At 35.2% G+C, this 141,594-nt stretch overlaps 17 protein-coding genes, 1 long non-coding RNA gene, 2 other non-coding genes and 3 pseudogenes across 26 annotated transcripts; 8 read left to right on the forward strand and 15 right to left on the reverse strand.

Moving 5' to 3' along the window:
* The first annotated feature begins 6,226 nt into the window (after positions 1–6,226).
* Positions 6,227–10,242, forward strand: LOC145595839 (protein involved in starch initiation 1-like). The gene is made up of 2 exons (XM_081652274.1): positions 6,227–6,398; positions 7,814–10,242. Exons 1-2 carry the CDS (start codon positions 6,336–6,338, stop codon positions 10,103–10,105), a joined length of 2,355 nt encoding a protein of 784 aa, XP_081508400.1. The 5' UTR covers positions 6,227–6,335; the 3' UTR covers positions 10,106–10,242.
* Positions 10,243–11,005: 763 nt separating this feature from the next.
* LOC145596059 (uncharacterized) lies at positions 11,006–11,455 on the reverse strand. Its single transcript, XM_081652490.1, has one exon. The coding sequence runs from the start codon at positions 11,453–11,455 to the stop codon at positions 11,006–11,008; it is 450 nt and encodes a 149-aa protein (XP_081508616.1).
* Positions 11,456–12,900: 1,445 nt separating this feature from the next.
* On the forward strand, positions 12,901–12,972 carry TRNAQ-CUG (transfer RNA glutamine (anticodon CUG)). Its single transcript has one exon. It is a non-coding gene; the product is annotated as a tRNA-Gln (tRNA).
* Positions 12,973–13,496: 524 nt separating this feature from the next.
* LOC145594636 (protein KINASE OF THE OUTER CHLOROPLAST MEMBRANE 1-like) lies at positions 13,497–19,486 on the reverse strand (annotated as a pseudogene). Its single transcript, XR_014102850.1, has 5 exons — positions 19,382–19,486; positions 17,144–17,511; positions 16,946–17,037; positions 16,326–16,799; positions 13,497–14,674 (listed from the first exon to the last, which is right to left on the reverse strand). The product of XR_014102850.1 is annotated as a protein KINASE OF THE OUTER CHLOROPLAST MEMBRANE 1-like (transcript).
* An 18,454-nt stretch (positions 19,487–37,940) lies between these two features.
* LOC145594895 (ATP synthase subunit b', chloroplastic-like) lies at positions 37,941–38,819 on the reverse strand. Its single transcript, XM_081651243.1, has one exon. It carries the CDS (start codon positions 38,684–38,686, stop codon positions 38,030–38,032), a length of 657 nt encoding a protein of 218 aa, XP_081507369.1. The 5' UTR covers positions 38,687–38,819; the 3' UTR covers positions 37,941–38,029.
* Positions 38,820–39,850: 1,031 nt separating this feature from the next.
* LOC145595803 (uncharacterized) lies at positions 39,851–43,893 on the reverse strand. Its single transcript, XM_081652228.1, has 5 exons — positions 43,297–43,893; positions 42,605–42,704; positions 42,336–42,435; positions 40,973–41,061; positions 39,851–40,369 (listed from the first exon to the last, which is right to left on the reverse strand). The coding sequence occupies exons 1-5, from the start codon at positions 43,571–43,573 to the stop codon at positions 40,081–40,083; spliced, it is 855 nt and encodes a 284-aa protein (XP_081508354.1). The 5' UTR covers positions 43,574–43,893; the 3' UTR covers positions 39,851–40,080.
* Positions 43,894–44,705: 812 nt separating this feature from the next.
* LOC145594827 (UDP-N-acetylglucosamine transporter UGNT1-like) lies at positions 44,706–49,766 on the reverse strand. The gene is made up of 10 exons (XM_081651166.1): positions 49,565–49,766; positions 48,298–48,374; positions 47,333–47,494; positions 47,071–47,204; positions 46,466–46,596; positions 46,318–46,362; positions 46,114–46,211; positions 45,791–45,898; positions 45,299–45,355; positions 44,706–45,206 (listed from the first exon to the last, which is right to left on the reverse strand). The coding sequence occupies exons 1-10, from the start codon at positions 49,710–49,712 to the stop codon at positions 45,132–45,134; spliced, it is 1,035 nt and encodes a 344-aa protein (XP_081507292.1). The 5' UTR covers positions 49,713–49,766; the 3' UTR covers positions 44,706–45,131.
* Positions 49,767–51,021: 1,255 nt separating this feature from the next.
* On the reverse strand, positions 51,022–52,291 carry LOC145595321 (2-hydroxyisoflavanone dehydratase pseudogene; annotated as a pseudogene).
* Positions 52,292–53,652: 1,361 nt separating this feature from the next.
* On the reverse strand, positions 53,653–54,846 carry LOC145595492 (2-hydroxyisoflavanone dehydratase-like). Its single transcript, XM_081651909.1, has one exon. The coding sequence runs from the start codon at positions 54,732–54,734 to the stop codon at positions 53,700–53,702; it is 1,035 nt and encodes a 344-aa protein (XP_081508035.1). The 5' UTR covers positions 54,735–54,846; the 3' UTR covers positions 53,653–53,699.
* Positions 54,847–55,367: 521 nt separating this feature from the next.
* TRNAR-CCG (transfer RNA arginine (anticodon CCG)) lies at positions 55,368–55,440 on the reverse strand. Its single transcript has one exon. It is a non-coding gene; the product is annotated as a tRNA-Arg (tRNA).
* A 2,037-nt stretch (positions 55,441–57,477) lies between these two features.
* Positions 57,478–60,596, forward strand: LOC145594860 (putative clathrin assembly protein At4g32285 pseudogene; annotated as a pseudogene). Its single transcript, XR_014102883.1, has 2 exons — positions 57,478–57,918; positions 58,279–60,596. The product of XR_014102883.1 is annotated as a putative clathrin assembly protein At4g32285 pseudogene (transcript).
* Positions 60,597–62,746: 2,150 nt separating this feature from the next.
* Positions 62,747–64,284, forward strand: LOC145595139 (putative F-box protein At1g46984). Its single transcript, XM_081651509.1, has one exon. The coding sequence runs from the start codon at positions 62,867–62,869 to the stop codon at positions 64,037–64,039; it is 1,173 nt and encodes a 390-aa protein (XP_081507635.1). The 5' UTR covers positions 62,747–62,866; the 3' UTR covers positions 64,040–64,284.
* A 1,019-nt stretch (positions 64,285–65,303) lies between these two features.
* Positions 65,304–66,137, forward strand: LOC145596062 (F-box protein At5g07610-like). Its single transcript, XM_081652494.1, has one exon. It carries the CDS (start codon positions 65,304–65,306, stop codon positions 66,135–66,137), a length of 834 nt encoding a protein of 277 aa, XP_081508620.1.
* A 665-nt stretch (positions 66,138–66,802) lies between these two features.
* Positions 66,803–70,643, reverse strand: LOC145595167 (uncharacterized). Its single transcript, XM_081651541.1, has 5 exons — positions 70,441–70,643; positions 69,692–69,805; positions 67,771–67,850; positions 67,321–67,445; positions 66,803–67,208 (listed from the first exon to the last, which is right to left on the reverse strand). The coding sequence occupies exons 1-5, from the start codon at positions 70,491–70,493 to the stop codon at positions 67,137–67,139; spliced, it is 444 nt and encodes a 147-aa protein (XP_081507667.1). The 5' UTR covers positions 70,494–70,643; the 3' UTR covers positions 66,803–67,136.
* Positions 70,644–72,008: 1,365 nt separating this feature from the next.
* LOC145593533 (uncharacterized) lies at positions 72,009–75,084 on the reverse strand. The gene is made up of 2 exons (XR_014102759.1): positions 74,963–75,084; positions 72,009–72,279 (listed from the first exon to the last, which is right to left on the reverse strand). It is a non-coding gene; the product is annotated as an uncharacterized LOC145593533 (long non-coding RNA).
* A 2,102-nt stretch (positions 75,085–77,186) lies between these two features.
* Positions 77,187–78,510, reverse strand: LOC145595049 (jasmonate-induced protein homolog). Its single transcript, XM_081651403.1, has 3 exons — positions 78,448–78,510; positions 77,802–78,243; positions 77,187–77,487 (listed from the first exon to the last, which is right to left on the reverse strand). The coding sequence occupies exons 2-3, from the start codon at positions 78,231–78,233 to the stop codon at positions 77,305–77,307; spliced, it is 615 nt and encodes a 204-aa protein (XP_081507529.1). The 5' UTR covers positions 78,234–78,243; positions 78,448–78,510; the 3' UTR covers positions 77,187–77,304.
* Positions 78,511–81,017: 2,507 nt separating this feature from the next.
* Positions 81,018–82,543, reverse strand: LOC145595254 (uncharacterized). Its single transcript, XM_081651639.1, has 3 exons — positions 82,402–82,543; positions 81,641–82,007; positions 81,018–81,439 (listed from the first exon to the last, which is right to left on the reverse strand). Exons 2-3 carry the CDS (start codon positions 81,998–82,000, stop codon positions 81,272–81,274), a joined length of 528 nt encoding a protein of 175 aa, XP_081507765.1. The 5' UTR covers positions 82,001–82,007; positions 82,402–82,543; the 3' UTR covers positions 81,018–81,271.
* A 2,880-nt stretch (positions 82,544–85,423) lies between these two features.
* LOC145595319 (jasmonate-induced protein homolog) lies at positions 85,424–86,864 on the reverse strand. Its single transcript, XM_081651709.1, has 3 exons — positions 86,802–86,864; positions 86,182–86,620; positions 85,424–85,867 (listed from the first exon to the last, which is right to left on the reverse strand). The coding sequence occupies exons 2-3, from the start codon at positions 86,611–86,613 to the stop codon at positions 85,685–85,687; spliced, it is 615 nt and encodes a 204-aa protein (XP_081507835.1). The 5' UTR covers positions 86,614–86,620; positions 86,802–86,864; the 3' UTR covers positions 85,424–85,684.
* Positions 86,865–96,269: 9,405 nt separating this feature from the next.
* LOC145594957 (ethylene-responsive transcription factor SHINE 2-like) lies at positions 96,270–97,753 on the reverse strand. The gene is made up of 2 exons (XM_081651305.1): positions 97,376–97,753; positions 96,270–97,108 (listed from the first exon to the last, which is right to left on the reverse strand). The coding sequence occupies exons 1-2, from the start codon at positions 97,456–97,458 to the stop codon at positions 96,526–96,528; spliced, it is 666 nt and encodes a 221-aa protein (XP_081507431.1). The 5' UTR covers positions 97,459–97,753; the 3' UTR covers positions 96,270–96,525.
* Positions 97,754–104,920: 7,167 nt separating this feature from the next.
* On the forward strand, positions 104,921–109,581 carry LOC145593675 (phospholipase D alpha 1-like). The gene is made up of 4 exons (XM_081649982.1): positions 104,921–105,044; positions 106,326–108,273; positions 108,631–109,111; positions 109,329–109,581. The coding sequence occupies exons 1-3, from the start codon at positions 104,946–104,948 to the stop codon at positions 109,065–109,067; spliced, it is 2,484 nt and encodes an 827-aa protein (XP_081506108.1). The 5' UTR covers positions 104,921–104,945; the 3' UTR covers positions 109,068–109,111; positions 109,329–109,581.
* Positions 109,582–110,532: 951 nt separating this feature from the next.
* LOC145595397 (uncharacterized) lies at positions 110,533–116,987 on the forward strand. 4 transcript variants are annotated; one of them, XM_081651799.1, is made up of 6 exons: positions 110,533–110,809; positions 110,917–111,049; positions 114,531–114,789; positions 115,352–115,439; positions 116,127–116,193; positions 116,485–116,978. In XM_081651799.1, exons 2-6 carry the CDS (start codon positions 110,984–110,986, stop codon positions 116,536–116,538), a joined length of 534 nt encoding a protein of 177 aa, XP_081507925.1. In that variant the 5' UTR covers positions 110,533–110,809; positions 110,917–110,983; the 3' UTR covers positions 116,539–116,978. The 4 variants fall into 4 exon arrangements, with proteins under 4 accessions (XP_081507925.1, XP_081507926.1, XP_081507927.1 ...); XM_081651800.1 differs by having other exon boundaries at positions 110,775–110,809; positions 110,909–111,049; XM_081651801.1 differs by lacking the exon at positions 110,533–110,809 and having other exon boundaries at positions 110,911–111,049; positions 114,536–114,789; positions 116,485–116,979.
* Positions 116,988–125,464: 8,477 nt separating this feature from the next.
* LOC145594873 (EIN3-binding F-box protein 1-like) lies at positions 125,465–129,026 on the forward strand. Its single transcript, XM_081651218.1, has 2 exons — positions 125,465–125,767; positions 126,373–129,026. Exons 1-2 carry the CDS (start codon positions 125,743–125,745, stop codon positions 128,268–128,270), a joined length of 1,923 nt encoding a protein of 640 aa, XP_081507344.1. The 5' UTR covers positions 125,465–125,742; the 3' UTR covers positions 128,271–129,026.
* A 5,533-nt stretch (positions 129,027–134,559) lies between these two features.
* Positions 134,560–140,106, reverse strand: LOC145594525 (protein WVD2-like 6). Of its 2 annotated transcripts, none has more exons than XM_081650837.1 (9): positions 139,735–140,106; positions 138,263–138,532; positions 137,894–138,172; positions 137,734–137,792; positions 137,487–137,558; positions 137,223–137,322; positions 137,052–137,123; positions 136,841–136,951; positions 134,560–135,528 (listed from the first exon to the last, which is right to left on the reverse strand). In XM_081650837.1, the coding sequence occupies exons 2-9, from the start codon at positions 138,527–138,529 to the stop codon at positions 135,031–135,033; spliced, it is 1,458 nt and encodes a 485-aa protein (XP_081506963.1). In that variant the 5' UTR covers positions 138,530–138,532; positions 139,735–140,106; the 3' UTR covers positions 134,560–135,030. The 2 variants fall into 2 exon arrangements, with proteins under 2 accessions (XP_081506963.1, XP_081506962.1); XM_081650836.1 differs by having other exon boundaries at positions 137,734–137,795; positions 139,735–140,105.
* Positions 140,107–141,594: the final 1,488 nt, after the last annotated feature.

Genomic DNA, 141,594 nt, shown 5'->3' on the forward strand with positions numbered 1-141,594 from the left:
TTTTAAAGATTATGTGATTGGTTGGAATAAAGAAGAACTGAAAATCAATCAACGAATTTGAACTTGACCTGATCGGATCATGATTCCATTGCCTAATCATTCAAATAGGACTCAAACTAAAGTGATTCAAAGTAGTCCCAAATCAAACCAACTCTTTTGGCAAGTCTAATTTTTGTCCTCATTGAAATGAAAGAACCAAGATGATCAAGATGAAATCTTTGCATCAAGGGACCCATGTTTGTACGAGAATAGGATCCAATATATAGCAGTATAATATTGTCAGAAAGGTATTGTAATTGCATTTGCACCTCGTAGTCTCGTACTAAGGAATCATGATTGAATTTTATTATCTTTGTAAAAGAGGCTTTCACACTTGGAAACCATACTTTGTATTACTCGTATTATCAATTCTCTTATCTTACTAAAGGTCTGTTCACTTCAGCTTAATTTCAGAGCAGTTCAGTTTAATTTAATTCAACTCCAATCAGTTCAGTTCAGTTCAGCTCTTAATTTCCTTTTCTCATAAAATATTCATTTCAGCTCAGTTTAGTTTCAATCAGTTCATTTTAGCTCAGTTTAGTAAATATGAACATGCCCTAAGAATGTCTCATATACGTTTTAAAATATATATGTCTCATTAAATTTATTTAAAAATAGGAGTATAAATCCTAAGAAATTTATAACAATACAAACATAGAATATATGTTGAAAAACAAATTATTTACAAATATGAGAAAATCTTAATAGAACAATGCATGAAAAACTATCGATGTTACTACCTAACCTCAACCATATGCATGATTTCATATATTTGCTTTGTAGTAGTTTATATGATTGGTATATATTGGATTAGATACTCTTTTAGATCCTATGGCCTATGTGATGAACTATCATAATATATTTGCAGACTTACTTTAATCATGCTCTTTTGAGAAAGACATTTTAGAAAGAAAAGGCCAATTTTCTTTTTAGGTCATACATATTTCTTTTTATGAATATTCGTTTTTTGTGAAATCAAAGATTAGCATCATCTTACTTTTTGAATTTTTTCTTTTCAATGGATATGGACTAGAGAGATTGATTGGTTGCAATAGATTTGAATGAAATAAGGATTTGAAGCCTTTTTATTTTTCTTATCATTGCATCATTGTGTTGAAAGAATAGAGGTCCATTAAGTGGCAGGAGCCCATAGTTGGAAAGATTAAGTCACACTATTTTTGTCCATTAATATAAATGTCAAAGGATACTTTTTACAGGACTAAGTTAATATTGTGTGCTTATCATTATGACATTTGTGAAATCTACTCAAGTTGAAAATCAGATAATAGCTTACACAAAAGCTATTTCCTTCTGTCTCTTATTTTTTTTTTTGGCCCCACAATGGTTAAGTTTCTTTTAAATTTTTTGATTTTTAAGAGCCGGTAAAAGAGAAAAATAGTGGAATTAATGTAGTGGTTGTGACAGTAAAGGTGTATGTATGTGTTTTTTGTTGTTGTTGTTTAGAGAGCCACGAGGGGCGTGGGTGAGAATAAATCCCAGGATCTCTTGAAATCAGGAGGGAGCTCTAACCACTTAAGCTATCCCTCACTCTCGTAAAGGTGTGGTTCTTACGATTAAAGTAGTAAAGAATAAACTTTAAGTGACGGACTAATAATAGGACAGTAAGACAAATATTAACGAAAAAGGGAGTAATTTCTATTTTCTTTATGAAATTAATTAAGTAGACCAAATGACACGAGAAAAAGATAGAGATGGAGGAATCATTACCTTTATATAGAGGGTAATAGTTACCCATCCTCTTATAGTCTTACTAATATACTTCCTCCAATCTTTTTTACTTGACTCGCTTTGACTTTTACACTATTCACCACCTCTCCTTTGACCGTTTTTTGTGAATGATATGTAAGTAAAAATATATTCATATTATATCTTTTTTAATTCGTCTCAATAAGTACTATCGTAATATAAAACTTTTATATTTTTTACTTATGAAAAATTAAAGTTATTGATCGCAAAAATATTACATTGACAAACGTGATAAAAGAAACAGGTCAAGTAAAAAAGAACAGAGGAAGTAAGTATTACCACAAAACAAGGTAATGTACTAATAGTTTCTCTATTTTCACCTCTCACCACACCACTACACTCACACTATTACTATGCCTCTTTACATTTACTTTCATTTTGTGTGGTTTGATTTTTATTACTCTAAAAATACATCACTCTAAGGGCCTGTTCATATTTACTTAATTTCAGTTCAGTTCAGTTCAGTTCAGCTCCAATCAGTTCAGTTCAGTTCAGTTCCAATCAGTTCAGTTCAGTTCAGTTCAGTTCAGTTCCAATCAGTTCAGTTCAGTTCAGTTCAGCTCTTAATTTCCCTCTCACATAAAATATTCATTTCAGCTTAATTCAGTTCAGTTCAGTTCAGTTCAGTTCCAATCAGTTCAGTTCAGTTCAGTTCAGTTCCAATCAGTTCAGTTCAGTTCAGTTCAGCTCCAATCAGTTCAGTTCAGTTCAGTTCAGCTCAGTTCAGTAAATATGAACAGGCCCTAAATCCAAACATGTCTAATAAGGCAAACAAAGTTCCCCACTAAAATTCCCCTTGGAAAAATAAAATGTAAAATTGTACTCTATGATTCGTTTTTTATCCAAATTTAAGCAAACCCAAAGTTACTTCGAATAATTGAATGAACAAACGGGCCAACCCAAGTAAAGGGGCTTTTTGGGCCTATAACATGTTAATTCTGGATAAAACAACGTGGCTGACTGTGACCGATGGGTTACTTTTTGGGCTAACTAATTAGTTAGGCTACCGATCCGTTGGGCGTTGGCCATGGCCAATTGGGCACATAGAGATACCATCGATGATTTTAGATTGTGGATTTCAATTAGTTTGATTTATCATAATCTTGAAGGTGGTAGCTAAAATATGAGATTTCATCACTACTAACACAATTAAAAGCTATCGTTTTTATTATTAGCCAGCACGGTGATGCCTATTGATCGTTTTCTTGCCTAGGTGACGGCCCGAGCACATCGCATAGATGGTTATGTCCTTAGCAAAAAGTGCATGAGATCCTTTGTCGTCTTTACCAAACAAGCCCCTGTTCTTTAGAGCTGCTTTGCTCTGCTGAAATTTTCTCTACTGTGTTGAAATATGCTCTGCCCAAAAGCTCAAATGAACAAGGCCCAAGTGTGTGAGACCTGTCATGTGAATAGTTTAAGTGATAACAATTTGTCTCGTGGATGATCAACTAGTTTAGTTACTTATAGCTTTAAAGAGTGACCCTCAAGATTTGGATCAAAATCATGTCTACATCATTGCCCTTCTAACCCTTTCTAAACCCAGGATAAAAAAATTCATATTTAATTAAATCTCAATAAAATTTATTTTGATAATTTTCACACTCCATCTTTAAAATATTGTACCATATTTTAGAAACAAATATTTTAAAAAGATTGCTTTTTTACTTTAAAATTCCACTTGTTATTTTACTTGCCCTCTTAATCTCTCTTTTCATCAATAATTATGATCACTTACATGCAGTCAGTCAGTCAGTCAGTCATACACCAATTTGCTCTTATTGTTAAGTGTAGGATTTGGGGCAATCTTTTAGGCACAAAGAGAGTATTATTTCTTTTTTTCGCTTATGTTCTTAATCAAATTATTACTGTTTAAATTCCCGTAAAATCCACAAATGAGAACATATTATTTGTCTCGAATCGATATTTTTGTGTTCACACCACATTGGACATAATTTAGGTCCAAATAATGTGTTTTTACACCGTAACTTGTAAAACATGTAACGTCCTTTTTTGGAGGGCTGGGGTCCTTAGGGAGATGCGTGTATCATGTTGGAAGCTTGGGTGAACTTGGGAGTTGGGACCGTACAAAAAATCCAACATAATAATTTTTGCCAAGGAAACTTCAAGATTGTCATCTGGCAATGGTGGCAAGTGGCAACAACGAATACGAGTGGCCCACGTGTTAAGTCAAGCTACTTCCACCGTAAACTCCCTCCACAACATGGATATGAGGCCCTTAATTTGTTGACTACTACCAAGTATTACTAGCGAATATAACGATCAATTCATAGTTGATACGGAATAGTACGTAATCTTTGTTGGTCGACATCTTATACAATTTAATTATCTTCGGATTAGCAGGCTAGACCTCTTAAAAATGAAGAAAAGGTTAATAGAATTCTCACCTTTAAGGTGCCTCATTCTAGTGGTGATTAATCCTACACATAAAATTTGTGAAATATAATTCTTATTCGTTATCACTCGTAATACTTAATACGGAGTACCTTTTTTATAAAGTGATATGTAATCAAAGATATTTAAGATGATACGGAGTTATTACGAATTTGCGACAAACAAAAGGAATGGAGGGAGTTGGAAATTAATACTCCACCCATTTTGTTGGCCGACATCTCTGCAAGCTTAAAATGATGATGATTCATTCACCTTGCTATCACTCTCTAAAAGTAGACTTCGTACTTGCTATTTTTTGGTTCCACGCAATGCACGATTTCGATTATTTGAAGGACTTTCTAAAAGTAGAAATAGTGATTTTGACATGTTTGTTACCTTAATGTCAATTTTTTTGGATCCTTGTAACTTGTAAAAGGTCCACTACTTAGGATATGAAAATTCATAAATGAATTAATTGGTAAAAATGAATGTTTATATAGGTAAATAAACGTTAAAGCAAAATACCTTATAGAAAGTTGGACTCATTAACTACGATGTATTTAATAATTTATCCTTTTGAGATGAAAATCTCCAATGGAAATACAGCGTAGAGAATGAATTCACCCACTATATACTCCGTACCTTTTAAAACTCTTGTTGTTCTAGTTATAATTAAGTGGCTTATTTTAATTATATCTCATAGCCTCGAATAAACTCTCGATTGACCACCTCAATATGTAATTCATAACAAAATCACAAAATCGAACAAATATGCCCTCGAAATAGTTGCATAAACAATCCATAAACGGAGTAAAATCAATGGTTTTATACAGATTACTCGTTTTTTTTTTTTAATAATATACAGACTGTGATAGTATAGAATCTGTTATCTTTGTATACAATACAATCACCATATTTTAACTAAACAAGCTAAGTTGGGTGGAGTTGGTGAGCTCATACTCGTGATCTTACAAGATGAATACACCACTACCTATATTTGCTTGGGAGTACGAGTATTCCTTTACCTCCCCTTTTCTCTTAAACATTGACTTGCAAAGCTTAACTGACATTCACTTCAGCTAAATTTCAATTTAGTTCAGTTCAGCTCCAATCAGTCAAGTTCAGCTTTTAATTTCCTTCTCTCATAAATTATTCATTTCAGCTCAATTCAGTTCAGTTCAGTTTAGCTCCAATCAGTTCAGTTAAGCTCCAATCAGTTCAGTTCAACTCCAATCAGTTCAGTTCAACCTAGGGATGGCAATTTAATCCGAGTTCGATTCGAATCCGATCCGATCCGAAGGAAAAAATCCGATTCGAATCCGTTTAAAATTAGTCCGAATCCGAATCCGATAAAATAGATCCGAATCCGAATAGGAGGTGGATCGGACTTGGACCCTACGCAAAGTCCGACGGAGTCCGATCCGAGTCCGAATCCGAGAGTATAAGCATATGCTCTATAACTTGGGACAGTTATTTGCTTGTTTTGTAGCAAAATTTTGTTATGTAACTTAGTTTATAATTTAAATATGTTATGTTTATACTTTAATTGGTATGACAATACAAGCAATTATAGATATATGACATTACAAAAAATAAAAAAAATAAAAATATTCGGACCATTTCGGAGGTCCGAATAAACGGACCGGATTCGGATCCGAAAATTACGAGTCGGATCGGATTCGGACTCGGATTTTTCGGATTCGGACTCGGATTTGGATCCAAGTCCAGGGTCCGTTTACTAAATGGATCGGATTCGGATTTAGCCACATCCGACCCGAATTCGATCCGTTGCCATTCCTAGTTCAATCCAATTCAGGAAATGTAAACAGACCCATAATCTGTGATACGAGTTCGCACTACGGCATAAACTTTAAAGTACCCCGTAAAAAAAATCAAGGAGATAAACTATCAGCTACACGCCTACACACGCCAATATACCGGTAAAAACAAACTGCAAAAGTATTTGGCAAAGAAACCCTCCAAAAGACGAACATAGCTTTCCCAAATGCTTAAAGTTGGCCTACTTTCCTACATTTGCCTCCCTTTTCTCTCTAAATTCCATTGCCTATAAAGCTGTAAACTCTTCGTTTTGATTGAATTAAAGGGGCACTTTGGTGCCCAACTACTCACTTTCAGCCATGGGATTCTCTTCTACTCTTCTTCCCCATTTTCCTGCTTCTTTTCGCCGCCATTATTTCAAGGTATTTTACTATTTTTGGCCTCATTTAATATCAGCTGGGTTTTTTCATATTTATGTTATGTTTTTCTTGTAATTTGTTGCATTTCTTGTATTAATATGTTTTTCTTTGTTGCATTTCTTGTATTAATTTAATTAAAAAAAGTGACCCATATGAGGTTTTAGTTGAAAGTTTTATTCTTTGTTGAATTTGAGATTCTGGGTTAATTTGAATTGAGATTATGGGTTAATAGGAATATTTAATTGAGATTCTGGGGTTTCATGATTGTACTAAGTAGTAAATTATGATTGGGATTTTGCTAAATTTGGTGTGCTGCTGATTTATTTGTTGTTAATTGGATTTGAGCTGATTTGAAGTATGGTGATGTTTCATTGAACGATGGTAATCGATGTAATTTGACTATGGTTACAACTTACAATGGTCTTTGGTTCTTTGTGATTGAGTGAGGGTGGGAGAGGTTGATGATTTCGGTTTCGATTTAGAATTTGGGGTTAAGATATAACAATGGCCTAGAATTGGTTGGTTTGGAATCCATTGTGCTGTTGAATGTTAAGAAATCTTTGTTGTTGTTGTTGAAAGAGTTATTATCAATGGCTAGAATTCATGTATTTTTGAATGTTATAAGAAATCTTTGTTGCTGTGAAATGAGTTATTAGGTAATTTGATACTGAATCTATACCAGGACTAGAATATGCAATTAAAGCACTCACCTGTTTTTGTTCATCTTTCCTGTCCGGGTGGAGGCAAGGGTCATCGGTTGACTCCAAATGTTGAATTCAACCTCTCACAATACCCTTAAATCCATCATTTTACTAGGGTTCGATGTAGGATTGTAAATAGGTGGTTTAGAAACAAGGAACCATCCTATAATTTCCTATCATTGTTCAAGTGGTTAGCTAGTGGCATTCGGTTTTTTTTTTTTTTTTCTTCTTCTGGTAGCTACTCGTAATATTATAATCTAGGTGTACTGGAAGTCCGGAACAATGCCTTTGCAATTGTTTGACAAGGCTACATACATGGGAGGATCTTAAAGATCTAGGTTGCATTATGAACCCGATTCTTTGATTAGCCCTGTTCTTTTCTTTGCTGGACATGTATACCATACTTTCTGTATGTATGGTTTACGCCGGGGTATTCGTCAGACCTGATAGGGTATATAGAATAGACTCAGCATCTCCATGTAGTACTTTTGGCAAGTCTGAGTGAATGTTATGTATATTGATAGTTTAGTACTTGTATGTATTAAAGGTCATTAATTGGCTTACCAATCTTGTTCTTCTATAGTTGATCGTTTTTCTATTACTACCAAGCAAAATAGTTTAAGGCTACATCAATGCATATATGCTTCTGATTTATTTCTTTGACATTCATGTAACAGTTCAGTGGAGCTCATTCCTAATTTTATTTTATCCCTGCAGTTCTGTCCTCTTAGGGTCCATAACGGTTATAGGGCATTATCTTTTGTAACAACAACAAAGTGCTGTGCTCTTAATGGCACCAATTCAATCGTGGGAGATAGGAAATCCAGCATTAAAAGCAATGGGACACCTGATCCTGCAACGGCTCTCTTGGAGAGGTTGTTTGTACAGACACAGAAACTGGAAGAACACATGAATGGGAATTCTCATTTTTTTCAAGATGTTGAATCAGACCTGAACCTTAAAAATCTGGAGTCTGATCTTGAGGCTGCACTGAAAACCTTAAAGAAAAAGGAGGAAGATCTTCAAGAAGCGGAAAGAATGGTGATGTTGGAGCATGCTGAATTAAATCAAGCAAGAGAGGAGTTAGAGGGCCGAGAGAAGGAAATTGCAGCAGCTTGTTCCAAGCAGGAAGAATTGGAGGATGAGTTAAGGAAGGCTAATCTGAAGATAATTTCTCAGGCAAGGCATATAGAGGATCTGAAATTAAAATTGAAGGAAAGAGACCAGGAGGTTACTGCAGCAGAATCTGCATTGCTGTTGAAACAAGATGAAATGGATAAAATGAGGTGTGAATTGACACAGAAGAATGAAGAATTTGCCAAGACTGAAGCTCAGCTTATAGCAAAAGCTCAGCTCTTAAATGAAGCCAATGATGTTGTGAAAAGGCAAGATATTGAACTTAGGGAACTGCGTAATTCCCTCCAAGGAAAGCAACAAGAGATAGAAGAATTGTTAAGTACAAAACAGCTTGAAACAGAGAAGTTAAAAGACGCGGAGGCCAAATTGGAGAAGCAGACAATGGAGTGGTTGCTAGCACAGGAAGACCTAAAAAAACTTGGGGAGGAGGCCTCCAAGCACATAGAGGAGAGTAAGGAAACTATCGAAGATTTTCACAGAGTTAAAAGGCTTCTTGCCAATGTGAGGTCTGAGTTGGTCTCATCGCAAAATTCCTTGGCTACCTCAAGACAGAAAATGAAGGAGCAAGAGCTGGTGCTGGAGAAGCAACTGCTGGAACTTGAAGAGCAAAAGGAAACTATTGTGTCTTACATGAATAGTCTGAAAAGTGCCCAAGCAGAAATAGAAAGTGAAAAGGCAAAGCTTAGAGTTGCAGAGGCCCAGAATAAGGAATTTGTGCTGGATCTATCATTGAAGAGGGACCTATTGCGTGATCTACAGGGGGAATTGGATAAGGAGAAGTATTCTTTGCAAAAAGCAATCAAGGAAGTGTCTTCTCTCCGAGAGGATCTGAATAAAAAGAACAGTGAATTTGAGAAAACAAATAGTCTCTTGGAGGTTAAGGAAAAAGAATTGGTGGACGCTAAACTAGAAATTCAGAACTTAATATCTGAAAAGAAGTCCCTCCAGCTCACCTTGCAAGAGAGAGATTTGGAGCTCAGTACTGCTAAAAAGAGATTAGAGGAGGTGAACGCTGAGGTAGCAGAGTTAAAAATGCTCTTGAATATGAAGGAAGACCAGCTTATTCTAGCCACTGGCATGCTTAAAGAAAAAGACGATTACACTGAGGCAATGCAGCATGAGCTGGTTAGTGCAAGACTGAAGGCTTCTGAAGCTAAAACTGTGGTGGGTAGAATCGTAGATCTCACTAATAAATTGGTAATATCCACAACTGACGACAAATCAAGTGACTTGGGTGAGTATCCATCTCAATTGTTAGGAAAACCTGTGGAGGATTTTACGTCGCAGAAGACACAACTGGAGGCTGAACTTGAGTTGACTAAAGAGAACCTTAAGGTAAGGGAGATGGAACTTCTGGGTGCACAGAAGGAACTTGCAATCAAGGAGGAGGAGCTGGAAAAGGTCATTCAAAGTTTAGAAACAAAGGATAGAGAACTGAAAGAATTGAAGGAGGAAGGGCTTAGAGATGCTGATAATTTGAAGCTGCTCTCAACCATGGCAAAAGAGAGTGCTGGAGAGCAGAATGTAGATGACTTTGCAATTGAGAAGCTTCAACTGGAAGCTGCTCAGCTCGAAGTCGAGGCTGCAACTAGTGCTCTGCATAAACTTGCAGAACTGAGCAGAGAGCTACTTAATAAAGCTAGCTTGAGCATTGACACTGATCACGAGGTAAATGTATTCCCACAAAATGACTCTGGACCTAAATTGCGCGTGATTGAAGAAAATGTACCCCTACAATATGGGTTTGACTCCGACTCAGATACAGCTAAAAGTAATGAGTGCATAACAGAGATTAAAACTGAAGTTGCCCGTCTTTCAGCTTTAACAGAAAGGTTAGTCCAAGAAGCTGGTGCCGTCTGTGCTGCGACCTAATTACAGCATTGATTATTTGATTTTGGTGTTATGGTTTCTGTTTGTGTGTAAATATGCATATTTACTATATAAGTATCAGATTGATTACTTGCTAGAAGTTTGTGGTATGGCAGTGTTGACTTTTTCTTGTTCATGTATTATATATACTCAATACCTGTGCCAGTTTAAGCTACCTGGTTCTGTTGTAAGTTTGAAATTGATGAGATTAGGCAGTACATAATCTGATAGGAGTTTCAAGGTTTCAGTTTACTGGGGTTTAATGTAAACGTTCTGACATACTATTGTCTCTGATCTCTGAGCCATGAATAGGATAGTTTGTAATAGAATCAGTATTGTTTCATGTGGCTTCTGGACCTGCTTTGCATCGCGAGGATCTTTTATAGCCAAGGCCTTGAGCAGTTTTAGTACCCTTTGTTTTGAACATAATAATATATATGAGAATATTTGCCTGTGTACTATGGATTTTGAGTTTTTGACTAATCTTCTGCTAATCTATCTGTTGAAAAATGATCATAGTGTGCTCGAGGTGAAATAGTGCCCGAGTGGATCTCAATTGGCTTTGTTGGTAAAATTTTTGAGGGGGCACAAAAGAGCAAAAAAAAAAGTGTAGCCTTTGTATATTTAGCATTGTCAGTGAAGTCTTTGGAAATAGTTGTTTAATTTCTGATAGCTTTAGAAATCTCAACAATATGAAATATCGAGAATCACAATTAAGTTTCGTAACATAACCACACTTGCACACTATCATGTAACTTATCAAATTACACATTAGATATGCGAGAAAGCATGTTACTAGAAAGCTTTAGACAGTCTCATGATGATCTTAACCCATTTTCTATTGTACAAGTACTTAATTGAACACTGGGATTTCATCTTCACTCGAGCTCTACTATTCTCTGGTTACTCGGGCATACTCCATCCCCACTGATCATCAACAGGAATTTCCTCAGAGAAGGGCAATTTTAAGATGGTAATGTTGCCAAATATAGGATGAGGAAAACCTGGAACATTCAAGGGTTGATAATACTGTCTGTTTGCTGAATTACCCCCAATAACTCGCTCTAAAATATCAGTAAATATGCGAGCACAAACATCAGTAATGAAGTATTTTATGCCATCTATAGTTGTAGACTTATCAGCATGCATAATCTCTAAGGGAACATTATGCCCGAGGATTGCTGTAGTGAACACCGTTTGGTGAACTGCAGGCCTGCCTTGGTTAGCTGCAAGGGAATTTAAGCAAATAGTTGCTTCGTCTGCTACCTTGTTAACAATGAAGTTTGAAGCCTTGAGAAGCCTGGTTACAATGCAGGGGAAATGGTTGCTTTCTAACCAAAACCAAAATGCCATAACTAGTATGGAATCTGCTGGATTGCGCGCTAAGTTCACAACTAAGTGCGTAAATAAGTAGCATTGTAACAAAGTAGCAATGATAACCATTCCTCTTTACGATTTTCACCAATATCACGGAGTAAATCGCGACTTATTTACGCACTTAGTTGTGAACTTAGCGCCTAGCCTGGGCGGTTTGACCACGGTCGAACCGCCTAGCCTGGGCGGTTTGACCACGGTCAAACCGTTTTCCCTAGGCTGTTTGACCATGGTTGAACCGCCTAGACAGGACGGTTCGTCTACTTTTCCGGCGAAAAAAATAAAGCGGTGGTGGTGGTGATTTAAAGTGGTGGATGTTGTTTTACGTCGATGGCAGTGGCGGTGGTGGTGTTGGGTGGTGGTGGTGGTGATTTTAAGTGAGGAGAGAGAAAGAGGTTAAGTTAGAGATTGGGGGTAATAACGTAAATTCATTCATAATTTGCGGGCGATTTGAGTAATTTGCGGGCGTCGAATAACAACCCCCAATTATATAGGGGCGGATCTATAACGTTTATGCAAAAATGTCGACATAATCAAATCTTACATTTTACGCCATATGATATAAACCATATCTAAACTCCAAACGTAGCATACTAGTAAAAGCACCGTACTAGTAAAAGCACCGTGTGTGGAAGTAAGTTCAAATTTTTGTAAAATATCTTTTTTTAAACTTTTAAGCGGAAATTTCGCTAAAATAGTGCAAAGTGTAAAGTTTTTCTATAACTACAAGAATATATACATGGTATTGAGAGAGCTAGTAGGGATTTATTATTTATAAAATAAACAATCTAAGTTCCACAAGCTGCATGATAAGTAAACTAAAGAATCATAAAAAAAAAAAAAAATAAAACTTTATATATGGTTATTCGGAATGTCTGATTTAAACTTTTAAGCGAGAATCTTGCTTAAATAAATGTAAGATTGTCCTGTTTGTTAGAGCTTTTACACGAAAATTTTGCTGAAATACATGCAAGATTATCCTGAATGTCTGTTTTAAACTTTTAAGCGAAAATCTTGCTGAAGTAATGTAAAAGAGATACTGTACTTTATCTCCGAATATCCGTTTTTGAATCGACTTCATCTTAAAATATCATGTTAATCTTATAACTTTTAAGCGATAATCTTGTGGAAGTAATGCTAAAGAGATGCTTTATGCTGAATATTTGTATTTTTAAACATCAAAGCAAGAATTTTTGGTGAAAAATGCAACAGAAATACATCCTTCTCTCTCTTTTTTTTTTTAAATTTTTTTTATTTTTGGGAAAGATTTATAGTTCGTACATGTTTCTTATGATTATGGTCACTAGGAAATAGGAATGTTGAATACTGTAGTGAATACACATGACTTTCAGATAGAGGCAAAATAAACCCACTCAAAACTCAGACATACAAATATATTTTACCGTGATAAATACCATTGAGTTGGTCCTATGGTCTAGCGGTTAGGACATTGGACTCTGAATCCAGTAACCCGAGTTCAAATCTCGGTAGGACCTTATTTTTCACCTTTTCGACATTTTTTTTCCCCTTTCTAGTTTCTACTCTAAACATTATAGTGAGATTAGTGACGCAAAAGATAGGAATCGACTTCTGCTTCACTGCAAAGTTTCATTAGTCCTAAGAAATCATTCACGAGTTTGCGGAGGACTGTCTCAGCCCTCTCTCTTGATGACCATTGATCTTAAGCTTCGCGACTTCACCCCAACAAAATAGATGTCGGGACTTAGCATTATGAAACTGTCATTACACTGCATCTGCTGCTCCCTATGGTCTTGGACAACAGGGTTTGTGACACATTCATGTCATAAACAAGCTATTGTGAGTGCTTGGAGTCAGTATCCAAACAATGTACTCAACTCCATACAAAACTCGAGTAAAAATAGACATGCACATTGAGATATATATAAATTGAACATGATGATTTAATATAAAAATATTTACATAGATGGATAAACCGAACAAGGTGAATAAAAAAGGCATATTTACAAATTTACATAAATAGATAAATTGAACAGAAAGATTAAGATAGAAATATTTACATAGATAAACTTGGAAAAGATGTTTTGATGTGAGAAATATAGACAAGCATATGAGCCCCAGAATGAAAACTATACAGTTTTAAGAGAAGTACTTCTAAGCAGATATGTTCAACTGAGAAAATAGAAAAGTATAGACAGCTTGGTTGACGGCCTCATACCAGATACTGTACGAGCCATTTTTATAGGTTAAGTCAACAAATTATCAGAAATTACCTTCTGTGAAAATTATTGTGGCCACAGTAGGGGGAAACCAGGCTGAGATTTGCCGGAACTATCAGCAAGCTGATCATCTCTCTCTACGTTGGATCCTTGTAATTTTTCTCTTTTCATCTTTGGTTTAGTTATCTTCGTCCCCACGAGAAGCCCCACTTTCATGGCAGTAAACAAACCCAAAGCAACAAGAAGAGGTCTAACAGCCCAGTGAATATCCTCAAGAAGCTGATATTTCTTCAGAACTCCCTGACAGGAACTGAAAGAGACTACTTCAACTTCAGCAGGGTCAGCCAGGAACCGATCTTGTTTCTGAACAAAAGGTAATCTTCCTGGAAAGTCCACTATCAGGCACCCATTTGGATGAATATGTAAGATCTTCCCAGTATCCCATGCTCCCCTCTTTCGTGGCCACTCAAAGTGAGGATTATATACATTGGCTCTAAGGCGTACAAATTGGCCAACATGATAAGGCTTTGCCATCTGGAGTTCCGAATGGTTACCCTTCCATAGTGTTTCCAACCCAATGAATGCAACTGATGCAGTTCCATCACGATGGATGGAATGAAGGATTCCAACTGGTGAATGCTGTTTTTGCTCCTCCCTCAGACGCACCCAATCCCCAGCAGCAAAGCCATGGGTGACACGCTCTAACATGGATGTCCGGACTCTAAGTGGATCATGGATTCCACGAACCCTCACTAAGACAGAGCCATCCCGATCATCACTGCCTTCTAAGCCAACAACTTTCCCCTCTGGAACAATCATGTTTTCAGATTTGGAGGAATTTGGTTCTTTTCTGGATCGCACAATGTCCCCTTCCTGAAGAGTATCCTTGGAAAGAAACCACTCTGTATAATACTGCTGGTACGGCCTGCCAGAGCTGCCACTACTGGGTTTGCTCCTCAGAATAAAAGTTGTCTCATCATTCATAATTGCATCGTGTGAGCTGCAAATCAGTTACAAATATAGTGAAATGCAAAGATTCACATCATAGATTTAGAAAGAATGATCTGGCTAAAAAATGGCAAATACTCAGAAATATATCAACAGCAAATATTTTTACAGACGTAAGATCTAGCGGCCAAATTGATTTCTTTTTTAATTCAACAAACCATCATCCTTCCCTTTTGACACAGAAACTGCAGAATTACAAGGTCCATTCTCCTTTTCCTTTTTCCATTCTGACTTCTCCCCCCTTCTAGTTGCTTAGCAATTGGCATAATGATTTTCTTTCTTAACGCAGACAGGTTCTTTAATGTGACTGCTACATAAGTGAACAGCGCTAAAATGAAGTTAAATTCCTGTTTCTTCAGAAGCTAGTGCAACCAGATAGATCCCAAAGAAAGAAAATGAGAAGACTCTAAAAGTAGACATGAGAGATGGGATTTAGGAATAGTGAACGTATTTTTGCTTCATCTTCAACTCTCTAGTTCAAACTTCAAACACGAATTCACCAATGGGAACTGGGGACCAGATAATATACAATACAGGCAACACAGGCTGAGCCAAGGATTCTAAGGGTCCATAATAAGCAACAGTGTGCTTCCAGGAGAGACTTCAATGAAAAGGCATGGTCTAAATTCTGTTGCAGAGAGGAAAAAAAATAAAAAATAACCTACCCAAGCTATTCAGGGAATACAAATAAAAATCAGTTTTCACTCCACATCACTTTCCTTGTGAGGATATTTGGTGAGGAAAATTTAGAGAGAGCGGTGATTTTTAAAAGTGTGTAAAATCTAACAAAATGGGTCTATAATAATAAATCTCAAAATTTTATAGCCATTGGTATATTTATTTATTTTGTATATTAATTTTGGCTTAAACTTGCTGTTAAAAATTGATATTGGAACACATGGCTGGATCTAATTGGTTCTGCTATCTTCATGAGGAAACCCATATTTCCTCGTGTTGTGAGGAATGTTTTTCCTCGTGAGGAAAACCATAAGTGACCGTGGATGTGAGGCGGTGAAGAACAATTTTCCTCACTAGCACTAATTTTAGCGTGATTGGAAGTGCTCTTGCTCTAAAAGCTATAATAACTTCTCATTTAAATTTAGGTTAACCAATTTGATTACAGAAAGCTACCAATAAATGATTCTTCCACAAACAGGAACTCCAAGTTTATGACTCATTCATGGATCTTCCTAGTAAAGCTAAAGCACAAACACATCAGCAATGGCTAAATTAAGAGAATAGCATGTAAAAAGTAATTCACTATTCTCACTCTGGGGCGTCAAAATGCTTCTAGCACGAGTTAAACAATGAATATATTTTCAATTTTTACGTAACAGAAAAAATCTGCCAAGTTAACAAAGAAAACTTGTATGCTATGAATCTATGATGTGGTCAGCTAAGCTTAGTGTTAAAAGTAAGAGTAGGCGGGAGAGTCACTTTAAGATCAAATTCCTTAGATTATTATTTCTTAGTGTAAAATAAGAGTGCTTTCCAATTTACTGGAAAGCACTGGTTCCATGCAATATCAGGTAAGAATCAGAGTTTCACATCACATTTACACTAGTGTCATAAAGAAGCCAGAAGAAAATAGAACCAGGTGAAAAACACATTGAGTCTTCTCTTGAAAGGCAAAGTGGACTGACCTTTTTAATGCCTGCATTATGTCAGCCATCAGAGGGCGATTTCGGAAGTCAGGTTCAAAGCAACCAGAAATGACATTTTCAATCTCAGGAGGAAGACCACTTGGTATCTGGGGTTTTTCTTGATTAAGAACAACTGATCGATATATTTGCTGAACTGACCTTCCACACCAAGGTTGATCACCCGTTAGCATCTCCAAGATAGTGCACCCATATCCCCACGAGTCACTCTCAAATGATATTGGACCTCTTATCTCTGGCTCCCACTGTTCTGGAGCCATGTAATTTGGGCTTCCTACTGTGAGGGACATATCTGAATTTGACAATGAGAGTCCCATAAGAAGATAGGGGACTCCAAAATCCCCTAATATCGCTTGATCATTCTCATCGAGAAGCAAGTTAGAAGGTTTAAGGTTGAGAACCAGAATTTCTTGCGAGTGTACTTCCATGATTGCTTGCGCCAAGTTTATTCCATATCTATAGATTAAAAAAATAGACAATGATATGAAATAGTACAATAAGATCAATAGCAACATACTTTCACGTTCTGAATCAAAGCATGAATAGAAAGGCAGAACAGTTGTAGTAACTAGAATTCATCAGCCACCTAGCACCTATATTACCTCAAGACATCAGGCAATGAAAGTTTTCCTCCTTTAGAACGAGCCATCTTGTCGCCGATTGATCCCTCATAGAATTTCATTACAATGCTTATCTGTTGAATGTATCAAGGTTACAAATATGCAACAAGGATGCCTAGTCAATGGAGAAATTGAATTGTTGCTGACATCAGACATTAATTTTTTATTTTTTATTTTTACCTTCCCATTTATAACTGAAATGCCATGCAGCCAACAAACACCTTTCATTCCATGACACTTGGGAAGAATATCATCAAATTTGTCCAAAAAGGTTTTCACGCTATCTTCCTTCATTAAGTTCAGCATCTTAATTGCCACTTCATGATACTCATCATAATCTTGAGCTGACCTATGATGGGTTGCCAACCAAATGTCACCAAACAGGCCCCTTCCAATTCTGTGCCTGAGTCTCAAAGACGATGGATCAATCCATGGCCTAGTTTCATTTGGTGTCACTACAACGGTTCTCATATTATCAGCATCTCCTTCATAGAGCACAAACTCAAAAGGAGAGGATTGTTTTGATACTAGCTGGTCAACCATATCTCCTGGAAAACAGCAGGTATTAGAAAAAAAGTCACTGCTTTGTATTCTGGTAAAGTTTCGAGTGACACTAATACAGCACATAAGATATATGCAACAATACACAGCGAATGCATGCACTGTCCAGATATTATGTGTCTAAATATCCTGAAAGTATGAATCAACATGATTTTATAAAAAAAGCTCAAGGCGCACTAAGGCAATATGGGTCCTAGGCGTGCCACGGTGCTTCATTGAAGTGAGATATACTAAATAAATGTGAAAAGAATGGTGTAAATAAAGCCATGTGCCTCTTTGAAAGCATCTCGTCTAGGGAACAAAGCACTAGACCCAGTAAGCCTAGCACCTCAGTGCACCTTAGTCCTTAGGTAGCCTTCTCAAGACCTCAAAAATTTCTTAGTCTGTGATTAATTAAGAAAGAAAAATAAATAAACAAATAAATAAATACGTGCAAAGGGGTGGCCTGATTTTCACATATCAGAATTTGGCATGCAGAAATAAAAATTAACGAACAATCATTATGAGCAAAAAGAATGGAACAAATTACTGATGAACTGACAAGGACGAAGTCTCTTGTTCGCCAGTCCCTGACCCGGGGGGCAGAGGCTATGAAAGTCACCTCAAGAGCATTAGAGCCAAGGGAGCTGGTCCCATAACAGTTTCTAATTGTAAGCAAAATAGTAATGCAGTGTTTTTAGCATGTTTTAATCAACAGATAAATCACACTAGCTCAGTATCACATGAAATTACAGTAATGCAGCAATACATTATAACAACAACAAGTCAAAAACTTTCCAAGTATCATACATGATAAAACAAACTCCCAATGAACCAACATTGAAAACTAGAGATAACAAATCACACGAAGCATTGCCACAAAAGCATCTCTTTAGCCCAAGCAACTGAAAATTAAGATCTTTGAGACCTCCAAGCAAGCATTACAGCATATAAGCTATTGCATAAAAATTTCCACATGTAAAAACTAATTCAAGGACAAACCAAAACCAAGCCCTAACTATTAGCTGAGTCCCTAATAATATTCCTTGCGATCAAAATAACACACATAATTTATTTAACAAAACTGACTGAGCTTCAAAAAGGCAATGCAACCGCCCATATCCAATTACTAACAGAGAGCAGAGAACAACAAAAGCTGAGCTAAGTATAAAATAGAAACCTTTGTCAAATATAGATTCAGGTATTGCCTAGTCGCATAAAGTAGACCCCAGTAGGCCAGTATATCCTAATCTAAGGAAGAAGAATGAGAAAAACCTATGTTACTCAAATTCCTTATTTCACATAAAATTCCCAAGTAGGGATCCTCTCAGCGATATGGGTACGGACACTAAAACACTTCATTTGAGCCAGAACCATGGAGAATATACACAAAAACAGCCGAGGAGACACTTGGACACGTACCCGAGTCTGCAAGTCTAAGTAACATGAGAAAGCATAAAACTTCTTGTTCTCTTCTCACTCAAAAACAATCTTTGCATGTAATAGTGGCAAACAAGAGAATTTGTAAACCAAATTCACAATAAAAATGATTTCAGCTTTTGCTAACGCCCAACAGTAGGGCTAAACTGCTAATGAAAATATACAGTTCACAAATCTAATTTTTATGCGTCAATAAACTATATTGTTTTCATTCGATCCATTTTACACCAAATTAATCACAGAGAAAACAAGAATAAAAATGGGGTTATAACGATCAAAAAACCAATTCAACAAAATTAAGTAAAACAACAAGAAAAATAATCACAACCCACATCATAATAAAGCAAAATCCGACAAACCCAGATGTCATAACATGAAAATTCATCAAAATAACAAAATCCCAGAAAACTGAAAGCTGAAATTAGGAAGAAAACTCACCGAATTTGACAGAAGAAACGGCAAATAATTAGGGAAATTGAAAGGGGCAAAGAAATTTGTTCAAAATCAATGATTGGATAATCAAAAAGAAAGAAAATTTGAGAAGGAAGAAGATAGTTGTTCTTCCATAGGGTTGAAAACAGTTAGGCAGAAAGGTGAAACGTTAAGTACAAGTTATAAAAGGGTGGAGTGATAAAGTTTGAGACTTTTGCTGAGTTAATGAAGGATGTTGAAATTGGGAAATCCTAAAATTCATGGAAATCCGTAGACAAGGGAGAAATAATATGAGAGTTAAGAGTTGAAAATTTGGTAAATCAGGTGGTTGTTTGTGGCTTTGGGTGGCAAACTGCTAACATGCCACTGCGACAACTCACTCTTTCTAATTGCCCATTTGATCATAACGGCTTTTCTCATGGATTATATCCTAATTGGCCAATATGGATATGATCGAGTTTACGATTAAAGTCAAGAAATTAAATAATATACTTGTATATATTTGTATTACTCGATTTACATCTAATCTTTAAGAAATGATAAAAATGGACAAGTATATCGGTCAACTGCGTTCAAACTAGGTTAAATTAAATCGAATCAATTTGAATGATAGTCTATGTTAGATTTTTTTTAGCAAAATTAATTCATTAATAAGTTGAGTTGCTTTTGCCAAGTTTATCTATCATTAGTTAAACATTGTTTTTTTGAAACAATTTGGATAAACCAAATTTTAAACCAATAATTATCACTCTACCTGTTTTTAAAACTAAGATTTTTTTATTTTACCTGACAAGTCCAATGCATATTTTCAATTGAATAGGGTTTGTTCACATTTACTGAACTGAGCTGAACTGAACTAAACTGATTGGAGCTGAACTGAACTGAACTGAATTGAGCTGAAATGAATATTTTATGTGAGAGGGAAATTAAGAGCTGAACTGAAATGAACTGATTGGAGCTGAACTGAACGGAACTGAACTGAAATTAAGTAAATATGAACAGGCCCTAAGACCCAACATGCCTATATTATGTTTTATATATTGGTAGTAGTTTTTAAGAATGTTAGTTCCAAGATTCCAAATGAAAATAATTAAAAAAAAAAAACACACTGAAGGAGTATTGATTTATTAAGCTACAATAATCATGTGGCAATTAGGCAATCACATAGAAAACAATTTTAATAAACTTATAAAATAAAATATTATTATGTGGTTCTAAATTATCCATAACTGAAAATTCCAATTGAGAAATTAAAGCATCCCTTTGACCTATAAAAATTTAAAACTTAAATGGCTAATGTTATTAATCTAATAACAATCCAATTGACTAAAAAAAATAACAAGTACAGTCCATAGTAATTGACTTTCAATTATTTTATTAGGTATTATAGTATTAGTAATTTGTTTGATGATTTTGTCAAAAGCAAAATTTGTTTGATGATTTATTTTTGGGCATTTAGCTTAAATCTCTAACTCTTTACTTATCCCTTTTACATAGAATGATAGAATGTAATCTTGTTTTCCCCTCATCCAAACACAATAAAAGGAGGGTTATCAATCCAAGGTGTTTGGGTCCAATTTAGTCCAATTGGGCCTAGTCATTAAATGATCCAATTAAAAGCCCAAGGTCAAGGTTCAACTCTCCTATTGTGCTAAGGTCAAGATCAGTCAACAAGGCAAGTCAATTGGGCCAAGGCCCACTTCTCCCACATATGTAAAGGTATAAAAGCCATCAATATTACATTTGTACATACATTCACACAAAGCCTCAAGCAATTAACTCTCTTGCATAGCTTTCTCTCTCTACACATTGTACTGACTTTAGCATCGGAGGGGCCTTCCTCGGCAACACCCCCGAGGCTAGTTTACGTGTGTTTGCTGTGCAGGAAACCCTTGGCCCAGCATCACTTGGACCGAGCCCAGTCTTCACCACTTCATAGGACCTTCGGCAAGGTCCCATTGTTTTTACCCGAAACAATTTGGCGCCGTCTGTGGGGAAGACTTTCAAAAAATCTTTAAGCCAATTTCGATCGTTCTACCTCAATCTTAGTTCCAATGGCTAAGAATCGCAAGAACAAAAACGACGGTGCTTCTCCTCCGAGAAAACGCCGAAAATCACTAGGAGGGGGTCCCTTAGAACGCCCCACTCCTAGTCTATCTCCTCCTCGGGATAGGAGCCCCTCCGCGGGACCCGACTCTCATGAGGAGCCTAGGGAGAGATTCACCGAATCTCCTATCATCCAGTCCAATCATCCACCGAGCCCACCTCGGTCAAATGAGGACAACCGGTCCACTCAAAGGACCCAATCCCATGCCCGGACCCAGTCCTGGAGCATTCATACTCACTCTCGCTCTCAGCCGAGGACACCCTTGACAGGGCCCAACTCGGAGGAGGTAGTGAGAGCTTTAGCGGTCCTCATGGAGGCCATGAAGGCCCAAAACGTGCCGCCTCCACGCGAACGAACTCCTCCGCAAACCAGAAACCAGCGGAGGAACCTCGGCCAGGAGGGGGGGAAACTCTCCTCTTTCAAGGAGCTTGGCGAATGGGAGGAGGATACCTGGAGAACTGAGAGGGAGAGAAACAGGAACTCTCACTTCTTCAGGGAGTCTTCCACTCAGCTCACTACGAGCAGAACCCATAAAAGCAGCAGTTCTGCCTCTCGGCCAGAAACTGCTCGCCGAAGCGTTCATGACCGTCTCGGCGATAGGGAACGGAGCGTGCACAGCCGCCTCTCCTACCCTGTAGCCGAGGCCCAAACCTCCCAGCCAGGGACGAAAACCACTTCTACCTCTATGAGAGGGCGGAGCGCGGTCCCTTGGCTGGGAATAAGGGCAAGGCCGTAATGCTGCCCTCCAGTTCTCCATTCGAGCAGTGGATACTGGAATCCCATGTGCCGACGGTGAAAATCCCGTCGCACATTACTTATGATGGAACTTCGGATCCGAAGGACCATATTGCCTCATACGAGGCTCACATGCATCTCTGCCCCAGGTCCGAAGCGACTTGGTGCAAGTATTTTCCAACCACTCTCAAGGGGGTCGCGCAAGCGTGGATCTCCAAGGGAGTTAAAGAAGGCTCAATCACTGGGTGGGACGATCTGTCCTCCAAGTTTAAGAGCAAGTTTTCCACGGCAAATCGCCGAGAGAAGACTACTGCAGAGCTTATGGGTCTGCAGCAAGGTGAGGCCGAGAGCCTCCGAGACTATCTGACTCGCTTCAGCAATGAGTCATCCAGCATTTCTCAGCTGGATCAAGGGCTGGCAGTTTTCGCCCTTCAGCACGGTCTTAGAACTGGGCCGTTCTCCGACTTCATGGTCATGAATTCGCCCAGGACCTTGGAGGAGGCATTGAATGCTTCGGATAAATTCATCCGAGCTGAAGAGTGGAACAAAACAAAAAACCAACCTCAATCTGGGGGAGGGAAACAAAAACAAGCACCCTCGTCTGAAGGCCAAGGCCAGAAGGCAAAGGGAAAGGCGAAAGCCTCGGAACAATCTTCGGCCAACGAGTCGAAGAAAGAAAAATCTGCTCCTTTCGCGGGCAGATATGAATCATACACTCCGCTCTCTCTTCCGCGCGCTAAGATCTACAGCGTGACGAAGGAGGAGCAGAGTTACAGGAAGCCGAGACCACTCCCCGAGTGGTATCAGCGAAAGAATAAAAATCAGTGGTGTGAGGTCCATGAATCACCGGGACACAACACCGAGGAGTGTATCCAGCTGAAGGACCAAATCGAGGATATGGTCCGGAAGGGATACTTGAAAAAATATATCGCGGATCACCGCGAGAAAAAAGAGGCCGAGAAGTCCGAAAAAGACTCTCGGCAAGAAATTGACTTCCCCCGAAAGAACAGTAAAACTGCGGAAGGAAAATTCCCTCCAATCCATGTTATTTCGGGAGGAGCATGCTCTCGGAGGGAGCACAAGCATCACCTCAGGGCTCTGACCCATCAGGTGAATCATGCTGATATTCAGCCACCCCAGTCACCGGTGCCGAACATGACGTTCACAGCCGCTGACTGCCGGGGGGTGACGTACCCTCACGAGGACCCGTTGGTGATCATCGCCACGGTGGCCAACCACGACGTCAGCAAAGTTCTAATCGACGGTGGTAGCGGAGCAAATATTTTGTTCCGAAAGGCCTATAATCAAATTAAGCTGAAGCCCAAGCACCTCACGCCGGTGTCCTACCCAGTATCCGGATTCAATGGGGCTTCAACTTATCCTGATGGGAAGGTTCTACTTCCTGTCACCGTTGGCTGCGATGAAGCAGCTAGGAACGTCATGACTGAATTTTTAGTCATCGATGCTCCTTCAGTGTACAACGTGATCTTGGGGAGACCCATAATTCACGAGATCCAAGGGGTTGTCTCAACTTATCATCAGCTGATGATTTATGTTTCAGACGCCGGCTTCCCCGAAAGGATCCAGGGCAGCCAAAAGGAGGCTCGAAGGTGCAACTACCTCAAGCCATCCACTAGTCGCCTAGACGACGACGATGAGGATGAGGAGGAGAAAGAAAAAGAGAGAGAGCCGAGCACCAAAAAGCCGAAAGGTCTAAGTGCTTCGGCCCAAGGTTCTGTACCCAAAGAAAAAGGGTTATAAAAAGAAATGCTAGCTCTTCATCTGAGCCGAAAGACTCAGAGAGCCAGCCAAAAAAGAAAAAGTCTGGGACGCCTGCTGATATAGACAGCAGGCCAGATTGTGAAGAGTCCAGTCCATCAACAATGGACCTGGACTAGCAGACTGAGATGGTCGAGTTGACCGAAGGAGATGCTGAGAATTGTGTAACAATCGGGATGGACCTTGATCTGAGCACCCGTTGTGAACTTATTCAACTCCTCCGGGACAACAGAGATGTGTTTGCTTTCTCGGCAGCTGATATGCCTGGGATAAGTCCAGACCTCATCTCCCATAAGCTTAACGTCGACCCAACGTGTCGGCCAATTAAGCAAAAGAAGCGGAATTACTCCGCTAATAAGAACCGAGACATCGCAGCTGAGGTCAAAAAATTGCTGGACGCAGGCTTCATCGAGCCTTGTCAATATCCAGAATGGCTGGCAAATGTGGTGATAGTTCAGAAGGCCAATGGTACCTGGAGAATGTGCGTTGACTTCACGGACCTAAATAAGGCTTGTCCGAAGGACTTCTATCCCTTGCCGAGGATCGATCAGCTAGTCGACTCGACGAGTGGCCATGCCTTGCTTAGTTTCATGGACGCATTCTCGGGGTATCATCAGATCTTCATGCACCCCGACGACCGAGCAAAGACGACTTTCGTCACGAACACCGGGGTGTATAATTACAAAATGATACCCTTCGGATTGAAAAATGCGGGGGCAACTTATCAAAGGCTGGTGGATCAGGTTTTCGCTGATCAAAAAGGCCGAAACATGGAAGTTTATGTTGACGATTCAATCGTCAAAAGCAAAAAATCTGAAGACCATGTTAAGGACCTGGCTGAAACCTTCGCCACCTTGAGAAAGCATCAAATGAAGCTGAATCCGAAGAAGTGTGTCTTCGGCGTGAAGTCAGGGAAATTCCTTGGGTTCATGGTCAGCAAGAGGGGGATTGACGCCAATCCCTCCAAAGTCAAAGCAGCTCTCGATCTTCCCGAGCCGAAAACAAAGAGGGACGTTCAGCGGCTCACCGGAAGAATGGCAGCCCTCTCGAGGTTCATTTCCAGAGCTTCGGACAAGGGGTTACCTTTCTTCAAAGCCCTGAAACTCCCAAAAACAAAAGAGCTCGTTTGGGAAGAAGAGCAAAAAGAAGCCTTCAAGCAGCTTCGGGAGCATCTGGCTCAACTCCCAACGCTGGCCAGCCCAGTGGAGGGAGAAACTTTGTATCTGTACGTGGCTGTCAGCCCAGCTACCATCAGTGCAGTGCTGCTGAGGGAAGAAAATCAAATTCAGCAACCGATCTACTTCGTCAGTCACACTCTGACGGATGCCGAGACTCGCTACCCTCTACTCGAAAAAGTTGCCTTTGCAGTAGTGGTAGCTGCTCGGAAGTTGAGGCCCTACTTTGATTGCCATCAGGTAGTGGTCTTAACTGATCAGCCGCTGGAAAAAGTTCTCGGCAAAGTGGAAAAATCTGGTAGGCTGGCCAAGTGGGCTTTCGAGCTCACCGAATTCAGCATCAGCTACCAGCCGAGAGCAGCCATCAAGGCTCAAGCTCTAGCGGACTTCTTGGCCGAATGCTCATACCAAGAGACGCTAGACGATGAAAAGAAAATCTGGACCGTGTTTACGGATGGATCCTCCACCGTAAATGGTTCGGGGGCAGGGGTAGTGATAACCTCTCCCGAAGGCAAATCCTTTGAGTATGCACTCAAATTTTCTTTCAAGGTTCGAACAACGAAGCTGAATATGAGGCGGCAATCGCGGGCCTAGAATTGGGCATCTCTCTGGAAGCCGAGCATGTCTGTCTGAAAACAGACTTTCAGCTAGTTGCATATCAGATCGGTGGCAGCTACGAGGCCAAAGAGCCCTCCATGATAGCTTATCTTGCCAAGATCAAATCAGTAATTGCAAAGCTGAGAACCTTTGAAGTGCAGCTGATCCCAAGGGGTCAGAATGCTCAAGCCGACGCACTCTCCAAAATTGCCAGTTCAACTCTCACTGAGCTGAACAGATCTGTATATGTGGAAGTGCGCCGAGAAAGAAGTGTCGACGAAGCACCTGGAGTGTGCTGCGCTGACCCAGAATCCAGCTGGATGGACCCCATCCTAGCTTTCAAGCTTCGGGGAGAAATTCCCGAAGATAGAATTTTGGCCTCCAAACTGAAGAGAACTAGCTCAAGGTTCATCGTCTTCAAGGGAGAGCTTCTGAAAAAGTCCTTCTCAGCCCCATTGTTGAAATGCGTGGGACCAACAGATGCAGATTACATCCTTCGGGAGATTCACCTCGGCATCTGCGGAAACCACATTGGGGGAAGGACCCTAGCCCACAAGGCATTGAGGGCCGGATATTACTGGCCCACCATGATCTCAGACGCAAAGGAGCTGGTCCGGAAATGCGAAAAATGCCAAAAATTCGCACCAGTCATCCATCAGCCGGCTAGAGACCTTCAGCCGATCCTAAATCCGCTTCCATTTGCCCAATGGGGGCTGGATATTTTGGGACCCTTTCCAGATGCACCTTACCAAAAAAGATGGTTAATAGTCGGCATAGACTATTTCAGCAAAAGGATTGAGGCTGAAGCAGCTTCGAACATCACAGAGCAAACTGTCAGGAAATTTATCTGGCAAAAAATTATCACCCGCTTCGGTATTCCGAAGGTTTTTGTCTTTGATCAAAAGTCCAAGTGGATAGAGGAGTTCCCAGGAACCCTCTGGTCACTTCGGACAACTGAAAAAGAGGCAACGGGCTATTCACCTTTCACTACTAAAATTCGGCCAAATTGCGACCGTCTCTGACGGTCGCAGAATATAGTAAAAATGGTCGCAATTAGTAATTGCGACCGTCAACGGTCGTAAGGTGGTGGTCGTTATTCACGTGGTCGCAAAAAATCATTATTGCGATCGTTTCGCGGTCGCAGATTTTTTGCGGCCGTTTTTATTAATTTCAACGACCGGTTAGACAACGGTCGCAAATTTTACAAATTGCGACCGGTTACAAAAGCAGTCGCAAATATGGATTTAGCGACGGTCCTAGGCGGTCGCAAAAAAAATTAAAAAAACAAAAAAAAAGAAAAAAAACGCAGCCACCTCCTGAACTTCGCAGCCTACCCCACCACCACTTCCCACCCAAACCCTCTTTACCCACCACCACTGGCCACCCTAAAACACCACCGCCCAGCCTCAACCACCTTTAACCACCACCCATATTCAACCCAAAAATTGTATAAATTTATCAAAAAAATTCAACCCCAAAAAAAAAAAACCCACAAAATTTCGAACAAAATTACACAAATCAAACCGAAAATGTAACAAAAATTAAATCAAAATTCGAACAAAATATAACCCACAAAAACTAATTAAAATTTGAACAAAAATAAAAAAAAAAATTAAACCCAGCAAAATTGAAACCCACAACGAACAAAAATCACAAAAAATTACGAACAAAACTCGAAAAACAAATCAACAAAATTTGAAAAAAACTTCGAACCAACATTCAAACAAAAATTCGAACAAAAACTGAAATAAAACAACAAAAATCGAAAATAAAACAAAATTATTTTAAAAAAAATCAGAAAATCAACATACCTTTCCTAATATTTCTTCCTCATGGGGTTTATATGGTCAAATTCGACCATGAAAACTCCAGATCTGGAGTTTTCATGGTCGAATTTGACCATGAAAACCGAAATTCTTGAAAAGGATGGTGACGGCGCGTCGATCTCGTTCATTCGTTGCTTGCTGTGACTGTGGGGCTTGATCTGATGTGATTTAATGAAGAAAGGAGATGAAGAGAAGGAAAGAAAGAGGAGATGAGAAAGAAAGAAAGAGGAGATGAGAAAGAAAGAAAGAGGAGATGAGAAAGAAAGAAAGAGGAGAAGAGAAAGAGGAGATGAAGATCGAGAAAGGAGGGTGTGAGAAGGGAGAAGGAAGGAGAAGATGGAGAAAATGAGGAGAGAGAAAATGATGAGAAAAACGGCTGCTTCAACAGGCCAAATTAGGGTTAGGGTGGGTTGGCAGCACTTTTATACTCCATTTTATAAAAAAAAATCATTATTTTATTACGACCGCTATTAGCGGTCGCAATTGGTCGCAAATTGCGACCGTTTCTATAACGGTCGTAATGGTTGCAATTTGCGACTGGTTTTGGCGGTCGCAAATGGTCGCAAATTGCGACCATTTATGTAACGGTCGTAAATGTCGAAATTTGCGACCGTTTTTGACAGTCGCAAAAAAATTGTTTAAATTTAGAATTATTTTTAACGTGTATATTATTTTAAAAAAAATTTTAATTACTTTTGCGACCGTTAAATAGCCTAAAAACGGTCGCAAATCTGCGACCGCCTTAAAAACGGTCGCAAATCTGCGACCGCCTTAAAAACGGTCGCAAATATTATATTTTGCGACCGTTTTAATGACGGTCGTAAAAAAACGGTCGTAATTTGACCGAATTTTAGTAGTGTTTTGAGCTGGTGTATGGTGCCGAAGCCGTTCTTCCAGTAGAAATCGGCTCTGAAAGTTTGCGAGTGCACCATTTCTCAGCTGAGAATGAGCAACTTATGAAGGAATCCCTCGATTTCCTCGATGAAGTAAGAGACTCAGCCCGAGACAGAATGGCTACATACAAGCAAAGAATCAGCAAATTTTACAACCGGAGGGTGCATGCAAGGCCTCTCAAAATTGGAGACCTTGTCCTTCGGAATGCTGCTGCAGTTCAGAAAGGCCGAATCCATGGGAAACTCTCAGCTGCATGGGAGGGACCCTATGAAATTTATGACGAGCTTCAGCCAGGGACATACCGGCTTCGTCAGTTAGATGGAACTGAGCTGAAAAATCACTGGAATGCTGATGTACTTAAGAAATATCATGTGTAAACCCTTCGGGGCAGAACAATCTCTGTAAGTACATTTTGAATTATCAATGAAAGGCCTCAGAGCTACCATTTCTATAAGTATTTGCAACTTTTTATTCTTTCAAGTTTTCTTTATTCTATCTACTCTTTAAGGGTTTTTATTCAGCCTCGCCTGAAACCTTCGCCTTCGGGTAACTGGGTTTCAGATTGCTGACAAACTCGTCTTTTTAAAGAACTCTGGTCTTTCAGCTGAAGTTAAACTTCAGTAAGACTTGTTCTCCAAAGACATGAGTCCATGGACAAGTCTGGGATATTGCCTTAACTGAGCCTTGTATCCCAGAAAGCCATTATCTGAAACATTGCCTTCAGTTGGCCTTGTATTTCAGATATCCATTTTTAAAGATAGACAGAAAATCAAGGATAACAGCAACTATTAGAAATTTTTTATTCAAACTCGTCTGAAAATCAAAGTAACCCAGCTCAGTAACCCAAAGACTTAAGTCTTCAGATTACTGGGGGGGCAAGAAGCACTATCAGTGCAAGTTTACCTTCAGCAGAACTCTTCAAGCTGAAAGCTTTGTACTTAGCAAATTTTTGAAGAAAATTTTTCAAAGTCAGAAACAGCAAAGCATTCAAAATGAAGAAAATAAGACAAAGCAATTGAAGGAAACGCATCAGATAAATGAGAGAATTGCTTGGAAAACGAGCTACAAGTTCAAATGTTCTAAAAGCATAACGAAGTATCGGCAGCCGCCCACAAACGGAAAATTACAGCTGTCGAAGTACAATAAAAAACAGATAAAGCAGTTTGTACATCAAGGCAAGCTGAAGCAAAAAAACAAGGCAAAAAATATTTAGAAGCGGCAAGTCTAAAGTTGAGCGCATGATGAACCGCAAGATTCTGAAGACGACTGCCCGAGTTCCTATGCTTCAGCCCGAGGATCAGACTGATCAGCAATGCTGGGTCCCATTGTGGCCTCAGCTCCAGCAGCGGATGAAGCAGGCTTTGCACCCTGCTGAGCCTCCCTCTCTCTTTGTTCAGCTTCAATTTCCCTTCTCTCAGCTTCTTCTTCGGCTTCTTCAGCCTCAAGGATTTCAGCTTCAACTGGAGTTGGGAATTGCATGTGAGGGTCTTCGGGGTCCTGGATCCATTCAGCGCACTTGGACCAGTCCAGCTTTGGCTCAGCATGAAGGCAGACTCTTCGGCACACTCTAACCCCGTTCTTGAAACCCATGTCATACTCCTCTTGGGTGTAGATACAGACCTTGAGTAGAGCCTCAGCATCAGCCAGCTTCTTCTGTACCTCCTCCAAGTCCTTCTTGGATTTGTTCAGCTCATCAGTAAGCTTGGAGGAGGAATCTCTCTGCTCGTTCAGCTCTTGCTGAACTTTGGAAGCTTCAGTCTTCACTTGGGTCAGCTCATCATTCTTGACCCTTAGCTGATCCTCAGCCTCTTGGAGCTTGACTCTCTGAGCTTCAGCAGCAGTAGCAGCCTCTGAGAGTTGGACATTTCGAGCTTGGAGCATTTGTAACACCCCCAAATCTCCCTCTACGTATATACTATATTTATACGTATACAAATACCGTAGAGATAGACTTGGGTGTATTACCGCCACGTGAAAACGTAAGGCTTAATTAATTACTCAAATTGCAGCGGAAAAAAAATAACTAATTTTTTTATTAATAATAGGAATAACCATAATAACTGTTTCAAAATAAACTAATAAAATCTTGTCCATATAAAATTAATTCCTAACTATGTGATCCCAATCCCGACTCTAGTATGCGCACGAACAACTTCACACCTGAAATCAAGACTGCTTACCAAAATGGTAAACAGGGCGAACCAAAACAAAAAGGAAAACAGATTAGCAAAAACGCTAAGTACGTATAAGTGCAAGGCATGTAAATACTTTTATTAGGCAAACATACTTTTGAAATAACCCATTAAATTTAATTGTCACAAGTCAATTTCCAATATTAAACTTTCCAAAAATAATTAAACCTTCCAAGGGTAGTAATATTTATCAATAAAAGCTTTCCAAACCAATAGATTTCCAATTTATAAACTTCTCAATTTTTGATATATTCCTAAACCAATTTTCCTCACCTAAGTGTGCACACCCCCCAAGCAAGTTATACTATACTCGAGGAAAGACCAGATCATACAAAGCTCATGGTCTTACTTAACCAGTCCCGGGAAAAGGGACAATTAAAATACCAAATACTCAGGCCCATAATGAGCTGCAAATTAATTAAATCAAGTAATTTATAAATCAACAACTTTTATTAAATCGATCAACACTTTTAAAGGTTAAACCGTTAAACCGCAAAATTTTATATTTCAACTTATCATGAAAATCGTTAACTTAAAAATTCATACGTTTATTCAAACAATCATTCAAACAATCATTTACCCAAAACACGCATTGTATCAAGAACCTAGCCACCTATACGTACTTGATCACGAGAACAATTAAGGTACGATCACTAAACTTGACCACGATCGAGGGACTCCTCCTACACAATTAAAATAACCTTAATTAATATAAGGTTAACAAAATTAACACAAAACTATAAATAATACTCCACTAGTGCATGAACTACCAAACTATTAACTTATAAACCAATCCTTTAAAATGATGATTCTTAGTACGTATAATTTGTACATTAAAACTATAACATTAATAAAAGTATAATAGTATTATCTTTAGGGTAGTAGTAAAAAAAAATAAATAATAGTAGTATTATGGATACATAAAAAGAATCAAGTTACAATAAGTAGAAGGGTGTGTAGCACCTTAGCTTGCGGCAACGATATTAATATGGGTCAGCACAAGTTGTTGACGAGAAAAGGGTAGTGTATGGTTGGGAGAAATGGTGGTTTGGTTGAGCACAAGAAAGGAATAGAGGAGGGCTTGAGATTAAGAGTAGAGAAAAGAGTTTTCTGATCTTTTGGTGTGAGGAATTTGTGAAGTGTTGAGGGTCTATTTATAGTGTTTAAGGGGTAGTAAGATAGAGTTAAAGGAGGGTTGAGATTAGCATGGGAACATGATAAATGTAAGTTTGTTAAATGAATATGAGTGAAATTTAGTCTAGGTTAATTCATGTGGGAAAATACAATGGAAAGGATTAGGGATGGAAGTAGGATAGATGCTAATATGGTTAAGATAAATTAAGGGATTTAAGTTAAAATAGGATAATGATAACAATGGCTTCATAACTACTCAAACTCACGGCCCTTTCATTATTTTTTTTTTTTTTAAATAAAATCGAAAATCATTCTTGATTAAATAAAATAATTAGATTTGATAATTAAATCACGTTAAAATATATAGATAATATCAAAACTAAGATTTGTTGTAATTCATGAGATAATAATTAAGCTAAAGTTGTTGGGTATTATTAAGATAAAATCCGAAAAATAAAATTAATAACGGAATATAACGGTAATTAATAAAGTATGGACCGACCAAGATCATAATTTAGAAATATTTAATTATTTCAATTAATTAAAGAAATTACTAATTAAGAAAATATTTCCAAAAATTAGGGGTATTACAGCATTTCTTCAGCAGCCATTCTACTGGCTTCCAAAGCTTCCACCTTCTGGTGCACCTTAGCCTGTGCAGCAGCTCCCTCTTTAATTCTGCTCTCAATAGCAGCCTTGAATTTGGAGATGTCCACTCCCATATGCTCCCGAAGGAAGTTCTCCCCTTCTATCAGCGGGGGAAAAACCTCCTTCTCCATTGCAGCACAGAAGGTTTGGAGGGCCTCAGCAGCCTTTTTCTCATATTCTTCTCCCTCCTTCTGCTTCTCTTCGGTTGCTGTTTGCTTCAACTTAGCAAGCTTCAGCTCCTCATCTGCCACCTTCTTCTCATGCTCGGCGGCATCAACCCTATCTTGTAGGGAGTCTATCAGCTCTATAGTAAGAGTCTGATTGTGCACAAATTGGAAACAGGGGCACAAATCAGTAAAAAAAAAAAACTGAACTGAAGAGCTGAATTGAAAAATAAAAGCAATGAGAAAGATTTACCTGCATCATCAGCAGTTGATTTGACCTTGCAGGGTCTGGAACTGATCTGCTGGATTCGCCCATCCCAGCAGTGGCCTTCAGCGACCAGATCCTTGCCCTGTCTACTTCGGTCAAGCCAGCAAAATTGCCGAAGTAGGCTGCAGCACCTTCTCGGTTCTGACCCCATATTAGATCCCAGATGTGATCTGGAATTGGAATGCGGGGGGCCGAGAAACCCATTTCTCCAGATTGCAGAGTCTGGAATGAAGGAAAGGAAGACTCGGGAGCTTCCTGAGCCTTAGATGGCTCAACGTTTTCTTCTTCTGGAGCTTCTTCCTCCTTCTCAGCTGAGTCAATTATTATGATCTCTGCTTCTTCTTCGGGGGTGAGGACGAAAGCCTCAACCTCCCTTGCAATATCAGCCGTGAAACCCTCAGCAACGGGCTTCACAGCACCTTCAGCATTGTGCTCAGCAGCACTCTCTTGAACCTCCTCCTCCTCTGGAACCCCTCCCTTGGGATCGGGAGTTTTTTGATCCACCTCCATCTCAGGAGGTGGTGGAGGGGTCTTCGGCGGAGACTGAGGTGGTGGCTGGGGAACCCTCGGCGATCCACCGTCTTCTTCAGGTTCCCGAATGTTAATGCCGACGGACCTCGGCCTCGTTTGGAAGTCGTGAGGGCCGATGATGGCCATCCTTCTTCTTCTTTTGCGAAGGGGTTGCTCGTCCATATCTGATTCTTCAGATTCTTCTTGGATTTGGTCTTCGGGACGGGCAGCGGCTTTCCCTTCTCTTTGTCTTTTTCTCTCTTCAGACTGCAAAAGACAGGGGGCAGGAAGAACGTGAGTAAAAAAAAAAAAAAAGAAGCCGAAGCCTGAAAAGCTAAATATAACTCACCGGGGTCTTCAGCAAAGCCTCGTCTTCTTCCTCAGCTGCCCTTGTTGCTGCTTCTTCCTCAGCAGCCCTGGAGGACCCTTCTCCTCCTTCACAAGCTTCAAGAGCCCGTGCAACCTCCTCGGCTGTACGGGCAGCTTCGAGTTCCTCAGACAGCAGTTGCCAAGGATCTCTCTTCTTCCACTAAGGCTTCTGCCTCTGATACAGGGCAACAGCCTCGATTTGGAGATGGGAGTGATCTAGATGGACCTCCCTGTGCTTCAAATCGGTGATAGAGGGGGCCCGATCGACGATAACTCTCTTTTGGGTGACGCCGAGACGATTGTAGTCGATGCCGACGTTAGTCTCGTTTCGCTCTGAGTATAAGAAAAGAGGAGCAAAGATCAGTTCAGCAAAATAAAAAATGCTGGATTGGCTCAGCAGGAAAGTGCAAAGCAAAAATATTTGCTAAAAATAAATAAAAAAAAGGCCTCGGCCCCAGCCGAAGAAACTTACCATCCCTAAACTTTCGGCTGAGGCCGACAGCTGCTAACATGTGCTCTTGGAAAATATAGTGGTTATCCGGGAGCCAAGTCTCCGGGATATACTTCATTCGGCCTCCAGCGCCCCCAGGATTCAGCATTCGGCCGAAAATATTTTGCTGGTTAAGGTGCAGATCTGGGCCTCTGTCTTCGGGAGGGCCCAGGCTTCCCATTTCAGGGTCAGGCTCAGATAGATACCTGGGAGCGCTGAAGACGTAAGGGTGGTTAGGATCTGTGGGCGCCCTAACCCAGATCCATTGACCCCTTCATTCCTTGTCTGAGGAGTCATTCGGCCACATTGTTAAATACTGGGGCCGAGACTCAATTCGGTACCACCCAGGACCATGATCTCCGTGCCCACTTTGAGTGTTTGTCACTAGCCGATGAAGCTTTTTGAAGCAATGGAGGTTCGGCACATATCTGAAAAACTTGCAGACCCACAAATACGTCATCACCCTTCGGATGCTGACAGGAGTTAGCTGACACAGGGAGACCCTGTAGTGGATCAGCAAGTCTCGGACGAACATGTCCAGAGGAAACCTCAGCCCATACTGAAGCTGTCTTGTGTACACCCCCACGTACCCCGGGGGTGGACGATGGATTCTATCAGATGCAACGGGCATTCTACACCAATATCCATCGGCTTCCATTATGCCATAGTGCAGCTCTATCTGCTCAGCAAACCGGTACACATCGGCATGCTTTACCAACCAAGGGTAGGGGCAGTTCTTTATCATGGCTGAGGCAACCTCAGCGTCCTCCCACTCTTCAAATCCAGGGAGAACATCCCAAAGGTCGGCGGGAACTTCTTCGTCCCGCCCAGAAGCACTTGGCTCCTCCGTTCCTTCAGGAGGCGCCGATGAGATTGGGGTCGCCCTAATTCTCTCAGCAGGGTCAGGCCCCACTCTTTGTCCATTCCAAGTCCCAGTCCTGTTCCTAGGATCGGGAAATTGCCTTGCCCTTCTCGGAGCACGGGCCCTACCTCTAACTCCTCTCACCATTGTCGAGTTTCGAAAAAAGAGTCGAAAAAAGGGGAAAGAGTTCGAATTCGAAGAAAATTAAACTAAAATCCAAGGAAATTACCTTAATCTGAAGCGGAATTTGCCGATCTACAAGTTGGTAGTGACGAATTTCAGTTTCTAAGCTTAATGCTCGGGGAATTTGCGAAGTTTTGATGCGGGTTCTTGGGTTTTCTCGAAAGCTTTGGGTTCGTGTTTGTGAAGAAGTGAGGAGAGATAGTGCGCTTCTTTGATTTTATTTCCAAAAATGGGAATTCCAGGAGTCCGCGCCTTAATTTCTCTTAAATACCTCACTAAGTAACCGTTAAACACACGTCCCTACGATTAACCGCCCATTATCCGTCCAACTTCCACAAATTATCCATCCAGCCGCCGTTATTTAATTAATTGCGGTTTAAATTCAAATTTTTGGATTAATTAAATCATTTACTTCCCTCCTTTTTCTGGTTAATTAAACCCGACCCGTCATCCTTCCAAATCGGGTCTGGGGGGCAAGTTGTTTGGGTCCAATTTAGTCCAATTGGGCCTAGTCATTAAATGATCCAATTAAAAGCCCAAGGTCAAGGTTCAACTCTCCTATTGTGCTAAGGTCAAGATCAGTCAACAAGGCAAGTCAATTGGGCCAAGGCCCACTTCTCCCACATATGTAAAGGTATAAAAGCCATCAATATTACATTTGTACATACATTCACACAAAACCTCAAGCAATTAACTCTCTTGCATAGCTTTCTCTCTCTACACATTGTACTGACTTTAGCATCGGAGGGGCCTTCCTCGGCAACACCCCCGAGGCTAGTTTACGTGTGTTTGCTGTGCAGGAAACCCTCGGCCCCGCATCACTTGGACCGAGCCCAGTTTTCACCACTTCATAGGACTTTCGGCAAGGTCCCATTGTTTTTACCCGAAACACAAGGTAATACTAGTAAACAAAAGTGTACATTTTATCAGCTCTAAAGTAGTTGGTTTTGGATTCAAATCACAAAATAAAATGATAGAGGTGCGATTGGTTTGAAAATGATCCTTTAATATTCCTTGTACGTTTTGTATGCAAAATCCTCTTCCACACGAAAATATTGTTCTACCTTTGGCATATTTTGTTTATAATTATAAGGACCTTTTAATTCATCCTCATTATTTGCTATATATATATATATATATATATATATATATATATATATATATATATATATATATATATATATATATATATATATATATATATATATATATATATATATATATATATATATATATATATATATATATATATATATATATATATAATTAATTAATTAATTAATCTAAATATGAATCTAGTGGTGTGATGAATGTCAAGTCTGTCAACATTAGATGAATGGAATGTCCAACAATTTGAGAGTTTATTATAGGTATATCCATTATATGTCTATAATCAATCAATATATAAAAATAGTGTTGGTTCATTTGTTCATTTATTGAGGGAAATAATTTGTCATTATTTATAAGACTAAATAATTTATCGCAAAATCAAGAGCATCAAAGTTGAGATGGCCGAGTTGGTCTAAGGCGCCAGATTAAGGTTCTGGTCCGAAAGGGCGTCGGTTCAAATCCCAATCTCAACAAGTTTTTTTTTTTTTTTTTTTTTTTTTTTTTTTTTGTCTTCCTGCATGACCAAAAACCCTCAGATTGTTTACCCTGTACTTTCTGCTCAGCTCTTTCATATCAAGCTATACCGCTTTACATTTTTATCTATAACAATGTCAATGAATATGTAACCCCTTATGTCTATATTGAAATTCAATTACAGAGAAGTTTGCTAAACGTGGTAGCTTGGATTATGCTAGAATGTTATCTGAAGCGATGAGTCAGAGAAATGAGATTCCGAGGTTACATATTGTTGTTTGATACGAGTATGTGGTTATTTGGCTCATGTTATGTGAAAGAAAGCAATGGATCTTTTCAGGGAAATGGAAAGCTCGAGTTCAAGTACAAGGAAGCAACAATATGATTTCTGGACTGGCACAGAACAAATTTCACAGAATTTCCATTCATTTAAAGCAAGAAATGCTGGATTCTGGTTTCAGACCAAGCGGCAATTTCGAGTGTTCTTCCACATTATACCACTTCTGCTATCTCAATGGACGCAAACAAGGACATGCTCTCATGCCAATGCAACTATTTTCATTAGAATACCTCCTGATTTCTACTGGATTTGCATTCTACTCCATATAAAGTATTTAAATTCGAGTTCTTTCTAAATCAAGTAATACAACAACCCGATTTAAGTACAATGATCATACAATCACATAGAATAACTCGATCAAAGTATAATGATGATACACTCGCGATGCATCTTACCAAGTTACAAAATCCATAAGTTAGCACTTAGCACCATTTGAGTTTCCCTGTCATTATTACATCACAAAACATATACTTGGTGTGCAATTTACCAAATTCGATAACTATAAACAACACTTATCTCTGATTAGAATGGCAAATCCAAAGTGCATAACTTACTTACAGTAGATTACTCCCTCATCAGTCACATTATTCAAGTACGAGTACTGCTCTTTGAGTCTAGCTACTCCGTGATTCAAATTACACTATCAACGTGACTATTAATTCGAAATAGAGTGACAACTAACAAAAACAACATCCCAAAATCCACAAATAAAAAGCATAAAAGTATAATTTATAAAATATAATCATATTCATATATCATAATATATCCATTGTTATACAAAACCCAGAAATTAAAAATCAATTAACAGGAAGAACCTTCTTAACAATCTCATCACTAAGATTAGAAATCTGAGAATCAAGAGACTTAATAGTATCCTCCTTTTGCTTCTCCAAACTAGCCAAAGCCTCCTGAAGTTCAACCTCAATCTTCTTCCTTCCTTCAGCCAATTTGGCCTCAACCTCAACCTGCGTCTCCTTCTTCATCTTATTCAAAGCAGCAGAAATCTCAGCACGTGCAGCACGCATGACAGCATTAGCTTGTTCCTCAAGCTGCTTAACCTCAGAAGAAGTATCCTTAACATCAGCAAGCTGCTCTTTAATGGTGGCATCACGTTTATCCATGAAATCACCGAGAGGGGTGTAGTAGATCTTGTCGAGGGCGAACATGAGGAAGAGGAATTCGGCCATGATAATGGGGAGAGTGAGGTTGAAATCGAAGAGGGAGGCTTTCTCGATTTCTTCGGCGAGGGAGGGGTGGGGGAGGAGGTAGGAGAGAGAGAGTGGAGCGGCGGAAATGGCGGCGGATTTGAGGAGAGAGAAATTGAGGTGTTTTTGAGGGAGTTTGAGAAGTGGGGTTTTGAGGAGAGGGAGTTTGGGTTTAGGGGTGGTGGAGGATGGTGGTGGGGTGGTGGTGGGGAGGGATTTGGAGGAGGAAGCCATGAGCATGTTGGCCATTGCTGGTTGTTATGGTTGTTCTCTGTAAATGTGACTGAGAGTTTGGGTTTAGGAGGGATTTTGTTTTTTTATTTTTTTGGAAAATTTGTGGGAAATTTTGATTGGGGAAGAAGATGAAGAAGAAGAAGGGGTGGTTTGGGGGAATTTGGGAGGGGGAATTGTGGAAAAGGTTATCCCAATGTATGCCACACAATTTGGGATCATATATTGCGGTACTTAATTATTGTTTTTTTTTTTTTTTTTTTTTTTTTTTTAATTTATGAAAACTACTTATAAAAAATCTCTTTTGGCCCTATTAGAAAGGAGTTGTAGTGTAATATTATTATTATTTTTTAAAATCATAATCACTAGTGTGCTAATCGAGTTGAGCAGCTCACGAACAACTCGAACTCAGCTCGGTCAAAGCTCGGTTCGAGTTGGCTCGATTTGAATTCGACTCGACGCGAAACTTTAACGAGCACAAGTCAAGCAGATTTTATTGGCTCGAAACTTTAGCGAGCACGAATTAAAACATAAAAAAAGCTTTCGAGTCGAGTCGAGCACTCCTCAGCTCGTGATCAACTTGCTCGATTAGCACCCTAAGTGAATTCAAGTAGCTTAATTGCTCAAAGTGTAAGGTTGATACCTAAAATTTGGTATAAAAATTGATAAATGTTATTTTTATTGAATTTGATTTTTAATCTTGAAGCTTAGAAAAATAAGGATAAATTTCACTTGTCCCAGCCCAATAGGAGGTTGGAACTTGAAGATATTAATAATTTGAAGGTTACCAAGTTAGGGGAAAGAAAATTCAAATTAAGATTGTATTAACACTTTATTAGCTCAAGCAGTTGTAGAGAGTGATTGGCCTTTAGATGTAGGAAAATGTATCCTAACATTATCATCAATTCAGCTTTGATCACATGTATGATATAAATAACACAGCTTTCTTCACTCTTATAACAAGAGATTATACTTGAAGTAGTTACCTGAGATTTTCAAGTAGCAAAGTGGATATTCTCTAACCCTTTTCTCTATTGTAAATGATTCCCTAATAGGAAAAATGCACCTGAAACGCTTCTAATTTGTTCTTCCTCTGAGAAGAAGCATTACATACGAAAATGAAGTACCATCTCAAACATACTCGATCATATAACATGATTGCAGACAAATGACATAAAGAGTTTAAAATTTTCATTGATGCTTGTTTGTATGTGACAATGTGTCAGATGCTACAAATGTATATTCGGGTATGAGGAACTGATCCTAAAACTGGGTTTCATGCTCTACACAAGCATTTGAATTACTCCCGTGGTGTGAATGTGTATACAACTTTTTTGTGGTATTATGTTTATACATGACTACGTCCAAGAGAAGCCATTCCAGCTGAGGTATTTCTGTGCAAGTAATACCACTTAAATTTCTACCTGCGAAACTCTGGAAGAATATCGGGGGTGTCTCTTTTCAGAAAAATGAAACCAACCTCTTACGCCACCAGCACCTGTCCACTTTGATTGATTTGCTTGCCCTTCGAACTTCAGCTGATCATTGTTGGAAACTCTTGAATACAAAAACCACCCTCTGAATAAATGGGAGAGCATAGATTCACTGCGACTCGAGTTATCCTCAACTTGACAGCTTAGGTTCTCCTGATCATCAAAGGCCTCCTCTACTTGTGATATTTCCTCTTCTTTGTTCTCTGTTCTGCATGACAGAACACCCTAATCATTCAGTTTCCTTGATCAAGAGTGCAATAAGGAAAACTTAGAATTAAGGAGAAGTGAGAGACAAGTCTAGATTATTTGCTTGGCACAAAGCCAGTGCAATTACCATTGGATAGTCTACTAATCAAGAAGCACTAAGAGTTTCATACATAGTCTTCAAAAAAAATACTACGTATATTGTAGATTCTTGAAAAAAAATCAATGAATCTGTGTACTTTAAGGGAGTGAGTACTTTTCAGCAAGTATAAAAACCGTCATAAAAATTGTTTATTCTTCATTCTGTGATGATCAACAACAGTGTAATCAAAAGGAGCAAAGTAGTTCATGATCTTTTCTTTAAGTTGACCGGGTCTAAAGAGCAGCATGCTTCAGAAATCAGTCACTAGAGGCAGCACTATACAGATACACCAGCAAGACAAACAAGCCAATGATTTAGAAATGACAGCCTTAGAACCACTACCTAAACGTCCTAAAGTATGCATTTTCCACCTTTAAGACCACTTATCTCCATATAGGTGTAACATTATATTGCAGCCATGGGATAAAGCAAAAAGGATGGAAAGAGCAATAGATGAAGTGTTACGTTGTGCAAGGCTTGGAAGCTTCTATTCGTTTTCTTGATCTCTTCTTTATGAGGTTGTAAGCAATTGACACATGCCGAACAAAACGAAGCTGCAAAGATCAAGTAAGGTCAAGTCAGCACAAAGAAGGATTAACCCAACAGGGTTTTCTACTTAGACATCAGGAAGACATATAGCAAGAATTAAATTGAAGGAAAACTAGTATAATAACTTATCAGGAAAGGTTCAAACATCAAACAACCTCCCAGACAACATAAAAACACTCAACTCTATTGCTGAAGCATCAGTATCAATACTAATAAACCTTCTACAAAGGACTAACAGGAAAAATTTACCAGCCAATAAGACCAACACGGTAAAGTTTCATTAACAACTGCATGTAAAGAGAAACTTAAGAGAAGCCCGTATGAGCCTCAGGAGTTTATGTCAATTAAGTGAATTACAATAAAACCATTTCCATCTCTTTAAATATGAAATAAAAATTAAAAATTAAAAATATTAGAAAACAACATATAGATAAATGAAAGATTACCTGTATCAATTTACAAGAGATTGTTCTCCAGATATAGAAAGCAACAAACATCTTCAACAACAGCTTATCATAGAAAGTACTCAATTTTGCAAAAGCAGCTCTTTGAATTTCAATGGAAATTTACAGGCATACAGACACGACAATCAATATCACTCACAGCTAGAGTATTCAGTCATGGATTATTTTCAAGTTCGCGTGTAATGCATAACCAACAAAGAGGTTCAGATAGTAGTCCTCACCTATGCTAGTTAGGACCAATGAGGCAAGAATGCAGTGCAACCCAAGCTCAAAATTGAGAGCTTATACTCACCAAAAGGAAAGCTACAGTGACGTGCTCTAACAGTTATTTGGAATAGGATAGCTTGCAGCGACAAAGATAATACTTCATAATTAAATAGGAAACACCTTATCATCACAACCAAGCTAAAAGCTGGTCTACAAGCAACCAACTACCATAAATTAAATGGCTCACAGGTTTTACCTCCCTAGTCCCTATCATACATTACACTTAGTGTAAAGTAGACTCGAATTAATCCAACGTAGCTAGAATTTACTGCCAGCACAAAACATTGCTAAAAATTTAAGACTTCTCACTTTCACTTGAGAAAAGCTACTATAACTAATAACTAACATGTAAGTAGATTTTGCTTTACTGTAGACAACAACGGATTGTGTACACAGTTGAAAACAACCAAGGGTAAAGTTTTAGAAAGGATCAGTCTCTATGTGATTCACTTTCATTTACAACACCAATATGACATAATTTCCCATGCTGCTTGCAACAAAAATGTCAGAGCACTGAAAGTTTCAATGAGTATGCAAGCGAGACATACCTCATCACCATCCCTGACACCATAACTCCTGATATACTCATTGTCAATTAGCAGCTTCTGACCACGATAAGATAAGCAAAATTGTGTCCATACATGTCTCCTATCAACAGAAATAGGTAAACCAGAATTGGTTAGTCAGAGCAAGTTGGAAAAAAAAAAAATCATGAAAATAAAGCTGTATGTGTTGAATCGTTATAGACGATATTCCCTCTCTTTTCTCTAGTATAGATATCTAAAGTCAATTTACAGATGTAAATAAAATTCCATACCATGAAATCTTGCCAGTTTCAGCCGTAGGCAAATTACTGAAATAGCTCTCCACTGCCTGCTTGAGATCAGATATCGTAGCCATCTTTATGACTTCAATTCCTACAAAACCGTTCAATTAACCTCATAATCTAATTAAAACAATACACCTATAGGCTAAGCCTACAATACTTTAAATATAACACATTATTCCTTAAGGAGATCTGTATTTGACTATCTGTATCAAAATCAAACGATAACCAGTCTTCCAAACATATTCATTGTTCACAAATCACAAGTTCCTTCAAATGTCCCCCACTCTCTATGAGCTATGACAATAAATTTCGAGCATTACGCAAAATGCCTTAAAATTCACCAAATCAAACAAAAATAATAAGATATGCAGAAATATAACCATCTAATAACAAATTCACATATAATTCCTTTGTTAGTGTCTCAATTTCGATTAAAAGTCCTATTGCATCACAAATTACGACGAGGCAACACAAAATCTACCAAGAAATCATCAAGATTAACATCACTCTCAAACAATTAAACCTAGCAATATCTGAAAATTCAACAATCGCCACATCCGAAACAACTACAACATCCATATATCATATATCATTTGCATTATTCCAATTGATATTGAATTTAAATTACAACACCAGAAAACAACGATATGAGATGAAAAAAATGAGAGAGAAAAACATACCGAAAGAGGTGCCATCCAATTTGAAAATGGTGAGATGAATTGGAACCTGAGAAAGCTTATCATACGAAAAACTCTTTCTAGAACTCACAATCGACAACGCCGTTGAAACCGACGACGAATTCCGACAAAAACTCCGGCGACCTTTCGACGACGAAGATGACAACGACGGAGGCACCTCAAACGGAACCCTAGACAACTGCAATCCTCCTCTCCTACCTTCGCGTTTGCCGAACAATTCATCCTCTCTGTTAGCCGCCTTGAAGCTTAATCTTCGCATAATCAAAAATGAAATTGACACCAAAAAAACAGGATTCTCTCTCCTTCCTCTACCTCTTTCTCTCTCTTCGTTCTTTTGATGCAGAGCTTTAATGGCGGATTAAGGAGGATTCGTAGATGAGAGAAACACGCAATAAGGAGGATATCATATAATAGAGTATTATGAGATTGCGAAGATTGGATTTGCTTTGGTTTTAGGGCGAAGAAAGGCAATGTAGGGTGGTCTGGTGATTCCTCTGATATAGAAAGAGAGAGAAAGAGGAGAGAGAAAATATGGAGAGGAGAATTGGAGAAGGAAGGTGATGATTGATGAATGATGATGCGAATGGTGCCTGCTGTGGTGTTTGATGCCTGCCTTTGGTCATTGCCCAACTTATTACACTTGTTTATTTAGGCGCCTTTTTTAAAGTCTCCCTTTTGGGCTACAAGTGTGTACTGTATAATCCGTAAATGTCACTCTGTATATCCGAGTGTATAATAGACCTTTATCTATTGTAGAGTATGTAATATTGAAAAATTTACAAACAATGCACTAATTGCCTCGTATGCTCAATTGATCGGAATTATCACATTCGAAAACATTTTTACAATTTACTTTGTAGTCTGTACTTGGGAGGTGAATATACTTAATGCAATAATGTTCGTCAAATCAAACATGAACCAATTTTGAAATGTTATTTGCTTAACTCTGCCACACATGTCACAGGTCCTATAAAATAATCTCAATTTACGATAAAATCCTCAATCATTGGATTTCCATAAGTTAAAAGAGAGTGAAAGCATTAAAATTTTAGTAAATAGACGGAATTTTGATTCTTTTAGATATTCGTGTAAATCTTATATTACTCATAAAGAGTCATCCAAACAATCAAACAAACACTAGAAAATAATTTGTATAATGATACACAAATGATGGGTTGAAGGAAGCAACCATTATTGAGAATGCTACTAGTATCAAAATATGGGATACTTATTTAAAAAAAAATGTTGATCATTTTATACTAACTTGTCCTCATTCAAAACTACATCCATTAACCTCTCGAGAATTTTGTATAAGTGCATATGGATCGGATTCAAAGCAATAATACAAAAAACAATCTTTGAAGGACTAGCCCAAATAGGCAAATCTCAACTCAAGCCAAATCTTTTCAGTAGTTTATCACAAAGAGTACAGTAAATACATGGGCAAAAGAATTACAATATTTACCAAAAACTTTGCCCAAGGAATAAAAAGGGTAGAAAAAACTAAACCTAGAAATCACCAATTTGATAAAATAATTGATGTAGCCGCAGATCAGTGCTCAAGTATTCAATTTCCTTCTGATATACTCCTAACAATTCACCGTAATCAGGGAAGATAACTGTTGCTCCAACAGAATCAGTCCTACTGTCATTGACAAACCCTAGCTGCTTGTCAAGCTGTTCTAGCTTCATGTTATCAAATGTATTTCCTATTAGATTTCAAGTGACTGCATATGTAAACGAGCGACAGCAACCACAGCCAGCACTCAGCAGTAAATGAATAGCCGTCCAGTGTAATAAGCAATGGCCCTAAAAGGCTACTTGCCTATCAGCTTAAAGTAGGCATACAAACCAGATCCCAGAAAACCCAGAAATTGTCCAATAACATTCAGCTGCAAGCATAATGCACGTCATTACCAATTTACTCAAGACAATATTATCATATAGAGATCATAAACAGAAACATCAATTCCAATTTACTCACCAAATCAAAAGGTAATCCACCAAATATTATCCAACCCAGTCCAATGGTGAAAAGATCCTACAAAATAACAGTATGGAAATAAGATACTTGTACTTTCAAGTACATTACATAATTTGAAGCAACAAAGGTGATTGATTATAAGACACTAGAAAAGGAATAGAGTTAAGGACCTTGTTCTCTATATGCTTATTCAACTCACATACTTTTATTATCTTTCCCTTTTATTTTACCTATTTACCTCACCACCAAGAGGCTGAGCTCACCTCCTGCAGCTGCAACACCCCAACCCACCCAACCACCACAGAAAACTATTTTACAGATAGAGAGAGTTCGTGCAAGGCTGTTTCACAGCCCCTATCGTCTTGTCAATAACTGTGGGACTTGATTCAAGTGTGCATGGATCCATCAACTTTTTCAAGTTTTCTATTATGTTTATATAAACCAAAGGAACCTGGCAAAATAACAAAAGTAACAAAAGGAAACTGTAAATACCTTCAGATTACCACAAATTGTCTGTGTTAATGCTGAATTGAGTGTGGTGTTAAGAAATATACTGTAGTTGAGGAAGAACGCCAGCACACAAGAAAAGGACAAAACGACCTGCAAGAAGAGGAAGCAAGATAGGGGGGGGGGGGATACGATTCATTTTAAGTCAATGATCAGGAAAGCATTTTAGCTATTCTTGCCATGTGGGATGATGAAAATATGGATATTATACAAAGAAAAGCCTTTAGCAGAACAAAACATGCTAGGCTTCAGCAATAAGCATGCATGTAGAGTTGAGCAACAAATGAATCAAGGGATCATTTATGTACCAGAAAGCCAGGAGAGAAAAAGTAAGGGAAGTTGAAGGTGATATCCAGATCACCTCTCACATAAGTCCAAAACAGCAATATTGGTCCACAAAGAATACCTAAAATTCACCCAAAAAATAGGTATCAAGGGCAGAAAACTGATACATCATGTAGCAAGGCTGTGAGTCGTAAGTACATTATTTTATAAAAGATCTGGAATCTCACCATTACACCACATAAGTCCAAAACTATTGAGGCCACGGGATTTACCTGAGAAAAAATAAAATAAAATAAAAAAGGTTTGTTAAGCTTCAATAGACCAGAATATATTAGATTAGTTGGGGAAAATGAAATGAAAATAATGATGCATCACCAATTCGAGCAATAGTTGCAAGGTATATAGCCGTAGTAATATTGGCCAGAAATACAACTGCATAGCCATAAGCATCAAATGACAGATCTCGAGCACCAGCAATGAATGCACCAAGAATAATCAACCCTACACTGAACCAATAAGACAAAAAAATAATTGTGACTACAAAGCACTTAAGAAAAAGAGAAGGCAGCCATAAATCCATAATCTCCAAAGAACTCTAAATACTACAATCCCACACAGGCCACACTCCATGCAGCTTCCTTAATAACCATATTCTAAGAAAGGTTTTCTCCATAAAGCTGAAGAAAAAAGACAATAAAATCTAATTTCAAGGCGAACAATCTACGGTAAAAACCAACACAATGTGTATTGTGTAACTTGAAAAAGACTCCCAGAATTTGATCTAAATCCAAAAGCAGACACAATAAGAGTTAGCCATATATTTTCTATTTTTACCTGTTTATGAGATTACAGACATAACCGTCTCCTTGTGATGATCAATCAAGCAATATATAATAAAAAGGTTCATATATTCCAGATGAACGCATATAAAGAATATGTATCCCACCACTGATGGGCAGTAGCAAAAATATAACTTTTACCTTCCAACGATAGAGGAAGTATACTTTTGCCGGACCAGAATATACTCCATAACCATTGTAAAGACCACAGTAGTCCTCCTCAGAGTAGTATACATAGGAACATTTACACCACGCACAGACTCCATGGTAACTAACTTCAAAAGAAATGGAAAAAAATATATTATAATAGAAGCAGAAAAAAAAAAAGAAAAAAGAAAAAGAAAAAGAAAAAGAAAAAAAAAAGAATGCATTCCAATAACACATAGTTATCATCAATGCATACCATGTACATCAAATAGGTAAATGCAAGAGGTAGAGTGTGCATCAGTGTTTTCAAAGGAACAAGAGTTACAGAGTTATCAAGAGCAGTCGATGACTCTGCAACAGTGAAAGAAATGAGCTTCAAGCGTTTCATCACATAGAGAAATGTAGATGAAGATACCATCTGCAGGCACAGACAGATCACATTATCAGAATGTGTTCCCAGGTATGAGTTTATTTTAAAAATAAAAAAGAACTCCTCATAGATCTGCATGTATGAAAAAGCATTCCATCATAGAACAGTTTGACTAGCAGATAGTTTGCAAATTGCAATCATGAAAAAATTCATAAGGATCCACCATTACCATCCACAACAAGCAAAAACATACTTCGTACAAGACATTAACTGCAATGCAATTATCATCAGTTCTGACTAAGTATAGGTGGACTGCCTTTTAACCGAGACTTGATGTATCCATCCATAACAAATCACTAAATCAGTAATAGGATAAGCTAATATATTTGACACACTACATAAGAAAAAAAGAAGACTGATAATGAAGTAGCCAACCTAGCCGCTATAGATGCTTTCTACTCTATATGTATAGCAAAAAATAATTTTTCAGGCACCCTGACTTGCTTCAAATCAGGTTTAACTAATAAGCCAGTAAATTATAAAAGAAAGCTTACTAAGATCCTAATCATACAAGAGTTGATTATTAACAAAAAAAAAGGAGAGAGAGCTTTATTGAATGATAAAAGGCACTATTAACTCCATCTAGCTTTTTTAACTAATGATATACATTAGTAAAAAATTACTCATTTCAAATGTGTCTGCTCAAAAATATCAAGAAGACTCTCATATTACAAGGCAAAAGGTCATATGTCAATATTATGTTGCATAAAGCAGTAACTTCACGCCTCACATCACAATATATAAGAAAATAAATAAATATGAATATACCAACAATTTTAGCAGCAGCTTACCTGGAAAAGGGTGATTACATTTGCACTTGGGAAGTTATATGACGACAATGCAGCCTTATTGAACAATATCAAGAGCACTGCAAAAAGGAAATGCCAGCTCAATTTCTTTCTATTTCATAACATTAGCCCACATATAAACAACCTCCTTGCGATTGTTCCCAGACAGCCCCTCCCCCCTAGACCTGCCTCAATTGAATAACCGCAGGAGCAGATTTTCATAAAAAGAAAAGACCAGAACCAAGAAGAGAAAATTTTAGTACTATAATGCATGTATAATCTTAAATGCACTAAAAAAAAGCTAAAATGTCTTCAATGTTTTCTTCTTCATTTGGGGCTAAATGACTAATACTTTCAAAATTGATTATATTTTTCCTAAAGCATGTACACACCTTTCACATATGAGACAACATTCAGCCATGTAATCCTTCCCCAACCAGCCAACCTATAAATGAGGCATCCGGTTTACTGAATGTTTAACTTCCTTATGCAATTCCTCATCAAAAGCTTTCTTAAACTTCTAAGCTATTTAAACTGTTGACATTTATTTAGATGAAAGGGATCAATAATTCAATAACGTTAGCCATAACAAAGACCCATTAAGTTTTGCTCCAAATGTACTCCAAATGTATTTCACCTCTCAAACAACCACACCAACCCTGCTAGCAGCAAGCTGTTAAAGTTAAACCATGATGGCTCAATCACTATTAACCCCATAGCCATAGCAATACTCAATAACTTCTACGTCTGCATCATAGTTTGATAGTTTCTCTAATAAGGCACCATGTCAATCAATTTCATGATAATATCGACAACGAACACACTCTATCATCCATCAAACTCTATTACATCCATTAGTGATCCATTAGGGAGAGAATTTAGGCAGAAATCACCATCTACAAAAACTAGTTCTAGAATTTTAAACTTCCAGAATTCCAGGCTAATATCAAATCCATGACTACTCCTGAGCATCCCTTAATTGCTTGCCGTAAGCCTACAACAGCCAATATCCTAAATTTCTTAAAGCTCCAATTTGCAAACCTACTACAACCAAAATCACAATCAATCAAAGTCGAATTCCATTAACGATCAATTAAATACGAATTCCACCCTAAAATAACTAACCCAAAGCACCACAATCACACAGAAATTACTCAAAAAATTCAATCCAAATCAATTCATCATTTCGAATCACAATCACATACAATAGAAATCAGCAACAATCAGAAGAGATCACAAAACCTAGAAGAGAGAGAAAGTGGTAAAATACCAGCACAAGCCATGTAAGAAATGGCAGCATAAGCTCCACGTTTAGTCATGGCGGAACCTCGAAAGAGTTTATCGTCGCCTTTGGGAGGATCAGAAACCGGTAGCAAATTGTTCTTCTCTGAATTCGAACCCATCTCAATCTCTCTCATCGATTTCCCTGTTTTTTTTGTTTTTTTCTGGAAATGATGATTGAATAGAAATGAATGATTTTTGTGGGTTGAATTCAAACGAAATGAAGAAGAAGATGGGTCCGAAAAGGAACGTAGACGGCAGTGGTCAAGTTCGTTCTTGGCGTCTGTTTAAATCCGATCCGACCAAATATTGTTTCATTTATCGCGGGGTTTGGACAATTCTTCTTGTATTGGGAATCGTAGGTTGGAAATCTGTCTACAACATGGACACTTCATTTAACTTTTGTATATTTATTGAAATAGGTCAATACGGAGTATTAGATACGAGTATATAATTTGAGTCTAATATACAATTTGTAAAACACGCCTAAATTTAAAGTTACTTTATTTTGACATTGTGTCTTTGTACTAATTTTATATGTGAAAGTCTTGATGTTGAACTTTTTTTTTTCTTTTACTTATACCATGCATGCATAGTTTCATAGGTCCATCAAGTCAATTCAATTTGAATTAGTTCGATTTCAATATTGGGTAATTGGGTTGATCAACTCACTCTACTTTGCTTAAGTTTGGGTTTATTACAAGAATGCAAGTTCTCTCTATGTATAACAAGTTCAAGCTATATATTATCTACTTTGTAATTAGTTTAGTGGGAAGTTTAAAAATAATGTACGAGTATCATCATACATTAGTACCAAAATTGCATCCATCTGGGAGCTTGGGTTAGTTAGTTTGGGGTTTTGCTTTTTGTTTACATGGTTTGAAGTACAATTCTACATGGACATCATTGTACCAAAAATGTTTAAGGTAATTAATCTTAAAATTGGATTGAAATTTGATTATATATATAACTAAACAATAAGGAGTACATCACCAATATATTTCACTCCCTTAGAAAATAAAAGGAATAGCTTTAGAGAATAAAGAATATTCTTAACACCAACTTAAAAGATGGCGAAAAAAAAGAAGAGCCAAAATAACAAAATGAACATTCCACTATCACAATTGAAATTTGTAAGAATAAAGGTAGAAGACCTAAACAAGGCTGCTTAAAGCTTTGATTATGCATTATGCTTTGTCCCAACAAAAAAGCCTAACAATCAAACTATACTTTAGATTATTTGATATATGAACGAGCTATACTTTACGCTCCTACTTAACTAATAACTATATAATCCCTTCGGACTCTAAAATCACATATTATTTTATTAATACACAATATGAAGTACTCGTGGATCAAATATATATTAAGTTAAAATTCAATCTTTCACAAAACAAAAAAAGATCGAGCTTTCACATATTACTCTTAATAAGATCATTGACCTTGTGTGTAACATCTAATATAAGTAGACATTATACTTATAGTATAATGTATTTGTAAGAACACAAATTCAGACGAACACATACAAAAACCTTTTATTGTTAGAAGTGTATCACTTAGGTTGAGATTCCGATCCCTTAATGAAATTCATTAATTAATGAGGTAATCTCATGACAAAAATGCAAAGTAAAATAAGTATACAATCTGATCTTAACGACAAAAAGCTTCAATCAGTGTTGATGAAGGCTGACAAATCCTGAATCAATATTGTTGTTGCTGGATCTTCAGGTTTCAGTATATGGAATACATGGGTTTCTCCCTTGGCCTCGATCCACCGGGCTTGACCCGCCCATTGGCTAGCCTTAACCCTTTTGTAGTACCATATCCCACGGCCCCGAAGCTCATCCACCTCGGCTGTGTATACCAACAACTTCTTACACCCGAGGTGGGAAATGCTCGGGGCCCCGGGCCCAAATGGGTTAATGAACGCGTTATCAACTCCATTTGTACAATTATTACAAACATAAGACCATACTATATAATTGGTAGAGGACGCAATGCCTTTGGGCTCAAGTGGAACCCGTTTTGACCCGAGAAAATAAGGCATGGCTAAGAAGAGACCGGTGAAGCGTGGGCCAGGGCTAAGCCCGGCCCGGAGTACCAAGTTATGAGCTATAGTGCCCCCTGCACTATCCCCTCCAACAAAGATGTTTTGAAGATCTCCGTATAGGGTTAGCCACGGTTCGTGGCTAGGCCCGGTAGTAGACGCATGGGCTGCCACCCACTTGAAGGCAGCCCATGCATCGTCAAATGGAGCAGGTACCGTAAACTCCGGGTACAAGCGATAGTCTATGGCTATCGCAAGAACCCGGGCCTCAGCCGCGACCCTAGCCACGAAAACACTGTCACCAATGTAGAATGGGGAGCCAATGCAAAAGGCTCCCCCATGGAAGTAAATGAGTACAGGGAGTTTCCGGGCCGGGTCAGGATGGGCTGGAAGAAAAACCCGAGCCCTGAGACTTCGGGTGGAAGAAGAGGGGAAGGTGATGTCTTTGGATTGCACATGAGTGTCATTAGGAGGGGGGACAATAGAGGGTGGGGTGGTAGCATTGTATCTCAAAACGGTGCCGTTGCGATAATCAATAATGTAAGGCTGAAGTATGATTGGAGAAAAAATGGTCTCAGATGTTGAAGTATGAGCAAGCAATAGTTTTACTAAGAGGAAGAAGAGAGTGAAGAGATGATGGTTTTGTGTAAGTAAGGCCATTGTTGTGTATTTGTGAGTGGAGAAAGATTTTTATATGTTGGAGATAAGGTAGGAAGAACTGGCCACTATATTGTTTTTTTTGAAATGTGGAAGATATGAGCACTTGGAAGTTACTATCAGTGTTGACGATTGTTATTCCTTAACTATATTATACATTTAATTTTTAGGCTGCTCTATTTGTACTCAAAGTAGTGTCAACTGTCAAACTACACTACTTTTATAGCTTTCACTTATGTAGCTTGAGTTTCCTATGTACATTTGTTGTAAGGATTGTCAACATTAAAAGTTAATACGATAATTTCAACTCCCTCCCTCCCTCTTCACCTTTATGTCAAGGCTTATAATGCTATTTGTGATTTGTGAAATCACCTTTTATGTCAAGACCTATAAGAATTGGAGTATTCCTTTGTAGCAACTAGCAAGTAACAATATTATTAAGGAAAAAACCGGGGCGGCTCGTCGTAGAGATTTACTTTGTTTTTCCTTTTAGCTGTTGTTGTTTGTTTTGTGTTTTCTTTGTCAAAAAAAATAAATTAAATAAATATTATTAAGGAAAAAACCAACTTTAAAATTGAATAATTTATTTAAACGATTTAATAGTGTGCTCAAATGACCACTTAAATCCCTATACAAAGTTACAAACTATTAAAGGTTGTTATTGGGTCAAAAGCCCACCCAAGTCAAAGGCCAAAAGGTCCACATTTTATTATGTATCAAAAGTCCAAAAGCGTATTGCTATTATAAATTAACAAGTTACGGACTTAGGGGCAATTTTCATGATAAGTTGCTCATATGAGTCATTGAGTCATATCTCTTGCGAAAAAAATGCTTCGTGTCTAAAGTACAAAACAATTCCAAACAAAAAAGGAAAAAACCTTTAAAGTGGGGAACAATAGAAGAGCCAAGAAACGAAGAGGAAAGGCCATTAGAAAATAATTAAGGTTGAACACCAAAAACAAGACTGTCTAAAACCTTTGAATATCACTATATCGGCCTTTAATTATGTACTATTGTGCCAACAACAAGCAACCCTTCAACCAACTAATCAAGTTAGAGTAACACTCTCCATATCTCATTTGTCACGCATTCACATTAGTCCCTCCATTTCTAAATCATAAATGATATTTCTATTTTAGACGGCCACAAAAATAATACTCGTACTCCTTGCATAATGTTTTCTATATTCTCCCAAATTCCCACACATTCGTTACACAACACTATGTCACTATATATAGCTTTCAATTTGAAGTTATTTAAAACTAAGCAAGTAACCAACAATTACTCTTTTAAGTGTATCACTAATTCACTATAGACTCTGTAGTACTATACGAAATTTGTCGACAAGATGTTATCACTGCAAAATGGCTGTATATATAAAAAGTATTCCATATATTATTTGATCACTAAGACAAAAACCTCAATTAGAATTAATAAATGCGGATAAATCCCGAACCAATTTAGTTGTTGCTGGATCATCTGGTTTCGATATATGGAAAATATGAGATTGTCCCTTGGCCTCAATCCACCGGGCCTGACCCGGCCACCGGCTCGTCCTAACCCGTTTGTAGTACCATATAGCACGGCCCCGAAGCTCGTCCACCTCGGCTGTGTACACCAACAACTTCTTACAGCTGAGGTGGGCAATGCTCGGGGCCCCGCGCCCAAACGGGTTAATGAACTTGTTATTAACCCCGCCTTTGCAATGATTGCATACATAAGGCCATACTTTATAATTCGGCGAAAACGGGAACCACTTGGGCTCGAGCGGAACCCGCTTTGACCCGAGGAAGTATGGCATGGCTAAGAACAGACCCGCAAGGTGCGGCCCATGCCCCATCCCGACCCGAACTGCTAGATTGTGGGCTATTGTAGCACCTGAGCTATCCCCTCCCGCGAAGATCCTTCCGATATCCCCGTACTGGGCCACCCACGGGTCATTCCCGGGCCCAGTGCGAGACGCATGGGCTGCCACCCACTCGAGGGCAGCCCATGCGTCTTCCAAAGGCGCGGGGACCGTGAAGTCCGGGTACAAGCGATAGTCTACAGCTATCGCAATTACCCGGGCTTCGGCCGCGACCCTTGCCACGTAATGACTATCACCCCAACCGAAGGCGGAGCCAATGCAGAAGGCTCCCCCATGGAAGTAAAGAAGGACAGGGATCTTCCGGTACGGGTCGGGTCGGGCCGGAAGAAAAACCCGGGCCCGAAGATTGTGATAGGAAGGTGAAGGAATGGTTATATCTTTGGATTGAACTTGAGAATCAACTGGTGGGGGAACAAAAGATGCCGGGCCGTTGTAGTATTTCGTAACGGTGCCGTTTCGATAGTCGATAATATAAGGTTGGATTACAATTGGGGATTTAGAAGGGTTTTTGGCAAAAATATGAGAAATTTGAGCAAGAAATAGTACTAGGAAGAAGGAGAAAGAAAGAAGAAGATGGTTTTTAGCCATCTTTTTCAAGTGTAGTTTGAGAGTGAAAGGAGTTAGATTTGGAAAGATAGAGTAGAAAGAAATAACGAGGATTTGTTTGCTTAATTTAAGGGAGAAAGAAATGGGCACTTGGCAAAGATTGAAAAAATGGATGTATTTTAATTTTGGAGTGTACGGGTACCCACATCTCATGTAAATACAATGTCACATCTTTTATAAGGGACAAACATAATCACGGTGGAATTGTCGGGGTTGATGCACCCTCCATTAATTGAGCTTAATTGTAATAACGTGAAATTATTTGTGTTGTTATGTTACTCCGTATTAACTAATGTACTATTTGTAATTTAAGCGAGATCGGATTATTGCATATTTTCCGGTTAATGAAAAGCAAAAACAATATTGAAAATTATAATTACAATGAACAATGACTTAATTTTTTTTTGTATCATTAAAATATTTTAAATGAAAAGAGCTAAAATACTTTTGCAAGTAGATGACAGTACATGAAACATGAGTATTGAAAATTATAATTGCGGTGAACAATAATTTAAATATTTAAAAAAAAAAAAAAAAAAGAGAAAAGAAAAAAGAAAAAAAAAAAAAAAGAAAAGAAATAATTGATGAAAAGATTGAACTTTAAAAAAAAAAAAACGATCACGGTGGGACTCGAACCCACAATCTCCCGCTCCGGAGGCGAGCGCCTTATCCATTAGGCCACGCGATCTTCTTCTGATAATTAGTTCCGATTTAACTTATAATAATAAGAATATTTTTTTATTTGTTGTAGGATTCCCTTGCCAATCTATCTTTACAAAGTACTCCGTACTTGCGTGATCAAGAATTTAGATTCCATGTGTGTATTTATCACATCAATAATTAGAAGATTTTTTTGAAGACATAATATAATAACTCCAATCTATAAAATTAATTAGAGATTTAGAGATATGGTTTTTCTACCATCTATCACACTCAATATATTCCATACATCTAATCCAAATCGTGGTGATCTCATGCCTTTTCAACGACACAAACTTTTAAAAAAATCGGGTGTACAATAATTATTGTACATCCATTATAAAGATAGTTTAAAGTAATTAAAAGTTACCTCTAAAATGAATAAAAGTTACCCCAATATGAGTAAAAGTAACCCAATTCAAATAAAAATTATCTACACTTTATTAGAAAAGAATCACATTTTAAATGACTAAAAATCAATTATTAGTGATTGAATGTAATTAAATTACCTTTATAAAACTTTTCTTTTTGTCTATTTATATAAAAACTGTATTATGTTTAAGTTTATCCAAAAACAGGCAAAAAGTTACCCTAAAATTAGCTAAAAGTTACCCTTATATTGCTCGATGTACACTAATATTAGTGTAAACCGGATGTATACAAAAGTTTTTGTTCAAACGAATAGTTATAGTATTTTTAAAATTAGTTAATTTATCCCAAATCATATTAATTACCACCTATGCAAAAATCACATCAATAATTAAAAGATTACCTCACATCATATTATCTTCCACCTCGTATTCACTGTAATTTTAGATTGTTTGATCGTATATACTTTTCGAATTCATTTCTACACATCATACCATTATGGTTTTCTTTTAAATTGTAATGAACTAATTATTCTTGTACATATGATCTGACAAATTTCTTTTATCATTTATAAATTTGTTAGGGCCTGTTCTCTTACGTTGAAATTCAGTTCAGTTCAGTTCAATTCAGTTTAGCTCAATTCAGTTCAGTTCAGTTCAGTTCAGTTCAGTCAATGAGAACAGGCCCTTAGTTTAGAATCTAGTTCAATAATGTGATTTTTACAACACAAAGCTTGTTTATACCCTTTTTCGATCAATGTCCACCTAGAACTGTGCATCAGCAATCCACCTTACCATGAAGAATATGAGGAGTAATGGGTTGTCAAATGCTAAGTACAAAACAAAATTCACTTTAATAATTGCTTAGTTCTTAATACTACCTCCGTTTCTTATTACTTGCAACAAATGAATATTTTATATCACACAAATAATACCCCTTTGTTGCGAGTAATAAGAAACGGAGGTAGTAAATAGTTTGTTTTGTTGGAATGTGCCATCTTAATATATCAAAAACTTAACCACGATTCATGTTATTAACTTTGAAATATACTAATTAAGAAATGAACTCATGCAAACTCATATATTTGTATTAAATTTATATGTTTCTCATGTAGTTTCATTATGCGGAATATTAACTTTTTATAATTTAAATTACATAAATTAAAGTTAAAAATATGATCGATAAAATCATTGAAATAAAAGTTGCAAAAGTAACTAAATGAGGTGACTAATAAGAACATAAGGAATATAACAAACACTAGAATACTAGATCTCGGTATTATTATCAGGTATGGAGTGATAAGTAATCAAAGATAACGAAATTAGATCTTAAGTACTCCGTACTATTTCACTCAAGTTTAAAGACGTTAATCAACTAAACTAACTAAAATATCTAGTACTCCGTAGCTAAACACCCAATAAACAACTCAATACTCCGTATTACAGTATAAACTTCTAATACTACGTAGAATTTAAAACATTAATCAACAACGTTTAACAAAATTTTAATTTCAATATTGTAATCCAAAAAAGCAGGCGAAAACTCTAGAAAAAGAGAACCCAAAAAAAAAAAAAAAAATAGCGCGTAAAAGACAGACACACTCCAACTCTCCGACACAGTATAATTATAGATCTCAATTTAAATCAACGGCTATTATTCAACCTCCCCACCAATTTTCCATCTCATCATCTTAACTTAACATACACCGTCTTCTTTCTCTTTCCTTTTCTGTAATATTCTTTCTTTTTTCTCTCTCTACTTTCTCTCTCCTCATTTCTCTGAGCTTTCAGAACTCAGAAAATCCAAACTATTATAAACCCAGATTTCCTCGTTTAAAAATAAACAAAACCCATCAATTAATATTAAAAATGATGAAAAATTGAATAAATTTAGGTTTTCCCCTCATTTATCGCAGCTGAAATAATCGGATTTTGTGAGAAAAAAGGGGAAGAGAAAATATAGGGTGATTTTGGAGAGAGAAAATTACAAGGAGAGGATCGAGTTTGGATCCGGTTCAAGGTTATTCGAAGAGTCCATTTTTGTCTCTGTTAGTCAACGGATCCGACGTCGTTTCTTCAGATCGGTGATTATTTCGTCGGTATGTTTTCAATTTTTCAATTTTGTTTTTTTTGGGTTGGATTTTTCTCTGTTTTTATTTTAGTTTTTACTTCATTTAATATGAATTGATGATTAATTAGATACGAAGAAACTAATTGGAATTTATTGGGTTTTTTTATATAAATTGATTGAATCTAATATAATGACATTTAATGTGATTAATCTCACTCTTGATGAATATGATGATTATGATATGTGTGACAAGTTAATTGTATATAATTAGAGGGGTAAAGTTTTTAAATTTTTGTTGTGTAATTATGATTAATGAAATGGGGGTGATTAATTTTTATTTTGTATGAGTTAATTTATTTAGAAAATTCAATGATTTTGTTGTTGTTAGGTTATTATAATTTGATCTGAAGAAAAGGGTCATTTGGCTGAGGAGAGAAAAAAATGGCTCTTAGAAAGGCAGTAGGGCAGCTGAAAGACCAAACGAGTATTGGTCTGGCGAAGGTGTCTAGTGACATGGCACCGGAGCTCGAGGTTGCCATTGTTAAGGCGACGAGTCACGAAAATGATCCGGCTGATGAGAAGTATGTTAGGAGGATTTTGACTTTTACGTCGTATAATCGAATGTACGTGAATGCCTGTATAACATCTATCTCTAGGAGGCTTGGGAAGACCAAGGATTGGGTTGTGGCATTGAAGGCGTTGATGTTGGTTCATAGGCTGATGAATGATGGGGATCCTGTTTTCCAACAGGAGATCTTGTATGCGACTCGAAGGGGGACTAGGTTGTTGAATATGTCGGATTTTAGAGATGAGGCTCACTCGAATTCGTGGGATCATTCGGCATTTGTGAGGACTTTTGCTTTGTATTTGGATCAGAGGTTGGAATTGGTGTTGTTTGAGAGGAAGCAAGGGGGTAAGGAGATCAATGGAGGGGGTAGTGGTCACGGTGGTGAGATTGTCAGGTATGAGCCAAGGGATGATAAGTTCAGGTCCCCACCAAGTCGATATGATTATGATTATGGAGAATTTAAAGATGAACCTAGGATGAGGAGGACTAGGTCATTTGGGGATGTTGGTGAAGCCAATGGCCGAGAGGAAGACAAGGCTGTCACTCCATTGAGGGAATGGAAGCCTGAGAGGATTTTTGCGAAAATGAGTCACCTGCAGAGGCTTTTGGATCGTTTCTTAGCATGTCGGCCTACTGGAATGGCAAAGAATAGCAGGATGATACTGGTTGCCTTATACCCCGTTGTGAGGGAAAGCTTCAAGCTGTATGCTGATATCTGTGAGGTTCTTGCTGTTTTGCTTGACAAATTCTTTGATATGGAGAATGCAGATTGTGTGAAGGCTTTTGAAGCTTATGCTAGTGCTGCAAAGCAGATAGATGAGCTTGTGGCGTTTTACAACTGGTGCAAGGACACTGGTGTTGCAAGGTCGTCAGAATTCCCCGAAGTGCAAAAAATCACTGATAAACTCCTTGAAACCTTAGAGGAGTTTGTGAGGGACAGAACTAAGAGGCCAAAGACTCCCGAAAGAAAACCAGAACCTGAACCAGAACCCAAAGAGGAGGAACCAGTGCCTGATATGAATGAAATTAAAGCATTACCTGCACCAGAGGAGCCCGCTCCACCACCCCCACCAGCACCAGAACCTGAACCAAAGCCGCAGGTGACTGGGGACTTGGTTGATCTAAGAGAAGAGGGAGAAAGTGCAGATTCTCAGGGTAATAAGTTTGCTTTAGCTTTGTTTGCCGGAGCCGCTGAAAATGGGAATGGATCATGGCAAGCATTCGATAATAAAGAGGGGATAACCTCTGCGTGGCAAACTCCAGCTGCCGAACCAGGGAAGGCAGATTGGGAGCTGGCGTTGGTGGAAACAGCCAGCAATCTCACTCACCAGAAAGCAGCTATGGGTGGTGGATTAGATCCCCTACTTTTGAATGGTATGTATGATTCAGGAGTTGTGAGGCAACATGTGACAGCTACCCAGATGAGTGGAAGTGCCAGTAGCGTTGCAGCACCTGTAAAATCCGCAACACCAGTTTTGGCTCTCCCTGCTCCAGATGGTTCAGTTCAAACGGTTGGTGGAGACCCGTTTGCTGCTTCTTTGAGTGTTGCACCCCCTGCCTATGTACAGATGGCCGACATGGAGAAGAAACAGCACTTGCTTGTGCAAGAGCAGGTTGTGTGGCAACAATATGCCAACAGTGGTATGCACGGTCAAGCTACTTTGGCTAAAATAGGAGGACCTGCCTATTATACTCCTGGATCCAACTCAATGATGCCCGCTGTTAATCCAATGATGCCGGCTGTTAATCCAATGATGCCATATGGTCAATATGGGATGCCGCCACCCAATGGCTATTACTACAACCCCATCTAATTTTTGTGCCCATATATGTGTAGCTGACCTTTTTTCTTTTCCTTTTGTTTGTTTTTTAATTTTTTTTTTTTTTGTGATCCCGATGTTCATTGTATCACTTGTTTGTGATTATATGTTCACTTCTTCTCCATGGATAAGAGTCGGATGGAAACAAGAGAGTAACGGAGCAGAATGATTCGTGATTGGTAAAGTTGATTCCGGGAGGGGCATTGTCTTGTAGTATCGCACCTCTGATTTGTACTATTAAATTTTTTCTTGAACGTATAATACGTGTGAACAACACTATATCCATCGAGTCTTAGAGTGATAAAATTTTCCCTCTTATTTCACCTTGTATCCTTGTTGAGCAATGTATAAACTTATTTCATAACATATATGCTGATCTAGGGATGGCAATGGATCTGGACCTGACTCGGATCCGTGGATCTAGATCTGTTTTTCACGGATCTGGGTCTTCAAATTTTGGACCCAACGGATCCGGGTCAGATCCGGGTCAGATCCGGGTCCTGCTGACAAAAACGGATCTGGATCCGGGTCTAGCCCAGACACGGATCCAGATCCGTTTACCCGTTTTTTATTTTACATAATTAAAATAAAATAAAATAAATTGTTTGTTTTTTTATTTAAAATGTTGATGTTGTTAGTCGTGATAAAGATTAGCCCTTTCAAGAGATGAATTTTGGCTGCTCATATTGAATATATCATCGTATATTCGTATATGTAGTATCGTACTTTTTTCCGTTTATAATTTTTATTACAAAATATAAGTGTATAAGTTAGTTGCTTTGTGCTTTTAGATTAGGTGTATAACATTAATTAAGGTTGAAATTAATAACCCCTAACGGACCCAAACATTACATTTGTTGCAAAAAAATTAGGCAAAATATATTGGACCTATTTTGGACCCGGATCCGAATCCGGATCCGTGGACTCGTCGGATCTGGATCCGGGTCTTCATTTTCCAGACCCGACGGATCCGGGTCGGATCTGGATCCGGGTCCGGATAGACCCGGTCCATATCCGACCCGTTGCCATCCCTATGCTGATCAATTGTAATGCATAAAGCGTAGCGGAGTGCAAATTTGTTCAAGTAGAATGTCTCAATTCCTGAAAAATGGAAAGAAAGGAACACCTACAGGGGAAAACCGTGAGCGTGGGTGGTGACTCGTGCAACGGTCTAAGCTGCGAAGTTTGTGTGATTTATGAGGCCAACAGCCAACTGTAAATGCTATGATTGTGGTTGTAATGTTGCTGTGATGCGAATGAAAGCGTCGGTTGAAGGGAGACTCGCAGGAGTTGAGCTGTTTACCTAATTCAATTCTTTGGTTGAAAGAGCACGGTACCAACTTTATTGCAAAAGTAGAGTAGGACATAGGACAATGACAAAGTGACATACAGATTACAGAGTAGTATATAGCAATGTTTTCGTTGGTAAACGACTAAACGATATTGACCAAATAATGGTCCTGATTTCGGATTTCCTCATAGTTACAAACTTACAAACCCACTTGTTCGGCTTCTAGATTTTATATTTTTATAACTAAAAGATGAAAGTTGAATAAAGATGGAACATAAGAAAAGAGGCACGATTCGCACGAACCATCCAATACTTCCAACGTAGTCTTGTTGTGGGTGCTTGAAATGTTATGTCAACAATTCAACTTAGTTTGAATTTTGAAAGGTGGTAACTTGTAACACTTGTAAGTTTTGTAATTACTCCTATCATTCTTTATACAACATGGTGAACAAATGTTTAACATGATAGGATTTGATTAATGATATATGCCGAACCCGTGGAATTATGGGACATATACGAATATTAAAGATTTTCCTAGAGAAGATTGATGTAAATCTCAATTATGAATATTACGATCCTATTCTATTTACTTTATTTTTACTTACTACGTATTTAAAAAAAAAAAAAATTTATTTACTACTTCCTCCGTCCCCTATTGATGGTCACTTTTGTCATTTTTGGTGACTCAAAATATTAGTCACATTTGCTTTTTTTCAAGTACCATTATTATTATTTTTTACCAAAATTCTCTAACATTTGCAAAAATATTTGTGCAAATTTAACTTTCCCATGTAAATTTTACTTTCCCATGTACTTTAATTACTTTCTCTCTCTACTTTTTTGCATACCCAATGTAAATTTACTTTCTTTATTTCTCCTTAATTTCCGTGATTTTTTAGCAAAAGTGACCATCAATAGGAGACGGAGGGAGTAAGATAAATTAAGAAAAAATAGGTTTAGATTAGGGTTGATATGATATGATTAATCAAATTTAAATTTAGATTAGCTCATAAGTTTTTATTTTAATTAAATTCAAAGTGAACAAAACACACTGAAAGGTTAAAAGTTTGACTTCGATTAACTACGGATTTTAGAGAGTCAATTTTCTACTCCGTAAAACTCCCCACTTTTAAGGTTCGAGTTTAAACTTGTGAGAGTTTCCGACCACATTAACTTAAAACCTCAATTAGGCTAAATTACCCTTGTAAAATATCAATTTCAGTTTCATAAATCCTTTTTCTTCATCAACAAAACCCTAGAAAACAAATATCAATCACAAGCTCCCAAAACCACAAAAATGGCGGACGAAGATCCAGACTCTCTCACCCAATTAATCATAAACCCTAATTGGAGAAAACCCATCAATGGCCGCTTACCTCCAGACTCTCTCACCCAAATCTGGGCTCGTCTCCCCATAAAATCCCTCTACAAATTCCGATCCGTTTGCAAACTCTGGAATTCCCTCATTTCTTCCGACCCTCTTCTCTCCGATCTCCGCCACCAATTCCACCACTCAATTCCGCCGCCACCGTCGCCGAATCTCATCCTCTTCCTTCGCCACCTCCCGTATGAACCGGTCAAAGTTCCCGATCGCCCAGTTCATCTCTCAATCCGACCCTTTGAAGAACTCTTCCGGGTCGATCGTGACCCGATTACCCACTCCATCAAAAACGGGTTCACCCCTTACGTTGATTTCTCCCTCCAATTTCTTCCATCAAAGGGTCCGATTGTTTGCTTTGTTTCTGATCGGTATTTTTACCTTTGTAACCCTAGTACTCAGGAATTCCTTCGTCTTCCTCCGGGGCAAAATGGTAATTCCATCACCTCTAATGGTGGGTTTGGGTTTCTGGGTGATGAGAACAAGTATGTTCTTGTTGGATTAACCGGTGAAAAATGTGAATTCTTTGAGTTTGGACCGGGGTTAGCCGGTTCCGGTTGTTGGCGACAAATCAAACAGAGCTGTCCTGTTCAGGTGAAGCGGTTTGGGTTAATGGTGAACCGGGAGTTTTACTGGACCGTTGATAATGGACCGGGTTTTGCAGTGTGTTTGGATGTTAAGGAAGAGGAGTTTAGGGTAATTCCACCACCTCAAGGAAATGAAAATGAGGTTATATTATATGATTTGTTATATTTGGTTGAATTTAAAGGGTGTTTATGTGCTGTTGATATTTATTCAATTACTTCAAGAATGCAAATTTGGGTGTTGAATCAAATTGAAGGTGAATTTATTTGGAATAGAAAGTTTAACATTTTTATATCTGGCATGGCTAGAGATGTGGTGTATCCATTTTGTGATTATGAGGGTGAAAATGGGGGAGATATGGTGTTGTGTAATGAAACAAGAAGCAGGCTTTATAGTTATAATTTGAAGAACCGGAGTATTAAGCAGGTTTACCGGCCTAAGCATCGAACTAATGACCGCCTCGCTTTGTATAGTCCTGGCCTTTTCCCTCTTTCCAATTCTAGTTGAGATTTTTGGTTATGAATATTATGTCAGGAATTTAGGATTCATGTTATTTAGGGAACTTGATGTTTTTGTTCACAGCATTATTTTTGAGCATTGCGCCTTTGTTTCTCTGTACATTGAATTCGAGAAATGTTGAATTGAATAATTGTTACTCCAATGATGTTATGGAACAAAAGCCCTCTCAATGTGGACTTGTGTGATCAGTTCATTTTGGACAGGACATTTCTAGCTGGACTGGTATGCATGAAGCTGTGTTCATCTGTTCCTTCTGATTTGCTTACAGCAACCGCACATGTAGCCCTTGACATTGACATTGCAAGTTCGTGTGGCTCCGATGCCAATGGCTATGCTGTGACTGTCGAGCCATTAATTTCATGTCAATTGCTGGACTAAGTTCTTTATTGACATTGTTCAATTTGAGAATAGAAAGAAGCTCCTGCAAAAGCTTTTGCCAAAACGAGCCTTCTCTTGGCAGAGATATTTCTAACTATTTCAAGCATGAATAGCACTAGAAACTCATGTTCTTATACTTCGTATGTGGAGCTTTCATCTGTGTTTGAAATGATGTGTTTGTCACAATTATTTGAGTGAATATGTTCCTTGAAAAGCATTACAATGTCTTTGCTCTATTTCATGCTTAAACGCTGCATGAGTTGACATCTACCCTGATGGCCTGATGTGCAGCTCGAAGCTGGACAGGGCTCATAACATAATTGATAAAAGATTGGCGTGAAGTTATGAACCATTCTATATTTTTTGTATTTATTTTTACATTGTAATGGTTCTATTTCATTTGTGGGAGTAGATGATTTGCATTGGTGATGAATCACTTTCTTTTGCTTCTTGAAATTGTATTTGCTATGTTATTCTTTTATATTATCTTGTTTATTGAGGCATAACAACTCTGAAAGTGATGTATGGAGAAGTTGTATTTTGCTAGAGTGATCATAATGTCGACATTTTTACCAAATATGATGTGGCTTAAGCAACTGATCTTCCACTATACCAACTCCAAGAATCATTAGTGAGGCAGAGGAATATGTCTAGCAAGAGCAATCCTGCCTTTACAACTTGCTCGGAACACCCGGGCTTAGTTTCATCATGGGCTGAAGCAGTTGCTAGGTGTGAGCATCTCTGAACAGAAATCCTCGTCCGACTGCCTGCAAAGTCCCTGATGAAGTTCAAATCTGTCTCAAAACACTGGAACTTCCTCATATCTTCCCCATACTTCTCTCTCCTGCACATGCTTCATAATTCGAAGGATTCCATGCCCATCTCTGGCATTTTCCTCCGCAGAAGATGTGTTCCATCGCCTTATGCTTACCGGTTCCTTCCTGTTACTGATTCAGATATTAGTCTCCCATCATTTTCTGAGTCATCAAGCTCAACATTTGAAATCCCTGCATTAGCTGGCCTGGTTGTATCAATCTTGCAGTCTTGCAACGGGCTACTGCTCTACTACAGCATCAGTCCCAGTAATTCCCAGGTTCTGAACCTCCACGTTTGCAATCCTATAACTAGTCAATTGAGAACAATTCCAAACATTAAGAACTCCTTTCTATCGGCTTCTCTGGCTTTTAATCCACACAGTTCAAGCTATGGCTACAAGGTAGTTTCTGTACACACATCGTTATCACCCAATCATTATGTCCTCAAAATATATTCATCTGAGACAGGGTGCTGGAAAGATGTGGATGGAAGTAGTGTCAGGGTTCTAAACGATATGGCTCTCAGGAACGGAGTGTACTGGAGAGGCTCTATCCATTGGGTTTGTAGCAATGGGGACTCATTGTACTTGGAGGTTGATAAAGAGCGGGTTGCAAAAATGCCATCTCCTGTTTTCTCCAGGTCAGAAAGAGGGAACATGAAGTGTTTCGAATGCAAGGGGAAGCTGTGGTGTCTGTGGCATGAATACAGTGACATGACTTTGGATGTTCATATGTTGGACAACTATGAGGAAGGTTGGCTCATCAAGTTCACTTTAAATCTTGGAGATGTAACGAAAGAAAGTTACTTATCGGGTGCTTATCATCCTGAATTTGCAATTCTTTCTCTTATAGTTAGCAGAAAATGTAACGGAGGAGAGGAGAGAAATGCATGATGGTGGTTGTTCATGTCCCTGGTAAAATCTTGGGCTATGACCCGGAGGAGGGAACTATCATGGAGATGTGCAAGATCCCACTGATTGAAGGCGAGGCACCCGGGGAACGCCAATTTTATTGTGGTGATGCTTATTTATATAGTTACAGTTTGGCATGTGTGTGAAGGGTGATGCATAAATTTGATCAATATTCTTTGCTGACAGAAATTGTTTGATGTTTGTTCTAGTAATATACCTTAGTTGTTTAAATGTCATAATTGTTACTTCATGCAAGAATATGCTGTATAATAGTTAGTTTAGTTTGAGGAACTGCATGCTCTCTCAATGATCTTTTGCAAAAGACGATACATTATAAAGCAACAAATTATTGCAGATTGTTTCAACTCTTCCGAGTAGTCTCAGTAATACAACCCTTTTAACTGCATGCGAAATCAAATCTGTCTCATCTAGCTTTTTTAACCTTGTTGGATATTCCTTCAAAATCGATCCTTTAATTTGTAACGGTAAAAGCTAACCAATAAATTAACCCAATTGAGATATGAATATTATGCCTAATTTCTCAATGCCAATTCAAATTACACTATTAACGTGATGTAATATGGACAGAAGACATACGTAGTATGTACGCAGATATTTACATCTGAAAATTAGTGATGCAATATTAGTGAATGAGAATTTGGTGGGTTGCAAACTGTATTGCTATGTCTCCAAACTCTAGTATGAAATAGGTACTTTGTAGCAACAATGAAAATTGATAAGATGCCGATTACAAGAAAGCTCCTGAACCTCGACCAATCAGGACAGCTGATATCACAAATTACACCAATGGTAGCACCTAATATAGGTCAGAATGGTTGTTCAAACACATCATTTTCTTTCTAAAGATACCAATTAGTAAATTCTCCTTGAACACACGTCAAGATTGTCTGAAGATCCATTGTTTCCATGATATACAGTATGGCAATGTAAGAAAGAAGCAAAGCAGGATCCCTTCAGTATTCAGAACTCGGTTGGGGGCTTCAACCTAACAAGTCTTTTGATTCTTTCTTTGTCGGTGTTCTCCAGAACTCCCTGGATATGAAAGGGTGTTTGTGAATAAGTTTATCCAGAAATGTCTCTTGAATATCAATTCAGAAGTATAAAAGTGATCAATACGATGGCAAAAAAGTAATGAAGTCCTTACCGTCCAAACAATTTCGTCAAGGCATAAGCAGATCCTTCCATATTTGTCCAGGAACATGCGTTCAGTTGGTGGCTTTCCGCAGATATCCTTCAACGTCGAGGTAATTATGAATATAACTTCTGACACTAGAAAAATGCAATCACCAACATAAGTGCTGGGCATTTTCAACCAAAATACAAGGATGACAATTGACACATATTGTCACCGATCAAACATTTATCAGGTGAACATTTATCAAGCAAAGTCCTCTTTATTAAAGTAGTTGATAACAGATGCATATTTTTTTTTTTTTTTTATAAGGTTAATCACGGAGTAAATGTGAATATTTTTTATTCCCTTTTGCAACTTGTTACCAGGATAAAAAAGGCAATGGCAAGTTAGCAATACAAACTGCACCATACAGTGATCATTGTAGCCCAATTCTGACACAGAGAAAAGACGTATACTTACAAGCAAGTTCGTCATACTCATCCTTGCCAACAAGATAGATGTGAATGCCTCCAAGCACAGTATACACAATATACACTGACCTGCATGAAAATTAAAGCACAAAAAGAGAAAAGTGGAATCAATTATACAGAGTAAAATACAGCACAACAATACACCCATTATCCGACTTTGATGATACAATTCGAGTTCCTAGGTAGCAGGAAGGAATCAAGTATTCAGTTGCGTTGTTTAGACCTGCAACTAAGATGCTGAAAATGATGAAATGACATGTCTTCTCCAGTTATATTAAATCCATATCATAACTTATTCTAAATGAAGAATGTCTTTGTTCAGGTGAGTCAGAAATACAGGTCATATAACAGCAGGAAATTTATATTTTTACATATGGTGTTGAAAAGGCCATTGTTACTTCCAACATAGAACTTTAACTACTGCGCAATAAGTAACTCACTAAATTTTGCAAAAGGCAAAAAAACTTCAAATTATGATCTTCAGTACCCTCTAAAGGTAGATTCACCTTAACCCCAAACTATTGTTGTGTTAGGATATGAGGATTTGAAGTGAAAGGAAGGGAGGGAAAGTAATGGATTAATATACATTTTATTTGAGTATAGGATGGGGAAAGAGGAAGCGGGCAAATGGAAGAATCCAATATAGTTTCTTTTATAATAAACTAAATCCTTTCAAAGTAAAAAAGATTGGAGAGAAAACACAATCCCATTTATTCTTTCCTTCCCCTACCATCTCTTTCTATCCCACTGTTTCTTTCCACAAATTCACCATATAATAAGTGTTTAGAAAGACATGTAGGTAATAAAAAATTCACCCATAAAAATTCTAGCACAATAATAAAATGCATGTGTTTAACTATTAACAATATCATGAAACGTTTTATGAAATATTTGACTTTTGAAAATCTCTTGAAACCAGTTTTCATACGAATCGTACGATTCATGCCTATGTTATTTGGACCCTTCTTGTAATTAGAACATATTCTCTCACTATTGGGATTGAGGAATTCAAGTTCAAGTCATTAGAAACCAAAAATTCTTATCCAACCGCACCTAGTCCTAGTTTATTGCTCTAGTCTAAAGACTGTTAAGAGAATATTCTAATGATGTATAGATTAATTATCGCATTTTCTAACTTAACTTCTAATATTCCCGACAAACATTCCATCTATAGCATTCTACTTCTGAACTATTGATATGACATTAATAAAAAAAGAAACCTCCTATTCACATACGGCCTCACACGCAAGATTTTCCAGTAACCAGTTCCTTGTTCAGCATGAACAACAATCAAGATATGATAGCACCAAGATACAGCAATTTATGGGAAATTCTGAAGACATTTGTTTTAGCAGAAAAATTAGGATATCCTTAAACCTTTAAGACTCAGTAAAAAGGGCGTAACACAACATACTGAAATCTTGCAAATTTGAAATGATATGAAATCAAATGCATGTAGCAAGGGATGTACAAGCCTAGCTAGTCAGACAGGATAACATCACCATTGACAATAGGAGCAGCCAGGAAGTAATTTTCAAAGGGAAAATAGAACTCCAAATTCAAGCAAGTTATTGCCATGTAATCCACAGAACAATATTGATGTCACAGATACACGGAATAGAATTTCCCAGACTTTTTTCACTCTTAATTGTCTAAGACCAACACTCATAATAAGATGCTGGGCAATGGAGAAACGAACGACCATTTGACATGTAAAACATGTTAATAAGATTTGAATACCAAACATTTGCTAAAGAGAAGCCTCAAAGTTAGTCATAACTTGCACCAATAGGATGCAACGGCATTGTAAAAGCCTAAACGATATTGAATTGCAGTACGAAGCTACAATTTAGAATGTAAGCAGAAATGTATGCTAAATCTTATGTTATCACAACAGAAGTGCTACATACTTGTGTGAAGCAACAAAGAGCTCTTCATTCTTAGCATCCTTGAGATTCTCTGCACCCAACTTAACTAAGAAAGTTCGCCAATGCAACCGCTCTTCAGCAGGAACTCCATTGAACCTGAAATACAACGGGGGAGTGGCAAGCTTAATGAACACCAATGAATCACCTAAATCTACAATCGCGGTATCAGTGAAAGCATCAAAGCAGCATAAACTGAGGTTAAGTGGTTAACACATTTACACATGATTGCAGATCCTGCCAATTGAACTAACATTCTAACAGTTATCACAGATGACTTAGAAATCAAAAAAATCTAAACCCAGATCCCATAAAAGTAGCATAAATCATCTTTTGCACATAAAGCAACAGTTGAGACTTGATAACTTCAATCTTAAAAAACATAAAACCCCAAATTTATTCTCTTTAACATTAATCAAGCACAACTCTCATCAAAATCCCTAAATCAGCTCAAATTTAGTGAAATCCCACATTACACATCAAACTATATACTAGTACAAATTTGCAGGAAAAAAAAAAAATGGAAAATTGAAAGGATAGAATTGTGATTTAAGAGCAGATCAAAGCAAATCAAATACTGGGTATCCAGAAAAAATTGATAATTGGGAATAAACAGTACTTAAATTCAGCAAAACTGGGTAATTGAGATCGATAATCAAGATAAAAGGGAAGCAAGAAGCAGAAATCAGAAATGGGTAATTTGCAGATTAACAAAGAAGTAAAAAATTGAATACCTTTCAACGAGAATGTTGCCCTCGGAGTTGGAAAGTAGTACTGCCAGCAACATCTCTTCCTTTGCTCTGTTTTGGAAGAAACAAAACTGAAATTGAAAGAAAAAGAAGAATAGTGGTCAACTGAAAATGGGGTTTTATTTGGGAAGAATTGAAGGATGTTCAAATGAAGGGCCTTTGAGAAAACCTCCTTGCCGATTGAAAATTTTACAGTACTCTACTCACTGTACTTAATTTTTATTGGTCGATTTTTGATTTAATTTTATGTAAGTCAAACTTATTTAAAAAAATAAGATTTTCTGAATTGTTGAATTTTTTTATTTTCATAATTTAATTTCAAAAAAATGAAATTTTAAAAAAGAAAAATCATTTTAAAAGGTTTGACCAACAAAAATTAAAAATCGACAAATGATAACAAAGTATGATGATAATCATTTTAAAGATAACTACCATAGAAATAAAGCACCATAAAAATAAAGCCGATTCTCTCATGGTCTCATCGTAGATGGCGTACAAAGTCAACTTGAGACAATTTTTTTTTAAAAGAAGGAAATATAAAGAAAGAAAGGATAGTAAATTTACTTAGTACAGTAGTTAGTTAAAACTTAAAAGTGACTAAAAAAATGTGTTTCAAAAAAAAAAAAAAAAAAAGAATAAAAAACAATCCGCAAATAAATATGAAACAAGACTTTTATTTAAGGGTAATGCTATATGTAGCCCTAAGGGCTATATAAGAGCATTAAATACACTCTAGAAAATTGTATTAAATTAGGAATTCATGACAAAAACACGCGTAAATCAGTGTAATTAGTGTTTATATTTTCATGATTTCCTAACTTTTTACGGTTTTCTAGTACAAATTTAATGTTTATATGTAGCACTAAGGGCTATATATAACATTTTCCTTTATTTAAAGACTGTACAAGATCTTAGGGTTAAATACTACATGAATACTCATTTCTATTTTATAATAATCACAACAATTTGACTAAACCACGCATAAATACAAAACTTTGACCATTAATAATATTTGTAATTATGTATATTTATGATGGGTTAGGGCTTGTTGGTAAGCATTAATGTATGAATAGTATGATATTTTGTAGTCTGTATTAATAATGAATGTGTTTGGGATTTTGTAAGGAATTTTGAACTTGTGTCCATGGAATTGGAATGTTGTCTCCATCACAAACATTGATTTTAGGCATGAAAGAATTTACAGCTCAATATATACCTCATGGAGAACGGTAATGAATTGTATATATTTTAAATTAACTATGCAACTTTGTTATGTTTAGTGATTAGTATTACAACTTTACAAGCAAAGGAAAAATTCAATATATGCATGTTTGCTAACAAGTATATAATTGTATATATCATGATGTTCCATATACAAGTAGATAACCGGGTATCCCTCAATTGCATGTATATATACATAATACTTTGTATAATTGTTCATGGATGACATGATTGACATCCGTACGTACTTTGGCTCTTATATAAATGTAGAAAATACCATGCAAGGTACTTAGACAGAAGCTAGCTTACATGTTCTTACTACAACAGATGCATTAGACATACTCAAGATCAAAAGAGAGATCATCATATAATTCATATATATAAGAAAGAGGGCATGCAATTTTATTTAGTACTAGTGACATAAGTTTATTACAAGTGACACAACCCGCATAGGCCTAGGCACCTAGCCCACCTTCATCAACCTGCGCATTTGGCCACCTCGCGCACTTCTTGATCATCAACTCATCTAATGTCGCTTTGTGCTCGTAGCTTAATTAATTGCGACTTCTTCCTCTCACACTGGATTGATGCCATTTTTTCTACCTTTAATTTTACGTATTAATGGATGCATGCATACAATCATATATAAAACCAAGTTAGTCATCGAGAATATATCACATGTGAGTTATTAAGACTAATTAATTAGATACGAGTACATTTTAAATTAAATCAACAAAAATAAACATTCATGTAAAGTTTGGTAAAAATATACAGGTATGGGATAGTGTTTCCATCACAAACATTGGTTTTAAGCAGCTTTGTTATGTTTAGTATGGAGTAACTAGCAGTACAACCATACATGTTTGCTTAGCTTAATTAGTTAATTGTATATAGATCGATATTAATAATTGTACTACCTCTGTTATATATTGGATGCAACTTTGGAATATTTTATGTCTCACTAATAATACCCCAAAGTTGCAACTAATATGTAACGGAGGTAGTATATGTATGGTTTTACCATTCATGGTCATGGAAGATTCAATAATTGCTCATGGATTACATCCGTAATGTAACTGTTAATTATTTATATAAATGTAGAAATTAACATGCAAGTTAACTTAGGTAGAAGCTAGCTTAGTAGCTTGCATATTCTTACAACAATAGATGCATTAGACAGTACATGCTCAAAATCAAAAGAGAGATCGAACATTTTTATTTAGTACTACTCGTAGTAATTATATATAGGTTGTTGAATTGATTTATAGACGACAACCCAGGCCACTTAGGCACCAAACACACCATCTTCAAATTGCGCATGCGCATTTGGCCACCTTGCGCACTTGATCAACGCATCTAATGTCGCATTCTGCTCGTAGCTCAATTGCGACTTCTTCCTCTCACACTGGATCGATGCCATTTTTTCTACCTTCAATTTACGTATTATTGCATGCATTTATATATATATATATATATAACCCAAGTTAGCGAGAATATTTCACATGTGAGTTATTTAGACTAATTAATTCTCTTAATAGTATTTAAATGAAGAACAACAGTATTATAAAAAAATAAACAAGTAAAAGTTTGGTAAAATTAAATAAAGTTCCGCATAAATTACAATTAACAAATAAAGTTTAGCACAAATGTTATTATTGTCAGATTTTTGCCCAGAATATAAAGGGTTAAAAATCGTTGAAAGTGTAATTTATGAAGAAAAAGAATATTGATGTTATAAATATATATACATACTCCATCCTATCTAGTATACTAGTATAGTATATACATATACATATATACATATACATATACATATACATATATATATACATACACACACACATATATATATATATATATATATATATATATATATATATATATATATATATATATATATATATATATATATATAAAAGAGACACCAGTAATGACACGTGTCATCTCCTGATGTGTCATTACTTATTTTACTTTTTCTTTTTTTTTTTTTTCAAAAAAAAAAAAAAAAACTGTTGATTAAGGAAATAAATTATTTACAAAATAATATTATCTTATAATATCTTCCATATCTCTTTTAATGAAAATATATATCTTTCATATTAATATATTGTAATTATTATATTTGAAATGAAAAAATTCCACAAATCTTTGTTAAAAAATTTGAGCAACTATAAATCAAAAATCATACAAGTATTTTTTTTAAAAAATTTGTGACCTGTTTTACAACAAGAAAATATATTGCTTGTATTTTTTGCCTACTTTTATTTTAGTTGTGTATTAGAAGCTACAACTAAAAAATCAACATGTTACATAATATTATTATTCCTCGCGACTAATTTATGATTAAAATGGGTATCAATCATTAATCTATAATTGTATATAATTTTAGATCACCGTGCCACCTACTTACAATAAATTTTATACTCCATATAGACTATAGAGTAATCAATCAATCAATCAATCAATCAAAGCCTTAATCCCAAAAGTGGGGTCGGCTAACATGAACCAAATTTGATTATTCCGTGTAGTCATCAACATAAATCTATAGAGTACTTCATATAGAGTACTTCATATAAAATATAGAGTACTTCATATAAAATATACTTAGTTTTTTTTTTCCAATAGTATTCCTCTTTATTATAAAATATATTGTATTATATGAAGTACAAAGTAGATGGATTTTACTTTCAAAAAATACTACATATATAGTAACTGAAGACCAATATATATATTGACTGAATTTTTACTTAGTTAGGCCTTGCTCAATTTATTTTATTTAAATAATATTTCAGAAAAATGATTTAAATTCAATAAAAATGAGTTAATTTAAAAAAAATAAGTTTAATTCAATAAAAAAAAAAAAAGTGTTAAGCAGTAAAATTTAGTAGTCACACTTGCTAAGTTTTAGTAAAATAAAATCTTTTAGAAATCACACTTGCTAAGTTTCAGTAAAATAAAATAAGTTTCAATCATTTAAAATAAAATCTAATTTCAGTAAAATAATTTCATTTTAATAAAAAAATTCAATTTAGTAAAAATAAGGTAAAGAGTACAAAACTTCAATCATGTATGTATCACATATTACTCTAAAAATTCGAGAATGCATGATTTGGGCATCAACTAATACAAGTATTATACAATATGTTTATTATATGGAAAAGTTTTGAAGTATGAAGTCAATTATATATCACCGAAAAAGGGTAAAGGCTCACCGTTTCATAACAAAGAGAAAAAATTATAAAATGTGAAAAATGAAAATACAAAGAGAAGAAAATAAGAAAATTACCTCGGCTATGTAAAGATCGATCACTATAGAGTTGAAAACTGTGTATTAGCTAGTGTGTTGCACGAGTTCTAGACTACATACACATACTGCTATTTATAGACTTGATGGATGGAAGGGATAATTATTATAATCATATGACCAAACATATATAAAATAACGAGTGTCAAATGTTGATTGATGCTCTCGGCCTATATACTTATATAACTCAAGATATGATAGTACATCAATTTTTATATGTTTGTTGGGCACATGGTACGGTGTGACCATCTATTATAACTAGAGGTTGCTTCGTTTGTGTGATAGGGGGTTATTTGGTCAGTGTTAAGGGAGTTACTTTGTTAGTGTTATAGGGGTTACTTGGTCAATGTTATAGGAGTTACTTTGTTTTTTTATTAGTGGTCACATGTGTGGTCAACTACATGCAAGACGAGTTGATATAGTATATGACATATCTTAGCTTATTGTGGAGAATATCTTTAATACAAAGTAAATAATTTAAGATACTCCGTATGTATCTCTTTAGTATTTTAGTGTCCATGTTATGATCAATCAAAGATGACATTAAGACCTAATAACCTCTACTCTTTTAAGTTAAATAGAGTAATATTAATATCTACTTTGTATTTTTAAAAATAAATTTAATTAGGTGCAGATAGGAAGGGTCTGTTTACATTTACTTAATTTCAATTCAGTTCAGTTCAGCTTCAATCAGTTCAGTTTAGTTCAATTCAGCTCTAATCAGTTCAGTTCAGTTCTAATCAGTTCTAATCAGTTCAGTTGAATTCAGTTCAGCTCCAATCAGTTCAGTTTAGCTCAGTTCAATAAATGTGAATAGGCCCGAACTCCGAAATACATAACAACATATAATGTAAAACTAAGCTTAAAGTAAGGAACATGATCTCATTATGCTCATTAGATCCTATTATGACTCCAATAATACAAACTAATTATTTAGAAGAGCATATTTCTATACATAACCAACCACTAACAATTTAAAGTAACATTCCAACGAAAACTCGCTCCAATAAACTAATCCGTATAATTTAATAAAGCCATATAGGGCATTGGCACCTAATACGTGAAGTCGTGAACGTGCTAATAATTTAATCAAGAATCAAAAAAGAAAATGGAAGCAAAGAATTGGTATCGAGTTCTTGCCTCCATCGGACTAATAATGGAGTACTTTATTATTGGAGAATCCGTAAATTTTCTAATCGAACCAAGTTTCTCATCCTCAAGTTTTTATTGAAGAGGATACTCCATAAATTCGAGCTAGTTGTCAATAATATTTTCAATATAAATACTTATAATCGCAAGTAGATCAGAGTTATGAGAAAGAGAATGTTGCAAAGGATAGAGAGAATGTAAGGACTTGCTTGCAAAATATTTCGTAAATAAAATGTCTAGCAACATGCTTATCAGTGGAGAGCAAAAAATGAACTACTTGACTGTAGCCCAAACAAACTACATGTGTACAACTGATTTAATAATCTGCAAAGTACAAGATGTTGTGGTTCAAATCACCATTGAAACAATTTGTAGCTAAAAAGTATTGTAGCTTTAAAATTGATATGGCAAAGCTTACCATTATAGATGCTCTTAAACAATGCATAGATATTTATGTACTCGGAATGCCAAACTCTGGTTCAATAATCTATATATACCATGGATGAATTGTTTTCACCTCAAAGTAATTAAGCAATCTAGCTAGAAATTACAATTTTATACTTAAATTCTCCAAAAATGTGTGATGTATTAAATAATTAATTGGGTGCTATTGTTTGAAGTTAATTTGGAGAACATCTATCTATAATATTTTAGCAATAAGAATAGTTGCATCAACCATATTTAGACGCTGTCGGGCGCCAGCCAAAATTGAACTAAACATCATAATTTAACTTTAATGATTTTAATTTTGCACTATTTGAATGCGAGTGTGAACATCGATAATTTACCACATTCAACGATATTATATTGGTACGTCTTAGTAGCAATGCACATCACATATGTTGGGCAAATCTTATTTATTAAGAGGAATAAAAAATTATCAAAGAGAAATAAGAAACTAGAAAAAAGGGCATTTTTATTTAGTACTAGTAAATATAAGCTAGTTGTACGTGGAAATGAACATGCAAATACAAGCTAGCTAGCTAGCTTGCATGTCCTTATTACGTACAGTTGGTACATTAGTTCATAATGCCCCCGTAAGAAAAACAACAACAAATTATTAAAAACTAGCCCGACCAGAAGATTATTGTTGTTTAATCCACTGGATCGGACTTGGTACATTATTATTATTATTATTATTATTATTGATCATAGTACATAGAGAGTTTATTTGTTCAACCAGTGTAGGCGACGGCAACTGCAGATCCAGCTGAGTGACCAACAATGGTAGCATACATTGAGGTTCCAGTCTCGGAGTCATTAGCATATGCGATAAAATCGGATTCATTCAGTTTCTCTTCAATTTGATTCCAGTTGATGTTGTTGAACTTGCTTATAGGACCACAGTCCGCATAAGCCTAATCCCAATTCAATTTATTGCAAGGAAGCATCAAAGGAAAGAATATGAGAGATCCAATTAGTGGAAAATCATATGAACAAATAATTAATAAAAACTTTATACACGTGTATAGTAAGGGGAAAGGATAAAGGAATCCCTTCATGGTCCACTAGAAGATTCTATTGGGACCTGTTTGACCTCATGAGTTATGAACTTCAACGTACTCATCATGAGATCAAATCTTTACCACTCAGCCAACCCTTGCTTGCTTGGTCCGACCATACATGTATATATATAAGCAAGATTATTAAAAATTGAATTGTATGTACTCACCTTCCTTCCATTAGTGTCGGACCAAGCAAGAAGCCAACCACATTCAACACCAGTGCTGTTCTTGCCAACATAAACCACCGCGGCCTTAACACCCCCGATCAAGGCTGCTTGAGCAAAGGTACCCAAGCTTTCAAGAGGATCTGTGTAGTCTGAAACGGTATACCCCTTCCATTGCTTGGAGTTAAACACGGTCAAGGATCCCTTAGAAGTCTGATTTGTCAAGGCACCAGCTAGTGCGGATAGTCGTGCTGCATCGGCGTCAGCCTTGTTTAGGCATTCCTTTTCAGCAACGATGCCACGGGACTTATTCGCGATATCCCCGGAAACAAGTGATTTCTCAGCGCACTTGATCAACTTGTCTAAAGTTGCTTTCTGCTCGCAGCTCAATTGCACTGCTACTTTCTCCTTCCTCTCACATTGAACTGATGCCATTTTTTTGTACCTTCACATACATCAATTTACGTCGTACCAATTAAGCATTATTGCAAAATAATGAGTAAATTATGGTGCCTATTTTAAAGTACTTGTATATATTATGAGAAAGTTGGGGAGCATGGAATAAGTACAAAGTCTCATGCATGTTTACGTATAGAAAGCTAAAATGAGGAAATTGGAAATATAAAGAGAAAAAAAATATGGAAATTACCTTTGCTATGTATAGATCGATCACTGTAGAAGAATGTGTATTAGCTAATGTGATGCACGAATTTTAGACTACATACACATATTGGTATTTATAGACTTGATGGATGAAAGGTATTGATAAAAATCATCAAACCGAACGTATAAAAGACACGTGTCAGTTTTTGAGTGAGGCTCTCGGCCATTAAGTAATTCATGATTCTTATTCATGATTCTTATCTATTTCAAGATATGTTCATATACGACCTATCTCAGCTTATAGTGGAGAATATCTTTACTATCTCCACGAGTATGGTAAGAGTCCATATTTAAATTTATTTAAGATACCCTTAAGACCCTACTATACTCCCTCTACAAGTCCACAAGATTATTAAAAAAAATGTATATTTTAATTTTGACATTTATGTATGTTGTATAACCTTCAATAACTGAGTTAATTTTGTAATAATATGTAGTATTACTTTTGTTTTAAATAGTTGTTCTATTTTGACTTTTTTCACTTTACACTTGTCTTACTTCGACCATGATTTTATACCAATGAATAAAAGCGAAAATTATTATGAAAAATGTTATTGGTATGTCTCAATTTATATATACATTGTATCAGATTATTTAAAAAAATTTTAAATAACTAATTATTAGAGATATAAAGAAATTTATGGTCAAAGTCATATATCAACAAATATATGTGAAAGTTATTATGGCGGTGTAATTATTTCAAAATGGTGAAAGTACACATAAAGCCATAACGATACTAGTCATACTACCAATTAATGGAGAAGGAGGTTTGGCTCAGTTGGCTAAGTATCTCGAATTCTAGGTGAGAGACGTGGGTTCGATTCTCATCAAACTCACCTTGGGAGGAATTATAGAGTACGGAGTACCATTAGACGACATTAGACGACCCAAAGATGAAAGGTTTTTGGGTCTTTAAGTTTCAAATCCCTTCAAACATTGTAACAACTAGCGCCAATTACATTAATCCCTTTAACCAGCAAAAACATAAAAATGAAAAAACATAAATTAAAAAACATAAAAAAGAAAAAAGAAAAGAGTAATATGGAGTAAAATGATAATGTAATCCAATGTGCCACTCCAAATTTCGTAATGCAACTACTAGCATATGGAATTGGCATCTTATCCGTGAACATGCTAATAATTTAAACAAGAATCCAATTCAAATTCCAAAATTGAATAAAAAATTGTGAAAAAAGAAATTAGAAGCAAAAAATGGTATCGAATTCTTGCCTCCTACTTTATCATAAGGTGCCATTTCTATGAATGATTTTTTTTTTTTTTTTTTTTTTTTACACCTGTAAATATATCTAATCGAACAAAGATTCTCAAATTATTTTTTATTTTTTCACTTTCATTATTGAAGAAGACGATACTACAGGCCTGATCTCTTTAGATTATTTTCAATTTAGTTTAGTTCCAATAAGTTCAGTTCAATTCTTAATTTCCTTCTCTCTTAAAATATTCAGTTCAGTTCAGTTCAGTTCAGTTCAACTCTGTTCAGTCAATCAGAACAGACCCTACATATATACATCGTTTGAGTCTTTGATCGCTACATCCTCCTCCTCCATTCATTAGGTAAATCATTATTAGTTGTAATATTTGGAAATTTACACTAGCTATATATTCACGTTTTTCTATTTGATTACCTTTGTTGTTTTACATATGTGTTAAGAAAAAATATTAGTCATGTGAGATTTTTGTTATATATATATCTTTTTACAGTATCTTATTTTTATATAAACTTAGATTAGAGATATGAAGGTTTAATTAAAAAAATATATTTATACATGTGAAAATCAAAACGTTATCATAACTAAAAGTTTTCAACCGAGTATTAGTTACCCATTTAACCTTCTTTTATTTTGAACATTGTCTCTTCTTTTGATTGCTATTGCCTCTATCTATCCCTAATTGTTTGCCCCATTGTATTTCGGATTCTAAATTTAATTTTTTAACCAAAAACTATCACTAGCTGCTAATCTATAAGAAATAATATGACATGTGTAATCTTACTGGATTTGTTTCAATGTCTATTTTCAAAGTATCAGATTTTTATAATTTTTGCATCGGCAAATTTAGAGGTATTCGATCATGTCTTAAAATTCATCTTGGATACCATTAAAACTCGAATGAAGCAAACAAATCAGGAGAAAAAGGGTGAATTGTAATACATTTGTGGAATGATACTTCAGTGATCAAGCAATTCTTATCTTTGTGGCACGGCACGGCCTAAAAAGAAGTAATTAAGAAATTAAAAAATGGACTTATGTTTGTGTTATGCTCAAATAGGAGAAATGTTTTAACCCTACTAGAGCAGCATACTACTTTACGGCTATATCTACCATCTTGATTCTTGAATGGACGAATAATTGAATAACTTGTAGGGTTATACAAAAGTAGTGCAAAAAAAATACGTAGTAATAACTAATTTCAACGTAGCTAAGTTTTCTGTCAAGGAATACTAGGCCACTTTTGTGCCACTAAACCTAATACTACGTATATTTTAATTTTTGCAAACTCGTAGATTAAATAAAGAGAAAAAACATATGATTAATATGATTATAAAAGAGACACTTTTTTATTATTAGTACAGATATACGGAGTATAGTACAAGCGTCTAGCATACAGCCATATATGCATTTTATTATAGACGTTACATATATAATATTCTTAGTACATAGTTCCTAGCTACGTTACTAGCAATACACAAGTATAAATCTCATCCATCTTATAATTGATTTGTCTCCCCTAGCTATATGATCATACAAATGCTTTGTATGCCTAGCTTAGTGCGGACCGTGTTATTCCATTTAACTGAAATCTGCATAAACTACGTTTGCAAAGATTTCGGCCTTCACTGAAGTTCGAGTATAAGCGTCAATGTAGGAGAACGACGAGGTGGAAGCGTCGAGGTCCTTTTCGACCTTATCCCAGTCTATGTTTTGGAATTTCTCCAGAAGGCCACAATATCCATAAACCTGCATAATAACAACGTATAAATCATTTTAAGGATAACTATTGTATGTAACATTTTTATATTTAATTAGATATAAAATAAAAAATAAAAAGTAGTCAACTTTGTTGTAATTCTAATTGTCTTAGACAAAATCGTTATTATAAACCATTACTATATTACGAGGGTTACTAATTTAATCATCAGTGGCATCATACGTACGTACCTTTCTAGTGTGACTTCCCTCATTGAAGGAATCAGACCAAGCCAAAAGAAAACCATAGTGATTAAGTGGATCATCACTAGTTTTGAGGGAATACACGACAGCAGCCTTGATTCCCTTCTCCTTTTGTTCAAATTGCGTAAAACCGGTTGATTCTTCTAATGTTTCAGAATATTTAACATGGAATTTGCCAGACCATGTCTTCTCAGCGTGAACGTGCATGGTTTTTTTGGTAGCATTGCTCTTGTTGTAAATCCAACCTCCAAAGAGTATCTCATCTTGGGGTTTCGCTTCTTCGGCTTGCTTCATTAGCTCATTCATAGCCGCTTCCTCCTTCCTCACCACACTCTGAGTTGAGGCCATTTCGATCCTTAAAAGTAGTACGTACATACGTAGTTAATTACTTTATTTACATGTGGGTTTTCCACATTAAATAAGAATACTAGTTCAAGAAATTTTAGTAACTAACGCTGGATGTAAATAAACCATGTAATATATATATATATATAGCACTGTTATCTTTTATTTAGATTTGTATCAAATTTAGCAATAACATATTTTATGTTGTTTGTTTCCCTCTCTCATCTCTGTTTTAACTTTATATGATTTCATCTTTTGTAATTTTGTACGTAGGGTTTTCCCTCATTTGCATCAAACAAAAAAAAAATAAAAAATTTAAAATTTCAACAGTTAAGTAACACGCATACATGCATTAAACCATACGATACTTATTTGAAAAGAAATGAAGAAAAATCGAGGATTACCTTAATTACTTGAAGAGAATTGAAGTTAATAGAGACTATAGAACTTGACTAACTGAAAAGTTCACGAATGCTAGAAGAGCTACCAATTCATTCCCTATTTATATAGTGGATGTGGGCATGCAATGATGCTCTTTAATTTTATGATGTGAAGTTTTAAAATTTATAAACAAAAAGTAAATAATAATAATAAAAAAAAAATCATATAAAGAAAATTTTATTATTTATGTACAAGCTAGGTTCTTATTACTCCCAGGGATGGTTCTGAGCATGTGCAGGGTGGTTGACCGTACATGGCCCTAAGTGAAACTACTATAAAAGGGCCCCGACTTTTAAATTTAGTAACATACTTTTCCTTAAAAAATTGATTTCAGGTCCCAATTTAACAAAATTGCACTGGGCCATTTTCAGTGTTAGCAATTGTATCCCCCATCTGATTACTCCATTATGTCAATTCACACAAATGCTACTCATATATGGCACTGGCATCTTATCTATACAAACGATTCCAGAATCCACTTCAGCTAAAGCCTAAAAGCGATTGATTACAAAGATTTTTTAAATAAAACAAAAAGAATCAGTGTGGAGTTGTTATCCATTAATGAGAATTTGTGGGATAAACATGTAATTAATGATGCGAGTTGTAGCTAGTGTATGTTAAGCTTTAGAATGCTCGTAAAGTAAAGCTCATTGTGACGGGAACGGGAGTAAAACGCCCGTAAGTTGAGTTCATCTTGGTAAATTTTCAAATTATTTGCATAAATTTGAATTTAATTATAAGTTTGTTTGTAAGTTGTTTCTTCATTAGTAGAACAAGCTAAGATGAATAAATAAAACTTTGGATAAAACCGTTTTTGTGGGTTAGTCTATGATGATGAGGGAGCCCCATCTTAAGATCTTTTACCACAACGGCTAATTTGACAAAAGTATTAAGAATTTTAATTCCAAAACTAGTTATATTATTGTCTTGGAAAGAAACTATTTTTTATTTTCCTTTGAACCACTTTTAGGTTCACTTTATTAATTTTTTCTTTTTTTAGTTTTTTTTTTTTAATTTTTTTTTTTGACGAAAATAACTTGTTATGATGTGGAAATAATGTAAAGAAAAATCAATAAAAGATCAACATGACATTTTTGTAATTATATCAACAACTATTTGTCTATGTATCCAAGCACCTTTATATTAGTAGCATTACGTACACATTTATACCTGAAATAATGTACTATTAAGCTTATTAAATAAGAATAGTAAATTTATCGTTCACGACTAATTAACCACTGCTGATAAATCTTATTAGATTAGCAATTTAGCGTACCATCTCTTCATAATTTCTTGCTATAATTTATCAAAAAAAATTTATAGTAGTCGTTTGAAATATAACTACCATAATGTTTTAATGATTATGTACTTCATAATTGACATATTTTTCTCCAAGAAACAAATTATAGTATTATGTTATTTTTGCTATAAGTAGTATTATCAACATTTTTTTTATCTATCAGATTTTTAGTTTCATTTATGTAAATTTGATTTTTATTTTATAATTTCTCAAAAAAATATATTTTATGTTGGATTAAATTTTTCAAAAATCAAATCATATTATATAACTATATATATAATATATAAAGCTAAACTTTTAGCCAGGTCACGAAACAACGACACTTGGCATTCCAATTTTTCGCTATGTGTCGCGCCACGTTAGATAGACTACATAGGATAAAAATGTTAGTTTGAAATTCTATTTTCAATCAAATTTGAATAGAATTAAGGATAAAATTATTAGCTTAGAGTTTTATTTTCGATAAAATACCAATATATCATATGTACAAATTGAATTGTTATTTTATTCAAAATATATTAGACTATGATCCTCAATAATTATCATATAAATGTATTTTTTATATCATAATATTTTTTGGAGTAAGGGAAGAAGTTCAAAACTTCAAAGCGTAAAACTTCCATTTATAAAATATTCTAATTGATTATATTTCATAATCTAATATAATTTTATTATTATGTAGACCTGTCAATCAGAGTTGAGTTATGACTCATTTTTTTTATTTAATTTATTTTTTGAATTTTTAAATTTTTTTATGTATGTAATTGAATATTTTCAGTAACATTATTATTAGTCATTATATGACTATTGGATAACAAATCGTCACAAAAGCACATTAATTTCTAACTAATTTTGTATCAATGATATTTTAAAAATTGACACATAGATTAAAAATTTATCTTGAAATTCAATAAACAACCCGGTATCATACGGGCACAAAACTAGTAATATATATTTGCATTGTAGATATTAGAAGACTAATTGTGTTCATGTGACAGTGTGAAATAAAAATGAACCTATTATATTGTTTATCATTAAAATAATAGGACATTTTGTGAAAAACTACCTTATAAAGCACTTTTTTTGCGAGAAACTACCTAATAAAAAAAATGTTGTAAGAAACTACCTTATAAAAGAGTAAATGTTGTAAGAGACTACCATTATATTGGTCGGAAAGTCACCGTTGACTTTCATTTTCCGGCGTTTACCACATCACGTGTCGATCACGTGACTTTTAATTCACCCTTTCCCTCCTTTGTTCTTAATTGGCACGTCTCTGATCAAAGTCGGAAAATAAAATTCAACCATGACTCTTTGACCATGGGTAGTCTCTTACAACATTTACCCTTTTATAAGGTAGTTTCTTACAACATTTTTTTTATTAGGTAGTTTCTTGCAAAAAAAATGTTTTATAAGGTAGTTTTTCACAAAATGTCCAAAATAATATGATACTTATATTTCAAACGACCGTTGTAAAAATATACTCCGTATCACATTCAAAGATATTACTGAATTATATATAGCCGACCCCACTTATGGGATTAAGGTTTTGATTGATTGATCGATTGATTCAAAGATATTATTATGGTGCATCGCAGTAGCAACATGCATTACATATTTACATACTATGTTAAGCCATGAGCAAGTCTTTTTAATTAAAAGGAAAACAAAAAATAGAGGGCATTTTTTATTTAACACTAGTTAGTTGTACATGGAAATAAACATGCAGATATAAGCTAGCTAGCTTGCATGTCCTTAAATTACGTACTCGTACAACAGGTAGGTTCGTTCGTAATGCCCTTAGCTTAAAGAAAAACAACCACAAATTTTTTTTTTTAAAAAAAAGACTAGCCAGACCAGAAGATTATATATACTACATTATTATTAGTACATTATTATTATTATTATTATTATTGATCACCGCACGTACTACATAGGGAGTTTGTTCAACCAGTGTAGGCGACGGCAACTGCAGATCCAGCTGAGTGACCAACAATGGTAGCATACATTGAGGTTCCAGTCTCGGAGTCATTAGCATATGCGATAAAATCGGATTCATTCAGTTTCTCTTCAATTTGATTCCAGTTGATGTTGTTGAACTTGCTTATAGGACCACAGTCCGCATAAGCCTAATCCCAATTCAATTTATTGCAAGGAAGCATCAAAGGAAAGAATATGAGAGATCCAATTAGTGGAAAATCATATGAACAAATAATTAATAAAAACTTTATACACGTGTATAGTAAGGGGAAAGGATAAAGGAATCCCTTCATGGTCCACTAGAAGATTCTATTGGGACCTGTTTGACCTCATGAGTTATGAACTTCAACGTACTCATCATGAGATCAAATCTTTACCACTCAGCCAACCCTTGCTTGCTTGGTCCGACCATACATGTATATATATAAGCAAGATTATTAAAAATTGAATTGTATGTACTCACCTTCCTTCCATTAGTGTCGGACCAAGCAAGAAGCCAACCACATTCAACACCAGTGCTGTTCTTGCCAACATAAACCACCGCGGCCTTAACACCCCCGATCAAGGCTGCTTGAGCAAAGGTACCCAAGCTTTCAAGAGGATCTGTGTAGTCTGAAACGGTATACCCCTTCCATTGCTTGGAGTTAAACACGGTCAAGGATCCCTTAGAAGTCTGATTTGTCAAGGCACCAGCTAGTGCGGATAGTCGTGCTGCATCGGCGTCAGCCTTGTTTAGGCATTCCTTTTCAGCAACGATGCCACGGGACTTATTCGCGATATCCCCGGAAACAAGTGATTTCTCAGCGCACTTGATCAACTTGTCTAAAGTTGCTTTCTGCTCGCAGCTCAATTGCACTGCTACTTTCTCCTTCCTCTCACATTGAATTGATGCCATTTTTTTCCTACAATTTGTGTCATACCACACATTATTGGATTATTGGATACATTCATTCGTTCATAAACTAAGTTAGGGAGTATATGCTAAGATTGCTAACAAAGTATCATAATTACCGTTTCATAAGGTTAAGAAAACTAAAAAGTAGTATAGAATAGAAAAATAAAGTGAAGAAAATATGGAATTACCTTTGCTACGTAAAGATCGATGGATCGCTATAGAATTGAAGATTGTGTATTAGCTAGTGTGATGCACGAGTTCTAGACTACATGCACACATAGGTATTTATAGACTTCATAAATAAAAGGGATACTTAACAGTAGCATCAAACCAAACTTATAAAATAACACGTGTCATTTTTGAGTGATTGATGCCCTCGATCTCTATACATTTCATAATACTTGTATATCTCAATATATTATTGATCATATATGGCCTATTCGTAGCTTATAGTAGTGGAGAATATCTTTACTATCTCCATAATGTAAGGGTCCATATTTTGATCTATGTAAGATGCCCTTAGGATCCTATTCGGGCTATTCCTTCCACGCGATATGATTATACTCCCTTTGCAAGATAGAATAGAGGAGAAAATGTGTCCATTTTTTCCGACTTGACTCAATTTTAACTGTTTGTTCAACCGACGTGATGAAGCTAAGATTCAAGCCCGTACATACATTAAAAACATAAAATGAAATATAAAAGGTGGTGGGGGTTCATTTAACTAGTAAGCTCATAGCTAGTCATTGAAGCTCAAAAAAATACCTAAAATGATAATAGCTTATGTGGCATGGCAAGCAAATTTAACAATTAATTTGCTATTGGAGTTGCAATGATATATATTTTCATAATATCAATTTTTGAAGTCACTAAAGTATTCAAATAAATCTTCAAAGAACCTCACCTCGCAGTAGATGGCTCGTTCTATAGGTATTCTTGTTAGTTTATAACCTTTTCTAATTTGGTTCAAGTTATATAGTAACTAGTTAACATAAAAGTTAAACTTTTGCAATTATTACTCCATGAAATGAATGGAGGGAAGTCTAATTTGTAAAATCTGATTTGCCACTCTATTCAAATTTCATTATTTTTTTTAAAAAAAAAAAATTGATAAAGAGGACCCTAACCCTCACGGTCATGGGCGGATCTAGGGGGGGTTCAAGGGGGTTCATTGAACCCCCAGATTTTTTGAAAAAAAATTATAAATTTTGATATTTTTTTTTTTAAAAAAAAAAGAAAAAAAATAAGGTTAAAAAATATTTTTTTGTGAAGTAAATAAACAAATATGTAACTCTGGCACATTGGTAAGTGAGTGACTAATTGAGTAGTGAGGCTCCTCTTGATTATGGGTTCGAAACCAACCACCCTCATTTTTTTGCTTTTTTTTTTTTTTTTTTTTTTTTTTTTTCCCCTTTCGATTTCTTCCGTTGTTCTTCATGAGTTAGTCCATAGTTGGTTCAATAATTTTAGGAGGAGTATGTTGGTCATTTTGTTAAGTTAGAGAGTCAAATGAATTTAGAAGTTAATGAGTTTATTTAGTGGGTTTAATCATGGCATTATACTTTCAGTTTTGTAGCTTATTATTTGATGTTTGTTAGCCTACATATATGACTCTTGTATTTAGTGAATTAAGCATGAAGAAATATTATGAGTTCTTTATTTTACTTGCTTCATACTTATCTAATATTATTATTGTTTTTATCCTTTAATACGTATTAGTTTCAACAGTCTCCTTATTCCTCTACTCCTCTTAATTATTAATCTTTATTTGTTTGTAAATTAGTGATAATTAGATTATTTATTGATTTGTTTAATTAGTTTTGATATATTGTTGACATACAAATTGAATTTAGAAACTTAGAATTTAAAATTTTTACTTGGTCTTTTAATTGATAATTAGAAAAAAATTTCATTGTCAAATTTGTGTTTATTGGGGACTTGGGATTTTTGTTTTTCGTGTAATATTCATTTTTTGCATAATAATTATAGATTTATCATTTATAGAAGTAGTAATGTTTTAGCACGCTTTCAAAGTATAAAACTCGAAGAATTCTTTTGTAGGGTTTTTTTTTTATTAATTATTTTGTAACTGTTAAATCCATCCATTTGTAATAAAAAATTTGAACTTATATATTGAATATTTAATTAATATATGAGCATCGTTTGTTTTTTAAGATTCCGAACCCACAGTTCGGAATTCCTGGATACGCCACTGCTCACGGTATTTTTTGAAGTCCACTGTTTACCGACACTTGGGAGTAGAGGAGAGGATAAGAGAATCCCTATCCAGCTATCACCAAACACCCTCACTTGATAAGATTTGAACCAACCAAATTTCAAAATACTACTACCGAGTAATATACAGAGTGCTTTGTATAACGAACATATACGTGTATGCGAAATTCGCATCTTATAAGTGCACGTGCTAATAATTTAATCAAGTATCCGATTCACATTCCACGACGCGATTTAATAAGAATTTGTGAATAAAAAATTAGAAGCAAAGAATCGGTATCAAAATTCTCTACATTGTGTCATTTTCCGTGACTGTATTTTTTTAATTTTTTAATTGAGAGTGTCTTCTTCTCTATGCAAATTGCAAAGTCTATCAACTCGATCGAAACTTTTTTATAAGGAATAAATGATAATTTACCAACTTATGCGTACATAATTGTAATTGTTATATACGTAATTATGTTGTTTGATAACTTAATAAATCACACAATCGATTGATGGTACTGAGTACTGACTACTAAGTAATTTACCCAAAAAAAAAAAGGAAAAGTATTGCGTAGAACGGACTCACGTGAGTCCAATCCTACCCAAAAAAAAAAGGTCAAATTGTACATAATAAGTATTAGAAATTAGATAACAAGTGTCAGAAATTAGATAATATTGATCAAGTATTAGATTATAAGTATCAGAAAATAGATAATATTGGTCAGATTTTAGATAATAAGTATTAGAAATTACATAATAAGTGTCAGAAATTAGATAATATTGGTCAGATATTAGATAATAAGTATCAGAAATTAGATGATATTGATCATGTATTAGATAATATTGATCAGACATTATATAAAATATACAACTTGAGCCATTTCATGATGAAAAAAGATTTTCCGATTAAAGCAAGGGAGATTCATTAGCGGTAAAAAACAGCCAACGATGCTACTTCAAGGAGCAGCGCCTTGAAGTCCGCGGCGGTTATACCGGAAAATCGCAGAAAAGGACATCACTAGCGGAATGAAGGCGGGATCGATCCATTTTTTGTGGGATTAATGTTAATAAAGGAGGAATTGAAAGTTGGACCGAGGATTAGAGGAAAATGGATTGAGGTTGTTGTTGTAGTGTTTTGGTTGAGGGAGTTGGATTTCTGTGATGCAGGATGTAAAAATGGAGGCGAGAGAAAATAGAGGTGGTGTGTTTGAAGGTTATAAACTGGACTCACATGAAACCTTCTGAAAAAAAAAAAGGTGATCTTTATTTTTTTTTTTAAAAAAAAAAGAACAACCAAATTCATAAAAAAAAATTCGTTATCTTTGCAACCTATCATCAACTGTTCGTCAAATCTTTCCTCAAAAAAAAGAAAAAATTTTCGTCAAATCATATAGGAAAATTTGACAATTACCACCTTCTGTTATGTCCATTTTAGCAATTACCACCTTCTATTTTTTTTTTTTGAAAATTACCACCTTCTATTTTCAAAAACATCAAAAGTTACCATCTTCTTGCCCCCCAACTACCACGTGACGTAATTTTAGGCCCATTTTTTCCCTTTCCTCCCTATTTCCCTCACATTTCTCATTCCTATTTGGATTTTCATCTCCCCTTTCACTTTTTTTCCCCCAAACCACCAATAATTGTTCGTCAATTTTGATTTGGAAGAGTGAATTGAAGTGTTTTTGATTGTTTGGGGAAAAGAAGTAAAAGGGGGGATGAGAATCGAGTTAGGAATGAGAAATGAGAGGGAAATAGGGAGGAAAGGGAAAGAATGAGCCTAAAGGTGGTAACTTTTGATGCTTTTGAAAATAGAAGGTGGTAATTTTTTAAAAAAAAAATAGAAGGTGGTAATTGCTAAAATGGGCATAACAAAAGGTGGTAATTGTCAAATTTTCCAATCATATATTCATATGCATCATTAACTATATTCACATTTCTATATTTATTTTATTTTATTTGAAAAAAAAAATCTTATCTTACCTACGGGGATCCACAAATCACTTAGGCAAATAACTAGTTCACTTGTTATTTTCGAACTACTTAAAATTCGTATTCAAACATAGAGAAACTAGAGATAAATTAGCTCCTCTAATCTTGAGGATTTCTTCTTTGTTATATTTATTGATAAAGTATAAAACATATATTTGAGACTCAACTATCAGCTTAAGTTTTTGGTTGAATGGATCCTTAAACATTGTAAAAGAGCACACGTGGCACAATGATTACAAATTCGAATCTCATCCATCCCTTCTTTCAAAGTAGAATACTAAGCGCAGGGTATGAAGAGTTCACATGTTGCATCCACATGTCAACCTAAATGGGTCATCGCGTGAGGGGGCGTGATAGATTTTAAAACATATTGTTGGCCCATTATTGTAGGCCCTATAGTCAGTTTCCGTCACCAAAGTTAGTTAGGATTAGGTGGTAAAACTTTTTTTTTTTTTTTTTTTTGAGGTGATAAATTCAATTAAGTGGTTATTTGAAGGTGGTAAAAGTCAAAATTTTCTTTATTTTATCTATTTTTTTTAATGTCTAAACTCTATAGTGTTTAAAGTCTATTTCATCATAAACCCACAAAAGGGGTAATGTTATATGTAGATCTAAGGGCTATGTACAAGTATTTAATACACTCTTGAAAACGGTATAAAATTAGAAATTTGTGGCAAAAACACACGTAAATCAATGTAACTAGTGTTTATATTTCCATGATTTCCTAACTTTACACAATTTTCTAGTGCGTTTTTAATGCTTATATGTAACCCTAAAGTCTATGTATAACATTTTTTATATATACTCTATACATTGAGATTACATTTTTCCGTAATTTAGAGTATGAGAAATTATCAATTGATTATACTCCATATGATCCGTATATAATGCTTCGTACTACAGATTATTTTGTGATTTTTGAACCAGTAAATAAGTTTTTAATGATAAAGAAAAGTGGAAAATCATTTTCTTTTGGTGCAAATTGACAATCATTTATTAGTCTATGATTTTTTTTCTATTTTATTTATTTATTTTTTATTTTGTGTGTGTGTGTGTGTGGGGTGCAATTTAATTATGTAAATACAGTAGTTTTTGTCTTTAGTGAACAAAGCTAGTGAGATTTTTCAAATGGTGGACGTTTGTATTTAAGAGATGATTATTGATGTATAGTCATCCTAGAAGTGATGTATTAATGAATTACAAATGATGGCACCTACTTTGAGTTTTTCAAATCACACATATATTCTTGAATTAAACTTTACTACATTTGTCAGTAAATATTCTATTTGAATTTGTCAGTAAATGCCAAAATTGGTACATTTGAGTACATATTAGTAAAATTCCACTTAGAATTAAATGAAATTTTTATAAAGCAAATCATTTAAGATTTTAATAACCTGGTCAAAAGTTGGTAAGATATAAATATATAAATAAATAAATCATCTTTTTGCCAGTAAAAGTTAGGAGACTTTGGAGGCACAAGAGTTCCGTATGATCACAAACTCTACCAATTTTGGCATTTGCAATTACTATAATTTTACTTCCTTTGATTTTATGTACTTATATTAATGTCATTTTTGCAAATCTTCCTTTTAAATTGAATTTACTAATTGCATTGTTATTTGTTATATTCCCAATGTTTTTGCCTTTTATGCTAAGAGAGGGTTTAATTATTTTTATCCATTGCCTAATTAAAGCAAAAGGGGACCAAGTCCTGTCCTTCTCAATGTTAAATGCAATCTTTTGGTTGAAACCTTGGTTCCTAATTGCAAAGGTAACTATTGCAAGCAAGCTCTCTTGCTTTTCTTTTTCGAGTACTATATTAAACACTATGCTTTATTTACAATTACTACACTCTACAACTTAATAGCCTCGAATGAACATGCGTTTTGCGTGTGTAATTGGTATATACTATTCTGCTTGTCCATAAGGATTGCCTCATTTTCCTTTTTCTTTAGTTGTTTCTAAGAAATTGTCCTATTTGTTTTTATTGTAGCTAGGAAGGCTCATAATTCTTCTCTACTTTTTACGTACTATCCTACATATTTTTGTAAAAAATAACCTACCAACTCAAATCAATGCAATTCAAGTATTAAAAGTTAAAATTAGGGACAAAACAATCATTAAACAAAATGGAAAATGATATTTTAGAATGTTCAAAGTGAGTTGTCAAACTTGCTTATACCTATTTTGAAATATCAATGATATATGTACACCACATTTTTTTTTTAATTATTTTTATTTTACGGGATATACACCACGTATTTAGAAGACTTTTTTTTTTTTTTAGACACGTATTTAGAAGACCTAATATGCCAATACTTTTATCAGTTGATGGGAGACGAAGAGAATTACGCTTAGGAAAATAGGAAGCCAAGGGCCTAGTAGGGTAGTAGAATAAGGACCTAATTCTTATAAATGACTACTCATAAAGTTGACTAATTCTACATTTTCTCTCTAAAATTGACTCTTCTCCCAAGCAGGTCACACCAAGTTGACATTTTCTACAGCGTCAAATGAGGTGGCCAATTGCGCAGGTTGATGGTGGGTGGTGTCGTCTATAAATCAATAAGTGGGCCGGGACGAGCCGAGCCCATCTAGTGTTAACAACTTGGGGCCCGCTACTCCGTTAGGAAATTTTCCATTGTGTACTTTGTACAAGTCTGTAGGGATGGAGATATCTAAAGTTTTCTAACCCTTTCAATTTTATAAAGAAAATCATTAACTACACCCCAAACCTTAGCAATACTACTTGTGCCACTTTATGCGCAAATGTTATCTAGAAGTATAATTACCATGCAAATTTTATTGAAAATACTTTTGAACATTTTAGAACTTATTTTAGTTATAAATTAAACTAGTAGCCCTTATTAACTCTTACAAGAGTTACAACTCGTGGAATTACAGTATTTTAGTGAAATGCAAACCGAGTCACAAGTTAGATGACCCTAAAACCCTTATCCTTGCCTTAATGTGATGTACATGCACTTTCATGAAATGTTCAAAGTACGATTATGTAGCAACCATGTAAGGGGGTCTATAACTTTGAAATTAGGGCATGTGGATTGGAATTAATACCTAACAATTATTTGAATCAAAATTATTACAAACATTTTTGAATTAGATATTAGGTATATGTACTCAAAAATTCAAAATTGGCATTCGTATATAGACATGACACATACCAAAAAGTGAAGCTATAACTTCATCTCGGTCATGTTAAAACCAGGAGTATTATTACTTCCTAGATTTAAGGAGATATGGGAGAATAATGCAATTGATGTGATTTCAGATCACAATAAGATAGACCGATAAATTTCCAATTGGTTGAACACTTGAATTCTCATCACCAATATATATAAATGCTTGCCCCCTATATTGTTTTTACTCTTCTTATATGATTATAGAAATTGAGTGAGTATATATTTACTACAAAGTTGATGCCAAGTAAATGTCAACATCTTGCTCAACCAATTATAGACTTTGATTAAGACATGTCAACTTCAGTTTGTGTCATTTAATAAGGGACTATACCCAGTAACCATCTGCTTATGAAAGTATGATGATGTGTCAACATTTCTAGTAGTAAGTACATATTTATACAGCTAACCTAACTTAAAGTATTTATAGGAGCATTAATTATCAAACCAACTACTTAGAAAACTATAGTCACTATTATGTTTACTTTAAGTATGAGCTCATTAGCTCCTTGGATCTTTAGCAAATGTGTGTAGAGCTTTATTTTCCACTATTCTTTATGTAATGCTCGTTTTGTTTGAATGGTGGTTCGTGGTTAACTCATAAAAACAGTCAATATAAATTAAAGAATATAATGATGATAATAATAGTCCTCCTTGTCTTAAGATCAATTCCTCAATGCATGATACATTTATTTTAATCGAATCTCATGTTATATACTCCGTATGTTGATAACAAAAGGCACAAGTATATATATATATATCTCGGAGTTTGAAGTGTATCGGCTTTATAATTTATATCATCTCTATACGTAAACAATAAATTAAATCAAATCTTGATCTAATCATGTATCCTTAAGAAAAAAAAAGTACGGAGTATTAATTTGAGTTACAACTCATATATTGATGTCTTCACTTTTCATGAAGTATGTAGCTATCAAGTTTCTATTTTCAATGTATTATGTATAGTACACATATAAAATGCAAGTGATCATGCAATATTATACGAGGTATTGATTATTCTTTTACAACAATTATCAAAAGAAAAATGATTAGGAAATAAAAGGGTTGTAGATTTGTAGTCACAATCGATCGGATTTCATGAATGAAGGATCTTCTTTTTCTTTCTACGGATGTGTATTTGGAGGTATAATTAACTTAAAGTTGGTATATTTCCAATCATAATATATTGAAAGATACAGGTCACGTACATAATCATTATATTAATTGATCATGAAACATTTATAATTGATAAATTTAGTCAATTTACATTAAAAAAAAAAACATATGAAACTTGCTTGTTAATATTTTGAAACAATACATATCATATACGGAGTATTAAAATGGTCAATTTTTGCTTCTCCAATAATGAAATAATGCTTATGAATTTAGAGACTGCACGCAACATAAGTTATTAAGAAAAAAAATATATACATCAACAAACATATAATTTAATTGATTGGTGAAATTAGTCTATTTTTGTCTAAAAAGTAGATTACTACGTTTAAAAGTTTAGTATTAAGACCTTTTTGAAAATTATGTTTAATTACAATACTAATACCATCAATTTTCGCTTTTTGGTGAAACGTCGATGTTTGTGAGAGATCGAAGCAAAACTAATTGAGATATAAGCATCGAAAATCCGAAGAACATTTATACATCAAGAAACAAAAAAATAAGGGAACACTAAAAATATTTATTAGTCAATTTTGCATAAAAAGTGTATTATGATAATGAAAAAAATAAGATCTCTTTGAAAACAAAGTTTAGCGTACAAAGACCTAATTTTTGTTGGAATTAGTTTTCTTATACTAAAGTTAGTTATTATTTTTGCTACTAGCAAGTAATTAAAATAAATTTGTTCTTATTCAATTCAAATTATTTATGCTACTTATATGCTTTTCAAAACTCATTTTCACTAATATAATTTAACTTATTTCATAGATTTTCTTTATTGTTTGTTCGTTGGAATTACAAATTTTTAATAAACTTATGTTTAAATAATAGTTTTTTTTTTTTTTTTTAATTTTTAAGAGCAAGTATTATAAAGCATATTCTATACATACATCAAATAAAATAAAAATAATTGTATGTACGAAAGCTACAAATAAAGAGAATTCACATGCAAATTATTAAATATATATGGACTATCCCGTCAAATAAATATTTATATATATGGACGAAAATTCATAATAAAAGTCATTTGAAATTCATAGGACCATATATGATATATGTACATATTTCATATCACTAATTGTTACTCATTCGCACCCATTTTCCGGGTTAAAATTGAGTAATAATTCATCATTGTCAAATTACATTATTATACTTTGTATGACACCTCGTATAACCCAACCCATTGCTATTTTATGACATTATAATCAATAATCCTATAAATATTTCTATATGATATGATATGATTATATAGAAGCTAATTAAAACTATGCCGCTAATAATAATCCATAGTTTTATACTAATCATACTTATAATAATCATGGTTAGTTCAAGCTACGTAAGAAGTAGGAGGATTCCAGTTGAGTAGCTCTTCTATCATTTGCAATGCAGCCTTATCTTCTTCAGTCATATTATCTTCACCTCCTGCCTCTAAAACAGAAGACGAGGTCGAGTTCCATGAAGAAGATGATATAGGAGAACCATCATTATTATCAAGCAACATACTTGTATTATTAGTAGTCGTAGTGGTATTGTTTTCCTTTGATGAGGCGGCTTTACCAAGCTCAACTCTCATGACCCAACTCGAACTCGAACAACTTCCGGCCCTCTTTTGCCACACACCAATGTGAGAATTATCGGTGTCGAGTCGAAGACAAGTGAGTGAAGGAGAAGGATCCTTGCAATACTTTTTAAGTTTAGCACTAAGTATTTCCGATAATGCTGAGTTAAATGGTGGAATTTTTTCTTGGTCATTGTTTGTGTTACTTTTTGAACCATTACTTGATGAATTGGTCTTGTCTCTTGGGAAATTAGTCTTGGCATTTTGACCATTCATTAGTATGGCTGCTTGATCATACGCTCTAGCGGCTTCCTCGGCCGTCTCGAATGTCCCTAGCCACACCCTCTTCTTCCTACATTCACACAACCATTGTACAATTTCTCACATAGATCATAAAAGTATGTAACGAAATTCTCAAATTAATGACACAAATATACCATAATTCCAAGATAAGGACTAGCAAAAATAAAAATAAGTGAATTGGCAAAAGGTATAAAATAATGTACACCTATTAGAATAGTGTGCACCATTTGCGACTATTATACTTTAAACACAGAATGACAGGTTGCATGGAAAATGATACGGAAAAGACGAGTATAAATAGTTAATGACGACTTACAATAAAGGATGGCGGATCTCTGAAACCCAAGAGCCCCACTGGCGTTGCCTGACGCCTCTGAACTTCTTAGAAGGAAGTACCATTATATGATAATTATCAGTCTTTCTCTCTCCAAAATCTCTCTGCTCCACTGCCTAGGCAAAACAGACAGAGCCAACAAGTGAGTATAAATTGATATTTTGCGCAGTGAGTTGTTGCACAAATATATTAGTCCTACCACACCCAATTATAGCCGTACGAGGGATAAAATGGTAATTATACCCTTAAGTTGAGAGACCAATAGAGGACTAGTATTGTTAGAAAATAGGAAAAGTATAGTGTAGGACATGTTATATGGATGTGAGTTGTCGCCTTGTCGGTGGATTTTCATTACTCCTTCCGTTTCTAAAAGAATGGCTTGAATTTTAATTTTACTTTTTTTTTTTTTAATTAAAGTAAACTAAGTCCGAATTTATGCATATGGGGGCATAAAACCGATGAGAAGAGAGATAAAAAGAACAAATAAGGTTATAAATGGAATATTTTTCAATTAAAGAATAAATAATCTTGTAAGAACATCTAAAATCAATATGAGATAATCTTTTAGAGACGGAGAGTAAATTGCGGAGTATAATACAAAAAGGGCAAAAAAATAAAAAAAAAATTAAAATTAAAATTAAATTTTGACATAGTGTATGTACTTTGTTGCACTAAATGTTCTACCTGCCCTTATTAAATTGTTGGGGCTGTATAAACCTAAGTTCAGTGCTGCACCATAGTTCCAAAGTAGTGGAGGGACCCAATTGTAAAGTAAATTATAAATGAAGAGAGCAAAAGGATGTTTTGTTTGCAATACTCATAAGAGTGATAGGTGTCAAATTTAGCTTTCGTAGATTGGGTCTGAGCCGCACCTATTATTCAAGGAGAATTTGGAATGCTACTGTATTAATCTTAATTAGGTTTTATTTTAAAGTCAATAAGGAGATTCTGTCCTAATTGTAGGTTAGTTGTCTTAGATAGGGGTGTCCATAATTCGGATAAAAACCGAAATCCAATCCAATCCAAACCGAATTATCAATTCGGATTGGATCCGAACTTTAAATCGGATTGGATCGGATTGTGATTTTTTAGAAATTCGGATTTTCGGATTGGATCGGATTTACCCTAATTGGATCCAATCCAAACCGAAAACCGAATTGTAAAATTAAGCTTGTATAAATATGGATTTCTTTATTTTTTGAAGTTTAGCTCAAATACTTACTACTACAAAAAATAAATTAGGGAGACTTTGTATTAATTAATTAATGACTTGACGTTGAACTATTTATTTTACTCATTATTTTAAAGGCTTTTATTTTTATTAAAGCTTTATTTTTATAATTGTATTAGGAGCTAAAAAATAATGTATTATACTTCGGATTTTCGGATCGGATCCAAATAACCGAATTTTAATTCGGATTGGATCAAGAGAGAAATTCGGATCGGATCGGATTGAAAAAGTGAAAACCGAATTATATTTCGGATTGGATCGGATTTGGACTAAATCCAAACCGAAAACCGAACGGACACCCCTAGTCCTAGACTCTCTAATTAACACTCTTCTTGGGCTAACTGTAGGTTAGTTGTCCTAGACTCTCTAATGATAATATAAATTACTTGATTGAAATTTCAGACGAGTCAACTCAACTTAGGTTAACGATAAAGGTTTCTTAGGACGGGGGAGGAGGAGGAAGGTCTGATCTCTACTTTTAAGTTACCATTTTAATGGAGAATGATCTCATGATTATAAGATACAATATTTACCGGTTACCACTAGACTAAATACAATTTGCCACTTATTTGGTCATAATTAACAAGTGACCTTTAATGAGACATGAATAAATGTCACGAAATAGAAGATAAAGCTTTCTTGTATTTACTTTTATTATGAGTCCACGAGTTTAATATCTAAATTGAGGCTACAAAATTTTTACGCAAGTACGACGTAAATAAAGTTGTTCAACCAATAAAAGTTGATAACCATTAAAGTAAATAACCAAATTGAATGATTACTTTTCCTCTTCTTTTCAATATTACGATCCGTAGTATTAGTACTACTAGTATAGTACGTACTTCCTAGTCCCTTACAATCCTATTTATAAAAAAGTTCTTAATAATTGCTACTATTGTTTTAATTAATTGGTGCAAAATAATTGTTACTATTGTGTCATTATGTGTGTCACGCATTTTTTTATTGGTTCATGTTACTCCATAATACACTTATTTAAATTAAATTTTTTTTTTTTGAACGGGATTTAAATTAAATTGTTAAATTAAATTAATCAATTAATATCACGTTGTTTCTAATTAAGGGATTGTGCAAAATGAATGCTCCAGCTTATGATCTTTAATTTTGCCTCGTGGGAATTTAGAACAACAAAGCAAAATAAAACCACCATTGATATGAGCCATAAGAAAATTAAAGGAGTTTCCAAGCTAGTCTCTACCTATTGTCCTCACATCATCCAAGAGTGTTTTTTATTTTATTTTATTTTTGTTTTTTTTTTTCTGTTTTTTATAATAAGTATAATATACGGAATACTTCATAAATGTTAGTAGTATTAAGACTTGTATAAAATCATGATAGTGATGCACTCTTTTGATGGTATTATATTTGGAGTACTTATAATATAAAGACTTTGTATTGGTTTGTCAATGATGCAATCTCCCGAATCAATCCATCATTCTATCGTCATCTTTTTTTTTTTTTTTTTTTTTTTTTTTGACAAGATCTATCGTAATCTTATTATAAGAAACGTTTAATTAGTTTATAAAACGTTTTCATTTTTTGGTATTGTGTCACCTAATAATAACGAAATTTTTGTAGATCTTCATTTAGCATCAAGAAAAATCCAACTTACATTCCATAATTGTGTATGAAACACCACTAAAACGGTTAAGTTGAACAACCAGTTGTTGTATGTTTGTATGATGCTAGAATATGACTTTGATAGAGTGTGACTTCGTAAATCTTAAACGACCAATAAACATACTCTTATCCTAATTTATGGTAGTTAAAGATAAATGGCTAAGTTGTCAATGGTTTAGGTTATTATGTTACCCTCCTTTTGTGAATATAGTTAAATGTCATTTTTCATGGTAGATATTATTTAAATTGTCAATTAATTAAAACTATTAAACTTGTAGGACCCTAGACATATTTTGTGGAAAATGCAATCATCATAATTATTTACTAAGATGCGTCACAAGGAAAAGGCTCAATTTAATTGATTTCTCATGCGATTGAAAAATTGCATCCCGTACCATAAACATAATAGTTTCCCTGATTCCCGCTAGCTAAGATCTTTATTTTATGAATGTTTAGGTTCCGTCAATAACAGTTGTAGTTATCAATGACAATAACAGTATCAATGTTACTCGTTATTGGTATTTTTATACTTCAAATTGTTACAAGTTTATAATTATATATATCGACAATTGGTCTAAATGTACAAACAACTTAACAAGAAGTTACTCTTAATAGTTATTGATACAAAAAACCTTAGCTCGCTCGATATGTCGTAGTCTATAGTATATGTAGTTGCATGTTAATTATTAATTGCAAAATCATGAGTATGGACCAATCAAAATAGTGTCGTTATTTAGGGATCGGAGGTTGCATGTAACGCTATATGCAAAAACCTCTACCTTTCATAAAGGACCTTTAATAAAATTAATTCATATACTTAATCATGCTTTACGAATATCTACTGTAGTAATGTAGCTATTGATCCATTATTATTTCCAAAAAGATAAAGTATAAGTTAACAAACTAACCGCAAACTCATGTTCATTGCAAATATTCCTTACTACCATCAATGTAAAAAAACTAAGTGTAAAATGCCCAACTAACTGTACCTAGAGTCCTAAAATAATGGGTCCAACTACTTTTTTATTCTATTTTTTGGCTATTCAATAAAAAGTCATCAAAGTATAGGTGTATAAAATTTGTATATTTTTTTTTTCTCAAATTAGGGAAATTTATTAAGCTAATTAATCATGCAATATTGAGGAAAACGTAATTGTCCACCGTACATTATGCAAAATGTGATGATGATTACGGAGTACTAATTTAGCGGGTGAGAGAGATCCATCATCTACATTCTCCTTAATGAACATTAATATAATTAATTAGGAGTAGTTAGCAAAACATATAATAATTATGTTTTCATTAAGCCACCATTTAGGTCCATGCACAATGTGAAGTGAAGACTTTTTTTTTTGGAAGGAAATGTGAAGTGAAGACTTTAAATCATCTATCTAATCCCTTTCTTATTTTTAGAATCGCATAAATTCGTTTTGAACTTTTGTCCTTTTGTTTGGTGATTTTTAGCATTCAAAATTTGCACAACATGATACTCGATCATCCCAATTTAATTGTTTCATTGCCATTTGCGCACAAATAATCTATGGAAGGTAAAAAAAAAAATTAAAAAAAGAAAGAAAGAAAATTTGGATGGTGATGGGTGACTGTGTGATCCACCACAAGAGAATAAGCGGAGATTAAAAGATGAACTAATCTTAATGAATGGTAAGGCAAGTAAAATGATATTGTGTAGTAGCTTTAATGAATGATTAGGTTATTTTTTCAATATATGAGGCATAAAGCAATTCAAGTTAGCAACATTAATGAATAACTTGATTAAAAATAATCAAAGACTAATGTGATATGCAATTAGTTTAGGGACATCGAGTCTATCAAAACAAAAGGGGTAATCTCACACGGACAATGATTAACCCACACTTGTTCAAGATCAAACGGAAAAAGCTTTGCTAGATAATGGGCGACAAAATTCCCATCTTTTCTAACATGAGACCAAGACACATAATCAAAACTATGGGAGAAAAACAAGATATTTTCAAGGATCGAGTCTAGACCAGTCAAGTGGATGGCTTCCTTTGAGAGCTTCGATACGATGGACTAAAGGCTTGTTCTCATTGACTGAACTAAGCTGAACTGAACTGAACTAAACTGAATTGAACTTATTAGAGCTGAACCGAACTCAATTGAAATGAATATTTTATAAGAGAAGGAAATTTTATTAGGAGTTGAACTGAACTGAACTGAAAATATTCGTATGGGAACAGGCCTTATTGTATAGCCTATAGTTTATATTATTGATGAGAAGTGTGCAACTATACACCCTGTAACAAAAAAAAAAAAAAAAAAAAAAAAAAAAAAAAAAAAAAAAGATGATTTAGTTAAACCTCATACTTTCCAATTTTATATATTATGAATGAAATTTATTCTAAAAAATATAAATACGAGTATAAGTTTTAAGATAACATGATGAAATGAAGATAAGATAATCTTATTTAAGTACTAAAAAACTCTGCTTGTTTGATGAAATTATAAATGAACAAATAATAATAAAATTTTGAACAATAAATACCGAGTAGAAAGAATAAAATAAATAACTACATTAAAACTTTGAAGCAACAAAAATTTGATAAAAAAATATACTTTAATATATATTTTTTAAACGCAACGAAAAAGATAATCCCTACCTTATCCCCACCTTATAAAAAGTGGGAAAATACTCTTATGAATAGTGTTAGGACATTTTTAACCCTGAAAATGTTTAATTACCTTTATACCCCCATTAATGTTTTATGAATAATCAATGTATTTATTTTATTGTTAATTTGTTATTATTGATCAATTTCACAACATGGGTTTCAGCGTTAATTTAATTGCTCGCTGAAATGAGAGAAGGAAATTAGGAGCTGAACTGAATTGAAATTATTAGAGCTGAGCAGAACTAAACTGAACTGAAAAAAATCGTATGAGAACAGGCCCTTAGTTTTTCAGGTTACTTGGTCCATTTTGTCCACTGCATTTTTCACCGATTCAAGAAAATAACTTCATTATTTTTGTAACTTTAACAAAATAAATTACTAACTTATAATATCAATTTACTCTGTAAAATAAATTATTTACAAGGCAATCATTGTTAAATGACATTTACTGTAATTATTACGATCATAACTTTAACCGATTAAAACTTAAAGTCAGGTGTATTGGTATCTTATATGAATACAAGTAAAATATAGACATGTGATGTCCTGCTAATTGAACCATTTCAATCTGTACTTTAAATATAGCAAACATTTGCATGTCTAGAACTCGATACTTTTAAGAACTCATTCACTAATTCTAAAATAATTTGCTAAAGTTTAGAGCATTGCTAAGATACATGACATTCAACATATTAATCGACCGCATATGTACAAATAGTTATAATAAAATATATGCAAACATGCATAAGGTATTAAGACTAACTGCAATGACTCAACTTGAAAAACTACCTATACCGCGCGCGATATCCCCTAGTTAAAAAGGCTAAAGTCATAAGAGTAATAACATCAAGCATCCTGAATTTATACGAAGTACAAAGATTTAAAATAAATACTAGTATATATATAAATAAATAAATAAATATACTTAATCATTGATTCTTGTAAAAAAAAATAAAAATAAATAAATAAATAAATACAGTTAATTATTGGTAAGTCTTAGTGACCCAACTCCCAAAAGTTTGGATTATACACTGGCCCAAATACTTTTTTGGAAATTAGAAAGAGAAACAGCCCAACTAGTCATTTACGTTTCTGAAATAATCACACTTGGATTATACTCTGGCCCAAATTTTGCCAATTACGTAGTACGAAGTATAAATTTTACAACAAGAAATATAGCCAAAATATTATTTTATCCTATATTATTGGATTTATTGATACACTCCGTCCCTAACCATAAATTTTCGTTAGATTATCACGTGTAATTTTGTTGGATTTCACATTGTATATTTTATTAATATCTAGATTTAATAATTTTTAAGGCGTATGAAAATAGATACATAGACGTTTTAAAACATATCTTGAATGAAGACCGTAAAATGTCAAACGAAAAAACTATGTTTAGGGACGGAGGGAGTATAAGATATAATACTTGATGTTGAATCAATGAGATCCGTACCAATCGGGTTTGCATATTATGATTTGAAATTGGGTTCGAACTTTCTTAAGTTAAGTTGGGTGGGCATGGGCTACGTTTTATTTCGGGTCAAGTCAATTTTTGACGACTTTACTACGAGTCTACCACGGCTATCAAGGGATTCAAGGCTTTCATGTTTTATGTTACGGAGTAGTGTACCAATCATCTAGTTTAATCTTTGGCTCTTTGCCCAACTGCGATAAAAGAAAACTTGGAAGGAGAGTTGAGAACAAAATTTCTGAATTCTTTAAAGAGAATCTTGCGAACGAGGAAAGAATGAAGAATCATCTAAAGAAATCCATTGCTTTACACAAACTTGGCTTTTTCATGGAGATTTCCTGCAAAAAAATCCACCTGATTTATACTGTTCAATTCTACCAATTTTTCTTTTCTGCAATTTCATCTGTTCAGATTTTTCAATTCCCTTTTGAGAAAAGGTTGCTATAACTTACTTTGTGAAACATTTTAGCGTTTATAACTTTCTGGGTTTTCTTGTTGGGGTGATTAATTTGATCATTTCTTAAATTTGCAGGGTTTCACTGATTTTGCTGAGGAATGAATCGAAGGACCACATTGCTTCATGGGGTGCTTTATGCCCAAATACATGAAATTGATAGACTGCATTTGGGTTGTGGGTTACCCCTTTTGAAACAGGTTAGTTTATCAGCTAGCTATTCTCAAGTTGTTACAACGTTATCTCGATTTTAGTTGTCATATTACTATAGTTTATGTTATGTTACACTATTGAACCATGAGTTACATACTTACATGACTATTAATTCCGAACTAAGATAGTACGAAGTAGTTGATTGCTTGAAGAGTAATAGGTTTGCATCTATTATGTTATAATAGGTTGTCGTTTGGAACCCTCGATTTAATTTCTATCTTAGTTTTAACCTGTATGACGCAGTTTTTAAAGAGGGACACGTGGTACTCTAAATTTATATGCCGTATTAGATACTCCCTCTGTCCCAAATTGTTTGCCCCTTTTCCCATGCATAAATGTTCCTCAAAGATTGCCCCAAGCTAATATGTCTGGAACCACAACTTTTATTTTCACAAAAACCCACTTTATGCCTCACTTATTAAAGTAAAAAATTGACATGGGGCAACAATTAGAGATGGAGGGAGTCATGGAGTATTGTACAAGTATTTGTTTAGATGAATGGAATTGCAACGATTAGACATGTTCTATTCACACTTCATGTCAAATAGTTGCAAATAATTTGAAACGCAAGTAGTATCTAATTGGTCTTGTAAACCCTATAATTAATCCTTATGAAAGATTGCTAAGGGAGGCCTAAGTGGGCTAATTATGGTGATATTGCTTATTCAAGGACAAAAAGGCTTATGATATATTATCCTCAAATAGCAACGCAGTATCCCTGTTTTTCCAGGGTTGTCTAAAACCTACCTAAATCATTTGAAATGACCCTGATATGGGATTTATGGAAGTCCAATATTTGTTATGGTTAATCATCCTCGGCCCCTCGGGCAATAATGTACTATGGTTAACATATATGAGAACCGTGGGAGTGCAAATTACCTACGCCCTTCTTGGTAAACAACTTCCATAGCTTTGGAGGAATTATGTTACATAGAGGACCTTAAATTTTGTGATAAAGATGTAAACAAAAAATATGTAATTCCATTTTTCATGAGACTTCAAGCTACTTTGCCTAAGACGAAACATAATACCAAGTTATAATGTTAAATCATCCATAGTTCTGATCTTCTTATAATTCATTTTCTTTGATCAACATAGCATTGGTGTTTTCAAGAATAATGCAAAATAATGGAAATGATTCTTCCAATACATATTACTTCGCGTGTAGCACAAACATAGTTTATCATCATGATTCTGCATTTAGTCATGAAATCATCAAAAATGACTTAGCTACCTCTTTTTTTATTTTTTTACTTGGTGGGAAATAGAGTTTTGATGATCCAAGAAGGGTATGGAGAACGTTATTGTACAGAATCAAAGGATATTGCGCGTGCAGTCCTCAGCTTGCAGGTTTCAGACTGTATGCCACAATTGATCTGGATAAAGCAAGAGTTGCACGGACAAAAATCATTACTACCCACCCTTCAAGGCCTCATTGGTCTCAACCCTTTCGTGTCTATTGTGCCCATGAGGTGTCGAATATTTTTTTTACTGTCAAGGACGAAAATCCTGTTAGTGCAACTCTAATTGGAAAAGCTTACTTACCTGTTAGAGAAGTCATTTCAGGTCGACCAGTAGACAGATGGCTTGAAATATTCGATGAGAGTGGCAACTCCATACGATCACAAATCCATGTCACTGTACAGTTTTTGGATGCAACTCGAGATCCAAACTGGTCTCGGGGCATCCAAAATCCACAGTACAGAGGAGTCCCTTTCACGTTCTTCAGACAGAGACAAGGTTGCAAAGTCTCTCTCTATCAAGATGCACATGTGTCTGACCATTTTCTTCCTTTCATACGGCTTTCTGAAGGTAAGAATTATGAGTCACGGCGATGCTGGGAAGATATATTTGATGCTATTGTCAATGCAAAATACCTGATTTACATAGCTGGCTGGTCTGTAAACACAAAAATCACCTTAATAAGGGATCCTCGTAGGCAAAAGGCGGTAGGGGATCTTGCTCATCTTCCTTTAGGAGAACTTCTTAAGAAGAAAGCTACAGAGAGAGACATGAGAGTTCTCATACTTATTTGGGATGATAAAACTTCAGAACCGTTTAATAGGCAAGGATTAATGGGAACCCATGATGAAGACACATTTGCTTACTTTCAGAACACAAATGTACGGTGTGTTAAGTGTCCCCGCAGGGCTGGCCAAGGATTAAGCACGATACGGGGTGTTCAGGTGGATGCTATGCTTACACACCATCAGAAGACAGTAGTGGTTGATTGTGAGAGCCCTGGATCACAAAAGAGGATAATTGTGAGTTTCTTAGGAGGTATCGATCTTTGTGATGGAAGATATGATACACAAGAGCATTCTCTTTTTAGGACATTAGAAACAGTTCACAAGGATGATTTCCATCAGCCTAATTTTCCAGGAGCTTCAATACAAAAAGGTGGCCCGAGGGAACCATGGCATGATATCCATTGCCGGCTAGAAGGACCTGTCGCATGGGATGTGCTATATAACTTTGAACAAAGATGGACTAAGCAAGTGGGAAAGCAGTTCCTATATTCGCGAGATGAGCTTAAGGAAAGAATAACCAAACCTTTTGAAGTAATGACAGCAGCAGAAGAACAAGAATCCTGGAATGTTCAGATATTCCGATCCATTGATGGAGGTTCGGTGGTACTTGATGGAGAACCAGGGGTAGGCTTCCCATCAGACCCAGATAAAGCTTTTCAGGTTGGCCTTTACTGTGATAGAGGCAGTATCATAGATCGTAGCATTCAAGATGGATACATAAATGCCATCAGACGAGCAAAGAACTTTATATACATTGAAAACCAATACTTTCTTGGAAGTTCGTATGCCTGGAAACCCGATGAAGATATTGATGCCTTGCATATCATACCAAAAGAGCTGTCACTGAAGATCATCAGCAAGATTGAAGCTGGAGAGAGATTTTCTGTGTATGTTGTAATCCCTATGTGGCCCGAAGGACAGCCTGAAAGTGGTGCTGTCCAGGCAATACTATATTGGCAGAGGAGGACAATGGAAATGATGTATACTGATATTGCTAATGCCATACGACGCATGAGTCTCAACGCACACCCAAGAGATTATTTATCGTTTTTCTGTCTTGGTAATCGGGAGGTTTCGTTAACTGGTGATGAACAACCTGCAGAGAAGCCAGTGCCTAATACCGAATATGACAAAGCTCAACGCAATCGACGTTTCATGATATATGTTCATGCTAAGATGATGATAGGTATTTTGTGCTCACCTGCAATTATTTTATGGTCTGTTCTTTTTAATTATTCCTTTCAAATTTTACTTGGTTTACTAATAAGTCGTAATCTCTTTTTGTTGGAAATTATGTATGTGTTTCCCTTCGTTGATCTCTTTTAGCTGCCTTTTGGAGTAGGGAGCTGTGTTAAAATGACAGGGAAAAAAAATTCGTTTTTTGTTTTTGACACAAATGAAAAAGAAGCCAGCAATTTACCAATAAACACACGATAAATTGAATGCAATGTGGCCTTAGAAATTTCTAGCCTAACATCTTGGTTTGTCCCTCAATTGCTTGGTTCTTTCTGCAGTAATATTGTTTATATTTCTTGCATTTCAGTTGATGATGAATACATCATTATTGGGTCTGCAAATATAAACCAGCGGTCAATGGATGGGGGAAGAGACACAGAGATAGCAATGGGAGCCTACCAGCCGCATCATTTAACAGCAGCGCATCCAGCAAAGGGGCATATATTTGGCTTTAGAATGGCTCTGTGGTATGAGCACCTTCACTATACGCATGCATCATTTCTGTGTCCCGAGACACTGGAATGCATGCAAGTTGTGAACACTCTTGCTGAAAATCATTGGAAAATATATTCTAGTGAAACTTTCGATCAAGACTTGCCTGGCCACCTCCTTCGATATCCCATTGAAGTCACAAAAGAGGGACAGATTACCCCGCTTTCTGAAGATGAAAAGTTCTTTCCTGACACCATTGCTCCTGTTCTTGGGACTAAGTCCGATCTGCTGCCTCCTATACTTACTACTTAGTAACACTGATACGTACTCTAATACAAGACTTAAAACACAAATGGGTATGTTAACGCATTTATTCTTTGAACCTGTTGATTAATGATTACAGACATTTCAGAAAAATAGTTGTAAATTTGAGTAATTATGAATCACTCAAAGTGATCTCAGCTCTTTTTAAGGATGATCCTCATTGGAAGATGTAGCTGTAGAGTATACCGGTGTAAGTTATATCATGTTTCAGAGTATAACTTTTCCTCTTTGCTGCGCTATCTCTTGCAGTAGCATCTTTCATTGAGCAGCCGAGCAACTGAAGCATAAGACTGATATGCCTAAGATAAGAGCTGCAAAATGCGAAGGAAGACCAAAAGTTGAGGGATTTTGTTGTTCTGTACATAAACATAGCAATTAGCAAAGGTGAATGATTAATAGCCTAGGCAAGACAATAGAAGAATTGATGTATTTAACCAGAATACAATGTTCATAAACATTCTTTTAAGACAGCAACATTACCATTACTTTTACTTTTATTTCATGTATATTATAGGGAATTTGCTTCTGGAAATCCATTTCATTTGTCGTTTGCAAGTATTGGAGGGCTTTCATTTGTTCTATCTGAAGTACGGAGTATTTCCTAGAAAACGCATCAAATTTGAATTCTTCTAAAATAAAATAAATTAGATGATAATATCATTGACAAATTGGCTATAAATTGTTTAAGTTTTTCAAGGTATGAATGTCATTTAAACTCTTGTGAGTTGTGGACTTTTGTCTCTTAAAAAAGTATGGCATCCCTGTCAAATTTGTCATCCTTATCCCCTATAATCAAAAACATAAGTGATTGTCAAATTGTCGTTAACAATGCCTAACTAACAGGAAACATTGTGATTGGAGTGCTCTTATCTACTAGGTTTCATCTAAAAAAAAAAAAAAAAAACAATAACTACTAGATTTCCCTTTATATATTATAAAAAAAAAGGAAAATTTTCAGTCACCCTCACAATTTCCAACTATAGTTGTAACTCTTGTAAGACTTGCCACTCTTAGTGATTGTCACGAAAAGAAACTAATATTCCTTCCGACCTCTATTTCGTAATAATCGCAACACTTTGATTTTTGCACTATTCATATGTTTACTGCTTTACATTGACTAATTAGGATATTGCTATTTGCTACTCTATTATTAGTTTGATTTCCTCAAAGGATTTGCATTCACTTCTTTGTATGATATCTTCACAAAATCAATCGATATTATTATATTCTAACCTTACTCACTTTGTCACACGGAGTAGTGTATATCTACTTTAGTCCGTTTACACATTCTTATCCTTACTAGAAACTACGTATTTCAATTTTCAAAAGTTTCCTGCAATCATTTATTTTTTTCAATATTTTTTGTTGAAGATCTTGAATCTACTGACAGACAGACAAGAAGTGTAATTTTCCAATCTTCTAATTTCCATCTACCCTTTTTAAATGGCCAACCTCCCCTCTTTCCTACTCCCCTTATTATCCATAACTGAAAACTGAAAACTGAAAAATCTCACCAACTAGAATAATTTTAGACATTCAATTCTTTAAAGAAACCTAAAAAAAATAAAAAGAAATTATATTCTTTACAAAACTTTATTCTTCTTCCTCCTTTTTCCCTTCCCAATAATTGAATTTTAACTTACCAAAAAAAAAAGTCAATAAAAAACCCAGAAAAAAAAAAAAAAAAAAATTACTCAATATTGTTTCTTGAAGCAGCTTGCAATTATCAGGTCTGTCATTCTCTCTTTTAAATTCAATCTTTTGCTATTTTCTTCAATTACTTTTTGAATTGCTGAGTTCACTGATTCCCACTTTTGGGTTTTTTTTTTGGGTTCAGTTTATATGAAGTATGATGATCTCTTCAAAATAGCAAATTGAGTATCTGGGTGTGATTATTCCAGTAAATGCTAGTTGGGAATCAACAATTTCTGCTTGGATTCTTGGATTTCTCACATATTTGCATGCATGGGGTGAGTCACTCTTCCCTCAATTTAAATTTACTGTTCTTTCTTTCCAATCTAATACCCTTTTGGTTAATTGTTCTAATTCTTTATGTAAATTGAATTGGTATAATCATTTGTTGAGTCATTGGATAAATTGAAGGATTCAATTTAATTGAACAAATTGACTGTTTCTTGATTTTTATCATTACTATTTGGTGGGGGCGGACGTTGATTAGCTTAGTTGGTTATAGTTTGAGTATTCCACAGGACCTCGGATCGAATCTCGTGTACGTCACTGTTGTGGCGATGTTGGATTCTTTTGTGATGTTTATACTCCGTAAGTAGTAATTAGTACTACGTACTACGGAGTACGAGTAGAAGATTTGCAATAGAGGCAATCTATACCTTTTGACTTCAAATGAACCTGCCTTAGTTGTGCCCCATTTATAGTATTATCCAAGTATTTTCGGGTTTAGGGTACTTTATGAGTAAGTTTTAAGAATAATAAGTTTAACAAGTTTCTAAATTTAGTACTGTTTAAGATACTACAGCTCATAATCCATTCTTTCAACTGTGGTAAGCTACAGCTGTGTACCCTTTATTAGTATTTTTGTGGAAACTATGTTGTTTTCTTTACCTTGTTTTTTAAAGATGCCTTAATAGTATAAGTAGAGTTTGCTTGCTCTTTGGATTGGAATCTAGTCTTGCCTTGTTTTGTGAGGTAACTTGTGACAGGTGATTGAGAGACATTAGGCTTTTCTTATGAATATGTTGTATCTAAAATTCTCGAGAAGCTTAATTCTATTTTTCGCGCCCACCTTTTTGCACTCTTTGCCACTCTATTTCTTTGTTCTATGTACCTATTGAGGCACAAAACATGAATTCAAGATGTTGTTTGATGATTGAAATTGACAACTGTGTTGAGAGAAAGCCTTGCTGTTCATTTTTGGGGCTTTCCCTTGCTTATTTTGGCGCTCTTGCTTGTTTCATGATCGAAAAGATAAAAAATGTATGCAGGAACCTTTTCAATGTAAGGGTTTCCAATTTTCTCTTGAGTGTTTCATATAATTTCTGTTTTTAGTTTAGTTTTGCAAAGCGGTTTAGATATTAGGCGTAACATAACTACTTGCTCTTTTTTGTGGTGCTGAGAGTGTTAAACTCTGCTAAATTTTTCTGATTTCTGATGTTTGTATAGCATGCAGTGCTAGAAGAAAATTTAGTTGAAGAGTAGTTTTTGACAACAGAAGCTTGTGCACACATTGGTAGACGTATTTGTTGTTGTGTGTAGAATGAGATTGAAGTATAAAAATTGGATAGTAGCTATTCTGACATATAGAGTAATGCTCTTCCAAAACCTTTGATTTTAGCTTCACCCATGTTTGAGTTATTTGCTCTAATTATTGTTCATTTATGCACAATATAAACTTTTTGTGTATTGAGACCTTTATGATAGTTACTTAGTAGACCATATCTTCTTATAAAGTTTTCAACGTTTTATGCTACTTGCTTAATTGGCCCTATACCTTGTTTTGCCAACCTTGTAAGATTTTGATTCGGTATAAAATCAGTTTTAAAAAGTAAAAGTCAATTGTAATCAATCAAAATCATATTTACTACACTTTCAACAATCAACACTAAATTGAAATTGGTATCTATTAATCTTGGGTGTTAAAAAGCGACTGGGTTATTTTATGACATCTGAAAGATAATAAACCTTACGTCAGTTGAGGTCTTTCAATTTTCCGGAATGTCATCTCTAGCTGATTTCTTACTTCTTGTAGAGTGTTGAGTTCCTCTTTAATAATTATAAACCCGGTTAAACACTCTGTTGAGTACACAAAACTTGTGTATCTGTTTGCTTGCATAGTTGTATTGTATTTTCTTCGGATCATAAAACATCATCGGCATCCCAGCTATTTGCTTGATTAGGTTATTATCCTCTTGTGCCTTTAGCTCTACATAGGTTGCAATGTATAGAAAGAGTGAATGTATTGGCTTGATTAGGATAGTATCCCCTTGTGCATTTTGCTCTACATACTAATGTTTATTATTCTTAGCTTTTCGGGGAAAAAAAAAAAAAAAAAAAAAAAAAAACTCTACATAGGTTGCAACTTATAAAAAGAGTTATGAAACTTAGGGCCTTAGTTATGTAATTGAGAAGGCAAAAAGGAAATTGGTTTTGCTTGTATATTTTCTATGACCATTATATTGCATTGTGGTATTTGATAAAGAGCTCCCAAGTTTGCTTGTATTGTTATGTGTTTGCATAATATGTGTCCGGATATTTTCCTTCTCATGGGTAGCTTGGTGCTTTCTCGTGGGTTTTTCTGAGTTCACAACATAAGATAGCATGGGGTTATGGGACAGCCCCTTAGCTGGCAACAGGTCTTCCTAGAATATGGTGTACAACAAGAATCATTTGTTAATATGGCTTTGCCAGGCTCATTCTAGCCTGGATGAGAATAGGCTCTTAAAAAAAAAATTCTTATATGAACGCATAGTGGTGGTCAGTGACATTGATGTTTCAAATGAAAATAGTAACCCGTCTTTTTTATGATTTCCGACGTGTACGAAGGATTTCTGTATATCATCTTGAGTTATGCTAATGTCATATATGCTTGTGTCTGTTCTAATTCCCTTCCTCTTCCAGTAATAGGTGATTAGGGTTTACCCGAGTGCTAGCATGGAGATGTAATTAAAAATCTATTCTAAAACTAGGTTAATGTCTGCATTAGTAATTTAGTATAGATGGCAATAACTAGTTTTTCTGTACAGTACTTTGTGTCTTCCTATTCTAATTTGCTCAAAGATATTAGCTTGTGCTAGAATAATAAAGCTCTCTTTTTTTTTTTTTTTTTTTTTTTTGGTATATATGACCTGTAATTAAATCAGTTCAAAACCATACCAATTCCTTGAAATTCGTAGCTAAATCCATGATGATTTTTTTTCCAAATCTCACTTGGGTCCTTCACACTACCAAATCAATTAGCATGACTTCAGGTTTTCCTTTTGATGTGAGGACTTAACTTTATGTTTGGACTTCTTGCCATTTACGATATGGGGTAAGGATAGCCTCCTAGGTTCACATCCCTTGTCTTTTCTTTTGTATGGCAATCCCTTTCAACTTGGAAGTCTTGGAAGAATGATGCAATTTATTACATATCTTGCATTCAGAAATGCAATGTTGATATTTTGCTTTTGCTGTTTATGGAAGTGTTGCCCTCGATTTTTGCACTGTTTTATCTCGTTTCGTCAATTTTCATACTATCACTTTTCTTTGTTAAGATAATTGTAAGCCTGTCATGTGAATGGTTGAACTTTGCCATTGTAACGTGAAGAGATTAACAATTTTTTTTACCTCAAAACTCAGCAAAATATGAGTTTGTGTGTATATGGAACATAGGCTTAGATTGTTTTGTTGATGTAGTCTATATAGAACTTCGTTATTTATGGTTGAATATTGAGAGGGTGGTACTAATCATTTTAAAAATGCCTGATTTTGCAACAGAGCAGTGGTTGTCTTGGATGCTGTACCAGGCCCCAACTAATAATCGCTGTGGATGAGCCATCAAAAGGATTGAAAATACAAGGCCGATCCGTAAAGAAATCAAGCCTACCAGACGATATTTGGAGCAGCTCATATGAAATGGACAATAGTGCAGTTCAGTCACAGAGAAGCATTTCATCTATGAGTGCCTCTAATCAGAACCTTGATCCCCATGGTGGTTGTGGAAGCACAAGCAATCCTTCTGAATTTGTAAATAATGGCAAGTTTTCTTCCTCTTAATTTCCAACCCAACTCTCCATGCCGGTATTCCAGCTTAACTTTTCCCTGTAATTAATCGGGATTTCTCCCTCCCCATCTCCAGTGCCTAAAAGAAATGGATCATGTATTATTATTAGTTTATTACCATGTAACATTTGAAGTGGTTATACATACTGATTCTTGGAGATTTCTATTTGTAGTTCATCCATTTAATTTGGGTAGAGAAATAGACCTCAAAGACAACAGTTTGTGTTTGTGTCTTGTTTTTTTTTTTTTTTTTTTTCAACATTATTTTTATTACTGTTGTAAATGCTGGGGTCTTTGGATCTACTAATTAATAATTGATGATTGGGGGTGACTGCTATAATATTTATTCAAAGAATTATTTTCTCTTCTTTCATTTCTGTGTATGTGGTTATGCAGAAGATTCTAGTCATCTGAAAGACATCCCTGTGACAGAATTCTTATACGAAGTGTATTGTACTTCAAAGCCAATATATTTTTCCTAGTTAAGTATCCAAGAAATTTTCAATTACTTATAGATTGAAATTCTTTGGATGCAGGCCTACTTCTCTGGAACCAAATGAGGCAGCAGTGGGTTGGTGATAAAAAGTCCCGTAACCAGCCAAAAATGCGTGAACCCAGATTAAGGTATGGAAATTTGTATTTCTTAAAGTTGCCTAACGTAGATTTATTGAACTGCAGAATCTATGTGGTTAATTACTCAACTGATTGAATTCTGAAAGAGATAGAATGAAATTGAGTTATTAGGTTACTTGAGGTTTATTCAAAGGGTGTTACAGATGATTTTTTTCGAGATTCATTTATCAGAGCAAGATATATGATAGGTTGTGGTGTTGGTTGGTTAGAAATAGGAAAACTAAAGCCTCGGAAAAAAATTGTTTAGACCTTTGGGGGTGCTCTCGGTATGTATTCCCTCTGAGTGGAATGAGTTGGCTTACAGATTTTTTAATGAGAACTGAAGAAGCTGTTGAAGTGGAAACAATCTTCCAGACTGAGTGCTCTAGGCTCGTTAACAGAAGTCTTCCAGGGCTTAGGTTTAACTCCTTTCACTTCTCAATATTATAGGTGTCCAAGCTGCAATCATAAAGGTGTGTCTACAAGTAGTTGACTTATGTGTGTTGATCGGATAGGTTATGCTAGGACTATATGGAGACTATTGAGCTTAGGCTCTTTTCTTTTGTTGTTATATTGTTTAGTCAATGAATATAAGTCATTGGCTAGTAGTTCTGATCTTGTTTGATGCTCTCTTGCCCTCCCTCCTGAGTTGTTTTACTACTGCTCCTACGAATTTGAGCAAATTGCTGTATTGTGCAGTTGGAATGCTACATACGAGACTCTTCTTGGGACGAATAAGCCTTTTCCTCAACCCATCCCTCTGCCTGTAAGTATTTACTGAACAAGCTGTTATTTGTTTTCCCCCTTGTTTTTCCCCTATTTAAAATTATAGGTGCATCTCTGGTTTAGTTTACCCCAAAGCCCAACATAATAGGCCACTTCCAATAGTATGATGTTAAAATTTAAACTTTTACGAAATGCAACTATTTTAGTAGTTGCAGACCCTTTATAAAGAAGACCTCAATTTGATAAGAACTAAAGAAGTACTCCGTAATAGTTGTGATTGTTTACCAATGTTTGATTGCTTTTTTTTTCTTTTTTTTTTTTCTTTTTGCAGGAAATGGTTGATTTTCTCGTTGATGTCTGGGAGCAAGAAGGCTTGTATGATTGAACAATACCAAAATCTTGAAAACTGATGATTCTTCCTTTTAGCAACCACGCGTATTTTGTAAAGGTTTGGTGCCAGAAGATGATTAGTAGCAAAGCTAAATGATCACCTCTAGAGCCTGATTAATCCTCAGAACTCATCTGTTTTCCTACTTCAAGTCGAAAACTTTTCAAATCTGATAAAATTCTAGCTTTGATTCTCAATTTCCTGCCGTCAAGTAAATTAATCTGCATGATTAGTAGGTAATCGATGTCATTGACTTGAGTCATCTTTTTTCATGATCTAATGTGCAGAAAAATGATTGAATTAGCGTATTTGATGGAAGTTTGTGGGAATCTATTTTCCATCCTTGCAATCATAGAGAAACATGTTCTGCAGAACATAAAATTTCAATTGTATTGGTTTGTAAAAACACAGGGTACCTTGAAAAAATATTCTTTAAGTGGTTTTATGCCTAATTTTGCTACTATTTTGCCAATTTTGCTATCTTGTCCCTGATTGTACTCCATAACTTGCTATAAGCACTTGTTAATGGCGATGAATTACGCCTGTTCCTCCTGAAAATGTCCATTGTCATCTCAATAAAATGCTGATTATCCCAACGCACTTGTTTTAATTTTATTTTTCTTCATAATACACAAAAGTTGGAAAAGTCTTCTCTTAAGATTGTAATCTAACTTAGTACGGAGTACTCAGTAACATACGCGTATGTGCAGTATGTTATCTGGATGTGTGAGGCACAAACGCACCGGTACATCCACATTCAATGTAGCTAAGTTGGAGATCTTTCAAAGAAGCAACAAAGTACCATAATGTACTACGAAGTATAGATCTAACTATATAATACAAATTCTATCAGTAGTGTTAGAGATATTTTAATAGCTATTTGGCATATGCTGAAAATCTGTTTCCTCCGCATATATTCGAGATTTTACATGAATGGCGCAAAGCTTATGAATATTGAAAGGTTAGGTCGATGTTGGTCCATTTTTTTCTTTTTTGGATAGGTGCCTGGTGGTCCAACTTTTTCTCCGTTTTATAATACTTGCAACTTTTAACTTAAATTTTGTATGGAGTACTATTTACATGACTACTTTGATTTTTAGAGAATTTACACTCAATAAAAATATATTTATAAAAGATCTTGTTAGAATTGTCTTGTGTATATTTCAAAATATAACTATACATATAGTACAACTTTTATATAATGTGAATTAAAGATGTTATTGATTAAAGTTATGAATTAGCAAGTGTGAAGCAAAGCATTGCAACTTTGCAAGTACTACGTAGAGAAACAGAATCTTTGAATCTTTTGTCTCACAAATTGCGTATTTATACTGAAAGACGCTTTTTTAAAAAAAAAAAAAAAATCTTTTTATTAATTGATTGCTATATGTAAATGGTCTAATATTTTACATCATTATTCTTTGTGGCTTTAGCAGCCGTACAAGCTTGTACATTAAAAATCCAATTTATATACTCATTTTACTACTGTTCTTAGTGATTTCGGTCAATGCATGTGAATATGTGATTAAAAAAAAAAAAAGTTCTATTATAATTAAAGTAGAGATTTTATAAAACTCTATTTGATTCGTCCCCATTAAAATATAATTAAAGTGGAGAAAAAATGTAAATTTTTTTCTTTCTTTTATTGCTTTAATGGTTTGGTGGGGAAAGGGGGAAGGAGGGTGCTTCATAACATGTTGGAGGTGGAGGTAACAAAAAATAGTTGATATTTGACACCACTATGAATTTTGCATTCAAGGGGTTGGTCTTAGCTTCAGTCCACCACTGAAATTGCTAGTTTCATCTCATGTATTATGCAATTCTCCATAATTGATTGATGGCCAACTGTAATTGCTATGATTGACAATCAATATGTTGCCAATTTGCCCTAGTAAACGAAGTATGTATAGTTGGGTGTATGGCGATACTTCAAGGAAGAGGGTTTTCGCAACTTAGTGTTTGGTATAAAGGTTAGCTAGCTTAGTTGTTAAGGTCTCTCAAAAATCATAACTCATGATTATTACTGCAAGCTAGACTAGTTGGTTACATTGAAAACGAGGTGTATAATACAATTGTGAAGAGTGGTCGGAATTTCTCCTATATTAAACAGAAGTATCTCAAAAAATAAAGTTATGGTATGTACTTCGTATGACATTATGACCATAAATAAAAATGGGCACTTTTTAACTTAACTACAAGAGAAAGAGAGAGAAAACCGTGAGAAATATGGTCATTAAATGAGTGACGTATAGTGGGGCAATTTGTTCCCTTAGGATTGTGGAAGTGTTCAAAGCTTTCGGCCCACAACCCATTGATATGCTTGAGAATGGAGGGTAGATAAGATTCTTACAAATTTTAATGTCAAAACTTGATATTCTCGACAGTGAGAGAAAGGCTCATTTTCCTTTGTGTCACAACTTGCATCCTCTTCAACATCCATTATTGTGTTTTTGAAAGTATACGTGGTTGTCGTATGATCTCAATTCATTTCAATTTGTTATTATTTATATTTCGAGCTTATGTTTGAGGGATGTCTATTGTAAATTAGTAAGTTTAATGTATTGAATCACAAGCGATAAGAGATTTTTCACCCCCAGAAACTGCAATTGGTAAGAATCAAACATGTGATCTTGAGGCCATGAAGTGAACCAGTGGCGGATCTAGGGACTGTAGATTATAAAGACGAGTCAAAAATATCTACTGATCTTTTAAATTCAAATAAGCTAAGCCTCTTTGTGAGTGCATTTAAAATCAAAAGCCTCCACTCGAACCACACCTCATTACATTCAGTGTACCAAGTACGTAATATATTGATGCATTCAACGTTGATCCTCCCTTTCTTTTGCTTGAAAAGATTAACCTCAACATCCTCAAGTCATTTTCTCTCTATAGTGCCCACTTTGTCACACTTGTAATCGCAAGTTTTATATTCAACTTGTGTGTGTTACTGCCACCAGCAAGGCATAATTTTGTTGTATGTTTCGATACAACATACAAGATTGTACATTTGTGCTGTGACAATACATGAAAGGTTAAATACGTAGTTGATCACATCACCTTTTTTCTATACTAGCATAATAATATGAAGTATATAATGTAATACAAGTAAGCTCTTAATTTAATTAGGGCTTATATTATATATAAAAATTAATGTTATTCTAAAATGGTATTCGAATTATTAGTTTAGAAATTTTATGAAAAATTCCCACATTATTAAGCACTACAGTCTTTCCTATATATTTTTCTTTTATATTTATACGAAACTGATAGAGTATAAAACATATTCCTGGGCCTCAACCATAAGCTTAAGCTTTTGGTTGAATTGGTCCTCTAATAGAAACCCTTAAAGCATTAGAATTATGGAAAAAAAATCTCACGCGCGCCAAAAGGTATTTATTATTGTTAAAGTTTGTTTTCCTCTTTAATCTTCTTATATGCAAAATGCATTTAATGATGAGCTGCTAAGCTAGCACATTGTACATGTATAGGTTTGAGAAATTATTTATAAAAAAAACAGTAAAACACGCTTCAATTAATCGATGTTATTTATTGATTGTTTGAGGTTTGCTAGGACTGGTTTACTTTTCATGTGAAGTATGTCCAAGTAGCTCATTATCTTACTATTTGTGAAGAAGATACATATATATTAATAGTCCATATTTAGCCTGTATAAAATAAATAACAAGATAAGACATATCCCTATCTACTATATATATCTAAATAAATTAGTATAATTTGATCCATCATGGCTTATTAAACATTATTTCTGCACTAATGAGATATTATATTACCCCAAAATTTTGATAATAATTATATAAATCACATTAAGAGAATTTAGAAGTTTTGCAAACTGGTTTAGTAGTGTAATTGGCTAGCACTACAATAGAATGGTGATCTGTGCAATAGAACGTTCAACCATTTGCTGTAATTCAATTCATAAGATAAGATGATTTATGGTCTTATGGAGCATTAATATAAAAAAATTAAGCTAATTAAATGTTAACTTGATCGTGCATGCATTTTCAGTCCATCAAATTCCATAATTCTATGATGCACATAAATTTGATATTAACCTTATACAGTCATACTCCACATAAAAAAATGAGTTAGTTGTTTGTAGGTTACATATTTCTTTATTATCGCCCCGGAACATATATAGTCAAACAAAAAAATCTCTCTATATATGTTACAAGTACATTAACATATGCAAGAATTGTTTAGACGAGATTCGTTCTCATAGCTAGATACCACCTCAACAACGATAATATGATATCTTGTTCATTAAATCATTTATACGAGTAGGTACGGTACAACATATAGTAGTAATTAATCAATTAATTGAAATCCAATTTGGGTATCTTAATCAATCAATTGATCTTCAGAGTGTTCAGACCCAGATTAGTTAGGTGCAAAGAATCAAAACTAGTAATTAAGGAAAGAGAGAGTTTAAGAGGGTCACAAAGACTTGTATACACGTGCCACTTACGCAGATATGAGTTGGATCCTTCAAGGAAAAAAATACAGAGTATTTCTAGGATTATATCCTGAGGAGTATTTTACGTCCCTTAGTAAACACTTAATAAATGGAACGTATAAACGTATTAAAGGAAATAAAACAAAAAGGTTAAAAAATAATAAGATTATAGTTTGAAAATACACGAAACATGGCGGTAGAAATTAGAAAATATAATGGAGTAGAAAATTGCAATTGCATATAGCTAAAGAGATTACCGTACCAACAAAGTATTGACTTACATAATAAGTTTCTTATAGCAGTTCCTTGATGTATAAGGTTTGAATCCTACCAAATAAGGGTGTTTGGGGTAGAGGTTCCCTTACCCTTCCCTGACCCCTCTACTCCTAAGTGTTTGGCCCGTAAATATTAGACTAAAAAAACTACTGTATAATGGTTGAGGTTTGGCCTGGGTCTGTATAAGCGATTCAATATCATTGCCTCCTTGGTTCTATCATGCTAAAGGATCATTGAAAATTATTCATTTTTAAGGCAACTTGTTTGTTCTATCTTACAACTTTCTAATAAACACCTAGTTATTACATACGTAAAAAAATAAATACTACCTCCCGTTTATATAATATGCAACTTGGAAATTTTTTACAAATAATACACCAAAGTTGCATATAATACAAACCGGAGGTAGTATGTTTACAGAGTAGTCCTTAATTTTGGGACCAACTATTTAAGTACCTTAATATTTAAAACCTGGTTGATTAAAGGAGTAAGCCAACCTAGCTAATCAAAGCATGGTATATTTGCAAGTTGCGTAAATTTGCCAGCTTTGGCATGTGAAAATTGCTAGATTCATAATCTTAAGGACATAAAGAGAATGCACTTGCTATTAATCATCTATTTCGTATGTTTTTTAGACCAACTTGATCTCATTATTTTATCAACTTTATATTAACGTAATTTCCAACTTGCATATGAACTGGAAAATCAAATTAACGTATTAAACAAAAATTATTCAGGTGAAAGGAATTTTGTATATTTTGAGTAAAATACTATTCATAGGAAAGGGAGAGGTGAGAGTGTGTGTACGTGCACGTGGATCTCAAAATGGACGGTTTAATACTGTTTATTAAAATTTAAATAATTTAGATTAAAATTAAATTAATAAAAACAATTTGGATTAAAATATAATTAGCAGAGTATAGTTTAATTAAAAGCAGATAAATAAAATAAAACATGAGGAAGTTGCTAGATGACTTGGACCAGATTCATATTCTATAGTGTAGCCGCGTTATAGTTTGGTCAAAAAATCAACAAATTCAAGAGTACAAGTGTATAAATAACGTTACATATTATATAAGCTAATGAATGAATTAATTAAAAAGTATACAATGAATCTTATAATCGTCAAATTTCAATGTCAATTCTGGTCTCTTTGCCTCTTGTTTACTTACTTTATACACGGTCTTATCCTAATAATACCCCAGTAAAATGAAATAGGTGGCTTGTTTTTTCAACTTTTTTTTTTCTAGATATTCCATTTGGCTAGTCTCTTTAAAGTTCATATTGTATTCATTATTATTCAAATACTATGCATCATGCATTCATGCATGTCTATTGCCACTCTGATTAATGAATGGATGAATAGAAGATACATGTATCGTTCATATATATAGTGGTGCTTTAGTAGATATTTTGTGAACATTGATTTGTTACACTAAGGGCCTGTTCTCATTGACTGAACTCAGCTGAACTGAACTGAACTGAACTGAACTGAACTCAGCTGAACTGAACTGAACTGAATATTTTATAAGAGAAGGAAATTAGGAGCTGAACAGAACTGAACTGAACTGAACTGAATTGAATTGAGCTGAACTGAACTGAACTGAACTGAACTCAGCTGAACTGAACTGAACTGAATTTCAACGTAAGAGAACAGGCCCTAAGTCATTCAAAATTAAAGTCTACGTTGAATGAATGAGCTCATGAGAGTTTGATTACATATAGGCTTTATTGATATGATTTCATCGTATTATTAACTAGTTATATACAGTAAGTAATCCATTGGTTATATAATATAAAGTTGGTTATCCTTCTTTTTTCTTTAAATTTTTTTTTAGTGTTCCACCCGGTTCACCCTACGGGCTAATTCGGATTCAGGGTTCAGTTCTGGGTGGTTAAATTTCAGTCCCCTTCCAATTATTGTTGCAAGGGATCGAACATAGAACCTCTCTACCAAGTGCAGTCCCAATCACCACTACAACAACATCTAATTGGTTCTTTTTTCTTTAATATGAGACAATTAGTTCCATTTCATGTGCATTATGTTTCTTTCTTTTTTTTATTTTTTTTTATTTTTTTACTACTACACAATGTGCAGTATGTTTTCTAACAAAGATCGTGGTTAGAATATTTTTCAATACAGTAATTAGCTAGGAAAATAAATACTAGTAATCAATTTGTTTTGGACATGGACTATACCCCCAAATCTATACTAATATTTTAAAATAGGAAATTTTCTATATTGCCAATTAGTTTCATGGTCCACAGTTAGTGCTTGCATTGTTTAGTTCACCTTGTTTAGCTTATCTGATTTGATCTAAACTATATAGTCTGATATGATTTGATCTAGTCTAGCTAATTTTAATATGATATGATCTGATTGTCTGATTTGACCAAACTTTGACCTTGTTAGATAATCTATAATGAAAAAATTATATCAAGTTGTGTCTTGTTAGCTTTGTAATAATGAATATTTTATTATATGTAATTTTTCATAATTTTTTGAATTATAAAATTAAATATATTTTTAAAAAACCACGCATGAAAAAGTATGTCATAACTTATTTTTTCTGATTTAATTTGACCTAAACATCTAGAAATAAGTAAAATAAGTGAACTAAACATGCCCTTAGTGTTTTAAACTTGAGGTATAATATATCCATAAATGGATTGTGAATTTTAGACATGTAAGTTATACATTGTGATAATGTGCGGGTTTTGGCTTCATAAAACAATTTCTTTGATCAATCTATATATGGTATCAAAGCCAAAACACGATTTGGGAGCTTTAATGGCTTAATTACACTATGCCAACTTAACCATGTGAGAGGGAGTGTGAAACTGCGCTTTGGCCAAAACATCTCAAGCGATAAAATTAAAGGGACCACTTTATAAGACTAAGAACTTAAGCAGCTACTCCCATTATTCGGGAAATGATTTTTTCACACCCTTAATTGATTTTGGCACACCTTAATGTGGGAGCACATTTTTTTATGCTCTTCTCACATAGGATGTACCAAAATCAATTTTCACGTTATTCTCATATAATTTTGGGTTGGAACTTTATTATCTCCTAGATGATGAGAGCAGCCCAAACTCGCATTTTGCATAATATAATACGAGTACTTTTTTTATTTGTATTATTAGAAAAATATAATATACCATTACACTATTTGATGATACTATTTATTATTTAATGAAATTTCATAAATGTCACTATTTATAAAATATCCATATAATTATAGAAGTTTTAATTATAATGACTGAAAAATTGTTTAGAAGATACAAACATTCCGATCCCCAACTTAATTGGGGTTGGTCTTTAGAATATAACTTTCATGTGTATTTTCTATATACCTATATTTTTGTATTTTTGATTTTATACGATATAAAAATTAAAGATATGGAGTATTTGAACATAAAAATAAATAAGAATATCAGTTCATAATAATCAATTTTAGTATGTTCTAGTATGATCATTAATTTGGTTTGACATTAATTAGGATGTAAGCAATAAATGGCTAAAATGGGGTGAATAGAATATAGACTCGATCCACTCAGACAATCAACATGAAGCAGCTTTTTAGAGAAAGGAGCATACTTTATAGTTTCGAAAAAAATTTCAATAATAACCTTATATTTAAAGGAAAATACTACACGTAGCTCTAATAACAACGCATACATTAGACATGCAAACTTCTCAATGTGACAAGTTGCAATTTCAATCAAACAAAAATTGTACACGTACATAACCCTAACGAGTAACGACTACTTACACTATACCAGGCTAAAAGTAGAAACACTACCACCACCATAAATAAAAAATTAAAAAAAAAAAAAAACCACCTACCTTGGGAAAAAAAAAATACACCTTGTACCAAACCCAAGTTTTGAATCCCAAATTGAGGGTTTTTTTAGACAAGTGGGTGTTTATGTGATAACTTAGGAATGGGAGCAAAGAATACAAGTTTTAGAGTGAGATTCATTGCATTTGCATGTCATCTATTCCCCACACCTTCCAAATTCCTTGTATATGAATCATATTCATGCATTTTCCCACCTATTATTAATAACCTTATATTATAAAATCAAATAATCAATTACATTATTTTTTGTTGGACCCACCTTAATACATTGACAACATCTAAAGATAAAAACACATCCACAGCACCAAACCTTTTCTCATTGTTCGTTCGTTTCATTCATTCCCCCTTCCCCTCTTTTCTTTCGCCCCAATTTCCCCCTTTTTTGCCCTATTTTCAATAGGGTTTTCTCTTTCACGCTCTATTTTCTCATCTCATGAATTTTGCAGACCTTCAATTTTCATCCATCTTTGTTGTTTTTGTGTTCTTAATCTCGATTTTTGGAGCTTTTGAGGATCTGGGTGGCTTCTTTCACTCGTCTAGCTCTCTCCTTTTTTGCCTCTCCGAGGTTTTTAATCAGCTTTCATCATGTCTCAGATCTTCGATTTCAGTGGTATGTTTTGGATTCTTCTCTTTCATTTCTGTAAATTTTATGATTTTATTGTATTTATTTCATTTGGGTGTTTTTGCCTTTTGATATTTTGTTTTAGAGCTAATTAGGGTTTGTATAATTGGGTTTTTAATATATGATTGGGTTGTTTGGGTATATTTGACATCTGGGTTTTTCTGGGTAGTTAGTTGCTGAAATTTTCAGGTAGTTTTGGCATCTGGGGTTTACTTAATTTGTTTCAGTAGAGCTAATTAAGGTTTGGTATGATTTGGCTTATCAGTTTTTTGTTGCATGAATTTGAGGTAGTGGTTCTATTTTTATTTGGCATCTGGGTTTTGTTGGATTAGTCTAAATTTTTGTAAAATTGATTTGAGTTTATGAACATTGGCATTTGATCTGTATGTTAAGGCCTCGAATTTTATGCAGAACGCTGTAGATATTCATGAGTGATTCAGTAATTATAATTTTAGTTTAATCATGAATCGTTAGTGATCTCTCAAATTTTGTTGATGTGGGTTATTTGATGGTTATTTTAATTAGCTAATGGGATCAAGTGATGTGGGTGGAAAATCATATACTGAATTTGCTTTGGTTATTTGGATTTTCAGGAAGTGAGGAATTTTACCATGGGGGATCAATATACTCAAACCCCAAGGAAGCTGGTAGCTTTTTGTCCCTTGGTATTGTCAACCATGTGGATGTTTACTTCCCTAACAAAAGGGCTAGGATCAGTGCCCCTACTGTAGCAGGAGAGAGTGTAGAACAGAAGAAGCAGGTCTCTCTTGATGTCCTCCCAGACGAGTGCTTGTTTGAGATCTTCAGACGTTTGTCTGGGGATCAGGAAAGGAGTTCTTGTGCCGGCGTTTCTAAGCGATGGCTTATGCTTTTGAGCAGCATCCCTAGTGAGGATCTATGCAACAAAAATAAGGTTGCTGCCGATGAAGATGAGGAGATCGAGAACGATGGATTTCTTACCAGGAGTTTGGAGGGTAAGAAAGCCACCGATGTTAGACTTGCAGCTGTTGCTGTAGGAAGTGCTGCACGTGGTGGTTTGGGCAAGCTTATGATCAGGGGAAACAATTCCGTCCGTGGAGTTACAGACCTTGGTTTGAAGGCTGTTGCTCGATGTTGCCCATCTCTGAAGAGTTTATCCCTTTGGAACATTGCTTCCATCGGAGATGAAGGCCTTATTGAGATTGCCAATAGATGCCACCGCCTGGAGAAACTTGACCTTTGCAATTGCCCATCAATTACCAACAAGGCCTTGCTTGCCATCGCCAAGAGTTGTCCAACTCTGACCTCTTTGAGTATCGAGGGTTGTCAGTATATTGGTAATGAAGGTATGAAATCTGTTGGACAGTTCTGTCCCAACCTTAAATCAGTTACCATCAAGGACTGCCCACTTGTTGGTGATCAGGGTGTTGCGAGTTTGATGGCATCAGCATCTTTCTCCGTAACTAAGTTGAAGCTACAGGGGTTGAATGTCACTGATCTTTCTCTTGCTGTTGTTGGCCACTATGGAAAGGCCATTACTGATCTTGTTTTGACCAACCTTCAGAATGTTAATGAAAAGGGTTTCTGGGTCATGGGTAATGCTGAGGGTCTTCAGCATCTCAGGTCATTCACCATTTCATCATGCCGTGGAGTCACAGATGTAGCAGTTGAAGCTGTTGGAAAAGGTTGTCCTAATTTGAAACAATTTGTTCTGAAGAAGTGTGCTTTCATTTCTGATAATGGATTGGTATCTTTTGCCAAAGCTGCAAGGTCCCTTGAGAGCCTACAACTTGAAGAGTGCCACAGGATTACCCAAATTGGGTTTTTTGGTCTCCTTTTTAACTGTGGTCCTAAGTTGAAGGCTCTTACTATGTCTAGCTGCTTTGGATTCAAGGATATGATTTTGGGATTTCCCCTTCCGATCAAATCCACACCACTTCGATCTGTTACAGTTAGTAACTGCCCTGGGCTTGGAGACATGACCTTGGCCATGTTGGCAAAGCTATGTCCTCAATTGCAGTGTATCAATTTCAATGGGCTTCCCTGTATCACCGATGCTGGCCTTCTCTCTCTCATTGAGAGCTGTGATGCTGGCGCTGGCCTTGTCAAGGTTGGTCTCACTGGCTGTGTTAATGTGACCGACAACGTTGTCATTGCACTGGCAAAATTCCATGGTGGAACCCTGGAGGTGTTGAACCTTGAAGGATGTGGGAAAGTGACTGATGCAGGATTGGTGGCTATCGCTGATGATTGCCTTCTGCTCAATGAACTTGATCTTTCCAAGTGTGCCATTACTGATTTTGGTGTTGCATCTTTGGCTCGGTCAAAGCAGCTGTGCTTGCAGATCCTCTCTTTATCTGGTTGCTCAATGCTCTCAGACAAGTGCTTGCCATTCTTGGTGAAGTTGGGTCAGTCTCTTATGGGGCTGAATCTTCAGAACTGCAACTCAATCAGCAGCACTGTTGTCGACATGCTTGTGCAGCGTCTTTTCAGGTGTGATATCCTTTCCTAAGTGGGAAGCTAATATATGCTCTTCAGGGAATTCAAGTAGCCGCAGAAGTACATCAGCAGAAATCGTGAATAGTTAACGTTCGTTTAAGTTTTTTGGGTCCATCAGTTCAAAACGGGCTTACCCTTTGCCAGAGACTTGGCTCTTTTTCCAGGAGGAAAACGATCGATTTTATACCCCTTTTTTACAGGTTTCCTCAATATTGGAAATCTGTTTCAAGAATTTATTCTTGAGCGGTCGTTGATGCCTGAGATTACAGTTACTGGTCTCTGGATTTGGAGGGTTTGGCCTTTGTCTATCTTTTGCTGGGTTTCTGGACCTTCATTCAGAAAGAAAAAAAAAAAAAAAAAAAAGAAAAAAGAAAAAAAAAAAGAAAAAAGACTATTTTAGCTTGGCTTTAGACCACTCTAGAGCTGAGTTCTAAACCTTTAGAAGTGTTTTTTTTCAAGTCTGTGTATCGGTTTTACCAAGTCCTCCATGTCAGAGTGGTTTATGTTCCGCTCATGGTAGTGGGTGTTGGTCACTGGTGGGTGTTGCTAGTTGTTTACCGTTGCTTTTGTAAGTTCGAAGTATGGTGCCTTGTTTCGTAGGGGGCTTTGGCTGTGGCAGCAACCTCTTTTGGTGTTGCTGCCATCACAATCTTCACTTTTGGGTGAGATTGTTTTTTCATTAGTTTTGCCAAAGCCTTTTTTTTACAGGCGCCTTTTGTATGAACTTGTTTCCCGCAATGGATTTAAATTAATGTAAGAATTATGAATATATGCTCGGTCTCTTGCCTATTTTAATTTCTGCAATTGCTTATGATAGGTTTTATTTTACGAATTTATTTTCTCTGAAATAATCTTCGTTATACTTGAAAACAGGAAGATTAATTAAATTGTAATCAAATGCTTTTGAATTATGTCAATTGGTAATTATGATGAGCTTGGTAGTTGGTCTGCCTCGACTACCTAGAGCCCCTTTTCACTATTCTGTTGGCACCAGATCTCTATATACGGAGTACAAAGTATCAACTTCCTCAGTTTCACAAATTTTGGCACTTTAAAAGAAAAAAAAAAAAAAAAAAAAAAAGGTTAATGCTTGGTACCTTTTTTCTTCAAAATTAATAGTCTAGCTATTAGCGTAATCTGAACGTCTATATTCCTATATGATGTACACTTATCGAATAGTTGAATCATTCATTTGTTTTTTTTTTTTTTCTTTTTTTCTTTTACAATATATTATCAATTCATTAATAAAACATAATACGACATTTACAAAAGAAGTACGGATTCAACAAATACGAAGTATACACAAAATTATTCATATAGAAATTCTTAAGCTAAACCATACGAAGTTCATAACTTGCATGGGAATTTCAGAATGTTTATCTTGCAAATAATGTGTAATCTTCACCTTTTTTTTTTTTTTTTTTTTTTTGGGTTTGAATAAAAAGGAAAAATGTAGACAAGAGACCATGGGATTCGCTGGCTGTCATAGGTGAGTATGCAATGATGCACTGGAAACTACAATTCTCAAATAATTGACAAATCCAACCACCGAATTATTAGGATCATATTAGACAATTCCTGACCAAAAATCTTTTTAGAGATGTTATACAGATATAATTTTCCATTTAATGACTCTGAAATTTGATTTTTTCCCCTTAAATACATTAATTAGTACATGACCATCATCATAACTTTGGTACCTAAACCAACCAATTCAAAATAATACAAGCAAGCCTCTTTATAAAATTATTAAGTTGGATATTATTAAGAAAAAAAAAGTCACTTTCATGTAATTTATACTTGCAAATTAAAAATAATGGTGCTCGATCAAACTTAGCTTGAGTAATTTGTTTATTTCCCCTCCATTTCAAAAGTTATTAAATAAACTGTTGTTCAAATCTTGAAGTTAAACAAAGATGATGGAAATAAAATTATGTAGATAAAAATATAGTGTGCACTATTCTGGAAGAGATTGTCAAAAAATGCAACAAGGAAAAGTATAAGAGAATGACAAATTAAATCTTGATAAAAACTCACCAAGAATGTGATCTTTGTAGGAAATTTCTGGCTCCTCCTATCTTATTGAAATTCTAGTCAACTATGAGCCCATTTCATAGTAGTTATTATGAAATCGTAATCAAGTCCAAGTTCAAATACATTCTTTCTAGAAAATTAGGTTACGTAACTATTGTAATGCTTTACACTCATATAGTCGTATGTCATTATATATGTTGTAGATTTAGAAGCTTAAAAGATACTTTATATGAACTACTGTCATATATTATTTCAAAAAAAGCTTGAATAATTATATTAAAGTGTATTTATACTTAGAGGTGATTTACAACGGCTCGTCAGATAGCTCGACCCAAAAATAGGGTGGGTTTAGACAAGCTTAATATATATTTTTAGTCTAAGGCCCGAACCCAACACAAAAACCCAAGGTAGAGGTATGATGTTAAGGCCCGGTGTGGCCAGAATATTTTATCACCTCCCTTTTAACACCCAATTTGGTGGAGAATCAATGCCAAGATGAAATGGGACTATGAGGGTGCAAAGGCAAATTAAATTAAGCATCTTAACTATTATTGTTATTATAAGATAATTTTTCATACCGAAGAAGATACCTAGTCGTTGTGAAGTTTATCAGTTTATAATTTCAATAAATTTAATTAATTGAAGATTCTCATTGACAACAATTAAAAAACAAAATTTATTTTCATACATTTTAGAGCAAATCTTCCATGGTCAAATATATTTTTGGGGATGCAATCAACTTTATTAAAAGTGTAATCACTCTAAATATTCGTCATTCACTCAATTCCAGTAATTTACACATCGTCACGTGGTCACCAAACATAAACTAGTGGTAGGATACTAGGATGGCAAATTGGTATTACAGTGGAACATGCATTTACACTCTTAAAAATCATATTAGGTCAGATTAGATCATATCAGATCAAAAATATTTATTATAATATTAATTATATTGTATGCGTAAAACTATATATGATACTTGTATATTTTTATATACGTATATATATCCAAAATTCCAAACATTCATGACTACCATTAAAAAAAAAAAAAAAAAAAAACCTACCATGAGTAATTGAGTGTCCCATCTTAGGGTCTGTTCTCTTACGTTGAAATTCAGTTCAGTTCAGTTCAGTTCAGCTGAGCTCAGTTCAGTTCAGTTCAGCTCCTAATTTCCTTCTCTTATAAAATATTCATTTCAGTTCAGTTCAGTTCAGTTCAGTTCAGCTGAGTTCAGTTCAGTTCAGTTCAATTCAGTTGAGTTGAGTTCAGTCGATGAGAAAAACTCAATAAAAAAACATGAAAAAGCTGATACTTTGTACTCCGTATATAGAGATCATAAAAAAAACCTGCCTTTCTATACATGAGAAAAACTCAATAAAAAAACATGAAAAAGCTTCATCATAAAATTCATTATGTAAAAAAAAAAAAAAAAAAAAAAAAAAAATCTATGAGCGTTGGGCCTTTGTACTAGAAAATTGTTGGGTCCCTCTGATGCTGTTGGTTTCAAATTATGTCCAAACCCCACCGAAATTTGAGCAGTAAGTTGGGCCTTTGGGGTTTCGGCTTTTCATATTTCTCAAATAATCATATACTTCTTCCGTTTCAACTATAAGCATATTCTAATAAAAATGTCTATCTATATTAATCATGTTTTCAATACTCGACTCATAAATATATAAGTATATGGATTGGATGGAGATATGAACATTTAATAACTGCAATTCTTTAAAAAAAAAAAAAAAAACGATCCTATTGTTTGCTAATTATGATCATCGAGATAATACATACAATCAAGAAAAATTAACTATCGTTATAAATTTTAGTTATTTAATTATTTTGATATTAATTATGTCTTTATTTTCATCATTTTATAAATTATATACAAAGGACATGTTTATATAATTTTTTTACAAGAACATGTTTGTATAATAGTCAATAGTGGTTTCATAAATAATTTATTCAAAGGTTTAATGGGAAACTATTATAGATTATAAACAAATATTGAATAAATAAATAATAAAGAATGAACCTATCTATTCATTACAAGTGTTAAAAAAAAATAACCCGGAGCATCGCCCGAGCTATACATTAGTTAATTGTTATATATCGAACTTTTTCTTATTTTTATTTGCTTATAAATCTTATGAAATCAAACTTGGAACGTCAAACATTTGGCCTTTAATTACCTGAAATTGTTTCAATGACATCCAATTTGAACAATTTATGAAATCAAACTCCCAGCGTCCTCAAACACTTGGTCTTTTATATTAAATCTACAAATATAGACTAAAAAGTGCTGAATTTTCTTATCAACCACGGTCCACAGAATTGGTTGAACATGTTGCCGATATTTGTTAAATGAGGAATTAATGAAAGTAACCTATAACAACTCAACTATAGTCAACGGTCAAAGGGTCAACGGGTCAAATTGTAAAATGGTAATCACTCTCATATATAGTCCAATGAAGTAGTTGTACTTCAACCCCTCAAGGGTTACGAACCACTCCCTCTACCTCTTAAATTCTCAAGTTGATCACTAGCAAAGCTTAATAAACAATTAACACGACTCGTGTCGTAACTAAGCTCTAATCAGTAAGTAATACACTTCGGCTGAATTCTTTAACAATTTTATTTTATAATCTGATCCCTTTCTTGCTGTTGGCTGTAATTAAGGGGAATCACCTATGAACGAAACTAATGAACACGAAAAATAATAAGTTTTTTTTTTTTTTAAAGGAGAATATTCTATGTATATTATAATTTCTTTTGCAAATTGTACTTTAGCAATAATTAAGGTTCAACGCTTCATGTGTAAGACTATAATCCATCTTAAGCCATATCACATAAGTTCGGGTCTTGAGGAATAAGCAAATATTCACCCCTCAAAAAATTTTACTTGTTAAGCATTAAACATACGAGTATTCAAAAACATAATCGATGCATACTTGCATAGTTGCATTGCACCACGTTAGCAATGTAACCTTCTAAAAATATGAGATTTGGATTAGATCGATAAATTTCCAAAAACATTTGATCAGTTGATAAGCCATGTTATAGATTATACCGAAAATAAAACTTTCTATTAAAAGTACAATAAACTAGTGTGTTATAAAATATAATCATCAAACATCTTGATTCCTTATGGACCTCAGGTGGGTGTGGGTTGAACTAGATGCTAAACTTGTTCGGTAAACCAAATTCTCTACAAGTTCAGCCTTCAATTCCTCTCTAATAGTCTTAACAAGTCAAGCTTTTCCGCGATAGAAATGATTCTTGGAATCAACTCAACCAATAGTCTAGCAACACTATCCATGGCGGTTTCACTCTCATCGCGTATCCCCTCCCAAGCCTTCAATATATATTCGTCACGCAGCAACATATCAAGATTCTGCATGCTCAGAGGTGAGTCTGATAGAAACACAGATCAGTATTACAAGAACTTGATCAAAGATAATCCTGTAAATACCCTGCTTCTGGGAAACTATGCCAGATTTCTGAAAGAGGTAGGATACTCTTATTATAATTCTCATGCATTGTCCGGTAAAATAACAAAACCAAAATTTTTTTTTTTTAGAGTGAGTTTTCTGGTTTAATATCGTGCAGGTTAAAGGTGATTTGGCCAAAGCAGAAGAATACTGTGAACGTGCGATACGTGCGAAAGCTGAAGATGGGAATGTACTCTCTCTCTATGGGGAACTAATATGGCAAATCAGCAAGGACGTAACTCGAGCTGAGACTTATTTTCACCAAGCTGTTCTCTCTGATCCTAATGACAGGTACAGTGTATACGAGGCGGTAAACCCAGCATTATTATTCCTTGCCTATGTATCTGAACTTTACACAGCCTGAATTGGACTCAACTCGACCCAATAAATACAACATGATTTAAATATTTACAGTGACTCGCCTGAACAACAAACCCAGGCCGACCTGACACAGCACCAAATAATTCATATCTTGAATATGACCTAAATGGCTATATATGATATATTCAAACACACTTGAGCCAAATAGAAACTGAATCAAGCAACCCATTTCCCACCTCTAATCGGTAATGATTGGGTGAGTAATTTGACATTCAAATCAAGATGGGTTTAGTGTATTCTGTTCCTTAAGTTTTCTTGCATGCATCCTGGTATTTTTCCTGATACAACTCTGCAATAATGTCAATGCAATGCAGTTACATTCTCGCATCATATGCAAGATTTCTGTGGGAAGCTGAAGAAAAAGATGAAGGCAAAGACCATTCAGAGTCAGCAACAACAAGATGATCTCAAAATAAAAACTGCTCAAACTCAAACTATAGCGACAACATAAGGATGTGTTGGAAGAATAAACATTGTAAATAACAAAATATTGTTCCAAATGCAAACTATGCCAATTTGATCAATTTAGTCATCCCCCATAAGCTACTTATGTATCATAAACTACAACTGGTGTACGAGAGAATCCCAAAATTTACCCACAACCACACTTCAATGGAAGACCACTAAAAGAGTAATTAATAGGAGCAATAGATTCTTAAGGATAAACAACTCGAAAAAGCAATGACCAGACAATCCAAAGAAATTGCAAATGCAGACTCAGACTCTTAAGCTACCAGACTGGCATTCTAAAAGGCAAGAACAACCAAACCTCACCAAACTATGGACAAACTGCTTCATTGACAGCATAATCATGTTCTACTAAGCCAACACTTCGTGGAGGCGAATGAATCCAACTGCACCCAAGCTTTCTCTTCAATGCTCTGATACAACTTCTTGCTTGATTGGGAGCTGGACTTGATCTTCGACAATAGGCCCGTCCTCAATTTCAGAATGAGCTTCACCCTGATCAGATGTTGGATCTTCCTCATCGACATGAGCAATCGGTGCAGAACCTGGGTCAGAGGGAGAAACTTCCTCTTCCACACGGGCAATAGGAGCAGATTCTGGGTTTGACACAGGAACATCTTCCTCAACACGTGCTATAGGTGGAGACCCATTTACCGGATGATCCAGCACTTTAGCATTTTTAGACAAGCGCGTCTTCTCGGAAGGCAATCTAGGAAGGGACTTCCTCTGAGGCCGTTTAGACTGTATAGGTGAAGGTCCTTTGCTAGAGTTGGTTTGTGAGACCGCCTTCACATCCAAACTTAGTCTTCCAGGTCGTTGGTTTTGATCTCCATCTTCAGCTTCCATTGATGATGGATTTTTTTTTCTACCCAGCTTCGGCGATCTGGGACGTGTAGTTGGTATCTGAATCAGGAGGCAAATAGAAATTGTAGATCATATTTAACATTTAAGAGATAATAAAAGCAAAGCTATGACCAATTAAGAGCATAGGAAAGGAAGTGTACTGTGTGACTAAAAAGTGAAAGCAAGTCTAACAAAACAACTGTACACATCTTGCTCCTTTGAGTTTATACTTAAAAGCCAAGAAAAAAAATATATACATGCCGCGCATCCCAATAATCATTTTTCATTCAGGACAGATGGAGGGGATCAGGGGAAGCACATGTCTCACAAGAAAACCAAGGTTTTCGTTAATGCAAACAGCAAAAATTATGTCACACAAGTGAAGTTACATACATCCAGCCCCAATTTGCCTCGCCAGAGCAGGATTCTCTGCAGAGGCACTTGAGTAATGTTTATGTGCACTAAGATACAACCACCAAAAATGCCTCTGCAGAAAATCCTGCACTTCTGGGTATAGGTAACTTGTAAAAGCACCTCAATCCAAACCTTTGCGATCTAATTGACCCGGCAACATACAAGTGTTCCTAGAACCTAGGTCCTTAAATAATACGAAGTACTCCAATACTACCTCACTATCTAAACAATAGGTAACATTTGACTCTGACTGTTATAAATTGCAACTTAAAGCAATAAGTAGTCAAAAGTGAAACCATCATTTCTGGATTTAAATTTTGTAAGTTTATCTACTTAATTTGTTGACATGGTATCGCGGCACAAACCAATAAAAAGGAAACTAGGGGGAATACCTATCATATACCTAAAGCATTCAAATCCAACAGCCTACCTAACACTATAATGTATGGAGTAACACAGATCAAGAGGAAACTAGAGTTCTTAATGGCGTAAGAGTAGGGGTTTTCCTTGTATTATCGACAAAGAGGGAGCCAGGAGGCCCAACAGATACCATATTGAGTCAAAAAGGTGCGTAGCATACCTGTTCTGGTCCTGCAAATAAATGGAGACTCTAGAAAGTAGAAACAATCTCACATAAAACTTCCTTCAGATAAAGAACATAATCAAAGAATAAGTGAGAGGTTGCAAGTGGCCTCACAATGAATACTTAGAGCTCTACAAATATAAACATGGTTAGCAAGCTCAAGTACAAGACATGAGAAGCTGAATAAAGGCCTGAAAAAGCTACTGTAACTATATCCCTGCAGATAACAGTTCATTTGCTCACAATAAGCATAAAATGCCCATAAAGAGCTCTAAGCCCAGACAAAGGAAGAGTGAAGCAGCTATCAAATTTTGGTAGCCAGCAATAGGTCTAATGGAATATGCCAAACAACCAAGAGGGAGAAAAAACAAATACCTTCTTTAGTTCAGCTTTAGGAGGTGCAGGTTCCTGGTAGAAGTTAGGCATTGGTGTTGCTTTAAAATTTAAACTTTTCCGAAGCATCCTAATCTCAGCCTCTTGAGATTCCTGCAAACAAATATAACTCAGCACAAGAGTAATATGTATTCAATGACAATGGTTCTCCTCAGAAGAGTAAAAGCATAAGCATTCAAAAACAAAGAAAAACCTTGGACTTTGCTTGCATGTTATTTTTCTCTTCTTCTAGCGCATGAATTTTTTCCTCGAGTTTGGTATAAAACTGTCCAACAGCAAGAACATGTCAAAATTCCAAATTATTTGAGACATAGTTGAAACAAGCGAAATATTCCTGAAGTGAATAAAAGGAGCAAACACAAACCTCTCTTCTCTTCTCAGCTCGTTCATGACACCTAAAGCTGAAACCATAAGATGGAAGTTTACCCTCTCTGCGGGCCTTGGCATCTGCTGCAGAGGGGCTTCTGCGAAGTAATTAAGGATAATCTGACATATGAAACTCAGAGATGGACTACAAGCAATTAAATAAAACTATAAACCTTGGAAAATATATCTTTTTACCCTAGCCAAATCAGAGCAAGGAAAAAAAGGGAGAGAAAGGCAGAAAGATCAACATTAAAAAGGATACTCAGAAGATTCCCCATTTCCATCGCTTGTAGTTGGAAGTTCTTTCTTGAGGGGCTTCAATTTGCGCTTTTCCCTGCATTCAAACAGTATTAAGTTAAAAATGATCAATGAAGAGAAACTGTAGTAAGCTAATAGCTCATCTACGGCTTCAAAAATTCTGATAAACAAAGATTATAATACATTTTATAAACAAAGCAGCCAGTATGGCAGTATTTAAAATCAAATGCTCTCAATGAATGGAGACTTACACAGTGCCTTCACATGTTACAGACTTTTCAGAGCCAGACATCAATTCAGTCTTTACAGGCTGCTGGATATTTAGAATGACTTACTGTTAGCAAATAACTGAAGGTAGAGGGGCAAATAGATTAATAGCACACGTCAAACTTGAACTAAAAAAGTAACCACCTTAGCTTTGTGGGTGTTGCTTATCACAGATGCAGGTTTCGTGGTCTTGCTCGGATTACTACTAGTAGCATGACGATCATTAAAAGATTTGGTCTTCACAATAGGCTGTTTTGGCTGCGTATTCACAGACAGAGCACCATTTGAAGTTGCCTTAACTTCTTTATTGTTGGTTTTCTTCTTAATAGAGGCCACCACAGCCTTTTTTGTGTTTGAAGGCTTCTCATTTTTGCCCCTGCCTTTGGGCTCCTTCACATCTTTATCTTTTGTTGTTTCCACCTCCTAAAAACCAATAGGTATACAATAAGCAGAAAACATGGCAACAAGCTGATGAGTATGTATCCCCAAAAATAGATGACTGAAGCAATGTACCTCAGAAGCCGCGGAACGACTGATTTCCACAGGCACATGAGTAAGCTCCTCCACTCCTTGAGTATAATCAACCATCCTTGCTCCATTTAACTCAGTACCATTTTCTTGGTAAGCATCAGGACCTACACCCACCATACTGCTTCCAGGAATTCCATTAACCTCCACTGCAATGTCTTCCTCCCCCGAGCCATGGTGATCATATTGAACACCATTTAGATCAACAGCACCAACCATACCAGTAACTATATCAGTGTCAGCATCCATCATCAGCTGCACATTGATAAAGAACTATGTTAGTTCTAAGAATTATATCAGAATGTCAAATTAAAGGTATGGGTGTCCGCTCTAGAAGACAACATAACCAATCAATCTTATTTCAAAATGAGCAATTGAGTAGTCCTGATTTGGAATGTTGGAAAATTAGGCTTTCCACAGATATTCACTATTCGAGCTTATTATTCAATAGTGAAGAAGGCTGTTGGCCTGTTGCCCTAGATTATGGAACAGTTCATAATTTTGAAAATCAAATCCAACATTAATATTGAAACCTTCTACCGCAGATCATAAATTGAAGCTATCCTTGATGCAAAGGTAAGACAATCACTCCATTTTAGTGGTAAGCATATTAGGTTTTCTGCATTTAAGGCCTCTCTCTTACTACAACTTTAAAGGAAAGCTTGGTGCACTAATATGCCCTCGCTTTTGCCACATCACACACTCAACTGTAATCCATTTCATTGGGCCTAATACACCACATTGAACTGCAAATGACAACAAAAACTGAAAAACCTGTCGATTTTCTTCCATTGCATTGCATTGCCGAGTACCATAATTACAGTCCGAAACTTCTCTTTCAAGAGATGATAAGTTCATTGCCCAACAAATAACAGATTCTACAATGAACAGTTTCTAGATATCAGGCAATCGGATTCATACCCGAGTCCAACACAAAAACCCATATTCTAGTCCGAGCATCTCATCATACATATGCAGTGGATCAGAAAAACAAGAATCATCATCTCATAAGAAATTTTAATTGCTCACATACATAGAACCAGAAATCTTGATAACATAATTCCTCCAATACTAGTTACTAAACCCCTATAGTTGATAATTGCTATTAACAACACATTATCAATCAAAACTTCATAATATTCTATCAAACAGCACAAAGTCACTTCAACTTCATGATTTCAACTACAATTTGTCAATTCATTCACTTCACTTTCCTAGAGCAAGTGAACTAAGTTCATAGCAAAATTAGGTCACAATAACTCAAACAAGCAATTATACTTCAAATCTCAAAACCCCCATTATGCTAAACCAAAAACTAGATCCCCCAAATTCACTAAACATGTATCAAATCCAACCCACAAAAACAAAACAAAGAAACCCAGAAACCAACAAAGTTGCTACTAAAAATCAAACTAAAAAACACCCAGAAAAGATTAAAAAGAAAGCATTTTGATCACCTGGGAATTACAGCAACATTAACCAACTCGATCTGAGACAAACACAGAACAAATGGGAAAAGGGAAGTTCTTCAATTTTCTGGGTAGTGGGTGAAAAAAACAAAAGATTAAATATTTTTGAAAGAAAACCCACGATCTTTGACAATGATTAAGAGATAACTGATTAGGTTTAGTTCTAGAAAATGGTTTGACAATTGGGTATTTTAAATTTTAATTGTTCTTTGAAGATTTGATGGTAAGAAGATTTGATTTTTGAATCAAAAATCAAAGAGAGGGGGGAAAGGGAGGGCTGAGAAAGCAGTTGTTGTTGAAAGAGAGTGACTGGGTAGGAGAGAGAAAGAGGTGGGGTTTTGAAAATGAGAATACCAGGTCACTTACACACGACCATTTTCAAGAAAGAGAGTGGGGGGGACTACTACACACCTTAGCTTGCTTGCACACTGTTCGGGCAGTAAGGATCATTGCGGTTGAAGAAGAGAAGAGGGAGTTGAGATTGAGGGTGATTTCACCCATTTTTGGCAAAATCTTAACCTCATCTCCTTACTCGACTATAGGCTATAAAAACTGACTCGATCCAATTTGAAAATAGCTTGATGTAAATTTGATTTGTATGGGCACAATGATTTAGCATGACTCAAATTCGAACTGAACCTGACCTGACTTGACCCGTCTAGACCCAACCAAACCCAATTAAGTGACATTAATTGACACCTCTAGGTCTCGAACTTGTTAGTTTTGTAGATTTGGGTTATTGTAGCAAAATACAGCCTGATAAGGTTTTATTTTATACTACGTATTCCACATTGAGACTTGAGTACTTCGTATTAGCCTTGGTAATTTGAGGTGGAATAGCATGTGGTTGAAAAGTTAATGCACAAATCCATTAAGTTGAGGTGAACCATTTTAGGGCTATCTTGGCTTTTAGGGTCGGGCGTGCTTTGACCTAAATTTGCAATTTTTGGACTACCTATATCGTATTTTTCCCAACCAAGACAGCTAACGTGCTGAATAATTGATGATTAAATTATTGGTTAAGATAAGTATTAATAAGTGTTAATGTTTTCAAGGTTCGATTTACAACTATCAAACAATGATTGGTCAAGACTCAAGAAGTCAAGAGTTTGACAATTGTAAATTGAACTTTGATAATTGTAATTAGCCCATATCAAAATTCATTCAAACATATATATTTTCCAAAACTTATCGGGAAAATACAAGTTAATTTGCCAAATAAACGAATTTTTGTTAATATGGTGGCATTTTTGTAAATATATTGAAAAAACAGGGTCATTTATTAAGTACTGTTCAATTACTGTTTGCTTTTTGCTTTTACTGTTTAGTAAGGAAATTACACATGTACCCCTCAACTAGTACATGAAAAGACGCATATACCCCTCCATTGCTACTTGAAAAGACAATTATACCCCCAAATAAACAAATTCGTTAATCTGGGAAATTGACTGGGGTCGGCTCAAACTTATCTTATATGTATTTATTAACCCTTATTTGATTTTTTTTTTTTAAATAAATACTCCGTAATAATAAGGCGTATAGAGAGCAAGACTTAAATAGCACATAGAACTCGTTATATTTCTCCCAATATAATATAGACTTTTTAGTTAATTAAGTTGAAATTGAATAATTTATTTGTAACTTGCCTTCTTAATAAAGAGCGAGTAAATCAAAGTAGATGTATGAATAGCAATACACCCTATCTACAAGTTGGAAGAAATAAAAAAAAACCTAACCTAGGGCTAGATTTATTAAAAGGATTAGAAAAAAGTACGAAGTATTTATTTGTGTTATTACTCATGCCCCTTAATATTGTGTATGTGTAAGAACGCTAGTTGCATAGTACAA

Source organism: Chenopodium album, chromosome 19 (genome assembly GCF_948465745.1).
Source record: "Chenopodium album chromosome 19, dcCheAlbu1.1, whole genome shotgun sequence".
NCBI lineage: Eukaryota > Viridiplantae > Streptophyta > Magnoliopsida > Caryophyllales > Amaranthaceae > Chenopodium > Chenopodium album.

Excerpts from the sequence above, each read along its gene's own strand:
- LOC145595839 (XM_081652274.1), top strand. The coding sequence starts at position 6,336 with ATGGGATTCTCTTCTACTCTTCTTCCCCATTTTCCTGCTTCTTTTCGC. Across the intron at positions 6,399-7,813 it reads TTCGCCGCCATTATTTCAAG|TTCTGTCCTCTTAGGGTCCA; the intron begins GTATTTTACTAT and ends TTATCCCTGCAG.
- LOC145596059 (XM_081652490.1), bottom strand. The coding sequence starts at position 11,455 with ATGGCATTTTGGTTTTGGTTAGAAAGCAACCATTTCCCCTGCATTGTA.
- LOC145594895 (XM_081651243.1), bottom strand. The coding sequence starts at position 38,686 with ATGGCCAACATGCTCATGGCTTCCTCCTCCAAATCCCTCCCCACCACC.
- LOC145595803 (XM_081652228.1), bottom strand. The coding sequence starts at position 43,573 with ATGCGAAGATTAAGCTTCAAGGCGGCTAACAGAGAGGATGAATTGTTC. Across the intron at positions 42,705-43,296 it reads ATTGGATGGCACCTCTTTCG|GAATTGAAGTCATAAAGATG; the intron begins GTATGTTTTTCT and ends ACGGTTTTGTAG. Across the intron at positions 41,062-42,335 it reads GTGTCAGGGATGGTGATGAG|CTTCGTTTTGTTCGGCATGT; the intron begins GTATGTCTCGCT and ends TGATCTTTGCAG.
- LOC145594827 (XM_081651166.1), bottom strand. The coding sequence starts at position 49,712 with ATGAGAGAGATTGAGATGGGTTCGAATTCAGAGAAGAACAATTTGCTA. Across the intron at positions 47,495-48,297 it reads ATGTAATCACCCTTTTCCAG|ATGGTATCTTCATCTACATT; the intron begins GTAAGCTGCTGC and ends CTGTGCCTGCAG. Across the intron at positions 46,212-46,317 it reads TGGACTTATGTGGTGTAATG|GTATTCTTTGTGGACCAATA; the intron begins GTGAGATTCCAG and ends GGTGAATTTTAG.
- LOC145595492 (XM_081651909.1), bottom strand. The coding sequence starts at position 54,734 with ATGGCTAAAAACCATCTTCTTCTTTCTTTCTCCTTCTTCCTAGTACTA.
- LOC145595139 (XM_081651509.1), top strand. The coding sequence starts at position 62,867 with ATGGCGGACGAAGATCCAGACTCTCTCACCCAATTAATCATAAACCCT.
- LOC145596062 (XM_081652494.1), top strand. The coding sequence starts at position 65,304 with ATGCCCATCTCTGGCATTTTCCTCCGCAGAAGATGTGTTCCATCGCCT.
- LOC145595167 (XM_081651541.1), bottom strand. The coding sequence starts at position 70,493 with ATGTTGCTGGCAGTACTACTTTCCAACTCCGAGGGCAACATTCTCGTT. Across the intron at positions 67,851-69,691 it reads CTCTTTGTTGCTTCACACAA|GTCAGTGTATATTGTGTATA; the intron begins GTATGTAGCACT and ends ATTTTCATGCAG. Across the intron at positions 67,209-67,320 it reads TTGACGAAATTGTTTGGACG|GGAGTTCTGGAGAACACCGA; the intron begins GTAAGGACTTCA and ends TTTCATATCCAG.
- LOC145595049 (XM_081651403.1), bottom strand. The coding sequence starts at position 78,233 with ATGGCATCAGTTCAATGTGAGAGGAAGGAGAAAGTAGCAGTGCAATTG. Across the intron at positions 77,488-77,801 it reads CCGACACTAATGGAAGGAAG|GCTTATGCGGACTGTGGTCC; the intron begins GTGAGTACATAC and ends AATTGGGATTAG.
- LOC145595254 (XM_081651639.1), bottom strand. The coding sequence starts at position 82,000 with ATGGCCTCAACTCAGAGTGTGGTGAGGAAGGAGGAAGCGGCTATGAAT. Across the intron at positions 81,440-81,640 it reads AGGGAAGTCACACTAGAAAG|GTTTATGGATATTGTGGCCT; the intron begins GTACGTACGTAT and ends GTTATTATGCAG.
- LOC145595319 (XM_081651709.1), bottom strand. The coding sequence starts at position 86,613 with ATGGCATCAATTCAATGTGAGAGGAAGGAGAAAGTAGCAGTGCAATTG. Across the intron at positions 85,868-86,181 it reads CCGACACTAATGGAAGGAAG|GCTTATGCGGACTGTGGTCC; the intron begins GTGAGTACATAC and ends AATTGGGATTAG.
- LOC145594957 (XM_081651305.1), bottom strand. The coding sequence starts at position 97,458 with ATGGTACTTCCTTCTAAGAAGTTCAGAGGCGTCAGGCAACGCCAGTGG. Across the intron at positions 97,109-97,375 it reads GAGATCCGCCATCCTTTATT|GAAGAAGAGGGTGTGGCTAG; the intron begins GTAAGTCGTCAT and ends GTGTGAATGTAG.
- LOC145593675 (XM_081649982.1), top strand. The coding sequence starts at position 104,946 with ATGAATCGAAGGACCACATTGCTTCATGGGGTGCTTTATGCCCAAATA. Across the intron at positions 105,045-106,325 it reads GGTTACCCCTTTTGAAACAG|AGTTTTGATGATCCAAGAAG; the intron begins GTTAGTTTATCA and ends GGTGGGAAATAG. Across the intron at positions 108,274-108,630 it reads TCATGCTAAGATGATGATAG|TTGATGATGAATACATCATT; the intron begins GTATTTTGTGCT and ends CTTGCATTTCAG.
- LOC145595397 (XM_081651798.1), top strand. The coding sequence starts at position 111,900 with ATGAATTCAAGATGTTGTTTGATGATTGAAATTGACAACTGTGTTGAG. Across the intron at positions 115,440-116,126 it reads ATGCGTGAACCCAGATTAAG|TTGGAATGCTACATACGAGA; the intron begins GTATGGAAATTT and ends TGTATTGTGCAG. Across the intron at positions 116,194-116,484 it reads CTCAACCCATCCCTCTGCCT|GAAATGGTTGATTTTCTCGT; the intron begins GTAAGTATTTAC and ends TTCTTTTTGCAG.
- LOC145594873 (XM_081651218.1), top strand. The coding sequence starts at position 125,743 with ATGTCTCAGATCTTCGATTTCAGTG. Across the intron at positions 125,768-126,372 it reads TCAGATCTTCGATTTCAGTG|GAAGTGAGGAATTTTACCAT; the intron begins GTATGTTTTGGA and ends TTGGATTTTCAG.
- LOC145594525 (XM_081650836.1), bottom strand. The coding sequence starts at position 138,529 with ATGATGGATGCTGACACTGATATAGTTACTGGTATGGTTGGTGCTGTT. Across the intron at positions 137,796-137,893 it reads GCAACACCCACAAAGCTAAG|CAGCCTGTAAAGACTGAATT; the intron begins GTGGTTACTTTT and ends CTAAATATCCAG. Across the intron at positions 137,124-137,222 it reads GAGCTGAGAAGAGAAGAGAG|TTTTATACCAAACTCGAGGA; the intron begins GTTTGTGTTTGC and ends GCTGTTGGACAG.